The sequence below is a fragment of the Polypterus senegalus genome, chromosome 15, assembly GCF_016835505.1.
Source record: "Polypterus senegalus isolate Bchr_013 chromosome 15, ASM1683550v1, whole genome shotgun sequence".
NCBI classification, from domain to species: domain Eukaryota; kingdom Metazoa; phylum Chordata; class Cladistia; order Polypteriformes; family Polypteridae; genus Polypterus; species Polypterus senegalus.
Window position 1 is genome coordinate 107515354 of NC_053168.1, and position 144179 is coordinate 107659532.

Genomic DNA, 144179 nt, shown 5'->3' on the forward strand with positions numbered 1-144179 from the left:
GCCTTGGCAGAACCCACACATGTTTTGGGGAGTTTATACAAGATGTCCAGTCCATATCCATTCACGCTCATGCAGAGTGAATCGCATTACCATGCCTAGTAAACACAGAGGGCACGCCAGCCCTAAAATGAACTTGTGTCCCAAACAGCAAGAGTTGCCAAAGTTGGCCTTGTATGCAATCATCCATCTTCTTTCAAGGGAGAAGCCAGAACTGTCTTCATGGGGTGTGCCGGCCCATCTCTAGCCACACTCACAGATACCAGTTTACTTAACGACATGTTTTTAGAACAGGAAGAAAAGGAAATTCAAAGAGAGTAAAGTCAGGAAACATTGAAATGCCACACTGGGGTCTGAGAGTCTGCTGTCTGATCCAGCTGGTTTACTTTTCGGTGAAGGAGCCTGTTGACTGTGGTTTGGCTGTTTGTTTCACAACTCTTTGAAGTTTCATTCTTAAATTTCTGAATTCGAATTATATTATGTAGTAACTCAGAGGCTGCTTACAAAGTAGGGCACTATATACCAATTGAAAGGATCAAACATGAGTTTAAATTAGTGTTATATGGAGGCGATGGACTAGACACACAGTCACTTCTCACCAACTATGGAAAAACCTAGTATGTCGTATTTTTCAAGTTTTCGGCAAATTTAGAAAATGACGTCACCCCTATAATGACCGATTTCTATATTTAATTTTTCCTGAGCTTCAAGTACACAATATTGTTTTTTTCATGAACAGCACCTGGTTGTCACAGCATTTAAATCACGTGATCGTAATCTGACGTTCTCATTGGTAGGAGGTTTAAATTTTTGTCTTGCATTATGTAAAATACTGTGTACATACTAGTTTTCCATCGTGCTATGACCGGAATGAAGACATTTTTGGCCATCACCACTACCTTATAATATCAGGAAAGACCTAGTAACTCCAAAAAGTAAAAAAAATTTGAAAAAAATGGTAGTTACTAGGTTTTTCCATTTCACACGAGACTTTCTTAGGGTGAATTTGGATATTCCATGTTGGAACTGAAGACTTAAAAAAAACAATGGGTTATAAACAAAGCTGATGTCCACCCCAAAAAGCAAGTTAGGCATTTGGGGGCGCTGCACCAAAAACAAAGAGGAGAACAGCCATTGCTGTTTACTGTACTGGGCATTCATGAAGTAAACAAGCTTGTTGTTTGGTGAATCAACCATCCATTCTAAAATGTATAGTATGAATGACAGAGGATCTGAACATCATGTGAAAGCACACTACAATTTACTGGTGTCCAACCCTGCATTGTTTCCTACTTTGCTTCTCTTAAAGTTGGGATAGGCTTTGGTGTAGATCTGTATAAAAACTGTACTCTTTATTTTATATGGTGCCTTTCATGGCAAGATATATTAAAAAAAAAAAGATTACAAAACATAGCCACCTATACCAAATGTCAAACAATCAACTTTCAATCAGGTTTAAAAGAGACAAGATGAACAGAAAAGGTAAACATTTTCAATCAGTGAATTATCAGTCATGAATTTATGCACAAAATGCCACTGTCAGCAAGACTGGCTGTAGGAACAAAAAATCTCCTTAATATCTTTTTGGTTTCTCCTTGACAACAACCCATCCTGGGTATGACGTTAATCTGCATCCATCCCTGCATGTCGGTCCTCCAGCGTGCAGGGAATAACTTGGGAGTTGGTGGCAGAATTGCACTCCAGCCACCATAAAAAACCTCTCACTGTTCCACTCCATCTGAACTAGGGTGGTGCTGAGGTGTCACCCATTGTAGGGCTGCACTCGGGTCCTAATCTGGCATCCTGAGTTGGTTTGTTGTGCGGTGGGTGCGGCAATGCGCTGTATCAGCGCGTGCTCCTTACCTTCTTCATCTGCTAGACAACAATGAGATCAGAAAGAAATAAACTGGAGACGTTTTGTTTTATCTCATGATACTAAAATTTTTTCCTGAGAAAAAAAATACCTTGGTATTCTTACAAGAGTCTCCTCTGGAGTTTCAGCAGAGATCTCAGCAAAGGCACAATTGACTTTTTTTTTTTGTTTTGCAGTTTGAAAGTGTTTGCGGGGTGGCACGGTGGTGCAGTGGGTAGCACTGTTGCCTCGTAGTTTGTAGACCCGGGTTCACTTCTCAGGTCCTCCCTGTGTGGAGTTTGCATGTTCTTCCCGTGTCTGCGTGGGTTTCCTTTGGGTACTCCGGTTTCCTCCCACAGTCCAAAGACATGCAGGTTAGGTGCATTGGCGATTCTAAATTGTCCCCAGTGTGTACTTGGTGTGCGGGTGTGTGCTTGGTGTGTGTGTGCCCTGTGGTGGGCTGGCGTCCTATCCAGGTTTGTTTCCTGCCTTGTGCCCTGTGTTGGCTGGGATTGGCTCCAGCAGACCCCTGTGACCCTGTATTTAGGATATAGCGGGTTGGATAATGGATGGATGGAAGTGTTTGCATGGTGTGCTCAATAATATACAATTAAATGTATGGGTAGTTGTTTATGATAATAAGAAAGGTTTCTTACAAAATTGCAGTCCTTACTTCTGAATAATAATATTAGTTGCTCCATATTGCTGTGCTCTAGTTAGATCACACTCATTCCGGAAGAAAAGGCAGGCAGTGTTGTGAAACTCTTAAGGAGCAGTGTTCATTATGCTTATCCCCCCAAACTTTTAAAACTCCAAATCACCTCTTTATGTGATTTTTGTGATGGCAAGATGACATTCAAAATTAATCTTTCAAATAAGTTTACAAAGTAATGTGCAAAAGGAAGCTTAGCTCTTTCATTCAGTAATACCCTTCATTTTGTGATGTTATATTATTAGAGGGTTTAGAAAATGGATGGATGAATATTATACATACCATAATTTACAGAGCGAAACTTGGGCCCCTCGGGGTGGAGGACACCCGCTCAGTGTTGATCAAGCATGTAGATAGCAATTTCTGTGTACATGAGACAATAACTGAAATAAACCGATGACATTACATTATTAATCAAAACAAAACCTTATATTTTTGAAAAAGACACTGCTATCATTTATCTGCATATCATTACTAAATGTGAGAGATTAGCCATAATGAAACAGAATGAAATGTTTTTCCGTGCAAGCCGATTTGCTGTTTACAATATGTAGAAGGAGAACCACTTGTTATGATGTCCAAATTTGATGACTTTTTGCGTAAATTCCTGTGCAGTTCCTGTAAGTCTGTATGGAGATTCAAGGAATTCAAATATGGAGTCTGATTTTGTTTAGAACCTGTTTTGAGAAAGTTTGCATTTAATCCTGTTTTGTCACAATGCTGTTTTTGTTTCCCATGTAGGCACCTCTATGTTAAACTTCTATTTCTGTTGTGATAAATGAAGATCACAAAACAATTTTAAAGAGTTGGGGAATTGCCCTGTATAATAATTATTCTTCAAAAATTGGTCAAAATGCGATTTGAAACTCCTACATCAGACCAACAATAGAGCTGTGATGGTCGTTTTTATACAGAGAGAAAATGGCTGAAGGAAATGAGTTGACAGGAAGTGACGTCATCAGTCTGGGACGGAAGTGACATCATCAGTGCGGGACCAGAAGTGATGTCATCAGAATGGGACCGGAAAGTGACATCATCTACGGGAGTCGGAAGTGCTGTTGGTTCGTAGGAGGAAATTGTTGTGGAGCCATTTTCTGATATGGGAATTATTGTTAGTGAGTGTGGATTATTTTTCTTCCTTGGTTCTGAAAAGGTAGAAAGAGATATATCAGTGCCATAATTCAACCCTTCATCGGATAATAAATTGCTCACTTCGGGGCTTGTTGACTGCCTCCTAAGCGCACGTGTGTGATACTGTCCTCTCTATTTAGATCTTGCCCAGTGTTCCCTAGGTGCGCTCATTTGTGACGCCAGTCTGGCAACAAGACAAAGATCTCCCCAGGCGTTTCTAGAGTATTCAAGCTTGACTTATAAACCTTGTTTTGACGCCTTATATAGTCTTTTTGGTTTTTCCAATCTTCACCAATGCTCTTCTAGTTGCATTTTGGCTTTGATGAAAAGTCTCCTTGACTGTTGGTTTTCATCATTAGCCTTTACATTGATTTACAATTCTCCTGGGGCCTCATGCATAAACGGTGCGTATGCACAGAAATGTTACGTAAGAACATTTCCACGTTCAAATTGCGATGTATAAAACCTAAACTTGGCGTAGAGCCACACACATTTCCACGGTACCTCATACCCTGTCGTACGCAAGTTCTCCGCTCGGTTTTGCAGACTGGCGGCACCCAGCGTCAAAGCAGTGCTACTGTTCCTGTGTGGTTAATCATTCTTTTTCAGATCCACATCCCTGACGCGGCTTTATAAATACACTGAAATTAACCACATATTGTTTATTAGTTTAATGCATGTGATTGTAATTAACCAGTAACAATATAATGGTCCACAGAATGGTCAAACTATTCTAAATACCATAGCTGCTTTAGCGTTGTTACTCTCACTGCACCTTCTTCTTTCAGCTGCTCCCGTTAGGGGTTGCCACAGCGGATCATCATAGATAGATAGATAGATAGATAGATAGATAGATAGATAGATAGATAGATAGATAGATAGATAGATAGATAGATAGATAGATAGATAGATAGAATCTGCGGTGGGCTGGCACCCTGCCCTGGGATTTGTTTCCTGCCTTACGCCCTGTGTTGGCTGGGATTTGCTCCAGCAGACCCCCATGACCCTGTAGTTAGGATTTAGCTGGTTGGAGAATGACTGACTGACTGATTCTATATATAATACATTATAGATAGATAGATAGATAGATAGATAGATAGATAGATAGATAGATAGATAGATAGATAGATAGATAGATAGATAGATAGATAGATAGATAGATAGATTATACTTTATTTATATAGTATTTTGGGAATGTCTATAGATTTTAAAATAAATAAATACCTGGGTAACAACTAGTTTTAAATAATACCTTTTACAGCAAGAACGATCATACTGTATGAACATAAAACAAAGAAAGATAACAACATTTTAAACAACCATGACAGTCATTGCAAGGCATTTTGGGGGACAAAAAGAATAATGTACAAGAAATCAAATTAACATGGTTTAAATAATTCAAGCAGACCTTATTTAATATAGCTTGCTACACATTAAGCACCATCAGAAAATTACCTTTTACAAAACAAAGTAATACAAGGAAAGGTAGTAAAGAAATGCACTTGTTATGGTATATTCGTGCCTTTGTCCATATGATCAGCAGACACTTTACAAAGTATGGTCACTTGGGGGCGTCTCACACACCTTTGACACAATTACTCCAAACACCGTCCTGGTTTCACAAAAGTATTTTAATTAAATAGAATACCTCTGTAGAGGTTTTCTTTGTCACAGTCCTTCTTCTTCATTAGTTCTCTCTTTCTTTTTCATCCACTCCTCCACTGCCCCCAGGTTAGCTTTGCTGGACTCCACTCCTGACTCTTACTCCCCTCAGAATGGTGAAGTGGCTCCTTTTCAGTCCAGACCTGGGAGTATCTCCGGTGCAACCTCATTACCATCATGGAGAACTTCTGGGTGAGACAGACTATCTCTCTTTGACAGGGGGACCCACTCCAAACAGCCCCCTCTAGTGGCACCTAAGGACCCTAACAGGACTGCAGGTGACCATATGGGAGCCACACTAGAAAGATGCTGCCACTCGCAGTATTGGAGAAACGCATGAGAAGAAGTCCCCTACTGTCCATACTCTATAACAGGCTCCAGAAAGGTATAACTAGCCACCCCAGCCAGAATGCCCATCTGTCCGTAGATACTTTACAAAGGAAATACAAAATAGAAGCAGAAAATACAACATGAAACATGTGGACTAGGTTAATTGGTGACCCTTGACTGGCTGGGTGGGAGTGTCGGTGTGCCTTTTTCCCGAAGCTTCCAAGATACCCTATAGTCCCTGGCAACCCTTGACTGGATTTTGATTAAATGGGTTTGAAAATGTGCTGTTTCAATCTATCAAAATTAATTAATATAGCATCTTTCAGAGAAAAGATCACTGCAGGGTGCTATCCAAAAAAAACAAAACAATATAATATAAATCAATACAGGGTAGCAAGATTTCAAACAATCGGACACCAGCATTTTTCTTGTATACTGAACCTTTGTGAGCAAAATGACAAGTCTCTTTACAAAGGAAACACAAAAAATACCATATACTGTAACATAAAACATAAGCATTTGTTTAACTGATGACTCGAAATTGACCCCTTGTTACAGTGAGTGTAGGTGTGTGCCATGAGATTCCCTCCTCCTACATAACCCTGGGTTTGAGAATGTTAAATTATTGTATCAGTTAGTCAAAGTTCATTTATAAAGCAGAGCGCAGAGCAAACACCATTGCAATGTTCTGTAGAAAAGCAAATCAGGAATACAAGGGCACACAAGATTAATTTAATGCAGCACTGTACCTTTCACAGCAAGTACCAGCAAAAGTGGTTTCACAGAAAAACATACAAAGCCGCACAAGATAAATAATCAGACTATCGGTCTTGGGTGGAGGCCCATATTTGGGGTTTCTGTTCCTTTTCTGGTTTCTGAGGCTGCTTCACAAAGACAAAACAGCCACAACCCTACGATTAACGGTAAGTGGCAGGATGCATTATTTCCCCAGGTAGGTCCATGGAGAGACAGTTTTCATTTAAATTGATGAGCTGTTTGTAAGTCCAAGCAAGCTAAGTGATTCACTCAGACCGACAAGGTGAGTCAGCCCTGGTGATGGAACCTTCCACCTCTTGGTTTTAAAAGCGACTACGCCACACAGCTGGTCTGACGCAAATGTGGGCAAGGGTGCTGGAGGGCATTGTCTCTAGCAGGGGTGCTGCTTAGAGGGCAGAAAGGAGATACTGTACATGCAAAAATAAACATAACCCACATTTGTTACACAGTCAAAAGGTTCTAGCATCAGGTGAGATTAGAGTCTGTTTCCTCCTTCCTCCTAACTCCTTTTGGCTTTTGCATGAAGTCAGTTTCCAAATTACATCTATACCAAGACTGCTCTCACCTATGCTTCATCTACTCTTATCTCACTCGATTTCATAGCCCATGTATCTGGTAATGCCCTGTACCTACCACATACCTTACACTGGTCAGACCATGGGGCATCTAATAGTCATACCGAGGATTAACCAAGGTGAGTAAGAAAGACACATACAAGATGGTACAAAACATCTTTATTAAAAACAGGTCAAGTGTTGAAGTTAAGTGAAAAACTCACACAAGCAAGTCTATCAAATCACTGTTCCATTGTGCCTTAAATAGAAATGATGAAATGAAGGAAAAATTCCAAATCATACAAAGCACATCAATAATTTCAGTCTTTTTCCCTTCTGCCTTTTTCTAGGCTGCTTGAAGGGAACCCAGGATTTTTTCAAAAATCGGGAGTGGTCTCACCTAGACTTTCTTGTATACTCAGATATGGGGATGGATATTTGAGGAGTAAACCACAAGACAATGGTTATATTTTTATATTATGTACATTAAGTAACCATCAACAACAAATTAAATCTAATTAATAATATATTGAACAATTATTATAAAAGTAAAGTTGAATAAATCAGACTGCATGAATAAAAGGTAAAGTAAATCTTCCAATTAACGGAAATAGCACAAAAGTTGAGAGAAATCTACGTTTTGTACCTAATACTTGTATGCAAAATTTGGTTGACCTAAGTGAAAGCGCACTCAGGTTATCATGTTTACACACACACACACACACACACGCATACACACACACACACAGAGGCATAATTCCAAAAATGGTGTTTTCGGAATCAGGGAGGTCTAAAACGTCGAGATTCATCAAAATCTCGACATTGAACGTTTGGACGATTGGATTACTTTTCCTATTCCCTATTCCCTGCTCACAAAGGGAAAGTTAATGTTGTGAGATGCATCCTTTTTTCCAAGCTTTTAAAAAGTGTGACACTGCTCCTGGCTGTATCAATAGCAGTAGCAATGATGCTGCTACTGGTACATCAGAGACAGCAGCTAGTATGTCTACTCCTGTGGCATCAACAGGCACTGCTTCTCCTGTACCTTTGCCAACAATTGCTGCCCCAAAGCAACCCACTCAGCTACCCAGTGACTCAAATGGCAATACATCATCCCAGCCAATACTGAGTAGTTACCCCAAATGTGTATTTGGTGGTACAACATTAAGATCATTCAATCCTGCCTGGTACCGCACACCATGGTTGGAGTACTCTGTTGTGCGGGGCGCATGCTTCTGTTTCCCCTGTCGGAAACATGGCAGCACTATTAGTGAGAGGGATGTAGTTTTTACCTTAACTGGTTTTAACAACTGGAAATCAGCACTTGATCGAGACAGGGGGCTACAGAGGCATGTGTCCAGCCACAACCATGTGCATGCTTCAACCATCTGGACTGAGCATAAAAGCAGAGAAGCCACAGGGCGGACTGTGGATTCAATGTTGGTTGGTAAAAAAACATTACTATGTCAAGAGTATTGGTAGTGCTATAAGGTTTCTCTGTGTAAATGAGTTGGGGCTCCGTGGGACTGCAGAAACGCTGAGACATGAAGCAGCAGGTAATGATGATGACATTGCTTTGGGTATTTTTCTAAAACTGATGGAATATACCTTAGAGAAGGATGAGAAGCTAGCAAACATTGCTAAGGGTATCCCAAAAAATGCAAAATACACACTAAGGATATCCAAAATGAAATTATCCAAACACTGGCTGACGTGGTGCTTGGAGAGGTCAGGAAAAAATATGAAAGTGCTGATTCTGCAGGGTTTTGCCTCAAAAGTGATGGGACAAGGGATAGGTGCAGTGTGGAAAATGTGTCTGTGATAATACGGTTTGTCAGAAATTCCATGCCAGAGGAGCATCTTATTGGGTTGCTTGACTTGCAACAACTTGATGCAGAGTACATAACCTCTGAGATACTGTTACACCTTTGTGATTCTGGCTACAGTGCTGACAGTATACTTAGCCAGTGTTATGATGGGGCTTCTGTGATGACTGGGGTTAGAGGTGGTGTACAAGCTCTGCTCCAAGAGAGGCTTGACAGATATGTCCCATACATCCACTGCTACAACCACCAACTGCACTTAGTGGTTGTGCTTGCCATGCAGAGTTAGTCATGTGCAAAAGGATTTTTTAGCCTATCTAGTTCACTCTACAACTTTTTTCACCACCACTTTGTGCTCAATAAATATGATGCACCTTGTCTAAAAAGGCTGCTTGAGATCAAATGGACAAGCCACTATGAGGTGACAAGGTGCACTGTGGACATTCAAGAACAAACCCTTAGTATCCCATCTAAGATGAAGAGGATGATGATGCTGCAGTTAACCTGTGCACCGAGGCATCAGGCCTGCTATGCCAAATTAAGAGACATCACTTCTTTGAGATTGGAAAGTTCCTAGTGCGGGTGCTTGGTGTCTTGAAACCAGCAAATGCTATTCTACAGTCTCAGTCAGTTGATCTCTGCAGTGCTTCTGAGGTTGTTAGTGCAGCACTGGACTCCTTAAAAACATCCGTGAGGGTGACTGTTGGGGAGTGTCATCTCCTGCTGAGGATGAGTCACATCCAACAAAGAGAAGAAGAACAATGAGCAATCACCTCGGTCAAAGTGCTGAGCTCTCAACTTTGGGCCATACAGACTCAGGTGACCCTACCATTTCCCCCTATCAGTCTCTGAAAAGATCCCTGCTCAACATCCTTGACAGGGCCATTTCAGAAATGGAAACTAGATTTTCACACAAGAATACTGACCTGATGAGAGTCATATCTAGTCTTGCACCCAAATCTAGCGTATTTCTAGATCCCACCCTTTTGCACCCTCTGGCTGTGATGGCTTGCTTACACTGTAGCAGATGTTATAAGTCTGAAAAATGAAGCTGTTGTGGCAAAACAGATGCTGCTCAAAAAATGCTCAAAGGAAACAGACCTGTCCACTTGTGTAAACTCCTGAAGGAGTACAAGGAAGCCTTTTCTGAGTTGCATAAATTGTATGGCTAATACACAGGCTAATACAGTGGAACACTTTAAAAAACTGCTGAAAACACATTACTTTAACATGGCCTTCTTATAGCTTCACTGTAATTAAAATCCTGATACTCTGTATATTCAACTCATTATAATAACTATTCATGGTGGCTCTAAAATCTGTACTAACCTCTACACTCTCTTCTGGTTCCTTTTCCAGTATCCTTTTGGTGGTGGATTGCGCCACCACCATCTACTTAAAGCACCATGATGTTCCAACAATGATGGATGGATTAAAAGCCAGAAGTCTGTATGACCATCAACATCAAGTGACTCCGTGAGAACCCTAAATACAAAGAGGACTATTTCATTTATGTTAGGTAGAATGCCCAGAGGAGACTGGGCGGTCCCGTGGCCTGGAACCCCTGCAGATTTTATTTTTTTTCTCCAGCCGTTTAGAGTTTTTTTTTTGTTTTTTCTGTCCACCCTGACCATTGGACCTTACTCCTTTTCTATGTTAACTAATATTGTCTTATTTTAATCTCTTATTTTGTCTTTTATTTTTCTTTTCTTTATTATGTAAAGCACTTTGAGCTACTTTTTGTATGAAAATGTGCTATATAAATAAATGTTGTTGTTGTAACAGCCCTGGTAATTGGTGTGTCTTCAGCATCGTGTGAGAGTTCCTTCTCCACCTTGTCATGGGTCCTAACCCCCTATTGTCACACCAGGTTACATAAAAGAAAGAGGAATTTGGTGATCTTGGCCCATGACAAGTCCATGACAAATAACTTGGATGTGGATGAATTTGGAAGAGTTTTTGCAAAGGAAAACAGGAGACTGTTGTTGTAGAGTGGATTGAGGAGAAAGGAAAGTGGAGCTGGAGAGTTCAGTTGCAAACAGAGAGTTCAGTTGCTTGCAAAACAAACAAGCTTAAAACAAGACAAAAAAGAAGAAAAAAGTTAAAATGTTCTGTTTTAAATCTGTTGTGTTCTACAAATTAGTTTGAGAATTGTAGGAAAAGACATGGTAAATTGTTTTTTTTTAATTACTATGCCAACCCATTTTAGTTTTGTAAATATTGGCTATATTGAGAGGTCTTATTTTATTCTTACTTTATTTTGCAAATTTATTTGAGAATTAGACCATCCAATTAAGATAAATTTTATGTTGTTGGTTTTTAAAGATCTGGATGGATATTTTATTTTATCCTTTATTTTATTTTATTTTTTTATTCTATTTTTCAGTTTTATTTTTCAAGATTTGGTGAATTGATTTTTTTTTATAACTTGGCCTACCCTTTTTAGTTTTTTTAATATTGGCAATAGTGAGAAGTGTTATTGTTGGGTTTGAATATATTTGATATAGGCTATCCAATTAAGGTAAATGACATGTTTTTAGTTGTTATAATCTGATGAAGAATATTTTATGTTGTTTTATTTTTCAGTTTTCCTCCTGAGGGATTGCCACCTTATCGTGGTCAGGGGGTTTGCGTGCCTCAGAGACCCTAAGAGCTACACCAGCAGAAGCTTAGCCTACAGGTGAGACACTCAAGTTAGACAGGTCTTAGGGTAGAGGCCTGACAAAGTGCAATCCAATTACATGACAAAAACAGTTATCCAGGGCACCCCCACCACCCCTTTCCCGCTTCCATCGCCACCATGTGCCCCCTTCACATTTCTGTCTGCCCCCTCATATATGCCTGTCTAGAACTGGCTAAGGCAAGAAAAGAAGTTGGATGTGTCAGAAATAAGAATATTGAGATGGATGTGTGGAGTTACAAAAAAGAACAGAATAAGAAATGAGACAATCAGAGGTACACAGCAAAAGTGGAAGTGAGAACTAAGAAAGTACAGGAAAGTAGGTTGAAGTGGTATGGACATGTGATAAAGAGATAAAATTAATATGTGAGCAAAAGATTCATGAAAATGGAAGTAACACAGGAAGAAAAAGTGAAGGAGGCTGAAGCAGAGGTGGTTAGATAAATTTTAAAAGGTTCTGGAAGAAGAGGGTCTGACTGGGGAGTTGGTGCAGCACCAAGCTGCATGGAGAGGTTTGATCATGTACATCAATCCCACATTGAAGTGGGAATACATGAAGAGGGGTATGACAAAAGGAAACTGATAGCTGTTGTACACAAGCTGATAAGATGTGGGTGTGTGCTGTAGAACACAAGCAATCACTTCTTGCTTAGCCTTTAAATATACATGTTTCAAAAAACAGAGTGATGTCAAAAACGTAACGGAGTGCGAAAAATCAAACAATGAAGAGGATATCACCTGCTGTAGTACACACTCCAGAACAATCAATCAAGTATGTTTCACTAAAATAAAATGATACTAAATTAACCCCAGAAATTATCAGAACTCAGAGGTACTCAGGCTGCTTCAAAAGATGATTGAATTTTATTATTGGATGTGATGAAATGTAAGGAATGCCGACACCGAACTGATCCATATTTTGTTTCTTATGCTACAACTCGGTAAATGTGGTTAGATATAAAGCATTTAAAATGGACATTGTGAAAAACAAATAAGGAAGCGCAGAACCAACAAAATCACCCCATTTCCTTCCAACGTCCTGCAGTGGTGCAACAGAAAATAAGCACAGAAACTGGCTTCTCAAATCTTTCAACTGTATTGAGCAGGTCAGGGTCCTGCAGTTCACTCATGCAGGATGTAGTTCCTCTGACCGAGTCTCCATCGTCCAGACCAGAAGAGTTGTGGTTTATTTGACTGGGTGAGTGGCTGGGATACCCTCCTTTAGTGGTTTCTCGAAACTATGGGGGAAAAAAGTGATGGTAATGTTAGCGTTGGTGCCCCCTTTTGGCCCAGAGGGTTATTGCATACCTAATCCAAGCCAGGAAGGCAATCCTCAGGTGAACATGTGTGACTATTTAAAATCATAAAAAAAATTGATGTTATAGTTTTCATGTTTGTTTTCCTTTCCTTGTTAAATCTGTAGTTTTATGCTTAAGGGTGAGCCCAAGGTACATTTCCATTGGCTTCTTTGTAAAACACAGCTCTTTTTTTCTGTGTATAATCTGTTGTCACACATGCGTGTTTAGGAGACAATTAAAGGGCTTGAATACATGTAAATCCACGCCGGACCAGGGGGTGGCGAAGTGCACTAATTCTCTCTATTGATCTCTTGCAGACCATTCTAGAGAAATCCTGCCCAGCTCTGGGGCAGCCAACAATGTCACTTCCGGTCCCGGTCCTAATGACATCACTTCCCTTACTGGCCTTTAAAGCCACCAAAGTTGTCTTGGATTTCTCGGCTCTTTCTCTGTCTTTTGCAAACCTCAAGTCCGTAATCTTGGTGTTATCTTTGACAGTAACCTCTCTTTTGAGAAAGGTTAATTCTGTAGTCAAGAGTTGCTTTTTCCAGCTTCGTCTATTAGGTAAGATCAAGCCTTCTTTATCTTCTAGGGATCTTGAGAAAGCTACTTATGCTTTTATCTTTTCTCAACTTGATTTCTGCAACTCACTGTATTCTGGGATTAGTAAATCTCTGATCCGCAGGTTACAGTTGGTCTAGAATGCTGCCGCTCGTTTTCTGGTTGGGGTAAGAAAGTCTGATTCTGTTTCTCCAATATTAGCTACTTTACACTGGTCTGTCAGTTTTCGAATTGATTTTAAAATCTTGTTGCTAGTTTTTAAATCTTTACATGGGCTTGCTTCTGCCTATTTATCCAAATTGTGTGCATTACACCAGCCATCTAGAGTGCTTAGATCTTCTGGTCAGTGTACCAAGTGTAAAACTAAGGGGGACAGGGCTTTTGCAGCTGCTGCTCCTTACCTGTGGAACTCTTTACCTCATCACATAAAGGAGTCGTCTACAATTGAACTGTTCAAAACAAGATTAAAGACTCATTTCTATTCACTTGTATTCTGTGACCTTCAGTAATACTGATGGTTTCCTCATTGTGATTATGTAACATTACTTCTATTTATTATTTATTTTATTTATGTTCATTTATTTTATTTCTATTTATGTTATTCATGTTAATTGTATGTTTTTCTTTTATTCTATTATTGTAAAGCACTTTGGCCACAGCATTTCTATGTTGTTTTAAATGTGCTATATAAATAAATTTGACATTGACATTGACACCATCTTGTCGATAATAGATCAGTTCTGTTTTGGACTCTGTTGTATGAACATGTCTGTGCTTTGGCATCAGTTTTGCAGCTGGGAAAAATTACACGGGTGACTGCCTCAAACCTTCGCAATGCCTTATGGTCGTTCTTCTTACACTGTTCAGTGAGATATTGCTTTAGAACTGCCTCGCCCAGCACTGGGGACCACCCTGGATTCCTATTCTCAGAAGCACAAATCATTTTTTCTGTTTCACACACAGGCACACACATAGTTCAATAAATATTAAGCAAAACTAAACTGAAAAGCAAAAGTTTGAATTTTTTGTAATAAGAGAGAAAACATATCAAATCTAGAGAATCCTACTGCTAACTGTTTTATTTTTCCAAAATATTCACAGGAACTTTACTTTTGTGAGAATGGGCTCAAAGAGTGAGCTGTCCATTTCTCTCTGTCTCTCCTGTTTTCTCAAAGGCCAGTGCCAATATTTATTAAGAAAAAGTCTAACTAGGATAAGAAAAGGAAATGGGAATTAGTTATGAAACGTCCTACACCCACTCCCAGTAACGAGTTTGAGCAAGAATGACATGATTTTATTGACTCTTGAGCTGCAAAATGGCACTCATGAAGACGTTTTCTAGTTCCCTTGGAAATCATGATGACGCTTTTCAGTATTCTGGTCCTAGCACTAGGGCTTCACCACAAAGATATAAATATTATTATTAATTATTATTAATAATAATATTTAAAGTAGTAGGAGAAGAAGAAGAGGAAGAAGAAAAAGGAAAAAACACAATAAGGTAGGATATTGCACTAAGCTGCACATAATTGTTGGCACTTCGCAGCAACATCAAAAATAATGCAGTTTGTATCTATGACCACCTGCATGTTGATACTGTGATATCGCTTGCCATTAACAAGCACTGCATGTGTTCATCCACATGTGGGGCAAAGATCTTTATGTGTGTGTTGTCAATCACACCAACACCAACAACTCCAGGAAAATCAGAAATTTACAGCTTGCTTTAACATTACCTCACTTCGAGTGGTAGGAAAATATATTAATCTGCGTATTATCCCACGCTTTATAAGTGCATCCAAAGTTTGGTGCAAAATTTGAGAACCTGCCCAAATCATCGCTCCTATAAAACTGCACTTTCCTCTTAAACGTGTAATGTCACTAACATTTTCATTTTGGTTGGTACTTCATGCCTTCTTCACATGGATGAAGTGATCCCATGACACGTAAGATTTGTTACAAATATTATTCTGTTTCTGTCAAAGTAATATGTTTTAGCAAGTTTATTTTTGTATGGAGTTTCCAAATCATTCCACCTTTCCCAGAATGTGCGTGCTGTTCTCTGCCTGAATGCTCTCTTCCGGCAACTCCTAGCAAGTCAGAATAGCTCATGGGCCCTCCTAAATCCTGGTAAAATTAGGAGAAATTAGGAAAATTGATGAATACAATTACTTCTACTCCTAAAAGTAGCACCAAATGTGCATCACTCTGAGATTTTTGAGCCATTTAGGAGTATTTTCCTACTCTGAGATGCTTGGTAAACATGGGCACAGAAATGACATGATAGTTGTCTACTGCCAAGCATACCCTGGCACTGACAAAGTATTGTAAGTCTTCTGATTGATTTAATATATACGTTATCAAGAACACTCACACTTTATTCCTTAATTTGTTATGTTTTGCTCTTACACAGAGCATTTTGCTTGAAACAGGGCAGGTAACTAATGCTTGTCCTCCATTCAAAAAATTATATCTGTATTTGTTTTGTTTTGAAGCCTCTTTGTACCTTTCAATTTCAACCTGAACAGGATCTGCACAGTGTCCATGGATAAAATTAAAATGACATTAGTCGGCCAGACCTGAGTGACAACTACACCGGTAACAGCCACAGAAAGCTAAGTAGGGACAGAGACATGGAGGGAGAATGGCATAAAAGTAGTCACGTGAAATGATGAGGCAGACTAGTTTTGGATAGAGAAAGAGCAAGAGAAACAGCCTGAAATAAGAAACTTTAATGGTTAGTCTGAGATGAGGAGCTGAAACAGCAGTGGTGTCTTCCGAGTCCTAAAAAATTGTAATTAATTTCATTAAGAGTTGGGGTGTCCTGAGGCTATACAGTGGGTGTTAATTAAGAGTCAACCACAGCTCTTTAATTAGTAACTAAAAGTCAGTCTTTCACCAGCTCACAGATGATTAAATAAAGAAAAATGAAGCAAGAAGGTTTCTCTGAAAACATTAAATATAGATATTGTACTATTTTATATTGTCAGTTGGGGTTCTGCTGTTACTGATGTTAAATTCAAAGAGTCATGCTAAGAGGCAGAGACTTCTGCCAGACCTATGGTGCCTGTCTGTTGTGTTCTTAGTAAAGATGTCTGACTGACTCGTGAATACGATCAATAAACCCAGCCTGTCATGATCCCAGTAGTACACAGCCAGTTTTGTTTTGCTTAGGTTTTGCATTTTTATGCAGTCGTTTTTGTTACTACAGAACTGGTCACGATCCTTTTAGGGAACCTTCCAAGTTCATCTTACATAATTTTAGGAACTATTAATGCAGTGGCTTTTATTGTTAAAATGTTTTAATATTACATTTATAAGGGCGCCGTTATATTGTTGACGGCAATTGTGCCCATTTCTTGCCTTTATAGCAAGCATTATATCCTCACACTGTCACTTTAAAAGACTGTGGCACATACATGCTGCTATTCAAATATTGGATCACCTATTACAAAGAAAGTGGAAAATATCTAAAGAAAAACCATAAAAAAGTTTAGTTTGATGTTTACTGATTTAAAATTGTTAGTACAACCGTGAACTGCCTTTGGTTTAGGTAAAAGATTAGGAACAAGTACATTAGAGGGTCAGCTCAGGTTGGGCGGTTGGGAGACAAAGTCAGAGAGGCGAGATTGCGTTGGTTTGGACATGTGCCGAGGAGAGATGCTGGGTATATTGGGAGAAGGATGCTAAGGATAGAGCTGCCAGGGAAGAGGAATAGAGGAAGGCTTAAGTGAAGGATTTATGGATGTGGTGAGAGAGAACATGCAGGTGATGGGTGTAACAGAACAAGATGCAGAGGACAGGGAGATATGGAAGAAGATGATCGGCTGTGGCAACCCTAACAGGAGCAGCCGAAACCAGAGGAAGACCTGTGTCTGTGTTATGAGGGTCCCTTTGTTTCACCTTCAATAAATATCACAACATTTTCTCTGTGGTGTTTGAGAAATATTAAGTCCATTGTTAAAACATTTAAACAAGAAGACAAAAAAAATCATAAAAGGTTGGGGCACCTAGGTGATCCCTGTATAACTGAGAAATCAAAGTTCAGGAAAAAACACTCAATAGCTGCAAAGTCATCATGTTCAGACAAGTGTCTCCTTATAACTGAATCCAAAACAACAGTGGAGCCAGTTTTTGGGAAGATGAGGCGGAATGGGTGGGTTCAAGAGGCTGGCAGAGAGAAGTAGCATCATTGGTAGACTGTCTGTCAATCATGTGTTCTGCCGAGGGAAAAGAGAAAAAGTATTAAATGACAGTGCCATCCCCTAGCTTGGAGTTGTAATTACCAGTAGACGAGCCCTGAGGTTGTCTCCCATGTACACATATGTGACACAAACAATGAGGTAGATTGTTCCAGCTAATGTGCTCAATGGGACAGTTTGGATTTCCAAGGAAAGAAAAGCATTATGAGGATAGCAGAAATTGAAAGCCTTTCCTTTACTGTAGAAGTAGGCAGAAGAACAGCCAGCACATTGAAATCTTTACATATCTTTCTTCCCGCTACTAGAGATGAACCAAAATCAAGGTCACAAAAAGAAGCACTATTCTAAAACAGATTTCATTTCTCTGAATATTTCCTTTCTCTTTTCATAGTACTGTATATGTATTTTTCTTCATGTGGTCACGGTTCAGAAGCTTGCTGTGCGCACTTCCATCTTTTATAGTGCAACCGTGCTGGCACAGGTGTGCACTACATTGCTTGGCAACATGCTGAGTCTGTAGCCACAAAATGGCAACACCCATCAAAAAACATGGAGAATGGCAAAAAAAAACAAAACATAAGAACAAAGTAAAAATGTCAGAAAATCTAAACCAATATCTTTCTGAGAACAATAATATAACATATCATTGAAAGAAGCCGAGAAATTAGTTCACGCTTTTGTTTTCAGTTGACTAGATTACTGTAACGCACTCCTCTCAGGACTACCAAAAAAAGACATCAATCGAGTGCAACGAGTGCAGAATGCAGCTGCTAGAATCCTAACTAGGAAAAGAAAATCCGAGCACATCTCTCCAGTTTTGAGGTCACTACACTGGTTACCTGTGTCATTCAGAATTGACTTTAAAATACTGCTTATGGTTTACAAAGCCTTAAATAATCTCGCTCCATCTTATATATCGGAATATCTGACACCTTACATTCCAAATCATAACCTTAGATCTTCAAATTAGAATTAGAATTCCAAGAGCTAAACTTAAAAGAAGTGGTGAGGCGGCCTTCTGCTGTTATGCACCTAAAATCTGGAATAGCCTGCCAATAGGAATTTGCCAGGCTAATACTTTCAAAAACTGCTAAAAACACATTACTTTAAAATGGCTTTCTCATAACTTCATTTTAATTTAATCCTGATACTCTGTATTTTCAATTAATTATCATAACTATTCATGGTGGCTCTAAAATCCGTACTAACCCGTACTCTCTCTTCTGTTTCTTTCCTGGTTTTCTGTGGTGGCGACCTGCGCCACCACCACCTAATCAAAGCACCGTGATGTTCCTACATTGATAGATTAAAAGCCAGAAGTCCTCCTGACCGTCATCATCAAGTCCTTCCATGAGAACCCTAAATACAAAGAGGACTGATCATTTATGTTAGGTAGAATGCCCAGAGGGGACTGAGCAGTCTTGTGGCCTGGAGCCCCTGCAGATTTTAATATTTCTCTCCAGCCGTCTGGAGATTTTTTTAGTTTTTTCTGTCCTCTCTGACCGTTGGCCCTTACTCATATTCTATGTTAATTGATGTTGTCTTATTTTAATTCTTATTTTGTCTTTTTTCTCTTTTCTTCATCATGTAATGCACTTTGACGTCCATTGTTTGTATGAAAATGTGCTATATAAATAAATGTTGTTGTTGTAACAATGAAAGCCAATAACAGTAAATAAAACCATTTACTGCTTTATCTTTACCATAGACATTCCCTTTCTGTATACATTTATTCCTCACGATGAAGGTCTCATTGTCCTCGCACAGGCATTCAATAGAGGTCCAGTTCAGGATTCCCAAAACATACAGTTAGCTTCTCTACAGCCCCTGTCATTCTTGGCACACTAAAAACTCTTTACTTCTTTCACTATTCCTTAGACTCCACCACCTCTGCAGTGATAAGGTTTACTTCTGTTATGAAGCACTCAGAATGAGGAGTTTTTTTATTTATTATTATTAACAGAGGACTTCCTTCTCATAATGTGGACAGGGGCCTCAATCACGTTAGGAGTAGACCTTGTAACATCCACACTTAAGACACCCACATCCCGCTGGTCTTTCCATTCCACCCTAACACTCTCTCTTTCTCTTAAAGATGAATACCACCAAGATGATGTGAATTCTCGATTCTTGCTGGTCTTTTGCCTCCTGGCTGGCCTCGTAATTTTCTGTGATAGAAAAGGCACCAATTTGAAGCAGTGCTCTAACACGATGGTTCTCAACCTGTGGGGAAGTAACAAAAGGGGGCGCGAAGATGTGAAAAAAAGAAAACAAGAATCGAAAATATGAAAAATACATCTATTGAAACCAAAACAAATTAACTTAAACTACATTCTGATACTAGAAAAATAAATATAGAGTTAGATAAATGTCGATAAAAGTTAAGTAGGTATAATAAAACTTGTAGAGGTGTATCGGCTGCAAAAAATATCAGAAAAAATGTTATTAGGGTTTCAAAAAAACGTTAGGGGGGGGCGATTAAAACTGTTATGAAAACTCGGGTCACAAATACTTAACGGTTGAGAAACACTAATTTAACATCAGCCGTGCGCTCCTGTAAATGCATTCACTCTCGTTTCAGAAGGGGCCTGAGTTGCCTAGAAAGCTTGCTTATTGTAATCTTTTGAGTTAGGCAATAAAAGGTGTCATTTTCCTTGATGTCTTGCTGCATTCATAATGGCTAACACGGTACAACACTCTAGTACTACAGGTTATCAAAAAACATCACAATTTTACAGACAGATCCTTCCACAGGAGCCTTTTTTCCTAGCCCTCCCTTGATCTCCTTCCATCAACCACCTAACCTAACTTCTAACCTGCATGTCACTTTGCAGAAGACAAATACATTCCACACCAGCCACTTTGAGCTGTAACAGGACCCGCTGTGTCACTTGCAAATATGTTACCAACAATGTCCATCTGGTAAATTCAGTATTAAACAATGGGCCTCTTCCCACTCTAAAAATTTTATTTTCTTTGCTTTTTTTGTAGGAACTATCCAGCCATCTACATAGGTGAAACAGGGAAACAACTAGCAGAGTGTTTCAGGGAGCATGTTTGAGCCATTAAAATCAACGACATTACAGAGCCCTTTGTAGAACAATTCACATTCTTTGTAGTTTGTGTTCTTTCCTAGCACCTCAAAGACCCTTTGAAAGAAAATCAGAAGAAGCTAAGCTCATTCTCAGCCTGGGATCACATATTTCTCCAGGTCACACCTACTCTCACCTTTTCTCCTTTCATCTGTGCTGACTTTGTTTCCTCCTATATATGTTACCTGCTTTTTTATTTGTCAGTTGCACGCCTGATGAAGCCTATAGAGCTGTCTTAAAACCTTTCTTTTTCAGCGTTGAAAAAAATGACCTTTTTTAACTTTGCAGATACCTGCTGACACAGCCCTATGCTAACTCTAAGAAATAAAAATATACACATAAAGTCAAAGCACGGCAATGCACTCCCTACACCACTCACTAATTGGCAGGTCCTTCTTTTCCAGTCTGAGAACCTGGTAAGAACCTACTCTCTGAAGAAACAGGGAGAGATAAGCTGAAGTCCTCTACACCAGGAAGGTTCTGCTGGCACTTCACTGATGCAGCTACTATATGATAAACATGGACCCTTCACTTTCAGAATTCTTTGAAGAGTTATGTAAATCATCACAAAAAGAAATTCCCCTTATTAAAATGGATCTTCTTACTTCAGAATTAGATTTGAATCTTTAAGTATCTAACTTTCACCTTTGTGATGAGGTGGCTTCTGGTAGGACTGTCTTAAGATGAATGCAAAGCCAAATGCAAATGCCTTCTATAGCCATGCTGTACTGAAAATGACTGGAAGAGCAGCCCCGTTCTCAAAACTGAACGCCTCCTGATCATCTGCATTGACAGCGTGTGGAGCCTGAGGTCTGCTAGCACTAAACCAGTGTTGAAAACCGACCACTTTTTAAATAGTTTTAGTAGTTTCCTTTACTGTATAGTAATGTAAATTGTGCCAGAGAGCTGATAACACTCTCTGCTTCAAACCTTCAGAGATCTGCATTCAAATCAATGCAAAGTCCATGTAGATTTGGATCAATTTCCCTCCTGTGTTCACATGGCATTTATTTGGTTATCCCTGTTTTTCGGTTAGGCTGATTGATGTCTATAATCTGACCCATCGTGAGTGAGTGAGTAACTAGGCTTTTGATGTTGGAAGGAATCCAACATATTTTAGTAACTTAACTGATCTAATTCTGTCAATTATAATTATTATTTTTTTATTTGATGGCAGTGGAGTTTGAGCCTGAGAGACATATTGTACATCATTTTGTGAAAGTGCACAAAATTTATGACAACCAACGAAGGAAGATATTTAGGGAAGTAGTCATTGCCTTCATTTCTTTTGAATGTGGTGGAAATCAATCATGCAGTACTTACCGGAATGGAAACTAAAGTAACTTTACATAGAAATGGCTACGTGCATTTCCAAGCAACTGATCTGATAGCTATCACGTCCATTTCCACTGGAATTTATCACGACATCTACCAGTCTTCCTTTAACTTGTTGAGTATCCAATTTAGTAGTAAATTTTGGAGGACTGATTAAAATGCTTTGCTTTTCTTTGGCTATGAGATGGTATGGAGTAGTATGAGTGCTTCACACAAAACAACATTTCTTTTTTGCTGTCTTAAAATATCTTATATAGTGAAGAATACCAGAAGAATACTTGGTGTCAATTAAAAGTCAACGTTTGACATACTGTTTGGTGTTTGAAGAGCTACCATATTTTGGTTAATACAGAAATGAGTCTTTATTGACAAGAATGGAAAACTGTTCATGGAAATGCACAAGGATCATACCGAAACGTGGTGATTCTTTAGACTGATGACACTCTAGCTAAATCAGATATGAAGTCCTATCTCTTATATCATATGTTCAATGTCCTTCAGAATGCTGTTTTTACATTTGCTGGGATACGTGTACTGTATTCTTAGTGCGATGAGAGAAATTGCAAAATCAGAATGTTCAAGCAAATTATCGAAAAAAACCTGATCTAAATCCATTAAGTTGTTCTCTTGTGAAAAGTGAACAAGCAGACAGGCATTGGATTTTATATATTAATAATAATAATAATATATTTTAGCCCCTTTCCCAATTATAGCATAGGAAGGTTAAGTGACTTGTGTTGGGCCACTCAGTGAGGCATCAGTGGGATTTACAGTCCAATGCCTTACATGCTACACCACAATGGCTCCACTACACTGTACTGCCGGATGTTTAACCCGTCCCTTGGTGGATTTTCATCTCCTTCTTGAGCAACTGTGTCAAGGAGAAAATGATTCATGAATGAGGGTAAATATAAAAAACGCAGACGAAAGAACCAGCAGCAAGCCATAATATGGGTAAAAGTTAATCATTCTTTCAAGATGACCAATTGTGAAGTCCAACCTCTTATATCATATGTTCAATGTCCTTTCAGAATGCTGTTTTTACATTAGCTGGGATACTTGTACTGTATAAAGTTAAATCATCTCAAGTAAAGACGAGTTACCAAAATCTGGACATCTGAACCAGTCTGGGAAATGAGGGTGCAAAAGTAATAACAGGACAAGGTTGGAGTTTTGAAGCACCTTGTAGCCAGCCCCGTATAATTATGAGCAATAAATGTAAAGAAAACATGTGTTATAATGCAAAATTGAGTCATTCCAACTTCCGTCTTAGATAGACTCATTAGGATAGCGGTTTTTCCCCATTTAACACATTCTGAGAGGAAGAGACGGGTCCAGGTGGATGAATCCCAAAGGTGATGTCAGATTGAATAGTTTCAATCAACCTATCTGCACAAGAGGGAAGAAGAGAGGTCATTAGCACACAGTGCCACCTCCTGTCTTGGCGGAGAATTACCATCCCACAAGCCTTCAAGCTGTTTCCCATGAGCACATGCAGTTAACAATACTGAATGCACTCCCATATAGCTGTGCTTGTTAGATTAATGGAGCAAACCTCATCTCAGTGTACTTGGGAACTTGAATAAATTTCCTGGTCAGGCCTCCAGAACTATGATCACAGCTGAAATGCATAGAAGATGGCAACTTTGGCCTAAAGATTAATTTGGGGTCTTTATTGGCAGCATGGTACTCAGAACTTTAGGGGATACCAGCGAGGACCAAGGTGTGCTAATTACTTTTAATGTAATATTGGAGGTGAGCCAGAAATTCAAGTGAAATTATTTTTATTTTAAATTGCAATAAGAATCTCAAAGCAATGCCATTAAGCAATCAATTAATTATGTGCTATTGAGCCAGGAAGAATGGTGTTTGATCTATATAAAAACTTTTTTTCCCTTCCTACATTTAAATCTGATATGCAACCTTGTAGCTGTGCCAACAAGAGGACTACACTTCCCATCAGGCAGCAGGAGAATGATGTATTTGATGTTAGGCTGCCTGATCAGCGCACCACTCACCAAGTTTAGGTAGTTTTTTCTTTTCTTTTCTTTTGTCTAATAGTACACCTTTGTTGTCTCAATGTGGGCTGTCTTTATCCATATTATATTTCCTAAAACACTGTCACCTCATTAATTTTCATCTGGAAACTTTTCTGAGGAATCCGCAGGGTCAATTTGGGTGTACAGCATTGTTAAACCCTTATTTATTTAACAATGTTTCTTTCTTTCCACTACCCAGAAAGCCATTTGGTCAGGTGCAGGAATGATAGACTTTAAGGAAAAATGTAGTTTGCCAACCAGGTTAATTCAACAAAAGTCAAATCAAAAAACAAATGCTTTGTGGCATTAGGTATCTTGTACAGGGGCTTACAAAATGAGCAAAAAAGGGCTTGGCTTTAGCCATAGAATCAGAGGCTATTTTTTCGGGAGCTTTGATTGGCGAGTCGCTTTTGGCAAAAAGACACCTCATTCTGAATAGCCGGGGTACTTATGGTTGTAGAACCAGACAGGGTGGGGCTCAGTGACCTCACTGGGTGGTTTCTCGGTGCTAAGGGGGGAGAGATGGAGAAGACATTGTTAGTGACAGTGTCCCCTCTTAGCCCAACGGTTATTACGTAACTCTACCTGTGAGTAGATCCTCCGACTGCATGCGTGAGAGCCTTTATAAACTCCAAAACAAAACCTCTTAGTGACTTTGGTGATTGCAAAATCACATGTGAAACAATTTTAGTATCAATTCTGCAAAACCGTATACAAAGGAAAACGTGACTCTCTTGTGTTGAGAGCCAGCCAAGCACTAAAGAGTTTCATAGCATGTAGTCCCAAACACTTCCGATAATGCCCACTAGAGGGGGATATTACCATCAAACCCTGGCTTGTAGTAAGGACAAGCGCAAATCTTTATAAAATAAAAGATATGATCTTCATAAAAAAGTATTCCAATCCCAATGAAGCTCCATGGAGCACAAAATCAAAATGGAACTGCCTCTAACAAGAAGGCAACCCAAGGTGAATAAAGTCCCAATACAGAATCCAAAAGCAAGATCAAAACACAAAGCAGAGAATTGAAAAAGTCGATAAAAATCACAAGACATAAAGAGTTTACAAAAGCACAAGAACTCGCCACTCCAGAGTGGATTCACAGTGAACAGCCAGGAACCGTGGAAGACCCTCCAGATTTATGGGGAGGGGGGGGCAGTTCCTGCCAGTCACCCACAAAATACATGGAACACAACAAAGGCAGGTTGTATACTTAGACAAAACCAAAAATAAAGAAAGATGCCCATAATCAACATAAAAAAGAATAAAAAATAAAACATGAATTTAAACCCTAGCTGAGACATGACATTTTGCACATCACATCCTATTATATTTTGCGATGCTATATTTTTTATAAACTGTGACTCTCACCAGGAAAAGCAGTTTCTGAAAATGAGGTGAGCCATATTAGGTTATAAGACAAGGAGAGTGGCGGCAAACATTAATATCAGTGTACTGTGCATATAGGTTAATAAATAAAAAAAAATGATGACATTATACTTTTTATCAAAGCAATGCTTTACATTTTTACAAAGTCAGAGCAATTATACGCCTTAATTGCAAGCTTGCAGTACCATTCAACACTCCGTGTTATACACTTTTTGCAAAATATCATTTACACACATTGTAAAAAAAATACTAAGGAAATGAAAAAAAAAAAAAATCAAATATACACAAACCACGATAAAAAAGAAAGAAGTTAATTTTTTTTCTATAATGCTTGTCGAGTCGCTTTTGTTCAATAGTTTGTAGGAAGAGAACAACTGAGGACGCCATGTTTAAGTTAGTGGAGTAATTGGCAACATTTCCTTTTCCTTATTGGCAGACATTTATTCAAATGCATTTCATGATGATGGAGATGCCATTTTATAGTTTGATGCCAATACGGCATAGTGACTTGTAGCAATTTTAAATTAACTTTGAATGAAGCAGCTTTGAATCATTTTAATAACATTAGTGAATACCGCTACACTTGGTAACCCGCAGCAGGCTTTATGAGAATAATGTATAGTACAGTAGATGCTTTCAGCAGTCCATACTTGCCAGTTTGTCTGATGCCTTTATCAACATCCCCTTTCATAGCATTTATTTATATAGTATATATATTTTGGCAATTAATAACAACTAGCTGTCACCTGTGGCTCCACCCACTTAGTAGTAAAACAAGACAAACTTTAAAAATCAATTAAAAAAAATGCAATTCTGGCCAAGCGGAAGGTAGGTACGCTCCGACGTCAAACGTTGGCACTGTATCTGATCATGTTCAGCTCTGACAGAGACCGTCCCCCGTGTGGCCGTGATATCTCTGGCAATCAGCAGCTACCCTCTAAAACATACGTAGCTCTGATCTCTGATTTTTAGCAGATGGACCAATATGTCACATATCTATCTGAGACAGAATTCTTTACAAAATCCTTGTGCTTAACTTTTTCTTCCTCCATTGGGCATAGGTGATATCTTCAGAACCTCCTGGAGGAAATTTTAATGTTATAAAATTTGTCTTGCTAATGTCCTCTGAGGATTCTGAATGTCCAAGGACGTCCACCTGGGAGTTGGCCACAGCTGTATGCACTATGGAAGGGAATTCTTCATTTTGTGGCTCTTCCAGCACAGAGGGATAAAAAAACCTAAAAGGAATACAAATTGAATTCATATGGAAAGTAGGTCATTGACAGCAGGAGGAAAGGTGTTAAAATAAAGCCTGAGTTAATCTCACTTTGTGGTTGACTAAAGACCTCCAAGCTGCAAGACACAAGCAAATGAAGGAGTGACAGTGTGACCTAGATGCTAGTCAAAGGAACAGTTTAAAGGTCTTCTAATGGTTAGAGGATTCTGAAAAGTGGTAAGCTAAAAATAGCAAAGCCATGATCGCTTTGGCATCTGCCACCATTGCTCCCCCACAGAGGATGCACCCCTTTGTGTTTAGGCCGTTATTGTCCGTTGGATTTCCTTAACCAAACTACTCCACCAGCTTGGCTGCTTCCTTTTCAGCCCTGCTGAAATTGAGAAAATTCTGGCTGGAAAAGCCTCTTTCTGACAAAAGCCCATGGTCTGTGGATTCTTATCGAAAGTGCTAATCTAGGCTGAAAATAACAGTGGTTTGCAAAAACTAGGAGTTGTGGAAAATGTACACACCAACCCACAAATACGCACAAAGATCCGTCCTTAAATCAAGATTGGACAGATATGTTTTAACTGGGGTTAGCCTAACACTTCATCGACTAGATCTGAGCTGGCCACAAGGAAGGAAATCTAGGGGTATGCAGGCAGAAATATGGTGCACAACTTCCTGGAGTGTACAATAATCAGAATCATGCAAATAAAATATGGTCTCTGGAGTCCTGGAAGCAATAAGGGGTCCCTCTAGTGGTTAAGGTGCTAAATTCAACTGGAAAAAAGGGTAAACAATTGCCTTCAAGCCTTTGTAATTTGAGTTTGCTTCAGAGAAAAGTCTAATTTAATGTATTATATCCATGTCACATCAGTGGAGATCAATTTATTGCAGTGTCACAACTCTCTGTGATTTCTGTGTTTTCTCTTCTTGGATTTTTTGGCTACTCAGTTTTCTTCCAGATCCCAAAAATGCCATTAGGATAATCTGTAATTTTAAATTGGCCCGCAATGAGTGAGTGTAGGTGTGCCAGTAACTATATTTTATTATTATTTATATTGCATATTATTGATTATTTATATAGCATAGTACATTATTTATATAGCACATTTCCATACAAACAATGGCGCTGAAAGTGCTTTACAACATGCCAAAGAGAATGTAACAAGAAAAGAAAAACAAATAAAATAAGGGAATAATATTAAAGAAAAAAAAATCTGAACAATCTTAAAGCAGATAAATATCAATTAGAGAGAGTCCTGATATATAATTTATAACTATCCGTATGTATTGTGTTCGCGTCAAGACCTCAACTAGATAGAACCATGCAATGGGACTCAGCCTCTACTGTATAGTTAGAACATAACGTATGAAACGCGGACACAGTATTGCATGATTGGCTAAGAATGTCCGAATACTTCAGTGACGCCGCTGGACGGCCGAGTATAGTAAGTCAGTGTTGGTTCGAGCAGATAACAGTTAGTTCGGTTGGTTTTTGGAATGTTGGTTTGGTGGGGCATACTTTCTAGGACTAACATCGTCAACTGACTTAAACCCTTTGACAGCTCGGGAACTGTAAGTAATTTAGAACGTATCGCCATTTGCTTGGTACGTCGAAATCTATCTTTGGGCAGTTCAGTTTTGGCATCCGTCCTTCTGACATCTATTGGCAAACTGAGTAATGAAGGTTGGGTATTAACAATGGTCATTGTTTAAATTTTATCTTTTAGATCTCAGATCTAAAATGACCATGCCAGCATAATTATCACTCCGACTCTGATTAGAGTCGTAAAATACAGTTTGTTTTGAAAAGTTGTTTGCCGGAAAAATCAAATGAGGTGCGCTGAGGAGAGTTCATGTCTCGCAGCCACATTTAAACAGGAAGCTCTTCATTACATCGGAGAAAAAGGTCTATTTTAAGCACAAATCAGTGCCATGATAACAAAATCATTCAAGGACTTAAAAAAACCAAATAATTCTTTGCAGAGAAAGTATGGATTTCACAAACATAGAATTTGTAGCCCAATTCGATCGGGCTCCCAGTCGCTAGTATACATATATATGAGTTCGGTGATAAGGACAGATGGCCAGGAGAACAGATAAAAAAAAGAAGAAAAATAAATCTGCAGGGGTTCCAAGGCCAAAAGACTGCCGTGCCCTCACTGGGCATGCTGTTGGGATAAGTACTCTTGGTAACCAGTTAGGCTGTACTGGTGTAAATCCATTTTGTTTTTAATTTTTCATAGTATCTGCTTAGTGTTGGGGGTTTTGGACTATGGGGTTATATTCATCCATTTGTGAGCATAAGAGACAGTTGAAGGGGTCTAGTGACTGCATTATTTCTACTGCCACTCCAGGGGTTGGCGCTGTGTCCTAATGCCTTTCTCTCTTCCATCCTCTGTAGATCAGTTGAATGACAACTAGAACACCTTTGATGTCACTTCCGGTGTTGGTCCATCAGGATCCACCTTCCTGTCAGATGGGCCCAAAACCAGACGTTCCACCATCTTGGGACAGTTCTGATTTGAACTCACGTCTTCATGACTCAACAATAATTGCATGATTTTTTAAAAAATTTTGCTGCAACCCATTATACGTGGTGGTTGGATTGGTACCCCAACTCTTTATCATTGTCCTCTCTTTCTGTTACAATATGTACACCTTACGTAGTGTTGTTAAAATTATTTTGCACAATTTCTGATGCCAGTTTGTTTTCCTTTATGAGTGCCACCGTTTTTTGATTCCCATTGTCATGATCAGGGTTTCGGTTGCTAGGGGCATGGCATCAAAAGGCACAACATCGAGGGTTTAATTTGATGAGGGGTTAATGGATCATGTCTGCAGCCATTTTGCATCCGAGTTTTCAGATAACTCAATAAAACAAACTTTTTTTGCAATTTATTTGCCATTATGTTCTTTTTTGAGTAGCGACTTCCTTAGTATGGAATTTTTACCATGATTCTCATGTTTGGCGAAAGAGCCACTTGATTTTCTTTTTTAACTCATATTTCCCGGTCCTAATCCCTAAAATACTGTCTCTCCCAATTGACATAGTACCTTTGAGATCTTGAAAAATTTGGAGAAGAATAGAGAACTCTTTAACACATTAATTTAATAAGAAAGTTATTTGTGTAAATACTCCCAAGCCTCATATTTATGTATTCATTCATTCTGAAACCCACTTATTTCATTAGAGCGTTTTATCAAGCTAAACCCAATCCTGTTAAAGTAAGAAATCTGCGCTGCAAAAATCTTCACCATACTTAGGAAGCAAAGGGTTTAATATGCCTTGACAGGCACTGTTGTGATTGGATTTTAGCAATCTATACAACTGAGTATTTCGAAACAAGGAATCTGATTCCGAAGTTTATTTTGTTTATTTCTTGCTAGCAGTTTTCCTGAAAAAGTTTTAAATTCACAGCGTCTTCCCACCATTTTGTTTGTTTGCCATTTTCACCTCACCTACTGCTACAACAAACTTTCCCACAGCCACCTGGGAGTGCACAATATATGATGTAATCAGCACGATGGTTTAAAGGTCTCCATGTGTGTTCCCAACTGCTCCAAGTGTAGGGTAAAAAAACATTAGCATTTCGTGTGTGATTTTTTGTGAATTAAACTCCTGGCTAACAAACGTCTTTTTGGTATATACAAGTTTTTGATTTTGTTTAACGTTCTAATTTTTGACAACAGATCGGTTTGATTTTTGGTTTAGTCCGACTATGTGGACTCTTCATAGCTGTACTCTGTTTTCTGACCAGGAAACTGCACTCAGTCTGGCTATTCTGCATGGCTTTCACTTGGAGAACTAATTGTCACCTACCCCAATTGTAAGGGACACTCTCAAACTATTCCCTAACCCAAAACAACTCACAGGGAAGCCAAATTTCCAAACAAAAATCTTTATTTTTATAGAGTAGGTAGGTATAAGGCATAAACAGGACAAAACAATTTAGAAAGAAAAGTACCACCATGGGCCTTTGTAATACAGTACAGGTCTTCTGTTCATATCTGCTATTGGAGAGGATTGATCACTTTCTCATACTGTGCCCCAAGTACCACATATTTCATTTACCTCCAGTCTTTCACCTTCTCTCTCTTACTACTTCAACCCTGGCCATCAACTCTTCATCTAGCTTACCACTCTCTGGAGGTCTGCCTGAGCCGCAGCTCCTGGGGTCGCCTCTGGTCCAAAAGCTTCAAAGGCAGGTAGTAAATCATTAGCAGTACACTTGCTCCAGGGATGCCAAGTTAGATCTCCCAAATGTTCCTACACCTCTGAATCTTTAGTTAGCCTCACAAGGAAGCACACATGTTCCCAGCTCTCCTGGAGTGACATGATGCAGCGTTCTTCTTATCAGTGAGACTAGGTGTGTTCTGTCAGTCATGATCTGCTGCCCCCTCTGACTTCGTTCCTTGACATTTACTATATAAACGGGCATGGCTTATGTATGTCTCTGCTTTGTTGTCAAGGCCTTGATAGGTCCCATCCTTGTCCTATACCATCCTAATCATTACAAGATTATTAAACCCATTATAAGATAAATAAGAATACAACGTATTGAGCTAAAGATTATTATGAATCCAAGTAATGGGTGTGTTAGATATCAACCAATGGTGCCTTATGGCCTTTTATAGATAAACTGTTACAAAAGGCTTAGAGAAGATACATGATTGGTGACAGGGTGTGTTTCAGCGTATTGATTTTAATCTCATATGACTTTATACCTAAAACAAATGCTGCCAGGAGGAGAAACGTTTAACAAAACAAATGGATTGCTGGATCTTTTCCTTATATTTTGTAGGTTAACGTTGAAAAGCATAAGAAAAGCACATTTAAAATCACCATACAGATGCTTCTGAAAATCTCAATATGTGAGGGCTACCTCCTTAAGATGTTTCTGAGCCAATTATGTGTTCTCTTTTATTTGAGGATGAATTGCAGCGAGCAAAGTTTTAGCCTTTCTAAAACAGGTAGTGGGTTTATTCACGGCTGAGATGAATTTGCTTGAGATGCACCAGGCATGGCAGACTTGTACAAGGTGCTGGGGACATGCACAGGAGACTCCATACATCTATGGTCGAAGCAGATTAAAAACAGGAGTCTTTAGATAAACTACTTGCAGTTTTTATCACGATATGCTGTTGTATTTTCATTGCCCTCCTGTTTTATCCATCAGACGTTTTATGAATTTCTACAGATACAATGCATTCTGTGGGAAAAGAATTTAATACTATGTGGGTGAAAATATTTTTGCATTTTGGGTATTAAGCAAACTATTATCAATAACTGTTCTGCCTATTATTTATTCAGACCCAAAGACGTTGTTTTTGTGATTCCACACCCCTTGTCATCTCTCTAGGATAGAGCAGCTGCGTGTCAAAAGAACATGTTCACGTATTTCTGAATCCTCCTGGTTCAATAAATGATTAGAAGGAATTGGAGCCTAAATCTTGTGCAAGACTCTTTTTCGAACAGTTCTCCATTATGTATACCATTTATACATATGTATACCCACACTGACTCAGGGACTTACTTAGTGTTGCCAGTCAATCTAAGCTGAATGTCTCTAAAAAGAAAAGGGAGTCCCTGGGGTACACTTGCACAGACATTGAGAGAACATGCAAACTCCATCCAGTGGAGTGACCAGGCTGAAGGCTAAAACTTGTGAGGCAAGCTTGTGGCCAGCTTCAACCACTGAGTAATTGTTGCACCCCAGAAAAACAGAACAGCATACATCAATGAATAACCATCAGACTTCACCTAAGGGGAATGTAACTGTCCCTAATTTGGCTTTGATCAGCATCAGCAAGAGACATAATTCAGTATTTACAGTTTGAATATGACAGACTTGTCACAGGTAGATTCAGTAAATTTGTTCATTCCTCTTCCCCCATAAACATAAACCAATACAGAACTTCTAGAAAGGTTTCATTCTTTATGCCAACAGCGAGTGAGTCCTCAAATAACTTCCCTTTCCGTCTGGCGGAATGGATTGCATGGAGTCACAGTGGTAACCATTCTGGAGAAATATCCGAGGCGCCGGTATGGAGACTGGTTCCTAGTCGTTATGATGTATCTGTGAAAAACAACAAAGATTTATGTTGAAATGAAATCTAGTGTATTCTTGGATATTTACTTCCCATCAGACATGCTCTGACTACTTTAGTACAAATATAAACAAAATAAAATGCAAAGAACTAATGTAAACCAAGGAAGATACAGTAGCTGTCAGTTTGCTCCATTTTTGTTTTCATTATAAAGACCAAGTCCAAAACACAATCATTACAACATGGCATTCACCAGATCTTTACAAGACTTGAGAAACAATTGGCATACTACAACTTGAGACTCCATTTTTGAATAAAAGCTTGATATGTTCTATTAATCTTTAAGGGAATCTTCTGTGGACACAACAGTGGCTGTTCTTTGAATTTCAAAACCCAATGTGATGAACGCCTACACTGCCAGCTCATATTCTGAAGGTCTAGCAAAAGCTGACAAGGACAAGATGATTAATTCCTGCTAAGCTTAGTAGGGCAGAGAAGCAAATCACCATGCAGCTTTCTATTCTGGAATTACTTTTCTTTCAATCTGAGCCAGAATTATTATAAGTCATTGAAGTTATTATTGCTCAGCTCCACATCTGCTAAATCCCACAATACAAGTGACTCCTCCAATATGACTCTCAGATTAAGACTATTTTTTTTTTTTCTTGTTTTGAAGATTTGTTGTGTTGGAGATTTTACATATCTCATATTGACTTGAAACTTCCATTAACCGTTACAGAAAACCACAGTGGACGGGTCATTTTTCTCATTACTTCCAACTATGGGTAGTCAACAATACTAACCTAGAAATGCTGAACCTCATAATGTATAATAATGATATACACCCAGTCCAATGATTTTCTAAATTTGTGCAGATGACAAGATTTAAAAGATAATGCCATCTGATGATCTTGAATGATTTTCTTTCACATTCCCATGGATTGGCACACTGCTACACTGACTTGACACTGGCAATACTCTGAGCTGAAAAGGCTCTATAACCTCATTGATAATGATTTTCCCCAAACAGCACATCTTGACACACACTATGTAGACCCCCCCCAACCGTAAAGAGTTATTGAATCTAAGATGGCCATTTGATTAAGGACCACCCAAAGGAGCACACTGTGAGGTGGATTTCCAACAATAACATCATAAAATTAGTGGACCCTTATTTCATGATAACATACAAGCTATCTGGAAATAAAAGGAGCTAAATAAAAGTGATGATGTAACTCCCATGACGTTTCTGCACATATGGAATTTTTAGTTAACATGTAATAATCTTTTACAATTTATTACAAATATATATATTGTGAAACCTGGCCCCGGCACAGACAGACGGACATCATTTTTGCACCCACACACCGTTTATTTACACTATTTACAACATAGAAATATCACGTGCACTCACGAACCCCAGTGCCTCTTGCACCGAATCCCCCAAAGTCCAGGGCCCACAGTCTCTGTGCCTTTCTTCCTGGCCGCCTCCTGTCCGCTCTCCAGCTCAGTCCTTCTGCCTCCCGACTTCCACCCCCGACTGGAGGGAGGCGGCCCCTTAAATAAGGCTCCCGGATGAGCCCCAGGTGTTTCCGGCACCTGTTCCTTGGCCACGCCCCAGCGTGGCGGAAGTGCTGGCTGCCTTCCTGGCAGCTCTCCGGGCGCCACATAAAGTCTTCCCCGGCACTTCCTGGTGTGGCGGAAGTGCCGGGCTCCCGGGATAATTAGGCACCGGGGCGCCGCCTGGCGGTGGCCACGGGTCCCTACAGGGCTGGGCTTCAAAGCCCTGTACCCGAGGCCCCCTGCCTAACCAGGACGGACGCCCCCACTCCGTCTGGAGGAGGCACTCGCCCTCCTCCGGTCCTCCAAGGCGCCCCGGCCGGGCTCCAGCCCCAGCCGCGGACCGGGCGGGATAAACCGGCATCGGAGCGCCGCCTGGCGGTGACCACGGGCCCCTACAGGGAAGGGCTTCCATGCCCTCAACCCGTGGCCCCAACAGAACCAGGACGGACGCCCCCTCGCGGTGTGGAGGAGGCACAAGCCCTCCTCTCGTCCTCCAAGGCGTCCCGGCCGGGCTCCAGCTCCGCCGGCGACTGCATGGGATCAACCGGCATCGGCGCCGCCTGGCGGCAACCACGGGCCCCTACAGGGTAGGGCTTCCATGCCCTCACCCGTGGCTCCCAATAGAACCAGGACGGACGCCTCGCGGTCTGGAGGAGGCACAAGCCCTCCTCATGTCCTCCTGGCCCCGGCGGGCTCCAGCCCGGCGGGGCCACAGTGCCCCACCGCTAGCGAGGACACGTGGGTCCGAACGGCACAACCCGAAAGGGCAGCACGCCCCCGGCGAGGGTCCTACTATGCCCCAGGGTCCAACACGCACCCTGGGACATCCGCTTCGGCACCCCGCCGCGCAAACGCGCCCTGTGGCCTGCGCCGCCTCGCCCCGCTGTTCCCCGCAGTTGGGACACTATTGGCCTCTCGGCGTGGAGCCCTCCGCGAGCGCCCGCTCCAGGAGGGCAGGTCCCTGACGACGCCGTCCTCAGCGCTCGTCGGGGCTTCGGGCCTGTGGAAAAAAGGAAAAGAGGGCCAGAAGCACTGCCAGGACACTCACCCCGAGTGCCCTGCCGGTCTCCGTACCCGCAGTGCTCCTGCCCCCCTCCGACAGCCCCTGACTTGCCTGCTGAAGTCCTCCGTCGCAGGTTCCATGCCCGTCCGCCTGTTGTCCGCGGCACGCTCGCAGGCGGCTCGCCCAGCCGCCCAGGGGATCTCCTCTGCCCGCACAGAGGACGGCCCTTCTCGACGCGCGCAGCCCAGCGCCGCGCCCTCTATCGGAGGAACCGCATTCACCCCGCCGGTTCCTCCTTTTTCTTGGACGTGCTGACGGTCTGGGTCTGAGCACAGCAAAAGCTCAAATCCAGCCCCGTCTGCGTCCAGGCAGAGCGACAGGAGACAGCTGCAGGCTTGGAGCGCAGGGCGCTAGGACCCAGGGCACTCAGCAGCCCCGATCCTACCCGCCCCTGCATATTCGAGCTCCTCGCCTCGCTAGCTGTCTGCACCGGCGTCTGCTGTCGGGAGGTTGCTTACTTGAGCTGATCGTCCGTGAACGGTCACAGCCATGTTCGGCAAACCTCCCGCTTGCTTTACGGGACGGTAATACTCACCACCCCGCCGTGTTCTGCCGGCCTCCGGTTCCAGCGCCGACCGATCCTCCGTCTCACGCGGCGTCTCCCGACGCGACCGCCTTTCCCGTCAGCTGCTCACACTGAGCGGCGAGAACACGTAGCAGCTCCTCTAAGGACGGCTTGGCGGGCCGAAGGGACTCCTCCGACACACGCCGAGCCGCTGGTGAGAGAGAGACAGACGCCGGTGAGCTTACCTGTCGATCGGCTCCACGCGACGCCTGCCTCCTCTGGGCCACTCCCTCTGGCCCAATCGGGTCTCGTTTTGGCACGAGATTGGCGTTCCTAGGTCCCGCCTCCATCCAATCCTCGGCGGGCACACTAGACACACCAGCCAACCCGTGCCTGTCAGCGGCGGGACATCCGCCCGGCCATTTTGGCTCTTTCCTCCCTAGTGCGGCGACATGCTGGCTCTTCAGGTTGCAGCGTCTCCCTTTCAGCAGCTCTCCCGGCTGCTGCGGCGCTTAACGAGGCACCGCGTTCGACAGGCCCCTGCCACCGACAAGGATCCGGGCGGCCCCTGCCTGTTAAAGAAAAAACAGACGCGGGCCCTTCCCTGCGAGCAGGAAACTTACCTCCCGGGTCCTGTCTGTCCGGGAAACGTCCCCGGCATGGCCTCGATAGGCGGCCTGCCGTCCCCGGCGCCCTCTGCCCGACGTGCTTGGGAGCCCGCTGCACTCCAGCAATGCCATGGTCCTTCCTCCGCACCTGGGAAGCTCGGCCATAATACGGTCGCGGCGGTCTCCGGGTAAACGCCCGCTGGTTGTGCACGGGCCGCTCCTGCGGCCAGTGCGTGGGGTCCGCTGCTGCGCCGGGCCGTTCACAGACATATTTGTTATTAACAAAGCAGGTCCCCGTCTTGTACCAGACGGATCATCCTGCCGGCTACGCCACTGTGAAACCTGGCCCCGGCACAGACAGACGGACATCATTTTTGCACCCACACACCGTTTATTTACACTATTTACAACATAGAAATATCACGTGCACTCACGAACCCCAGTGCCTCTTGCACCGAATCCCCCAAAGTCCAGGGCCCACAGTCTCTGTGCCTTCTTCCTGGCGCCTCCTGTCCGCTCTCCAGCTCAGTCCTTCTGCCTCCCGACTTCCACCCCGACTGGAGGGAGGCGGCCCCTAAATAAGGCTCCCGGATGAGCCCCAGGTGTTTCCGGCACCTGTTCCTTGGCCACGCCCCAGCGTGGCGGAAGTGCTGGCTGCCTTCCTGGCAGCTCTCCGGGCGCCACATAAAGTCTTCCCCCCGGCACTTCCTGGTGTGGCGGAAGTGCCGGGCTCCCGGGATAATTAGGCACCGGGCGCCGCCTGGCGGTGGCCACGGGTCCCTACAGGGCTGGGCTTCAAAGCCCTGTACCCGAGGCCCCCTGCCTAACCAGGACGGACGCCCCCACTCCGTCTGGAGGAGGCACTCGCCCTCCTCCGTCCTCCAAGCGCCCCGCCGGGCTCCAGCCCCAGCCGCGGACCGTGCGGGATAAACCGGCATCGGAGCGCCGCCTGGCGGTGACCACGGGCCCCTACAGGGAAGGGCTTCCATGCCCTCAACCCGTGGCCCCCAACAGAACCAGGACGGACGCCCCCTCGCGGTGTGGAGGAGGCACAAGCCCTCCTCTCGTCCTCCAAGGCGTCCCGGCCGGGCTCCAGCTCCGGCCGGCGACTGCATGGGATCAACCGGCATCGGGGCGCCGCCTGGCGGCAACCACGGGCCCCTACAGGGTAGGGCTTCCATGCCCTCGACCCGTGGCTCCCAATAGAACCAGGACGGACGCCCCCTCGCGGTCTGGAGGAGGCACAAGCCCTCCTCATGTCCTCCTGGGCGCCCGGCGGGCTCCAGCCGCCGGGCCACAATATATAAAGAATATATCAAAATGTGATATATGTAATGTATGTCCGCGTAAAAATGAATAGCAATTTCTGTGCGAATGAGGCAGGAGATGCAGACTGAGGAACCAAAAGGGGCTTGGACACTTTATGGATAACATGTTATTTTCATACCCTGTTTAATTAATTTGGAATAATAACAATTTTAATTGCCTGGTAGACTGATTTGCCATTTATTAAAAGGTTTGTTTCATCTTCATATCTCATAGTCAGCCATAAATCATGCAGTCAAATACATCACAAGACCTTCTATACAAAGTGCGTTTGTTGGCCTATTATGGATTTTGTGTTTTGTTGTATTGATTCTGTTTTTGCCATTTTTAGTGCTGCTTTTATGTTAAGAACATTTTTTATGGGAAATATGTTTCACAGTCTTTATAAATTATCGCAGAGAAAACCAAAGGCTGAAATGTGTCAGTGCAAGCCTGCTGAAAAAGCTGTAAAGAAGCACAAAGCAGAAGCAGTCGTGCTCTGGCATTGTTTTCTTTCTTGCAGAAACTCTTCAGTTCCTGAATAAATGGGTAAAGGAAGTGCATTCAACATGTGGGGGTAGCTGATGCCAGGAAAATGGAGAAGGGCAACAAAAAAAGCTTTTACCACGGCTAGCTAAGGGAGACGGGTCCTCAAAGGTCACAGTTAAAGCTTAAGCCTGATGGCTTTCAGAAACTTACAACTGCTGTCTGACTGGACTTGCAGTCTATGCACAGTTTGAGAAGACTCTGATCTTTTCATAAATGTGAATATCACCTAAGATGTGTTGTGCCAAAATTCAAACAACTTTGATAAATAGAAAGTGTCATCTGTGCCACAGGTACAGACCAAAAAGGTAAGCATTTACATTTTGTCTTTACGTTGTCATTTCCAATACATTTTTTATTTGAAATCACAACTGACATACTGTACTGTGGCTCAGATTTCTAGACTTAACATAGGGAGTTTGTGAAGCCCAAGTGACTTTAGAGATGCATTAATAGAAGGGTAACATGTCACATAAGGTGTTAATGAGAGTTACAAGGACACGGGTTCAACCAGTGCAGATATGTTTTGTCTTACTTCACCCAGTATTTAGCACATAGAAAAAAGCACAAGTGACAGTCAAGTGTGGAGAGCAGAAGAAAGCTATTGTTACAGCTTTGGAAATTAATATCTACTGCATAATAAAACATTAATGTCTGAGTGTTCCAGCTTTACGAGCAATCTGATTGGTCAGTTAGGCAAAGGAGTTAAAATGGAGTATTGTTAAAACAACAAAGCAAATAACATGCCACATGATGTTGGTTTGGTAAATACTAATGAAACGCAACCCGAGTCACCTTCAAAGATGGGGAAGTGTTCTCAAGAATAAGAATGATGTTTTCACAGTGGGTAATGGGGGCAGTCTACCATTGCTGGTACGCAAAAAGCAGCCAGGAGGTTAGCAAAGTTCCTCGAAATGACAATCTGTGATATAGGAATGTGATCAACGGAGGAAACACTGGGCAAGACAGGTTCAGACACACAAGGACACCAAGGAAAAGCATAGCAGGAATGTTGAGGGCATACTTAATGTAGAGCAAGAGATATCTAATAGTTGTCCTAACTACTGCACCGCACTACTCCAACTTCCTTCTCTCTCAGCATCTCCAGAGCTCCTACTATTATGACTAACTAACACCCACAGAGCCTATGATGCAAGGGATCAGTGTTATATTCTTGGGTGGGGATGTCCCTGTCACTACTTGATCTGCAGTAAATAGCAATGAACATAACAAGTTTAATCTAGCTGTAAAGACGCAATATACAATGAATCTACTGTGATGAATGGCCAGGGCCCTTAACTGGCCGGGACACCATTGTAAAGGAAGGACCACAGGACAGACCGTGTACAGGGCATTATCTCCCCCAGAACGCTAGATGGCAGCCTTCCGGATCTCTGCAGCACCACTGATTCCCACAGATCTTCATGGGAGCTGGACTTCAGTACAGCCCTGTTGGTCTCAGTGGGTGCCACCAGGGGATGCTGTAGGGGCCACACAGCCCTACTTTGTTGAGTTTACACCTCACCCAGATGTGCTTCTAGACCATGCCAATGGGCCACTGAAAGTGCTCACGTGTGTAATATAAAAGAGCCAGAGTCAGAAGGAAAGTGTCAAAGCTTGCTGTACAAGGAGTAGAGGTGGAGAGAAAGAAACAGAGGAAGAAGAGAAGAGAAGGAGACAAAGTGCTAGGTTCTTTATTATAGTCCTTTTCTACTGCATGCTGGCTGTGGGAAATTGTTGGGAAGCGTTTCCCAAAACAGAATAAAAGTCAAATGTGTGTTGCTGAACTTGTGTCTCTGTCTGCTTGTGCCGGATTTGGGGAATTGGAGTACATCCTGCAGGCCACACTATGCAAAACAACACAATATTTTCATAATATCATAATATTCTCATTAAAGTCAGCTAATGTACCTTAAATGAAAATAATGCAAGTTTTTTGTTTTTTTTTAAACAGATGCGGGGTGCAAATCCAGCTTGAGTACTGATCTGGAAGTGACAGCACAATGCATAAAATATTTATAAATTCAGACAATTCCATGAAGTGTAGAATACTCTTACAGTATAAATGCATGATGCAAATCAGGCAGGTAACACAAAGCTAGTTAGTTAGTTATATCCCCATCCAACATGGTTGCTGCAGTTCTGTGATGTCATGCTAACCTTGCACAGCATCATGGGCCACTATCAGTATTTTTGTCTGTTTGTTCTAAAAAAATCCTTGCAAATAAATGTCTTTTTGGGCAGATTTAGGTGGTGGAGAAGCCAAACATACCTTTAGTTTTCTTGTAAAGGGCATCTACAATATTGTTATTTTTCATTCATGTTATGTTTTGAATGTACCACAACACCATTTTGATTTTTATGTACGCTGCCATTTGTGGCTTGATTGCTATGTTCCAGAAGTCATGTCATTATGTCATCATTTTAAGGATAGCATGAAAGCCAGGATCATGCTGTAGACCTTGTCCAAAATTATGAATTCTGAAAAGGCTTTGGTGTGTACTACGATTGTTTTGACTTTTGAACAGGTATTCCTTAACTTCTGAATGCTGATTAGGGATTTGGTTTTGATGAACACTCAACAGTCCTTCTGGTTTAGCACTTGTATTCCTTTTGAAACATGTTTATCTCTTTGTATTATCGTGGTATTTCCCTCTACTTGCCTTTTACCTGTTTCCTCAAGGGTAAGTGTTCTCGTGAAGTTCGTTATCGGGTTGGTCTACTGTTGCACTTTAAGATGAATACACACATACATAGCTATACGCAAACACACAGACCTTAACCACAACAGTGCCCCATGAATGACACACACATACTGATTAACCTCTAGCACTTCAAACCACACAAGTGCGTTAGGAATAACACAGCCTGTCACTCAGCACTTCAAGAGACTTACTTATTATCGGCACGAATAACATACAATGTTTTAGTGATATCTCAGACCTAAATATTACTTTTGGTCTACAAGAATACATTTAAACATACAAAGACTCAGCACTCTTGACTATAGGCCATGTATCAGCCAAGAATACCTTCTTTTCGTACTGTCCCTGACTATTGAGTGGCATCCTCACTCTCAGCCTTATAAACCCCGCAGCACAGAAATAATAGAAAAAATCTGGCTACACTAGGTGCTCAAAGAAATCTAACTTATTGCATCAATCACTCTAGACATTAAGACATAGCATAGAAAGCTAAAAGCAGCATGGTATTTATTAGAAGAATAATAATAATACCACTGGAACAAAGAATTGTAGAAAATAGGTACTGACAGGAAAGTCTGAATATATGTAGTCTTTAGAAAAGCTTACAAAAAAGTTACAGATGACAAGGATGAATGTCCCAGGGCGGCGTTTGATTTAGCAATCGATGTTCATGATGCATTTCTGACGACCAGTGCCGTCTTTGTCCGTTCCTCTTTTTCTCCTTCTGTACTGTCTTCTCCTTCTTCTCTTTGCTTCTCTTCTCTTTTCTTCTGTCTCAAACCAAGGCATATTTATTATGAAATGGTATGCCTTGGTTTCACAGCACATGCACCTAATTGGCTGGCTGTCAAAATAGTTGATGAATTAATTCCCCAGGTAATAAAGTTCTTTGATATTGCCTCAGTTTTCCTTTACCAGGCCGTAAACCCAATTGTTGTCCCAGATGTCCATCCATAAAGTAATCAATAGCCTGAGGTATCATATCAGCTCAGCATCCTTTCCCAGGCTGTAATACCAAATTCGCACTACAGTATTCCCTCGCTATATCGCACTTCGACTTTCGCGGTTTCACTCCATCACGGATTTTAAATGTAAGCATATCTAAATAGTATATATCACGGATTTTTAACTGGTTCGCAGATTTCTGCGAACAATGGGTCTTTTAATTTATGTTACATGCTTCCTCAGTTTGTTTGCCCAGTTGATTTCATACAAGGGACGCTATTGGCAGATGGCTTAGAAGCTACCCAATCAGAGCACGTATTACATATTCAATAAAACTCCTCAATGATATACGATATGCTTCCCACGCGCTGCTTCGCACACTTAAAAGCTCTAACAGCCCGTATTGATTTTTCATTGTTTGCTTTTTTCTGTCTTTCACTCTCTGTGAGAAATACAGGCAGATACCTATCCATCATGCAATACCATCAGGGTGACGTATGATTGGCCCCATTATCTGCTTCTGAAGGAGGGGGTGTGAGCAGAGGGGCTGTTTGCACAGTGGCTGTTTGCTTAGAAGATACGGACGCGCCTGTAAAAAAATGCTGAAAGGCTACCTTCATAGTGATCCCTTCATTGCGCCGCTTTATCGCGGTGCTTGCATACTTAAAAGCGCACCAGCCCTATTGATTTTTGATTGTTTACTATACTCTCTCTCTGACATTCTCTGCTCCTGACGGCGCACCTTGAAGAGGAAGATAGGTTTGCATTCTTTTAATTGTGAGAAAGAACTGTCATCTTTGCCTTGTCATGGAGCACAGTTTAAACTTTTGACTAAAGGGTGTTACTTCATGTCTAGAGGGCTCTAATAATGTTAAAATACGTATTTAGAAGGTCATAAACAGGTTTTCAATGCTCTAACTGCGAAAATATTAGATTTATAAATAAAGAATCCTACTTCTTGGAAATCCATTTATCTGGCTGAAGCGGATCAACCGCCATAAACAAGGGTTTACCGTATAACTGTGCGGAGAATATTTATAAACAGTGTGGGAGAGTTTCTAAGAGCTTAAAATATATAAAAATGACCATACAAACATATGGTCTCTACTTCGCGGATTTTCACGTATCGCGGGGATTTCTGGAACGCAACCCCCGCGATCGAAGAGGGATTACTGTAATCTGTGAACAACTGTTATAAAAGTAAGGTGTAAGGGAAGAAAACCTGCTTTAATTTGTCTTAGTTCATCTGTTGTCTTGTCTCGAAAAAAATATAATGGAAACCAAAATGTACAGATTTCATACACCATAACACTCTTGAACGTGTTTCTTGTCCTTGTGGCTTGCCATCTTTTCATGTCTTGGCTGTTTATAGGGTCATTATTGTCACATGTTAAGAGTTCACAGAAATTCCTACTTGCATGTGCAAATAATGAGACAACCAGATACTGTAAATACAAATTAATCTGAGTGTCAGACCTAATGGTTTAAACAGGCAAGATCAAAATTAGAATTTTAGAATGTTATAGGAAGAGAGCAGACATACACTTAAATTCATAAAAATTTGACCCTTAAAACATTTTTTCACGTTTTGTATTTGATGGTTTAGTCATTCTTTTTAAATAAAATGATAATGAATGTTCTATGTGCAGACATTAAAATATTTACTAATTCATGTAAGCACATGCTGTTCAACGACATGGATGTTTTTAGAAGGTGCCATCACCTTAGAGTTTTGGGCTACTATGATTCAATGTGATTGCTAGGCACGTTAAACCAAGAAAGCATGTAATTTCTTCACTGTTTGTAATGTTTATTTTTTATGGATCAAATCATTTTGAAGTGATGGGTCCATAGAATAACGTTTGTCCCTTGGCATATGGTTGTTATGATCTTCCTGAGAACATTTTTTTATTATCTAAATGACTGGGAGATTTAACCATCAGATTGGAGGTGGCAAACTCTTAATCAGAGGACAGGCAGTAGAATGAAACACAGAGAGACACAGGGGTTGTCAAAACTCCATACACAATAGCAGAAAACAAAGTTTAAACAAAACAAAAGTTCCTAATGCTAAAGTCTTCATGAAATAGCCAATTAGCTTTCTCTACAATAATAAAGGCCTGATCCACACTATTACGTTTTCATTTAAAAATGCAGAGATTTGTCACAATTTTCACCTTTCGTCTACACTAGCGAAGCCTTTTCAACCCCTGGACTTTTAAAAACACCCTTTGGAGTCAGATACTTTCATAAATGTGGCATCAGCGTTGTAATGTAGATGAGCGAAAACAGAGTTCTCTGGAAAACAATACTCGCACTCTGGTTGGGGAGTGCTAAATGTCGTGGCCATTCCCTAATCAGGTTCTGCTCTTACAACATCTCATTCACTTTATTGGTCCCTCTTAACAGAAAAATAAATATTGTAATATAGCAGGCATTTCACCAGGATTGGGCAAATGGCTGAAAACAGGCCATGACAGGACTCTAGTCCATCACACAGAATACTCTCACTCACACAAACACACACAACACACATCATATTCACACACAGTGGCAACCTGTGACTGGCTATTAATATAACTTACAAAAAAAAGTTGCAATTAAATCCTTCTTTGCTTGAGCATGTCTAGCTGTTATAATAGTTATGACAAATGTTAGGGAATAACAGAAGTGGAAGACAAACTTTATTACAACGAGTGACCATTATTGATATCAGGTAAACATGCACCTCTGATGGCAAAATATAGCATGACCAGATTTTCACAGATTTAAACCAGGACACTTGTGTAGCATGTGCCGTATGTATACACATAAAGCTTATCCTCATCTGTTAAATGCCTATTTCATCTCATCACCATCGGAGAGTGATAAGGCCACAGGGAAATAAAAAAAATAAAATAAAAACACTTTCACAAATGAATACATAGGATTCCCCCCAATGGTTGATGTAGATAAATAAATGGCAGTACTGACTGCTTTTGTTTGCTTCTTGGTCGTCATCACAATGCTGATTAAATTTAACACAACTTCTTAATCAAGCTTTCCCCATTGGAGTTTTGGCCCCGCTATTATACTTTTATTACAAGGGGTTGCCTGAGTATAGCAGGCCTGCCATTGAAGTTTTGTACACGTTGCTCTAAATATATTGTGAGGATATTTGTTTTGGTGGGGGAATGTTTTATTAGATGGGCAGCCTGCTAAAACATTTTGATATTCTTCAGTCATTTATCAGGATTCATAGTGTAAAATCATGACAGTCCCTGTTATTGGGACATCTAGTGACCCTAGTAAATTATAGTAACAGTGAAATTTTGAATCATCATACTCTGTAGATAATGGAGCAGTGAGGTTGGTTTAGTTTAAGGCTGATTGTTTATTGACTAAATGTTTATTTGCACTGTGCATAATTACCACAGGATACTTTATTGATATCTACAGTAGATAACCCACTGTTTTCTTTGCTTGTATTTTATACTTTTATACAGTAGTTTTGTTACATATTAAAAGCATCAGGAAGAGTGAGATGCATGCAGAGATTTGCACACAAACAGCAAGTGACACTGACTTCCTACCTGTGCATGCAGTCTGCTGGTGTTTTGTTAAATTGTATTGGGGATTTGTTTGCCATCAGTGGCAGCTATTGGAGGTGACAAATAGGAAAATATACAAGTTGGTGTAACTGAAACAGTAAACTAATTTCTAGTTGAAATTTCACAGAACATTTTCTCTATTTTAAGTCAGACGAGTTAGTAAATTCACCACTGCTTTCAATGGGAGATTTTGAAATGTTTTAACTGTGTACTGAACAATCTGTTCAAGATATCTAAATGAAAATGTAACTGTCTTGACAAATTTCTTTACAGAATGTGCCACATTACAACGAAATTGGTTCCCAGGGGCCGAGTTGTTTCATGCGGACAGACAGATGGACGGACAGACAGACATGGCTATCACAGTAGGCGCTTCAAATTTCAAATGTGTATGAGATTAAAATGATGAAAGTTCCACGGAACGTGACAGCATACCTACTCTGGCAGCATCTGAGTCAGCCCTTGGACCAGACACCACTCATGCAGACCCACTCAAACAAAATTATACTGGGCCAATTTAGACTCACCAGTTAACCTAATCTGTCTCTCTTTTGGAAATGGAAGAAAACCTGGCTATCAGGCGGAAAAACCCGTCCCAGGGAGAGACCATGGAAATTCCAAATAGATTGTGACCAGGCAATCTCCTGGAGCTATGGGCAGCTGCACTAAGTTGTCTTTGTTTGTTAAAGAAATAATAATAACAATCTAAAATAGGTCTCCAAGTAACACCTTGGTGGCTGGTTGGATCTGTTTTTTCTCACAGGCTTGGCTGATTGTGTTTAGATCTCGTCATGCCTAAATGAAGAACCGTAGCCACATGACAAAAAGAAGGAAGCTGTTTTACTTATTGCATCCACCTCACCATGAGGCTGCACACTTCAGTACCCCTGACCTTTACAACTGCACATTTTTTAATAATTAAAAAATCTTCATGTATGACAATAATCTTGCATTCAGATTTCAACATGTGAAGAACTTAAAAACTGAATGCATAGTAGCTATAAAGAGCATTCACCCTTGAAATTTTCACATTTGTTTATCTTACAAAATTCAAGCTTAATATTTAGCTAAGATTTTTTTTCTGACAATGATAAAAACACAAAGAAGAGGTGGCAACAAAATTAAGTTTTTGTGTGTTTAATTTTCCATATCAACTTAGTTCAAAGCCTGAACTGGAAACTTTACGCATAAGATAGGAGTCAATCCTGGACATAGTAAAAGTTCTTTGTAGGGCACATAGACAGGGAAAATTTACATTTATGAATGCAATGGACATGCACTTCTTTGGGATGAGCAGGGGCACCGTAAGGAGGGGGAAATTTAGGTAAATTCTAAGGGCCTCTGACAGACAGTAGCTCTCAAAAATATTGGAACATAGTCCGTTATTGAAATTACATTTAAAAGAAAAATATACTTATGATTAAGAAACAAATTTTTCTTTTTGAAAACTAGCAATCTAAGCAGCCTCTACGTTGTTTCTCTTTTTGGTCAGAATGATTCAGCCTGTTTCTCACACATTTGTATCATGGAACAGTAAAGTCCACACACGTGCAAGCCAATGTTAGATGCATTTAACATTTCTTTAAATTATAATGTTGAAGCCAAATTCCAGGTTTCAGAAAAGAAAGACAAAAAATATTGAACAAGAGAAGGCAACAGTTTGTCACCCAGTTTCTATCAATGAAAGGACAGTATATTAACATTTGTCCTTTCTCCATAAGTGGTGCAAATGAAATGGTTTTAACGATTGTTCAATCTAACACAATAACCAAAAGGTCAACAACTGTCATTAAAAGTCAGTTTGTATAAGCCATGCAGTCATATACTGCTATTAAGTAATCAATATGGAATTTGCTGTATCACAGTAAATAGAAAACCACACATTTCTGTTTCTAATGATTTTAATGCTAGACAGTGTTTTAATGTTTGCTAACTTAGTACTTTTCTGGTAAGCACTCAACTTATTTTACAGAATTGAAGTAGTTTTGAAAACATTAGCTAAATAAAATTTACAAGGAGGACTACATTTTTACAGATCATTAAAATGCAACATTTAGTATATTCAGTTACTCGATGTGTGAGACAAGAACACAGATCGCATCTTATTCAAATGAGTCACAATGCCTCCATTTCTATAATAGAGATCGTCTTCTGACCTCAAAGTGGAAAAAGGTAATGTGCCAGGGAAAAAATAAGACAGTGGCTGTATATAGCTTGTTTAAACAACCATGGGCAATTTTGCCTGGGGCTGATATGTGCATAATAGGTAATTCACATACATACACATTTCCTTTTTATTGCTTCTCTCTCTGTGTATACTATGTTCTCAAATGCCTCTTAGTTTTGAAGGTTGCAGTATCCACACAACGCTGTCATAAGTGCTTCTTGCTTTGCAGATGTACCATGAGTAAAAGTAATAATAATAATAATAATAATGTAGCCAAGTGCAATGCCAGCTGCTTTTTGTGGCTGATCTGTTTGACTCGCTATTTTCACAAGTTCATGCTTACCCAGCCACCAGTTCTAGACTGAAAACAAGACGGCTGTGCAGATGACTCCCTTTTATAAAGTGCACCTGCACAGAGTTTTGATCACTCTTATATAAAAGTTGCCTTAGTTATTATTTTTGTTGCTGGCTTTTGTTTTTGATGTTGCAGACATTACCATAATAATAATGTATAAAAAGCTCATACAAACAAGTAACACCTGGAATCATTAACCTTAAGTTCAAATATATTTGAATATTTATTTAGTAGTTTTTCTACCCATCTATGATGGGTTGAAATCTAAGTAATCAAGACAGATTTCAGTGTGCTCTACTTTATTGAAATGTATTTTGTAATGCATATAGTAATTTAAATGCATTGCATTTTTCATTCTAACTGATTGTACATCACAAATATTAGCAATGCTTTTACAAATCTCTTATTAAATGACATATCATATAGACATAGAAACTGGGCAGACACACACATACACAGACACACATACGGACACTTGCCCTTTTATTAAAGTTGACTTTTAATTTAAAAATTCAAACCTTATCTTTGGGTATTTTGACAACCCTAGCAAGTACTGGACTCCCAGTAAAGCTATAAAAAGTATTGCATGGGTTCATGCAAAAGGAGGTTGTAATGGCACAGCCATTGTACAGGTTTGGATCGATCTTTAGCATGATATTGTTTCATACGCCACCTCCAGTCATGAGACAAGGATTGTGGAGTACCCAGAAAACAGCTCGTGTAGACACATGAAGAACATGGAATATCCACATAAACATGACCAGCTGTGAGGCAGCAGCATAAACCATAGCAATATTGAAAATCTACAATCCTGCTAAACCAATAAGACAGAGAACAAAGACAAAAGGAAAATAAACAAATACCTACTTTCTTTTAAATTTAGCAGGAGCACATTTGGCTGAAATTACAATTGTTAATCTCTCTCACATTTGCCTGTTATTCTTTGAAATTAATGCTCACATTTTTTCAAGCTGGATAGTGATCGTAGAAGATGAGCAATTTTATCAGTATCATCCTAGTTTAAATACTGGCCATACTTCAACTCAGCTATTCACAAACACTTTGGCCATTTGTCCTGCTGGAAGACAAATAATTTTCCAAGCAGATGTACAATATCTTCTACTTTACTTCATCCACCCTGTTTTCTTTTTTCAGAACGTTCCAGACCCTAGACCTGCATTCTCAACGCTAGCACCTCTATGTTTCACAGTAGAGATGGGTGTTTGCAGCATCATATTATGTGAAATGCTTCTGCCAAATATAGCAAGTTGAGTTCTGGGCAAAAATGGCAGTAGAGTACTCATAGACTCTCACATACTGACTTTTACCCATAAAGAGCTTTCATGTAGTACACTCCCATAATGTACCTGCTGATAGAACTAAAAATTCTCAACCACGGAAGATCTTGATGACTTTAGAATGGCTGTATTTGATTTAGGGACTCTTTTTAGGGGCCTCATGCATAACGGCGTGCGTAGAATTCACAGTAAAACATGGCGTATGGACAAAAGCGGAAATGTGCATATGCACAAAAAAATCCAGATGCATGAATCCCGGTCAGCGTGAAAAGTAATGCACGTGCAAAAGCACGAATATAGAAGAATTTCAGCGAATATCAAGTGGAGGCAAGGAAAAACGTACTATTTGTTGATTTAAACAGTGGTATAAACAACAAAAGGAAGATGACCGAGTGACAGAGTGGCAGAGAAACTTGAACGTTCAAGTCACAAAGTAACACTGTGCCCGAAATAAAAAAGAAGTTGTCAAATATCAAAGTCGCCATGAAAAGGCGAGTCGTAGCCCACCGTCTGAGTGTCATATGGAAGCTTATTAGGGTACAGAGAAATGAAAAAAAAAAATAGGGAAACAGTGGGAAAAAAGCTCGCAATGCCAACTTCAATCTCTAAATTTCCACTTTAATCATGTAGTTTATTTTGCCATTAAAGTAGAACATCATAAACTTCACCTTAAAATACTTTAATTTACTAGTTTCTCAAATACCATTGTAACTAATGTAGCACATTAACTGCTTTGTATTATATGTGTTCTATGTGTGTGAATGATTGCGTGCTTCTTAAACGGGCTTTCTCTTCCTCCGATAGGACACAAAATCCATTAAATTTGTGATATTACAGCTCTCTTAATAATTGAGATGTATACTTGATATCATTTTCATGATGATAGGAATTAAAGCATGTATTAAACATGGGAACACGGTGGCACAATGATAGTGACGAGCTGCTGCCCCATCCAGAGATTATTACTGTATCCTGCAAGATGCTTACTGCACTGTGCGCTACCTTTGATGAAATAATTTATTGCAGCAGTACGGTCTCTTTCAAACGTACTAAACTCCTATTCATGTCCTTCCTTTACTTTCTCCAAGTAACCAATCGCCACACATTCTCTTTAATAAATGTCAAGCCATCTGTATGCTGAAAATGCTGACTCTTCAAAACTTAAGGAACACTGAAATATCTTCGTAGTACATGTTTAATTATTCTATCCTTCTATGAATACAGTGCGAGGCAGGAACAATCCCTGAACGGGGTGCCAGTTCGTTACTATAGTGCTGCGACACTGTGTCCTCACGTGTTTAATTATTAACAATATAGATTATTTAAATGATGTTAACATTTTATCTGTATAATGTAATAAACATATTTAGCTGCATTTTGTCTTAAAAATGGTCTTGTCATCATATGTACAGTAAATATACACTTTATAAAGTGGCTCAGTTGGTGCAATATTATAACTGTATCGCAAGTTTACAGTGAGGTAATTCCACTTGTAAGTACAAACAGTTTTACAAGGAGCACTTGATGGACTGATTAAGTGTGTTTGTAGTTCTTGGGATGAAGTATTTGTTGTATGAGAGTGGTTCAATATTCTGTGCACATGGCTGAGGTTAGTGTGTGCTTGATGCTGTATCCTGATAATTCTCTTTCTGATCAGGTGCTGTAACATTGTGATTCCACACTCAGATACAGTGGGTTAAATACTCAGTGGTACACTGATAGTAACAAAGCTAAAGCAGCTATGTTATTTGGAATAGTTTGGCTATGCCGTGGACCATTATATTGTTACAGGTTAATTACAATCAGATGCCTTAAACTAATAAACAATATACGGTTAATTTCAGTATATTTGATAAAGCCGCGTCAGGGATGTGGATCTAAAAAAGAAAGGGAAACCACACTAGTAAAAAAGCACTGCTTTGACACTGTGTGCCACCAGTTTGCAACACCAAGTGGAGAACTTGCGTACGCCAAGGATTGAGCTGCCGTGAAAATGTGCGTGGCTTTACACTACGTTTAGTTTTTATACATCGCGATGTGAGTCTGGAAATGGGCATTCGCAACATTCTTGTGCGTACGCACGGTTTATACACGAGGTCCCAGGAGAATAATTATTTCTGATTGGAACTCTCAGTTCCATTTTAGGTGATTTTCAGTGCTTTGGAATATTCACAGTTTCCAGTTGACACCTTTTAACAATCTTATGTTGGAGTTTCTTCAAGTACTGTTTATTTCTCATGTTTTAGCTTTATAAGAGGTGTAACTAACAAACTTTGGAACTTCCAAGAAACAACTGGATAAAGAAATCAGATTTGAGTGCATAATCACAGAGGGGATGAATACTTATGAAGTCAGCCCTCATATCAGAATAATTTAGTGGAATCTACAAAATGTTAAGTATTAGTTTAAATATGTGTATATAATTGTTATTTTTGTTGTCTTGGAGCATGAGGAGGCGGGGCCATTCTAATATCACCACTCCTGAGCCCCCTTCTGGTTACTTAGGTTTGAGTTGAGTAAGCTCAAATCAGGAGAACAAGGCATTTAATGAGTTTATAAGTACTGTATTGCTATTTTCTTTGGATTTTTCTGATTTTGCTGAGTTTCTTCAATTTGTTTAAGAATACTGATTTATGGATTGTGTTTTTGGACTTGTTTGATACAGATTACCTTCTTAGACAAGCCCTTTTTCCATTTTTGAGTGTTTTGCTATATTTTCCTATTTTTTGTTAATAAATATTCAATTTATAATGATTATTTGTTTGCTCTTCTATGTACACGCTGGGTGTTTACAGTTAACCTCTCACTTGAGGGACTTTGACAAAATTTTGGGACATCACTTAACAATTCCTCAGATATACGGCCTCCTAGGCCAGTTATAGGACAAGATGTATTTGGGGGTGACTTTCCTTGGGCAGGCTAGTTAGACGGTTACCCTGCTTTTATGGTCCTTTCAGGAGGATGTCATGTCTGAGACTATAATTCACAACATAAAAGAGTTTTCCTTTGATATATTAGTATTTTCATGCAGGTCAAGAATAAACACTTTAATATGGTAAAAAGTCCAGAGATAGAAAGGATGGAAAAAATATTTTAGTTGTTTTACCTCACTCTTCAAAGTTTCCAGTGTCAGTCTATCGTGGTTGTAAATCATGTGGAATCAAATGATCATAATCTATGGCAGGGCTATTCAATTACAAATTCAGTTGGGCCAGATTGTCAAACCAAGAAGGTTAGCTGGGCCAGTCATTTTAGCGGCAAAGCAGCTCGTAATGACAAATTTTAAAACCAACACAAACAAATTTATTGAAAAACATAAGGTTTATTCGTTGTTTCTCTTTTAACTTTGGTCAGTTTGCAGAGCAAAAGGTGCATACAAAAAGAGCTGAATTAACAGAATCTGAGGTAGCCCTATTTTTCCACTTACAAAAGAAAAAAACTGACCTAGGCTACATATCTGACCTATCTGATCACAAAGTGCATAAAACAAAATAGTGCACAGTAGTAGGCTATTAGAAATAACATTGTTTCCTTTTGAAACAAAATAAACAACTTGCACACATTTGACCCAGGAACATCTCAAAGTGCATAAAATAAAAAGTGCACAGTATTCACAACTATAACAACACTGAGGGAACATATTTTAAATCACCATGTGTGATTAGGCATGCCTCTGTTACGCATCCCACATTATATTGATGTATTGTAGGCTACAGTTACCCTGCTGACTTAGTGGGAGAAGTGACATTTTTGTTTTGAACGAGCAGTGACTATACTCGTAAGTTGTCAATGCAATTCGAAGGCATTGTTGGAGAGTATGGTCAGTCAGGGAGCAGAGAGTTGCTTTTTATGGAGTTCATGTGTGAAAAACTTGACTCACATGTATATGTTGATCCAAACATACTGAGCATGACGATCGCTACTTTCTTAATGTTAGGGAACTGATGTGCGTTGACATCAGTCCAAAACATTGCAGGCCCGTTAGTGGAAAGCTCCTGTGCCATGGTTACAGATGACTGCATGTCAACAAGTTCGAGTGTGAATTTCCCCTCGTCAATGGAAGGGACCAGTTTCTTAGCTCTGGCGGATAAGTCCCTTCTATTGCAACAGTGAACGGGTCTCTGACAAAAACGGCCAACTCTGTGGGCAGATCAAGTCCATCCAATCGACCAGCAAAGTTATTTTTCAACATCGCAATGAAATCTGTCATCACATCCGTGATTTGTGCGGGGGATGAGATGCATTTGCGGAGTGTCGGAAAATGCAGCATTCGGCCTGTGCTCAAATCATTTGCGAAAAGGTCCAGTTTAACTTGGAATGCGCGCATCTGTTCCACAAGGTCGATGACAGTTTTGTCTCTGCCTTGTAGTCCCAAATTGAGATCGTTCAGGTGTTTGAATATGTCGCTCAGAAAGCAGGCATCGGCCATGAAGTTGTCGTCCAGTATGCGACTCAAGTGCGTTTCTGCCTTTTTGCTTGCTGCCGCGGAGGAAAGTTATGATCTCTTCTCTGAGACCGCAGAAACGCTCCAGTGCTTTGCCTTTGGACAGCCACCTCACGTCATTATGCAAAAGAAGGTCGTGGTGCTCAGCAGACATTTCTGACAGCAGCATGCGGAATAAGCGGTGTTGGAGGCTTGATGTGGAGCGAATAAAATTAATTATAGCCATAACGCTGTCCATTGTCGTTTTGAGCGCCCCGCTTAGTTTTGCGCACAACACCGCCTGATGCACAATGCAGTGTAAGGAGATCAACTGAGGTGCAACAGCGGACCAACGTGCTGCCAAACCATTCACTTTCCCTGTCATGGACGGAGCCCCATCTGTCACAAGCATGCACACACGCTTCATATCCAGACCACTGTCTTTAAAAAGGCGGAAATTTTCCCAAAGACTATATCGCCAGTTGTGTGTCCTTCTAACGGCAGTAGGCGAGCAGCTCCTCTCGGAAGCATTTGCCATCAAAAAAACGGACATATATGCACAACTGAGCAGTATCAGTTTTGTCTGTGGACTCATCTACTGCTATAGACATAGTATCAGCTTTCATCAGGTCTCCTAACAGCGTTTCATACACATCTGCAGCAAGAATTTCAACCCTACGAATGTTTGAAGTATCTGACAGGGGTACGTTTTTTATAGCAGATACCACGCTCATTTTAATTTTATCGTCATTTATCACCTCATCCACGACAGCCAGCATACAGTCCTTCACGGTTTCAGAGTCTGTGAATGGCCTTTTCTTTTTGCCAGTATCCAGGAAACACGAAGGGATGCTGCAGTAGCTCTCTCTTGGGCTGTGAATGACCGCACCATGGTAGTACTGCTCCGGTTGTAAGATGCAATCAAACTCTGCACTTTTGCAGCCCTCTCTTGAGATCCCTCTGGAAAATTGGTGCGAAAAGTGTGGTGTTTCTCAACATGATGCCTCCGCACATTGTAATCTTTAAATACTCCAACGCACTCATTACAAATTAAACACATCGGTTTGGCGTTTGGATGTGGCGGGGGTCCAGGCAGGGTTAAACTTACGGTTTTCATTGGCAATTTTACGTTTCAGTGTTGAGAAAGACATATTGATAGTAATCTAAGCTACTACCGGCACGCTCTGCATTGTTTGCGTGTTGCAGGCTACGTAATTTACGTAGGAATGCGTTTTGGCGGGACCATAGACATAATAAATACTTTATATTTATATTAATATACTATATATTTATATTAATATAATATATATATATTTATATTAAATTATATTAAATAACAATTTATGAATAATATATATTAATTTATTATCTATGGGCGGAACCACGGGCTGGGCCACTCGGAGGTTGATTCTGGGCCGCCAATTGAATAGCCCTGATCTATGGCCTATGGCACATAGCATGGCTACCAGGCATATATCATTCAATGATTCTTTTGAGTTTTGAACTGAATCATTACCTGTGAAAGAGTCACTCAATTCTTGATTCATTTATGATCCTCAAATATATTGTCTTATTTTAATGATGCATTTTCACTATTTTTAAGATATAATTTATCATAATATATAATAATGAATTAACTATTTGATTATATATTTGTGCTTCACTCAAAGGAGACTCCCATGAGCAATTTTTGATTTTTTACTGTTGTGGATCCTATTGACATATGAAATGAATCATATGAGTGAAATGAATTGATTAACTGGGTCTGAAAGAATCAAACCAGTCAAGTGAATCGAAAATCCCATCGCTATACTATGGCCGCCAAGAGCATGTGACTATGGTACAGAATGTTTTTTCGTGTGTAGGATTTTCTCCCTAGTGGCAGGTAGTGTCATTGCTGCCAAAATTCAAAATGGCGATAGATGACATCACCAACAGGCGATGTGAAAAATAGAAAATAGGAAATAATAATAAAAAATGTTAATAAAAAATTAAATTGACTTAACAGGGACACTTAAGATGATTAAAAAATATGATTTTTGATTAATATATGGCATACTGACTGATACATTGATGAATTGAAGGCCAGAAGTCCATATGACCATCTTCATTACATTCTTCCATGTAAAGCCTGAAAACCATGAGGACTAACTGAGATTATTTATGTTAGGTAGAATACCTAGAGGGGGCTGGGTGGTCTCGTGGCCTGGAACTTCTACAGATTTTGTTTTTTTTTTCTCCAGCCCTCTGGAGTTTTTTTTTTTCTGTCCTCCCTGGTCATCGGACCTTACTTTTATTCTATGTTAATTAGTATTGCCTAATGTTATTTTTATATTTTGTCTTTTTTTCTCTTTCTTCTTCCCGTAAATCACTTTGAGCTACATCATTTGTATGAAAATGTGCTATATAAATAAATATTGTTGTTTCTGTTGTGTCAGAACACTACTCAAAAAGGCAATCTTCAAAAACATAGGCAGAAAGGTTAAAAACTCTACACTCTGAAACACAATGCAGTCTAACCAAACTTCGCTGTCTTATTTTTCTTGACAATGTGGAACAACAACAAACATCATGAGGACTGGGATATTCATTTTATGATGGCACAACTCAGGGACAGGAAATGAATATCAGGAAGGTTCTGGACATGTAAGTGGTTCACGTGCGAGAAGGATCTTTCCAGTAGGTCAGGGATCTTGAGCAAAAGGGGAAAACATATGTTACCAGTTTGGACTAAAATATAAAGACCAATTAGGGTCTCTTCCCTCCAGGTTGAAACCATTCAATAGTCCGGGCATGGTTATCACAATAAACAATGTCAGTAGGATCAGTAGAATTGGCAAGACAGCCAGTCCAGGACTGAGATTTCCTTAATGCCTTCAGAATTTTGAAGACACTTTGTCTTGCTGGCAGATAGCAGATTAAAGTCAGAATTTAAAATCAGTGATGCACCTTTAAAAAAGTGGTTACACAGTCTGTTGGCATGAGAGGTTTTAAGAAGAAGTCACTTCAGGCTGGCTCAGAAAAAAAAGACAGGGAAGTTACATGTTTCTGGCCTCACTGAGTTTTGAATTTACAGAAGCCATGTGAAAAGATTCCTGGCAGTAGTTAGGGTGTCAGCCAGCACTGAGAGAGAAGAGGTAAGTGCGTGTGAGAAAAATGTCTGTGCCTCTTCATCGTCCTGCCATTTTGACTGACACTAATTCACACTTTATCATTCTCTATGGTTTCCTCTCTTTAGAAACTCAGTGCTTTCTTTATATGATACATTTTGGAAAAGTGACAAACCAAAACCTCAAAACCAAAGCAAATATGTCTGGGTATTTGTTTAAAAACCTAAAACATAAACAAACATCACAAAAAAGAGTCTCATTAAGTAGAGCTCTTCACTGGTTCAGCTTACTGGAATGAAAATCTTTAGTCACTACAACTGTTCAAGAGTGAGTGTCTCTCATCTGAATATATTCATTTAGAAACATTTGTGAAAAGACTAACAAATTCAACATCTTCATTTTCTGGTTTCACCTAGTCACCAAGTCCCAGATCTGCTCAATATTAAATAGCAGTATAGCATTACAATGTTGTTCTTTAATCTTTTCCAATCTTACTTAGCTTCAACTTTTGGTGTTGTAACATCATCTTATCTACAGTCATTTAATAAAGAATGCCTTTTCCTCTCCTTTAATTGTTGCTCTCCTTACCACATCTCCAACACTAGAGTACAATCGACAAGGTAATAGAGGCTGGTATTGCTGGTACCCTTTTCTAATCTTTAAAAATTCTACTTTTGCTAGCTCAGTTTTGTCACCTACTAAATTTAGTCACATGTTTGTGTTGATGTGTGCTGAAAAGTGGATCCAGCAAAAGTGTACTTGCCTCCAAAATATTGTTTGGGTGCATCTCAAGAGCTGCTTTGCAATGAATAACTCGTTACCTTGCATCATATCTGACGTTACATGGCTGAAGGACTGTCTAATATGTCTGCCGTCAGCAACATTGGTGACCCGTGAGTTTATTAATGTCACTCTGGCTTCACAAAACCATCATGGGGCACTGGGAAAAAAAATTAATTTAAGCTGACAGCATGGCAAATTTCCAGCACAATATTCGGAAACAATCTGTCCAGCAAACACAGCATTTTTGCTGGGCAAAGTGCTTTGGTGAATTTCACCAATTCACACTATCAGCAATTTACCAGTTTACTGCTGTCATTGACATTTAATATGTTCTTTGGTGTGCCATACTTGGCGACATGACAAAGAACATGAACTCCGATCTTAGGTTTGCATGGATAAGGAAGCTGAAGTGGGAGGTTGGGTAATAATAATAATACATTTTATTTATATAGCACCTTTCCCATGTTCAAGGCACTTACAGAATATAAGAAAGAATGGCATGGTATTAAGTATTTGGCATTGTACAAACCAACCAAATAAATAAATAAAGAAGATTAACACTAGAATTACCAGAGCCTACGAAAAAACTCGTAAATCCATCCCACCTTAAATCGCTTCTTAAATCCCTTCACGCCTCTCCGCCAGCGTCCTTTGTCCTCTAAATTTGCTGATAAAGAGAAGCTAGAAGCAGCCGGCTATTCCATCCCCCCACCAATTTAGAATGTGTACGAACTTCTCTCAGCTCATGCCTTGATTGAGTATCTGGGAGTGAAGTGAAGTGAAGTTTTAGAGTGGAAATAATAGATCATTATTTGGAACACACGCATTTCATGTCTGTTCCGTTTCTACAGTAATCTGTGTAAACACATTGTTAAAACAGAAACGTTTTTTATATTCTACTAGTAGATGACAAAATGTAGGCATAAACTATATAATGTATGAAGCCTGAAGTCCAAATATCAAAGAAACATTTTCACAAAAGATACAAATATAACACAACAATGTCGTGTCAGATGGGGTTGTATGGATTGATTCTGAACGCGACTGAGAGAATGAAAAAGTGAATTAAAAAAAAAAAAAACAAAGCTAACCTTTACAAGGATCATAAATTACACCGGTTGTTACAGACTGAAATCAAATGTATGCTTTTATTCTAAAATAGTAAGACTAAGAGCAGTTTACTTCTCAAAACGCAGTGGTGCAGGTTCAAACTCGGGACCTTTTGATTCTCAGTCGGCAGCTGATTCTATTGCGCCACGGCAGCAGTCATAATAAACGGGTGTCAATGTCGCATGTTAAGGCGGCTTTTTGTTTCTGCAGTTATATTTTTGAATAAAAGCACAATTGTTGTGTTATATTTGTACCTTTTGTGAAAATGTTTCTTTGATATTTGGACTTCAGGCTTCATACATTATATAGTTTATGCCTACATTTTGTCATCTACTACTAGAATATAAAAAACATTTCTGTTTTAACAATGTGTTTACACAGATTACTGTAGAAACGGAACAGACATGAAATTTATTATTTCCTCTCTAAAACTCCACTTCACTCCCAGATACTCAATCAAGGCATGAGCTGGAAGAAGTTCGTGCACGTTCTAAATTAGTGGGGGGATGGAATAGCCAGCTGCTTCTAGCTTCTCTTTATCAGCACATTTAGAGGACAAAGGATGCTGGCAGAGAGGTGTGAAGGGATTTAAGAAGCGATTTAAGGTGGGATGGATTTACAAGTTTTTTCGTAGGCTCTGGTAATTCTAGTGTTAAGACAGTAAAATCAGAGAAAGGCTAACAGACAACATAATTGATGGTCTAGCACACACACATACAGGTTACATGAGCATCTTGACAGAGAGGTAAACTGAGAGAAGGATAGTAAAGTCAAGTAGAGCTAAAAGCCTTCATGAACAGATGAGTTTTCAGTTGTTTTTTTAAAAGAATTCATGGAGTCAGCTGATGTAATTTATTTCGGTAGGTCATTCCAGAGTCTGGGCGCTATACAGCCGAAGGCCTTGTCACCCATGGAGTGTAGATTAGTGTGGGGCACAACAAGATTGCCAGAATCAGAGGACCTTAGTGGGCGGACAGGCACATAGTGATGGAGAAGTTCACTGATGTACTTTGGCGCGAAGTTATTTAAGGCTTTGTAGGTTATTAGTAGGATTTTATATTTGATTTTGTAAGACACAGGGAGCCAGTGAAGACGGAATAGGATGGGTGTGATGTGCTCGCTGCTGCTGGTTCGAGTAAGGACTCTTGCAGCCTAGTTTTGAATAAGCTGGAGCTGTGATATAAGATTAGAAGGGGCACCTGTCAGCAGCGAGTTTCAATAATTGATGTGATAAAAGCATGGACAAGTTTCTCAGCATTAGAAAAGGAGAGGAAGGAGCGAACACAGGATATGTTATGGAGGTGAAAGGAAGAAAGTTTCTTAATGTGATTTATGTGGGTGGAATAAGAGAGGGAGGAATCAAAAATGACACCAAGATTCTTTGCAGTAGAGGCAGGTCTGATGAGATCACCGCCAAGATGGACTGGGATAGGAGATCATTTTATTAAGTTGCATTTTAGTCCCAATTTGCAGGAGTTCAGTTTTGTTGCAATTTAATTTTAAATAGTTCTGCTCCATCCAGGTTTTAATTTCACTAAGGCAGGTTGTGAACTGAGAAAGCTCTGATGAAGTTCCACTTTTAACATTGAAGTAGAGTTGAGTATCATCTGCATAAAAATGATAGCCCCGTCCAGAGCTACAAATAATATGGCCAATATTCTCTATACATAGAGAAGAGAAGAGGGCCGAGGACAGAGCCCTGAGGAACTCCTTGTGACTGGCGCCGAGCTGGATCTGCTGTTGCCAAGACTAACAAACTCTTGCCTATGAGTCAGATAGGACTTGAATCACTGGAGGGCAGTGCCAGAGATACCCAGCATGTTCTCCATTCTGGACAGTAGAATGTCATGCCTGACAGTGTCAAATGCTGCACTGAGGTCTAATAGAATTAATATGCTGGTTTGTCCAGAGTCTGCTGCCATAAGCAAATCATTGGTTACCCGTAGCAGAGCAGTTTCACAGCTGTGCCGCGCTCTGAAACCAGATTGAAAGGGTTCCATCAAGTTATTAGTGGTTAAGTAATTGGTGAGCTGGGTAGCTACAACACGCTCAAGAAAAGAGGCAGTAAGTCTCACTTCTCCTTATTATATACTCAAATTGTCATCCTGAGGCAATACTTTTTGCAGTCCTTAGTAGTTGAAACTTTTCAAAAGTTATAAGCCACAACACAAATTTTAGAATTTTGTTAAAACCTACATTATCTGATGCAATACTGGAAACACTGAAATTCTAATTAGAATCTCAGACAATGAATGGAACTTAGCAATTGACTGTATCAGTTCAACACTATTCATCAATTAAAGCAAAGCATTGTATAGTAATTTAAATTAGAATTTCTACATTGCACTTACCTATCTTGAATAAGATTTTCCAAATACATCTTAGGCAAGACTCAAACTGTAAACAGTCATCAAGTACCTGCCTCGCTAGGTCATATGTTTTAGGAATGGCCTAAACTAATAATTAAATTGAGAGCAAATATTTTCTTATTTGCCTTCTAATAATAAGTGCTCTAATAACATGTTTCAGGGTATCACCAGGTGGGAAAATATTCTGTCACAAACTGTTCTACATTGCAAATTTATAGTCTTATCTTACTCATTATAATGCAGCTATTTTATTTAAAATGTGAATTTCTCCATGGTCCACAGCCTTTTTAGAATTTGGGAAGAAAGTATAATTGCTGTTTTAAACTAAGCACACTGGACAAAGAGTCTTTGTTAACTTTTTTGATATTTCAATATTTGTGTGGGACTCTTTTTTGGGATTTCAGGTCACAGAGCTCTCCAAATTAATTAGGGGATGAGTGTTATGTGGGCATAAATATATGGGAGGTAGTACTGATTGCATTCTTGATTGATCTGTGTCTCATTCATTGTAATGGGATTTATACAATCAATATCAATAATAAAAACAACTTTTTACATTCCAGAATGCACATGTGCTTGTAATCTACATTTTCATCAAACATGACCAAAAGATGTGACTTCACTTAATTTAAAAAAAAGTTTGATTATTGAAGAACATGTTTGAAAGCTTAATGATGGTAGTGGCAATTACAACTCAACCTGCTTATGTTTCATGATGACCAGAGTACAATTGAGGCCAGTATAGGGCTCAGAATAAAGGACATATTCAGAGAGCAACAGATTGTAAGTCGATGTTAACAGTGACTGGAAGTGCACAGGGTGCTGGAATGATTACAGCCTCATACCATCTATGGCTTGACAAACCAGCTACTGAGTGTAAAATTCAGTTTTCCATTAGAAGTCAGTGGCATCAAAAGTGGTCCATACACAATGCTACATATTTAGGTACCAGTAATTAGAAAGGAGTGCACAGAATCATTCCATATACTGTACCTGACAATAGAGTAGTACAAAGAGCACAGGACAAGGGCTAGTGGGCAGCAGAGGCATGCTGTGTGTGGTAAGTTGTTGTCCATTTGTGCAATTCACACTAACTGAAGCTTATAGGCCTGAACGCTGTTGCCTAGGGTGAACAGTGATGGCTGTGGCTTAATGGAGGTGTGTGCTGAGGTTTTCTGTCATGGTTCCATTAGAAGGCAAGGTGAACACAAATCATTATTCATTCTATGTTGCAGCATTTCATTCTTTCTCCAAGACTTGACATAGCACTTTGCTTTTGTGAGAGATCATGACTAAAATGTGTACATATGCCAGAACCTGTTCAGTTGTCAGAAATGCTTTACATACTAATGCATTGTTTTCTGGTAAATGTATCTGGTTCTCTACAATATATAGCAATCTAAATTTAGCAATAATGCATAAAAGGAGAAATTTGTCATTTCTTAGAAGAAAGTTATTACATTCTAAATATAACCTATTTTGAACCAAAAATACCAACAATTTAAAAAAACGCAGATAAGATGAAGCAACATTGTTTGCTTATTGGCTCTCAATCTTGACCACTGACTTCCCTGTCTTATAGTTCTATTCCACTTCCTTTCTGCACCACAATGTCATACTCAACCCTACTAAATCGCATCACTCCCCCTCTTGTATTATTTTATTGACCAATGCAATTTAAAGTAAGCCACACTGTCCCTTTTGTCTACTTTTTAAATCAACTCTGTTTAAAGCTTGACATAAATAAATATACAATGTGCAAAGATACTGTTTATATATATATATATATATATATATATATATATATATATATATATATATATATACTGTATATAGGATTAAAATAGGCTATCTATTATATTATATATAAGATAAGTAAGCAATTTTATTTGTATCTACCATAAACATCCTATATTTATTCTGTGGATTCAGTGGATCTCTTTGCGATTTTTGTTTATTCATTAATGAACTAAATGTCATTTGTTTCGCAACATCGTAGCTAACGTGTTGGTGTCACAATTTTTTTGTAAAAAGAAATAGGAATTTTTTTAATACGTTCATAATCAAAAAACAAATTTAATTAACTTGTCAAAATCGAAGGTTAAGTATAAACCAAATATAGCTTTGATAGTTAACTTATAATATTTATCTATATAGGTAAAATATTTAATGTTTAATTGATTGTAAAACAATTTTAACTGGAAGAAACTAATTGGAGATTTGGTCTTGTATGTCTGTTCTCATCCACTTGACACTTGGAAGGTTTGGACAATCATTGAAAATTGCTGGAATCAATTTGGACACAGCCTGTTTCTCACATTGACAACTTTATGTGGTATGTTCAAGGGTACAAAGTCCTAAGAACCTTTATATATTGGCTAAAGACGGAAAAACTTATAACACTGTATATAACAAGGGACTTCAGTAAACAGCATACGCACATTAATACGTCTTCATCGTTAATTTATTCTTATTTTTAAAGATGTGTTTTTTTAAATTGTATTTTTCTCAATTAATAATAAAAAAAACAAAAAACTTTAGTTTTCTCCTGGGCAACGCCAGGTAGTGTTTATATAAAGATAAGTGTATACGTTGGAGGCATAGCTCATTGCAGTGGACAAGTCAAGCCTACCAGGGGCTGCCAGGGAAATCCAAGACCTGGATCTCTCACCATGGCATTCTACCATGTCTCCTTCAGCCCCTGCTTGTCAGTGATATTCCACTGTCCACCACTGAGGGCTTTGAGATGAAGGCAACTAACTTCATGTGCAGATGGCTGAGCCTACCACAAAGCATCACCCAGAAGCAGGAACAAACTGCAGCTCCGTTTCAGTAGACTGTCAGAGGAGTTCATGGTTACCCGGACAAGGGAGATGCTGCTGTACTAAGACTTCAGTGACACCAGAGTTGCCTTAGCGTGAAAACAGGTAGGAAGTGCAAGATGCAGTAGGAAGTCAACCAGGCTGAACCATGGCTGTGGTACAGAGTGTTAGTTGGAACAGTTGCAGTAGGGAGAGCCCGGTTTGTTAGCAACTGAAGACTGCACTTTGACAAGCCCCATGAGAAAGAAAGGTAACAGATAGTTCTGGAGGAGGCTTGAGCAGGAGGATAGTAGTGATGCAGCAGCAAGGGACATGGACCTGGTGGGAGCAGGCTATGATGTGGAACATTTAATGGCCGGAGATCTGGAAGGGTGATAGGAGTAATTTGTGACAGACGGGTATTAGCAAAAGTGAATGGGAAGGTCTACAGGGTGGTAGTGAGACCAGCTATGTTATAAGGGTTGGAGACGGTGGCACTGACCAAAAAACAGGAGACAGAGCTGGAGGTGGCAGATTTAAAAATGCTAAGATTTGCATTGGATGTGACGAGGATGGACAGGATTAGAAACGAGTACATTAGAGGGTCAGCTCAAGTTGGACAGTTGGGAAACAAAGTCAGAGAGGCGAGATTGAGTTGGTCTGGACATGTGCAGAGGAGAGATGCTGAGTATATTGGGAGAAGGATGTTAAGGTTAGAGCTGCAAGCCAAGAGGAACGCCTAAGAGAAGTTTTTTGGATGTGATGAGAGAGGACATGCAGGTGATGGGTGTAACAGAGCAGGAAGATATGGAAGAAAATGATCCGCTGTGGCAACCCCTAATGGGAGCAGCCAAAAGAAGAAGAAGTCTATTCAGATGCAAAATGATACCCTTACTGTACATCACCAGAGAGATGTTTTGAAAAACCGCACCTAGTACACGTATGGCAGCTCTCTCATCCTGACCATCCTTATGGTGGGTCTTTGCACTTCTGTGGGTGGGCACTAGTTAATATAGATTTCTAATTTTAATTAAGCTGAATCCTACTCTACGTTTTTTAACAAGGCACTTATTTCAAAATAAACGAACAGCAGAGATGCCGACATGCTAATCAATCAAGCACTAGTTTGAAGAGATGGTTTGTAAAGAGAAGTCGGCACCACTTTGAGCAGCAGACAAGCTCACATTACCAGAGTGGACATCTCGCTTAGACGTCACACAACCAGGTTCACCGAAAAACAGCATTAAGCTAATGCTTCCTCAATAATAATAAAACCAATCAATAAGCACATTGCAGGCTTTAGAATATTAACTGAGCGCTACAGACTAAATTATTAACATACTGAATACCAGAATAGTGCAACAGCAAGCCAGATAGCACACATGTATAAAGCAAAAGAGACAACGCCAGGATTGTGCGACACCCAGCTAAGCACAGAAACAGGTCAAAGTAAAAACTTGTCCCGTATGGAGCTCCCTCCCTATGACTTGTTTAGGATTGTCCATGCCCAGGTCATCTATAGTGATTGAATTTGGTAAATGTTATTCAGTCTGACTGTTCAGCACCCTCGCTCACACAGTTTGATAGCTGAATTCTGTTGTCAATATGCAGGCCAATCTTACCGTGTGGAGTATAGGGGCTCACAATGTGTCTGATGCCTATGTATGTTTCTGTTTTGCTATCAAAACAGGGGTTCCAAAACACTACTGTGCCCAGGAGCCTATGATGCTGGTATGATGGCCCTGCCAATATAAGAATCATCTGGTGAAAAATCAGGTAAATAGTCACGTAATTAAGCAGTGGGTGCAATGTCTGGCATTTTTTAATATCCATAATTTATTTTTTTAAAATTGATGTGCTCTGATTTGTAATTATTAACGGTCCACACCGGTGACTTTGGATGGTGCGTACAATCTCCTGCTGAAGTTACTAGTGAGGAGATTCTGTCCACGCCGGTTAACCAGTTTGGGTAAGATATGAGATATCGACGGGCACCAATCAAACAGAAAAATCACCAGTTTGGTTCATTGTGAATCCCCAAGCACATAGGATATGTACATTTTATATGTAAGAATATTTTTTCTCATTAAAACATTATTGAATGATGCCTGTAGAGGTCTCTCTGGATGGGCACAGCCCTCTGAGGTCTGCCCACAGCGATGGGTTTGATTTATTGATCAAAGAGCACAGCAGTGGGGTCTAGCTGTAAGATTTACTACTAAAAAAAAAATTTAAAATTATGAAAAGACCAATCGTGGTAGTGAAGTGCAAAAATAGATCTGCAAAATACTTCAGCTTTGCATAGTGCGTCTGGAGTAAGAAGATACCTATTGGTCAGACATGCTGCATAACGTATATTGTAAATCACAGCCTTAACAATTTGCTAATCATATTCTTTCAAATTCTGTGGTGGGCTGGCGCCCTGCCTGGGATTTGTGTCCTGCCTTGCGTCCTGGGATTGGCTCCAGCAGACCCCTGTGACCCTGTAGTTAGGATATAGCGGGTTGGAAAATGGATGGATGGATGGATAATGGATGGATATTCGTTCAAATTACAATTTCAATTTGAAATCGATTAATTGTTCAGCCCTACTGCAAAATGTATCCTAAATTGGTTTATACTATATACACTAATTATATCTTCATTCTTCCTGGCATCATTGAGTATAAATCAGAAATCAGCCCTGGAAGAGCACATTTAGACACACAGACCCATTTAGTGTCACCAATTAAAATAACACACACATCTCTTAGGGATGTGGAAGAAAACCAAAGTACCCAGGAAAAAACCACACCTTAGAGGAACATGAAGACATCACAAAGACAGTTACTGTCTGGGTCAGTCATCTTCATTTTTTAAACTAACTGATCTAATTTTCTTGCTATAGCTAAACAGTCCAGCAGAGAATACTCTGCCAGGTTATACCTGTTGATCTCCAGTAAACGCCGCCATATAGATAGATAGATAGATACTTTATTAATCCCAAGGGGAAATTCACATACTCCAGCAGCAGCATACATAAAGAACAATATTAAATTAAAGAGTGATGAAAATGTAGGTATAACAGACAATAACTTTGTATAATATTAACGTTTACCCCCCTGGGTGGAATTGAAGAGTCGCATAGTGTGGGGGAGGAACAATCTCAGTCTGTCAGGGGAGCAGGACAGTGACAGCAGTCTGTCGCTGAAGCTGCTCTTCTGTCTGGAGATGATCCTGTTCAGTGGATGCAGTGGATTCTCCATGATTGACAGGAGTCTGCTCACCGCCCGTTGCTCTGCCACGGATGTCAAAACTGTCCAGCTCCGTGCCTACAATAGAGCCTGTCTTCCTCACCAGTTTGTCCAGGCGTGAGGCGTCCCTCTTCTTTATGCTGCCCTCCTAGCACAACACCGCGTAGAAGAGGGCACTCGCTACAACCGTCTGATAGAACATCTGCAGCATCTTATTGCAGATATTGAAAGACGCCAGCCTTCTAAGGAACTAAAGCTCACTTTATACTGCTCATTACAATACATACAGTAGATAAAGTGGATTCAGAAAGTATTCAGACTTTTTACACATTTTGTTATGTTGCAGTGTTGTGCTAATCACTTAATTTATTTTTTTCCCCTACATCAAGCTTCACTCAATGACTAAGAATAACAAAATAAAACAGGAGTTTAGGAATTTGTGCAACTTTAATAAAAATAAAAATCTGAAATATCACACTTACACAAGTATTCAGTACTTAGCCAAAGCCCCTTTAGCTGCGATTCCAGCCAAGAGTCTTCTTGGATACAATGAGACAAGTTTCTCACATCTGGATTTGAGGATTTTCTGCCAGTCTTCTCTGCAGATCCTCTCAAGCTCTGTCAGGTTGGATGGAGACTGTCAGAGGATAGCTCTTTTCAAGTTTTTCCAGAGATGTTTCATTGGATTTAATTCTGGGCTCTGACTGGGGACCACAAGGACATTCCCAGAGTTGCCATAAGCTATGCTTGTGTTTTTTTTGCTTTGTAATGGCGGTCATTGTTGTCTTCATCCCAATCAGGGCAGGTTTCCATTAGAAATATCTCTGTACTTTGCTCTGCTCAGCTTTCCCTTAACCCTGACTAGTCTCCCAGACATTGTTTGTTAAAAGTCAACCCTGCAGCATGTTGCTGCCACCACTATGCTTCACTACCATGCTTCACCATTAGAATGGTATTGCACAGGTGATGAGCACTGCTTGGTTTCCTCTAAAAAGTATGCTAATATTCGTTTCATCGAACCAGAAAGTCTTTTTTCTCAGTCTAAGAGTTCTGTAGGTTATTTTTTGAAAACAACATGTGGGCTTTCATGTGCCTTTTACCAAGTAAAGGGTTCTGTCACTATGCCATAAAGCTTAGGTCAGTGGAGTGCTACAGAGTTGCGCTAGTGCTCCCTGGAACCCTCAGGTATAACTCCAGACACCAGGTAAAAGTCCAAGACTCTTTATTATTTTTCACAGTGCACCAAGCACCTTCCACACTACTCATAAATCCACCAATGACTAACTCACATAATAAATTCTCCTCCTCGCCCAGACACTTGCTCCTCTACCTCCCAGCTCAGCTCGTTGTCTGGACTGAGGCACCGCCCTTTTATAGCCCCTGACCCGGAGGTGTTCCTGTCCCAACAGTCCACAGTTCCTTATTCCTTCCGGGTCAGGGCAATCAGTCCTTTACTTCAACCCGGGAGCACGTCGTTCCTTCCCGTCACATGACCGTGATGTACTCCCGGGTCATAAAGCACAAAAGAGCCCATAAGCCCCCCCACAGCGACTCCTGGTGGCCCCCAAGTGTAAAAACACTACAAAGTCCATAAGGCTCTGCTGGAACTCGGGCACGATCCTGCTGTCGGGAGCGCTCCTCCTGTCGGCCTGGGGGTGAGGGCCGGAGCATGAGGCCAGCAGTCCTCCACAATATATATATATATATATATATATATATATATATACAGTATATATATATATATATATATACAGTATATATATATATATATATAGTATATATATATATATATATATATATATATATATATATATACACACACACAGTGCAGGCCAAAAGTTTGGACACACCTCCTCATTCATTGTGTTTTCTTTATTTTCATGACCATTTACATTGGTAGATTCTCACTGAAGGCATCAAAACTATGAAAGAACACGTGGAGTTATGTACTTAACAAAAAAAGGTGAAATAACTGAAAACATGTTTTATATTCTAGTTTCTTCAAAATAGCCACCCTTTGCTCTGATTACTGCTTTGCACACTCTTGGCATTCTCTCGATGAGCTTCAACAGGTAGTCACCTGAAATGGTTTTCACTTCACAGGTGTGCCTTATCAGGGTTATTTAGTGAAATTTCTTGCTTTATCAATGGGGTTGGGACCAGCAGTTGTGTTGTGCAGAAGTCAGGTTAGTTGGACGATCATTTATTTTTCAACAGGACAATGACCCCAAACACACCTCTAGGCTGTGTAAGGGCTATTTGACCAGGAAGGAGAGTGATGGAGTGCTGTAAATGGTCATTAAAATAAAGATAACACATTGAATGAAGAGGTGTGTCCAAACTTTTGGCCTGTACTATATATATATATATATACACATACATACTGAGTATACTTTATACATAAAATGTATGTTGTCGTACTGTGCATAACTGAATAACCTTTATGGCACAATAACAATTCAATACATTTATGGTCACTACAGTATTTGATTTAATAATCGTCATGTGGGAAAAGGCTGACTCGCATAAATAAGTAGAGCCGAATAATGCAGTCAAGGAGCTTTTGAATTCAGCCAAGTGAAAAATGACGGTTGTCTGATTAACTGTGATTTAAGTTCCCTCTCCTTTCTCTTTCTCAGATCGCTTTTTAGAAGGTCGTCAGTTCCGTAGTTTTTATGAACAGTTCGAAAATGCATTTTCCTTCTTTGGAATAGCAATGATAGATTGGCAGATCAGACAAATGCACTTCCATTGTGACATTGTGAGAAAACACTCCTCTTCTAGTTCCACATCCAGCCCAAACCTTCCCCAAACAATTTTTTTTTTTAAATCCCTTCTTTAGTCGATATAAATTGGAAAGCTAATTAGATCACAGCCGGAGTTTTGCAGTAGCTCACTTGTTTAATCGTGCATGCGGGATAACCAGTGTGTTAGAACAGAAGAGAAGAGAAGAGATCTCAGACTGGCCATCCTGTATGTCAATCAAGTGGAAAATGCTATAGGGAGGATATATGATAGACTAACGTTTAAAAAACATTTTATTTGAATGCAACGCGATCTACATGCACTACCTTTGCGATCTACCGGTCGATCGCGATCGACTCATTGGGCACCCCTGATCTATCAGAATGACAAATGCAATGCGTTTTATTATTAAAACTCTTTGTGATGTGACATCTTTTGGAATGAGAGACATAGCAGCCAGATGGATATACAGACAGACACGCAGACTCGTCCTTTTATAAAAGTGGATGAAATTTATGATGTTGCAGCGCCACCATTTTGTTTTGTGCATAGAATTGTTGTCACCCGTTATTTTGTGTGTTTCTGCCACATTGTTTATGGTCACTACTTGTTGCTAGCCACAAGACATGGGGGTCATGTGTCATATCATGTCATGGCTCCTCACATATATAAGATGCTAAAGAGCTTCATTTTGCTTCCAAGTTTGTGGACTCATCCTGAAACCTTTGTTGTGTTAGTTTTGTGTTTTAACACTAATGGTTATTGGACTTTTGACTTGGTATTTTTGACTTTAATTCTCGGTTTTACATATTGGTCAGAAATCTTTTGTTTTTCTTTTTTAAGATTCTGGTTTTGACCCATTTTCTGGGTATGATTTACTAATTATTCTCTATTTGTCTTCTGCTCCACCTCTTAATATAATTTGCGATTTTCCATCTTTCAGTGACAGAACATCTGTCCTGACTCTGTCAAGATAGATGAAATTTTTCAGAGGCTAAAAACCAAAACAAAACAAATAAATATATAAATAGTAACCAAAACCAAATGAAAGGCAAGAATCACAGTTTAAAATTAGACAAGAAGTCAAAACCAAGAAAGATGCGAGAAAGAGTAGTGATTAGAGCTTTTGTTTTTAAGGTATTATATCCACAGATCGGACAAGGAAACAAGCTCCTAGCTGAACTTTTATTTTGGCACACCGGTGAACGTGTGACCTCATAGGTCATGACCCTAGAAGTGCAAGATGCAACCCTAATGATTGACCTAAATTGTCGGCAACGGGAAAACTTCGAAGTGGTGTAGAAGATGGCAAAATGTATCAGAAAAATTAAACTTGCTCATGACAATCTCTTCATTTAGTCTGTTATTTTCCAAGCACCAGAACAATGAGTACATGAAAAAGGCAGTTTAAATAAGACAGGTTCAAAGGTGGCAGTATAACCCACATCAGGTAAACCTGAAGTAAAATATTCCTACAGTTGTATCTTTAACTCACTTAGCCATGGTGTAGGGAGAGTCCAATTGCCATGATTTTGCTTTTGTTTTTAATTTTCCCTAAACAGTTTATTATTAGAATATTGTAATATTCAATGATTGGGGTTTGGGTGGCCAAGAAATTCAGTGGTAAAGTTTATTTTAGGTTTAAATACCAGTGTTAAAAATGAAATGTATCCTCCCACAGCACCATTCTGTTTTTCTTTCTGGCAGCATCATTTTGAGTCCTGATGGTTGCTGTCTTTGCTGAGAAAGGTCAACTGGGAATGTGTGGTGTGCTACATTATCACGTTGAACGTATAAAAGTCAGTGGCATGCACTGCCTGGTTGTTCAAGTTTGTGGATACAACCTTAACCCTTTCCTTGATTTTCTTAAGAGTTTACTGTTGATTTCTGATTATAAACCTTTTCTGTATTTTGCCTAAATCCGTGGATTTATGTCTTGGCTCTGATGAAGCTCCTTACTGGTTTTTGACTCAATTGATATGCCCAGTAACTACAATTTTAGTTTCTTATTCTTAGCTTGTTTCTGCAACTTTTGATCTCTACGTTTTTACCTTGGCAAGTTTATATTACCAGTTTCTGATTCCTGCAATCTTTTTTCATTTAAAATAATCAGTGGGCCAATGGGGTCTCCTTTGACTAGGGTCTGCTCACTGACCATTATTTCAAGCACTATGTTCAAAATAAGAAGACAGAAGAAAAAATGCATAAAAGTATGAAGACATTCAAAAGCAGCTTAATATGTATGTGGGAGTGACACAGGAAACTCAGATTAAACTTATTACCGAAAAGTAGAAAAAGCCTGATTTTAAAAAAGCAATTTTACTATATTGTGACTTTGATTTGATTTGAACTTAGTTTTAAATACCCTGCACCTTTTGGAAAGTACACACAGAATGCACCTTTAACAGTGAAGAATCTGTGCTAGACCACGATAGGTAGATTATATATATACAGTATATATATATATATATATATATATATATATATATATATATATATATATATATATATATATATATATATATATATATATATATATATATATCTTTATATTTATTTTCTCATGTTTAGCTCAGGAAACTCTTCAAAGATAAGCTGATAACAGGAAGCTGTGCCTGAAGCCTACATCTTGCAGGAAAGAGGGGAGTTCCAAAAGTCAAGTGATTCCTATAATAAGAAGCATCTAACTGAAGCCAATGCACACCTGCACAAATTCCAATCCCCACCTCGGCTTCTGTCCCCAAGAAAATGTCAGGTATTTCACAAGAAGAATGTATGTTCAGAATATAACATATTATCCATCCATTATCCAACCCGCTATATCCTAACTACAGGGTCACGGGGGTCCTAAACTCATTTCTGCTGTTTTAGCCTTAGGGGTGATATATGGACAATACAAAACACCTTGTCTTGGGTCTTTCATCATTGCGTAAAATTCTCTATAAAGCCCTTTTGACAACACTGACAAAGGAAGACACCATGCAATACTAAAATGGAAAAACAACCACGAGGAAAGTGTGACCTGCTTACTGTAGCAAACTGTCCTCAGACATGCTACAGTGCTTAGATTTATAAATTTCAGTTAAACAATTACTTACTAATATTCTTTTTTTGTATATTTTATAAAAACACATCCTACTTCTGTATTTCTGTTTCTCCTTTATACTATTTTAAGCCATGTTCCTGAGTTCCTGCTCCAGACCTTCCATCACTGCAGTTATCCTCTCAAGTTTTGACACATCCACACATGCGCCTGTCTTCTCTAAATACTTTATTCTAGTCAGGGGATTCTGTGCATGCACCTACTTTCATTTGAACAAACTTTAAATGTTGAATGGCATTTAAACAAAATATTTTAAATGATGACACTGCTACTTGTTAAAGGATAGGAATAGACATTTGAGGTTATCAGTATCTGAATACAAAAAAGCAGAAGTGACTGTTCCATTTAAACGTCATTTTATTATTCAGCCAAACACTAGTATGGGGAAATATCCAGAAAACTGAAGCAGAAAGCCTGTAGGAATAATGCACTAAAATTTGATTTTCCCATGATTTAAAAAAAAAACATTTCTCCACTTTGGCCAGCAATAGCCTCTTTTAAATGCGCTTGCTTTGTAGCTAAGGCTTAACAAATAATAACACTAGCTGTGCAGACAACATCTCTCCAGTCATTTACTAGCTAAACTAGTATTGATCCAAAAAAAAAAAAAAGAATTCTCAACTGAAAAATTATTAAAATTAAATACAGGTATTGCTGCATTTTCATTGTGGGTGTTTTCAGTGTGAAAAACAGCTTGTGATAATCAGATGATCCCATTAGTATTGGCGGAACACTGACATTTTACTGAGGTTATTTAGAATATGCAATATTCTTTTGAGGAGAATACTACCAGTCAGGTTATGGATTTCTGATGGAGACAAATAAAATCATAGCTCACATCACAGAATATGTAAGCTGCAAACAAAGCCACGCCACCTTGCACTTCTGACATGCATGACGAGGACAGACACTTTTCATAACACATAGGCATTTAAACACTATGTGTGCAGCATTAAAATGGCTATTTTATCATGAGGATTAATGTAATTGTGTGTAATAAATCAACCTGCCACTCTGCCAACGTTGTACATTTAGTTAGCTAAGGGCACAGAAGGCAGAAGCAGGTCATTTCAAGTGTAAAGTAACATGAACATTGTTAGTATCATAGAAGGAGCAAACGTCTTCACTTTCTTCTATTCAGCATCACATTCTTCCACAACACTGAGACCAAGCCAAGCACCAATGGCGGCATGAGGCTCCTATTTGTACTTTTTCTCTAAAACTCTTTGCCCTTTTTATCAAATACCCCCAAAAGTCTCTTAATGGATTTATTTCCCTTTCTTGCCAGGTATGTTGCTGCCACTCAAACATCCAGCTCTGCCCAGAGGTATCTGTCAGCTGCCCCAAAACTTTCTTGCAAACTCAGCAATGGGCAACCAAGTGATTCATAACTCCTAACAGATTTTTAAAATTTATATTCATAGAACCCCCACCATTTTGATTTTCTGGCTTTTAAAGGTTTCCAATGGTTTATACGAGGGGTCCTAGACCCTAAATATTTCACACCTTGAGTGTTTTCTTGGCCAGGAGTTTTATGTCACCCAATATTATTGGGGCAGAGTGGTGGCTCTGAGGCAAAGGATCTGCTCTGGTATCCCGAAGGTTGCTGGTTCAAATCCCCATTACTGCCAAAAGAGATCCTACTCTGCTGAGTCCATGAGCAAGATCCTTAACCTGTAATTGCTCCGGGGACGCTGTACAATGGCTGACCCTACGCTCCGATCCCAAGGGGTATGCAAAAACTAACAAATTCCTAATACAAGAAATTGTATAAGGCGAAAATAAAGAACAAAAAAATATATATTTGTAAGTCAGAATTCACCAATGGACTCTCTTAAACAGACAATATATTTGAAAACATGTTTGCCATTTTTAAAAAATTCATACTATGTTAAAATATCAGAGAGCTTGTTTGGCATTACCCAAGTTTATCTTCAGCACATTGTCACCACATTTTATGCTAAATAATAACTGAGAAGCATTTAGGATGTGTTTTCCTTTATCAACTCTGTAAGATAATCTAATAGAAATCTCCACATTTTTGGATACTAATATTCAGTATAGTTATATACAGTATATTGATTGAATTTCCTTGTTAACATGATTAAAATTAGTAAAACACTTGGATATCAAACATCATATTTAAATATTTAAGTCAACACACTATTTATAATTGAGACCAAGAGTATGACCGTCTGATGGCTAAGCCACATAATCGCAAACCACACAGTGCCAGGATCTTGTGCCAGGCTGCATCATTCACTTATGCACTGGAGAGCACAACTTGAAATGGGACATGACGTTCATTTAGGGGTGGCTTGTAACGCTTTCGTAATTTTAGTTTCAGGTGCATTTACTGTTATTTTAAAGTCACACCCAAGAGAATAATATCATCTAAGGCATCGATAAAGGAGAATTGATGAACGGATGCCAGGGGTCACAAGATTGGATTGTCTAATATCAATCATGCTATTATAACACAGTTATTAAATAACATAATGTGATAAAATGCAAGTTAATTGGAGATTATAAAATGGTCCTGGGGTCGCATGCATCAGTGTGCCCTGTGAGTGTGGGTGTTATTCACCCGAAAGCTGTTTTGAGCTGTCAACCTTTTCAGGGTTGGTCTCTCCACCTTGTGCACAGTGTCGCTGACCTTCTCACTACTTTCAGTCAGTCATCATCCACCGGGTTCTGCTGGAGCCAATCCCAGCCAGCACAGGGCGCAAGGCAGGAACAAATCCTGGGCAGGGCGCCAGCCCACACACACACACACCAATACACCAAGCACACACTAGGGACAATTTAGGATCGCCAATGCACCTAGCCTGCATGTCTTTGGATGGTGGGAGGAAACCAGAGTACCCAGAGGAAACCCATGCAGACACGGGGAGAACATGCAAAGTCCATGCAGGGAGGACCTGGGAAGCGAACCCAAGTCTCCTAATCACAAGGCAGCAGCGCTACCACTGCGCCACCCACAGTACTTTCAACTGGAGAATTTATGTTATGTTATTGTTAATATTATTATTAGAGTTTAGAGCAGCCTATATAGTTAGAATATAAAAATATAACTGAGGGAACCACAGGGTTAAGGAGTATATTAGGTAAGCTTATTTGTGTTCTCTGTTAAATATACTGAAGTTATACATTTCAATGCATTTTTATTTACCATTGTGTCAAACAGTGACAACTTGTTAAACACTTGCTGGACATGCAGCTAAGAGTTTTGCTGTACTCTGCACATGTGTCAATACTACAACTACTTCTAGTACGATTTTAGTATTCTAGTATGATTTTATGCACTCATAGACCTGCAGCAAAGACTTGTGGATAATTTGCTTCTTCTTGAAGCCAAAAGAAAACTGAAACAGCTGCCTAAGACACAGCAAAATGTGCATCAGTAATAAATCACTTCTGGATCTTGCTTGATCATAACATCTAAGTCAATACAGAAGGACTGCTGGATAACTAGCACTCACACTTTTATCAGTTACTGTTCTGAGTCTTTAATGTATTTTATGTTATCTAATTTATGTGGCAGAAGCTACTATATGCGTGACGTGTAGCTTACTTTCCTTACATAGAGTTGAGTACAAAAAAAACATGAATTCTATTGTCTTTGTGAGATATGTTAGTAAAGTAAAATAATCAACCAAATAAACCAAAAGGCAAACAAAACTAAGACAATAAGGAAAAGCACTACACAAGGGCCCCATCTAGTGGCCAGTGCTTGCACTTTACTTTATCAGCCACTGATTTCATGTTCATAGAAAATTTTAGAACTTGAACAGTCAGTCAGTCAGTCAGTCAGTCAGTTATTTTCCAACCCGCCATATCCTAACACAGGGTCATGGGGGTCTGCTGGAGCCAAATCCCAGCCAGCACAGGGTGCAAGGCAGGAACAAACCTCAGGCAGGGCGCCAGCCCACCGCAGAGGACTTGAACATTAATAGATAATTGCATACGATTATAATTAATGACTTTTTTAAAAAAAAAAATATATATTCCCATTTACTTTACTATATGCAAATGAAAGTGAACTTACAGATCAGAGAAATGGCTGAATAAGAAGATAGGAAAAGAATTTTGAAGAAAAAGGCTATATAAATCAGCAGCAGTAGCCATAATGCTTAAAACAACAGGAAATTAACAGCTAAAAATATTTAAGGAGAACTATAATGTGGCAGAAAAAAATTATGATATACAAAAAATAAACCCTGGGCTGTTAGGCTCAATTTGGAACAGAAAATGCCCATGCTGCTAATGCGCTATAACAGCAGGTCTGTGGCAGAAGAAACCAGAGTCCCCCAAGTCAACATGAAGATAGAGGCAAATCTGTCCACTAGAGTCCGAGCAAAGGAAGGCGATCAAAATAAAACTCCATTGCCGACACCCAACAAGTTTTTACCAGATTCAGAATAACATATAAAAATATAGCCGTCCATACATCCATTTTCTAAACCTGCTTTACTCGGAGCAGAGTTATATCAAAAAGCAGTGGGCACAATGCTGATACAACCCCTGGAAAAAGTGTGCCATCATAAGGTGAACACACAGAAACACACAACACATGCTCACTAGGGCCAATTTAGCATTCCCACAGGAAATTTATGCAGTGTAGATGCCACTTGGGCTGGACGGGCATCCCGGCCAGAAGAGGAGATGGTTCCTTACCCATACGGGAGGCTCCTATCAGACAGATAGGCATCCCGGCCAGGGAGGAGAACGGATCAGACCCTGAAAGAAGGACCAGAAGGGATGAACGGACAGCCCATTAGAAAGGGAAGATAGAGCTGGGGTGCCTTTTACTCCCCCCAGCACGCTAGATGTCTATTGGTGCACATTGGGAAGCCAGCAGGGCATGCTGGAGATTTAGTCTGGCAGAGCAGCCCTGCTGGGGTCACTGGGTGCTGCAATAGGACGCTGCAGGGAGACAAGCTCCTTGCTGTAATGGACTTTAATATCACCCTTAAGTATTTCCATCAGGCTGTGGCCCTGGCACCGGAGGTATTCCCAGGTCCTTAATAAAAGAGACCGCCCTTCTTACCCAGGTGAGTCGGAGCTGGAAGGAAGGAAGACAACACTCAACTGGAGGAGGGCAGTGTGGTGGTGAGAGGAGAAGGATTGTGGAAAAAAGAAAACCTGTGGATCTGTTTTGTGTTTTTGAAACTGTGTGGAGGTATCTGGATGAATAAACCATCCATTATTTGAACCCTGGACTGTGTTCTTGTTGGTGTTTAGGGCTCGATGAAGCCCAAGGGTCCATCACAGCATACACAGGAAGAACATGTAAACAACACACATAGGAGACCCAGAACATGAACCACAGTCTTCTTAGTGTCATAACGCTACCACTGCACCACTGTGCCATCCCCATAAAAAGGTAAATAAAAAAAAAAACCTGAAAGCTAGGAACACACATTTTCCAGAATATGGTTCTTCTACACCAAAGTGGAAAAGAGATGTTGAAAGTGCAAAATATCAAAAGAGTAGCATTTAACTCTGTGAGAAACTAAATTATGCACTAAGGAGACCACATCTGGAGTTCTGTGTGCAATTCTGATCACCACACTACATGAAAGACACAGCAACACATGAAGAGAGCAACAGAGTGCATCCTGGGACTTAAGGACACATCGTACTTTGACACACTCATCAGAGAATTAAACCTATTTAGTCTCGAGCAGAGGAGACTACGTGCGGACCTAGTCCAGGTCTTCAAAGACATTGTAGAACCCTTTCAGCTACACAGTGAATTGCATACTTGAGGACACCAGTAGAAATTAAAGGGAAGTGCATTTAGGATTGAAACCAGGATATGCAAAGAGTTGTGGGAGTCTGGAATAAACTATCAAGACATCTAGTTGAAGCACAAACCTCGACAAGCTTTAAGAAGCGGCTGGATAAGATTTTGGGACAGCTTAGCTATTAACTAAACAAATGAGACTAGTGGACCGAATGGCCACCTTCTGTTTAACAAATGTAAATCATCTTAATCAATGTTGAAAGATTTGGAAAATTCCAGTTACACTTCATCTAGCATCTCATAAATTTAGTAAATGGGAAAGCCATGAAATATGGATACCTGGCTTGTCATGTCTATCACACTATGTGGTGTTCAAGCTCATCTGCACTGGCTTATCCTGGAAGAATGAGAATCATGAAGTTTTCGTTAATATTAACCACTTAAAACTACTTAATGTTTACCTTTTGGAAGCAAGCACATATGCCGGTAAGTTTCTTTGGGTGTGTGCAAGACATGATTGATTTGGACATATCAGGTGCCCTCATGGGTCATAAGTCTTTACACTACGTACTACGTATATAATGAGATGCTTGGGGCACTGCAGCATAAAGGAAGCATTCTGCTCTGGAGAGCTCCTAAATGCTCATGCTTTATTAGAATGGTGGCAAAGTGCAAAACACAAATGAAGAATAAAAATGCAAGTTTATATCATTAAATGGTAAACAAAACAATGAATAAAACAAAAGCTAAAATGTAAATATTTTCACTATGAGATAAGTTGAAAGTAGGAGGATCACCAGAAAGGGAACACAAAATCCAAGGAAGGCTTAGTATTGAACTTGACTCAGTTAAACTGTGTGGTTTGGTCTACCTCTCAGACCCAAAACACGTGTGTGTATGTGAAAGTGCCTGGCAATGGACTGGCACCCTGTTCAGGCTTTGTTTCTGCCTTTGGTTGGTAATGCTGGGAAAGACTGTGTGTCCTGTCCCCCAATGTAGATAAAAGATGAATGGATTCAGCAACATTTTAAATTGTGTGCTACTACCTGTTTGCAAACGGAAACTTCTACACTAGTGTATTAATATTCTACCATATCTAGACTAAGTGCGCTCTCAGGCTTATTCTCATTGCAGTGGGCCCCTCATAAGAGGCATGTAATGTTTCAAATGCCACACTTTTTTGGTATGAGCATCCAGTCACTCAGAATTTATTTTATAAGGCACCTTTCACAAAGCACACCATATGCAAGAGGATAATCCAGTCAGTTCAAGTTGCCACAGTTACCAAAGTGCTCATTTCTCACTGAAAAGTTAAGCATTTAAAAGAATAATAATAAAACATTTTATTTATATAGCACTTTAAATAATGTTAATAAAGTTGCGCTTGTGCTCATATATATAGTTAGACATTCAACACCACAATCTGATCTGTTTTGACTACAATTGCATTTGCATTTTGAAAAAAGAAGCCTCCAGTAAATAAAAATGTACTAACTAGTGACCCATCAAATTTCTGAACTTTCTTTGTCCAACACAATGTTCTCTGGAAATAGCGTTGATTCACAGAGTAAGGAAGATAACCAAAAGTAAATGAAATAGATTGTAGAATATATATTTTTGTACAAACCCTAGTAAAAAGAAATACATCTTAAAATATACTTCTAAAAACATATTATGATATCTTTCAATACAACAAGACATTTTAAAATATGTAAATTATAGCATCAGTATGTTAAAAATAACATGCTGTAAATATATTTTTAATGTAGCGTCTCTAACTATTTTAAATATACGTTAACACTATACAAGATTATAAACTGTTATACCTGCCACACACTCTCCACCTTGCATTTTTTAATTTGCTCTTTAATTAATATTGTTTTTATCAGTATGCTGCTGCTGGAGTTTGTGAAATTCCCCTTGGCAATTAATAAAGAATCTATCTATCTATCTATCTATCTATCTATCTATCTATCTATCTATCTATCTATCTATCTATCTATCTACAATGGAAACTTTTCTCTGTTTTTGCATAAACATGACCTAAAAATAGATAAAGAGCACACAATTATCAGTTCATTTATAGTGGAAATTTAAGTCCGGTGTTTCAATCAGTGGGATGAGTGTGTGAGTGTGGTAGGCCCTTCCCTATTTATTAAAGAAGATAAATCTGGGTGTTCACTATCAAAGTCTGATCTTGACCACACCGGTTTGTGAAAGTGTGTCATCCCTCGATCAAAACCTCAGATAAAAACAATATAATGATAATAAAAGCTGTTGATGTTCACCAGGCTGGAAAAAAGTTACAAAACCACCTGTAAACAGTCTACTGTCAAGCAGATCATGTACAAATGGAGGAAATTCAACATTATTGCTACCCTCTCCAGGAGCTGTCAACCAACAAAGAGCACTCCAAGAGTAAGGCATGTAATATTCCAGGAGGTCACAAAAAACCCCAGGGTAATATCTAAAAGCCTCTCTTACATTGGCTAACTCTATTGTTCTTGAGTCCAACTACAGTATAGCAGAACACTGACGAAGAATGGTGTGCATGATAGGGTTGTAAATATAAAGCCACTACTCTCCAAGCAGAAAATTGCTGCCCATCTAAAGTTTGCTAAAGACAACATTAATAAGCCAGAAGGCTATTTTTGATGTGAATGAAAAACGTTATGTTTGGCTATTAGCAAATATTGCATTGTAATATAAGAACCATATAGCATCTGTAAAACATGGTGATGGCAGTATCATGGTTTGGGCCTGCTTTGCTGCCTCTGGACCAGGATGGCTTGTGATCATTGGTGTAACTATGAATTCTGAATTGTACCAATAAATTCTACAGCAAAATGTCAGAGTACTGGTCTGTGAACTGAAGCTCAAAATAAAGTGGGTAATGTAGCAAGACAAAAACCCCAGACGGACAAGTCATTCTACCAAAGAATGGTTAAAGCAGAAGAAGTTTCATATTTTGGAATGGCCGGCTGTAAGCCCTGATCCTTATTTTTCATACAGAAGACATTGTGAAAGGATCTGAAGGAAACATTTCATGCAAGGAACTTCACCAACATCCCAGAGCTGAAACAGTTCTGCATTGAGATATAAGCTAAATTTCTTCCACACTGATGTGCAGGACTGATCAATGGTTACCAGAAATGTTTACTTGAAGTTATTGGTACAAAAAGGGGCCACACCAGTTTTCACACATACATATGTAACAATGGATCATTTTCCTCAATAAATCTACAGGGTGAACTTTGGAGGTTGACAAATGAATTTATCCAATAAAGTGCATACTGCACCACGATGTCCATTTACACTCCCATCTATTTCATTGTGTGGTCATTCTATTGTACTCGACATAAACCGGTGCTCAAGCAGCTGCAAAGGGTGCAGTTATGCATCATCAGCTGTTCTTTATTTAGACCAATCTGTCTGTTATGCAAATGGCTCCTTGTAGCACAGCAGGTTTGGTATTCTCCAGAGTGTTGGGTTAAACTGAAATTTGGCTGTTGCCATTAGAGGCCAGATTTATACCCTGACATTGTACTTCATTTGAAACTTACTGAAACTGTTCTGAGTTGTTCGACAATCTAATTAGGAGTCATCTCTATGTGACTGGTGCTCATCTATATTACGCTCCTTGAGGTGCAGCAATCATTTAAACAGCAGCCTTCATTTTACCCATCATCAAAGTGAAACTATCTGGCTCTTACCTGTATGTGTCTGCTGTGGTCGGAGGGCTAGGGAGCTTCGAATTTGCCGGAGTTGAAGCTGTAATAAGAACTCTGCCAGTGTAGCCAGGAATATTAGGGCGGCTGAAAACAAAAGAATTCTCTGTGAATTATGGGTAATTATGACATTCAAGGGCACAAAAGGCAAACCATCTATTACAATCCACCCCATGCACACAAGCAAATCAGCCACAGAACATTGACTTCAAGAGAAATTGAACTCATATTCTTGTGGAGTGTATACTGATGTGCTGGATTTTACAGGGATATTTTGCTACTTGTGTGGTACGGTGGTGCAGCTATAAGCTAATATGCAAATAAAGCATTCTGATTTAATTTTTACTGAGAGGAAGAGTCAGATAGATAGATAGAAATATTAAATACAGTCTTCTGTAAAGTATCCCTATGTGACCAGCAGATGGTGATTCAAGCAGAGTTCCAAGATGTGCCTACTGATTTGATTTGAAAGAAATACAAAAGTAGACTACTCTTTTTTTCTCAACAAGTCTGAAAGTGAATGGGCAAATTAGGGTAAATTTAAGGTTAAATTTTGCACAAACATTAGGAAGTTTTTCTTTACACAAAGAAAGATAGACACTTGGAATAAGTTGCCAAGTAGTGTGGTAGACAGTAAGACATTAGTGACTTTCAAAACTGTACTTGATGTTTTTTTGGAAGAAATTAGTGGATAGGACTGGCGAGCTTTGTTGGGCTGAATGGCCTGTTCCCGTTTAGATTGTTCTAATGTTCTAAATAACAACAAATAATCACAAAATGACCACAGACTAAGGTCTGTATATTTTGGAGAAGAAAAAGAGAAAGGAAGGTGGCACAGTGGGTAGCGCTGCTGCCTTGCAGTTTGGAGACCCAGGTTCGCTTCCCGGGTCCTTCCTGCGTGGAGTTTGCATGTTCTCCCCGTGTCTGCGTGGGTTTCCTCCCACAGTCCAAAGACATTCAGATTAGATGCTTTGGCAATTCTAAATTGTGCTTGGTGTGTGTGTGTGTGTGTGTGTGTGCATGCCCTGCAGTGGGCTGGTGCCCTGCCCAGGGTTTGTTTCCTGCCTTGCACCCTGTGTTGGCTGAGATTGGCTCCAGCGGGTTGGATGATGGATGGAAAAGAGAAAAGCATAGAGGTGTGAACAAGAGTGCCTCTAGCGGGAGACTGTCAGCCATCCCTGTTGTTCATCAATGTAAAATAAAATCTGTAATTAGTTATGCAAAGATTTTTCATTTTTATGATTTGTATTTTTGACTCTCTAAATGACTGGTTTAGTGTCCTAGCTGGGAGCGGAAATAATAACTAGCCATAACACCTGCAACCCAACACCACCCCAAACCTCCAAAACACAGAGAGGGAGAGATGGCTTTAATAATTTGTGGCATTACAAAAAAGCACTACTCACTTACAAGATTCAGTGCTATTCTTGAGTGATCAGCCTGTTTTGGTCAAGACTGTAGGCCAGATCCTACACCTTATTAAAGTCACACTCCTCATCTTTTCTAATTTGCTATAAGTGCTTTCTTTCAAACTCCTGTAAAATCAGCATTCTTTGCTCCCCGATTACTATGGTTCTCATTTTCTTACAGATCTACTATATTAAGGTGTCCATTGATTTGCTCCTCATTTCTTCCACTTCTTCTTCTTCCTCTTCATCTTTTCCCACTGCTATGTGGGGTTGATGTTTTATAGGTGTTGGCATTATGTTTATAGCTGGATGCCTTCCCTGACACCAACCATCTACATTTATCCAGTATAGGAGGACAATGACATATTGAACATTAATTTCTTAATCATCTATTGGAATCCTTCCAGTCTAAAGAATGATCTCAACAGAACACACAGGCTCTCATTCCTATTGATAGCGATCTCCTGAATTCTAGTACTGGAATTCTCTCTTTGGGCTGTTTCCTTTTGATTTTGTCATTGTATTTGATATAGCTAACAACGTAAAAACTATACTGGACTGATTATGAAATTTTCTGTGCAAGACTGTGATCCTAAATTTCTTCCTGGGAACCCAGTATCACTAAACGGCCCCAGTGGTGCCCTTCTTTCCACACACTGACCTGTAGATTTACCTTCTCACTGTGGTACAAGTAACACTGGTCATATGTTCCCCAGTGTGAGTTTTCCTTTCTCTATTTGAGCCAAAGCGGTCCCCATTCCTCATCTGTGCCAACCAAGCAGCCCATCACAGGGATCTCGCATGGTGTTTTAGAGTTTTGCTTTATGTGTTGCCACACATGGAGGACTGGTGAGTTATTTATTCAGACAATTTCTAAGGCAGCACAGGGGTTTACTAAGAGGGTGGAACGTTTTTTCTCAGTCTCCGTTTCCCTCTCTATAATTCAGGAACTCCAACTGGAAGAGGATTGTCTGCACTTCCGCCCACTTCCAGATCCATATCTTCCACCCAACCATAATAAAGAACACACCAGATATGAACTCAATTGACCAGAAGAGCTCAGTGACACAAACACCTCAAAGTGATTTTTTCTTATACCACAAGAGGGAAACATTTTGCCACAATTTCAAAAAAAGTGTTTTTTTTTTTTTTTGTTTCAATACAATAAATGTTGATCTCCTGGCTGAAGTCCCAAATCTTTCTGTGCCTACCATTTCTTATATTGTACAGTACGTGATTTTATTAAATTGAAAAGAATTAAATGGGATTATCTGGTGCCAGTGTTCCTTCTTCTCTAAAGCCACTCTCCGTGTTTTGATGAACTTTGTAGCTCTCATCTGTCTAGAGCTCTCCCTGTTCAGGTTTTCTTGTAAGTCTCCAGTTCATTACCTTCATTTCAGAACAGTTCCTCTGGCATTAACCATCTAAAATGGATCTTACCGTGCTTTACAGCAGTTCCTTTGACTTTGCTGCTTTATATCAACTTATGTTTCAGTTGATTACTTTGTTATAAGTTAATCAGTCTTTATTTTCTCTAGTGCCATATTAGATCACACCATGAAAATATGCTCAAAAGAACAGGGAAGACAACAGAACACTAAAATTTACTGCACTGTTTTCTATTCTCCTTTTAGTCCTTGTCAATATTTTCATTTTTATGTTATCTAAATACCCTACACATCCATTTTCTATTCAGTACACAGTTGTGTACCTAAACAATGAGAGATTCAGACAGTTAAAAGCTACAAAATTCATAAAAACCCATGTAGAGCGGCTTTGGAGAAGAGGGAACACTAGAACAAGATGATTTTCTAATCTGCTTATTCAGTACACAGTTGTGAAGAACTGGACCCCTTCCTGGCAGCACTTGGGGCATAAGGCCAGAACCAAAACTGGTCAAATGAGAGTCACACTCACACACACCAACTCGCTTGAACCATAAATGTAACAAACACACTGACATCTTTGGGATACAGGATAAAACCCACAGAGCCACCTGAAAGATGTGCAAACTCCACAAGGACAATCGTCAGACCTGTGCTGAGGATTCTGTAATTGTGAGGAAACATCATTAACCACTGCAACACCATCCATCTCCATAATGTTTTTTCTCAAATTTAATTCTCCTGTAACGATTCAGTCTGTTATTATATTATAATGTTATTTACTTGGTGATCAAAACAGCACTATACATAAAATATAAAAACTGATAAGTTATGTCTGGAGCCACAACATTACATCGTGCTCAGTGCTGCTGCCTCATAGGTTCTGGAGTAGAAGTTCAAATTCTTGCCCTGTTATTGTCTGTGTAGAGTTTACATGTTCTCCTTCTGCTTGTGGGCTTTTATCTGGGTACTACAGTTTTACTTTAGTTTTTAAATTTGCTAAAAGTAGAGTTTTGTTTAAGTAAAAAAGTGAATCAATATGCTTAAAACCCTAATCAGATGGGCTTAGTTTTAAATCAGGGATTCCTACGCCTGATTACCACTCCCAGAAATTTTTACTATAATTTTGTTTTACTTTACGTTTAATTTATTGGAAGTGAAAGGAACTCTGCTTTGGCTTAGGGGACCTTAGAAGAAAACAGTTTGAGAAGCACTGACGTCAGGTTGGTGTTCACTCAGAATATTTGGATATAGTCGAAAAGCTGCCATTTGAATATAACTGCTGGAAAAGCAACTTCCTTAAAAAGGAAGGAAGTCTTAATTCTTGCAAGCAACACATTGCAAGCTGCAAAGGATACCTACTGTGCCGTATCTGTGTATCTGGGCTTTGTGGTACGAAGCACAGTGAATGGGCTGAACTCTTTTTCTGGGTTGTCTATATCATCCAGGTTCTCACCACCTACAGAGCCGCTAACCAAAAAAAAAGAAAAGAAAAGAAAAACACAGTAAGACAGATGAACCATAGATAGTGAGCCAAAACAGGAAATGGAATTGACTTAAAAAGTTTGAAAAAAGAGCTTGACTCACCTATACAGGGGGATCTGAAGACTTTTCACAGAAGGAGAGATGCTGCAAAAAACAAAACACTGATACTGTATTTATAGAGTCTTGTCACAAGATCATATTTCACTCCTGTGGAAATAATTTAAAAAATATGCCAATTCAGAAGACTAAACCTGATGATGGAAACACATTTCAAGGAAATAAATTCCAGTATTTCTTCAGTTCATTTTGGTGATTTATAAAATGGTAAAAGATGTGTTTTTGGAGTGTATTTATAAAACATAAAGGATCCAAAAGCCACCAAGTCGGTTTATTGACTCAACATTTATTTCTGAAGCCATAGCTCATCCTGCTAGTGTTGTATGCAGAGTATGATCCAGCTCTGAGAAAGGAAACCAGTCCTTTTCATAGGGCACTGGAGCACACGTCAGCACCAGAGGATTAACCTGCACAAGTGGGAGGAAACTGGACAGCTCAGAGAAATGGCAAGTGGATGCAGTGAGCAAACACCAGAGGAAAGAAACTCGGGTCCCTAGAGCTGTGACCCAGGCACTCTAATGAAAATATCACCACGAGATAACTTACATACAACAAAAAAGAGACGTTGAGCTCAATGTAAAACGTGTTTGGAAATTTGCATTTCAGTTATATCAGTTTTAAAGCATTTAACCACATCTCATGATTCCCTTTTCTGGCCACTTCATTCAATATATAGATATGAAATACATAAACATGAGCCGTGAGTCTGGGTTTTGTACATAAACAACTACAGAATGTAAAAAACATTTCAGAACAATGTATACTATGTAAAAATAAGGTGGAATATGCTTTTACATTAAACAAATTGTATTTTCTAGAATATTTTTCTTGCAAGTTTTTGTCTAGCCTTTGATATAATTTCATTCTCAAAATTGTAAGCTTTTCTTCAATAATTCATATACCTAAAGCCTATAAAAAGCACTCACCTCTTCAGAAATTTTGACATTTTTTTTGTTATAAAACTTTGAATTTTGTTCTTTTTTAAACACTGATCAGATGAAAAAAGACTAATGTCAAAGTGCAAACAGATCTTTGTAAAGTGGTCTAAATTAATCACAAATTTACAACACAAAATAATCAAATGCATAAGTATTCAAGTCAGTATTTAGTAGGTGCACAGGTCTCCCTCTGACAGCTTTGTACATCTGGACACTGCAATTTGTCCCCATTGTTCTTTGCAAAAATGCTCATATTCTGTCAGGTTGAATGAGCACTCTGAGTCTGCCACTCCAAGATGATTTAGATAGATAGATAGATAATTGATTATGTTGCAAGTTATTGAAGATATGGGAACTAATGAATAATTTTAATAAACTCAATAACTAAATTCTTACTGTTATACTGTGACAAGCACTGAAATGAAGTGTAAGACACATTGTATTTTTAAGGATAAGCCACAGGTTGCTTAATTTATTGCTGTCGCACCCCTGCCACAATCCCTTTTGCTCCATCACAAGAGATGCTGCCAAAACAAAAATAACAGTGGGATTGCCACAATATGTTCTCCTAATCTCACTGGCTGTCTATAGGTTCCCCTACCATACCATCTGCACATCAGAACAGGTCATTCCCCTGAAACTAAATATGTTCAGACCTTCTGGGAAAAGCTAGGGTTACTGCTGGAAGAGGCACTGATGAGGCCATTGGGAGCTTACCCTTTGGTCTGTGTGTAAATCCCAATGCCTCAGTGCGGTGGCAGTGACACTGTGCTGTAAATATGGCATGGTCCTCTGGAAGAGATGCAAAACTGAGATCCTGACTCTCTGTGATCATTAAAGATACTTGGACATCTTTTGAAAGGAGTAGGGACCTGTCCTAGATAAACTGTCCATCATGACCGTGTCCATTCTGTCCCCCTAATCATCCTTTATTAGCTAACCATCTTGCCAATCACCCCTTCACCAGCTAATAGCTAATGTATGGTGAACATACTGGCGTAATTGTGGTTGCCATTACAACAGCCGGGTGGGTGCTACACATTGGTGGCATTTGAACTGGTTACTCTCTGTTTATATAAAACACATAGAGTAGCAAGAAAATAAATGTAATTAATCAATATTTATTACCACTCTCTCCACCTCACTTTCCTCAAACCAGTCGATCTTTGTCACAGGGTATTTGCCCTCTTTTCTTGCACCTCCTGTAGCCCTCAAGCCCACACAAACCTGCTACTTTTAATTAATTTGCCACATCAACTATCAGCACTGTGCACAACCTTTATGTTTGACTTGCACAATAAAATATAATTTCTGTGAAAACGTAATGAAAGTAACAGCACACAAAAGGGATGCAAAGTATATTGAATGGTTTATTTTGAGAGGATTCACCCTCATCACTCACTGATTCTACCTGGGTTCAAACCCTTATCTTTGGTTCTTTGGTCTGAATATATTTCAGCGTAAGATACCCATAAAAGGCCATTGAAGCAGAACTAAAGACTGACGTTATGCCAGGGATGAAGAGCAAAGATTTTAGATTGGACATAATGAGAGTACAGTATTTGGTTTAAGGTCTATTTTCAGAACCCTAACAGACTTGAACGTTGAATACTTTTATAATGAGATTCCAAAACAACTTGTGACGACATGTGACTATTGCTCATTTAATATTGTTAATGATCTCTGGTTTGATTATGACCAGTTATTTTGTGTTAATTTGCTATGTTGGTCAACGCAACCTGGCACTACAAGAGTCAGCACCTACAACGAAATACTCTTTGCTTGGGTGTCGTACAATTTGCAGTGTGTCCTAATTAGGCTCTTCGGAAACTTGGATCTGCATTGGTTGTGGACTACTGAACAACAATCAGCTTCACCAACTGAACAAAATGAGAATTCCATCAGCATAACTGACTGACTGTGTTTCTGACTGCGAGTGTCTTATCTTCACAGCAGTATTGTTCAAGTTATTGTTCAGTTCAATAATATTTAGTATTAGTGATGAGTCCACCTCTGATAATTAGTGTGGGCTGTCCACTAATGAGGACACAAATGAGTAGGCCACACACATGAAAACTTGTGGGACCTAATGGAGTCAGCCCTCAAGCTCTTGAGGCCTGTGCTGACCAACTGTGTGTTGACCTCTGCTGTCCTTTCAGTCTGTCACTAAGGCAACAAAGAGTACCACTGCTGTGGAAAACCTCATGCATCATTCCTGTTCCAAAGAAGGCGGACACCTCTTCATCTAATAACTACAGACCAGCGGCCTTTACATCCCACATCATGAAGACCTTTGAGAGGCTTGTTTTGAAATATATAGGTCTTCTTGTCAAAGACCACTTGGAACCAATGCAGTTTGCCTATTGGACAAAGATTGGAGTGGATGATGCAATTATTTATCTGCTCCACAAGGTTTATCTCCATCTTGGTAAAACTGGTAGCATTTTGATGATTATGTTTTTGATTTTTTCCTTGCTTTTAATACCATCTAGATATCCCTGTCAATGGGGTAAACTCATGATTGTACAGGTAAATAAACCTATGGTGTCCTGGATGGGCTATTTGTCCAGCGGACCACAGTTTGTAAGGCTCAATGGCTGTTTTTCTGGTGTAGAAATGAGAAACTTCCGGAGCACCACAAGGAATAGTAATGTCTTCTTTTCTGTTCTCTCTGCTGTACACCTCAGACTATAAATATAACAGTAGATCATGTCACTTGCAGAAATTCTCAGATGATTCTGCGGTAATGGGGTGTATTGACATGGGAATGAGACAGAGGATACTAGTTAAGTGAAGACTTAACTAGTGAAGCCACACCTAAGAGCCTCTATGTCTGTTCACTACTCTTGGAGTGGATCTAGTGGGGATGCACTCCTACAATTACTTGGGGATCCACATCAATAATAATAATAATAATTATTATTATAATAATAATAATAAATAATTCTTTACATTTATCTAACACTTTTTTCACTACTCAAAGTGTTTTACATAGTGAGTAGAGAGCCATTTAAACCCCCACTAAGATGTAGCATCTATCTGGATGAAGTGATGGCAGCCATTTTTGCACCAGTACGCTCAACACACATTATCTGCTAGGTAGTGAAGTGGTGAAACAGACAATTAGAAATAGGGGATGATTAGGGGGGCAGAATGACTAGGCCATGGAGGGCAATTTAGATTGGACATCAGGATACAACCTACTCTTTATCAATGATGCCCAGCGATCTTTAATGACCACAGAGAGTCAGGACCTCGCTTTTACGTCTCATCTGAAGGATTGTGAAATTTGTACAACAAAGTGTCTCTATCACTGCACTGAGGCATTGGGATCTACATTCAAACCAACAGGGCAAGCACCCCCTGCTGGTTTCACCAACACCTCGTCCAACAGCATCCCAAGCTTTTTCTTATAAGGTCTCCCATCCAACTACTGGCAGGGCATGGACATGCTTAGCTTCAGTTGGAAGATCTATTCTGAAGTGCATGTGGTAAGGCTGCTGGCACCAATGACATGCTGGACAGGTCAAGTAACACAGAGGAACTCTGTCTATCTGTCTATCAATCTATCATTAAGTACTAGGGTGTTGTACCGTGTTAGCCATTATGAATGTAGAGAAAAGCCAAGCAAAATGACACCTTTTATTGGCTAACTAAAAGGATTACAATATGCAAGCTTTCAAGGCAACTCAAGCCCCTTCAATAAAAGGTGTCATTTTGCTTGGCTTTTCTCTATTGTGGGGTACAACCCGGACACAGACAGGCAGACATGTTGGTTCACCACACGTTTTATTTACAATACTATTTACAGAATTAAAGTGCACACTCCCAATGCCTCGGCACCAATCGCCCCTCTTAAGTCCTGGCCGCACAACAATGCCTTTCAGTCTTCAGACCGCCTCCACTCCTCTCCTCCGAGCTCCGTCCACTTCCACCCAACTCTCGCCATCGAATGGAGGGAGGCGGCCCCTTTTATACAACCCCGGATGGGCTCCAGGTGCTTCCTGAGGAACCTCCACCGACACACCCCCATGTAGCGGAAGCACCAGCTGTGTAGCCAAAAGCCCTGCTCCTCTTCCCCCAGCACTTCCTGGTGTGGCGAAAGTGCTGAGGTCCAGGGCTCCCAAGGGTCCCTCCCTACAGGGTTGGGCTTCCAAGCCCTCTACCCGTGGCCCCCAACACAACCAGGGCGGTCGCCCCCACGTGGTCTGGAGGAGGCACAGGCCCTCCTCTGGTCCTCCTGGGCTTCCCGGCTGGGTACCACCTCCAGCCGCGTGCCAAACTATCCATCATTAAGAAAAGGTCTAAAGGATTTAAAGGGTGTTTCCATCCTTCCATGCGTTATGAAGAATACCTGACCCAGATCAAAGTCACTGAGACGTGAAGTTTATCCTTCAGCGTGCACAAGGTAGGAACATAACCCCCATTCTATAACAGCATACACCCACAGGCACCAGTGCTGGGCGATATGACGATATATATCGTGGGGACGATAGAAAAGTGTCTATCGTCCTATTTCTCTTCTATCGTTTCTATCGTTTCTAACCTAATTTTATCAATTACTAAAGAAAATATTGCATTAAAGAGGCTATGACAAATGAATGATAATGTCTTGTCGCTATGCAATGCATACTCTACCCTTTATATAAGTGATAATCAAAAATAAAAATGAACTTTTTCGCAAAGAAACTCCATCTTGTGGTTTTGTGACAGTTCAGTTAAATGTCACTTCAAAATAAAGTTGCAAAAAAAAGTATGCAATGATATTTTTGTCAAACTTTTAAGAGAATAACTGGAAACGTACTTTATTGTGGGTGGTTTATCGTGATATATATCGTTATTGTGATATAAAATAATCCATATCGTGATATATGATTTTTCCATATCGCCCAGCACTAACAGGCACACACACAAATATTATGCTACAGCTGTACTGTTGCATGAACTGCACTGAGAATAATTCAGAGAATAAAATGTGTTAGTTTACCAAACCATAACACAAGTATACACTGAACAAATTGTTTTCATTAATTCATGTGATTTTTATATACCTGTAGTTTGAGGTGTTAAATTCAAAAATTAATATAATTTTTCTCTATCACATTTTTTTTAATAAACACATTTTTAGTTGACACTTATAGCTTCTTTTTTATTACTTTTGCACTAAAATTAAATAAAGAACAATATTTTGTGTTTTATAACTTGTTTGAACTTAATATTTTCTAATATTAAAATCTACATTTAAGGTATAACATATATTTTTAAGAGTTATGACCTGCAATGGGCACCATTTGCTCATTGTGGAGACCTGAAAGTTCTTACTGGTACGCAGTCAGGACATTGGCAATTCTCAGGTTTTTTGTGTGAATGGGACAGCAGGGCCAATTATTGACATTGGGTTCAGAAAGAATGGCCAGCTAGACAAAAAGCTAAGCTTGGTGCCAAAACACATCATCGGACCTACATGTAGCTTGGCAGATCTAGATAAATTGCTGCTGCCACTGCTTCTTATTAATTTTGGCTTTATGAAGAAGTTTGTCAAAGCCCCTTGAAAAGCTGGAGACTGTTTTACGTAGTAGTGCTGACTGTTAGATTAGATTCAGGCTAAACTGAAAGAGGACATTTTGCTGGACCTGATATTAGAAAACTGATTTCTGATGCAGAACTTGATTGTGTGATGAACGACCTACAACAAGAGGCTTGGGTGTTACTCAAAAAATTAATTTAGATAACAATAAATATCCACATTATAAAGACATTGTGAAAAATGTATCAGTTAAGTTTAAGAAAGTGGTTTGCAACATAAGTCTTAAAGTTCACTTTTTTGGATTTGCATTTGGAATTTTTCCCAGACAATCTTGGAGCAGTGAGTGAAGATCAGGGTGAAAGATTCCATCAGGATATCAAGGATATGAAAAGAAGGTACCAGGGATATCAGGATGTCAGTCTGATGGTAAACTATACTGGTTTCATGATGATGCACCCCCAAAAAAATTACAAACAATGGACCACCAAACGAAGTTTAGAATTAAAAAAACTGAGACGTGACAAAAACTGGGGAAGTTAATGTTACTTGTTGACATCTAAAAGGACTTTGAGTTACATTCTTTGTATGGATTTGTGCTACATAAATATTGTACATGTAAGTCAATGAATATGTGCTGTTAATTATTAAGTAAATATTTTAATGTCACATTGATATTGAACAAAATTGCATACATGAATAAATTGTATAATTTGTTCACTTTTAATTCGATTTCATTGTAGTTTTGTACTTAAATGTGGCATGATGAAGACATTCAAATGTATTTCAATATGTTCATGAATGCAAAAATAACTTCACAATTAAAAAATTTTAGGAGTTTAATTTTGCAGACCTTTAAAAAATATGATTCTTCCTATCTACCGCTCTGAAATAAGATGACATCGGTCCATTTCCTGCACTCCCTTCGTTACCCTAAAGGCTTTCACGCTAATGGACCAGTCGGGGTTTTGCCAGACGCTGGGTGACAACTGTGAGTGACCGAATAATAAGAAACCCAGCCAGGCTTCAAAGCATTGATGGGAGAATTGAGCAAGAATCGAACAAACAGTTTTCTTAAACGTAGATCCATATCGATCTGACAGAATTTGCTTAAAATATACGACAACAGCAGAACATAAAAGTGTCACCCAGAATACCCAGCCGGCTGCTTTGGAAGCAGTTCAGTAAGGCACCATATTTTATTGCGGTAGTTCAGAGGCATTGGTGTGCTAGGACAACTTTCATCACTTTTAAAAGACGAGTATTTTTATAGCTGTATATTACAGTATACGTTCTAAATCATTTTAGCTGGCGGTATTGTTGAATATGTAACGACGCAATAAAAGTTTTTTTTAATCTGTTTATTCAAAAAATACACCCGAATAATCAGTTAGCCTTTAGAAAATCACAAGGATTGAAGCACAGAGACATTTAAAAACAAGACAAGAAAGCCACTGTGAAGCCCTGGGTGACAAAACAATGCCAAATGCCAACGCGTGGAAGAAAATAATAACGTATTACCATTAATAAACGCCCGCTTCACACTCGCTTTTTTACAGAGTCTTTTAAATGGATCTAAAGAAAAAGTTTTGCACTTAAGACTCCGCATACACACATAAGTTCAATCAGCGCCTGCGGCCCGATCACACCTCGGTAACTTTACAGTTCAACAAAATAAACCAGGAGTCAACACCAAAAACACTGAGTAAAATGACATGGCACCATAAAACATAGCATTATATTATTCTTCTTAAACTTCGGCAAATGAAAACTTATACCAGCCAATAAATCTGATCGCGCAAAAATGAGAAACTCACAATGTGATTGGTTTTCTGACGGTGTTCGGTGTCCTTAGTTGCATTCTGTCCCATGCGCTGCCAATGCTCTGTGGAGACAGCAAAACCATTACAAAACACACAACTGCAGAACGAGTATATGGTTATCTTTATTTATATAAACAAGTCTGCACGTAAAAATTCATTTCATTTACATTCTTGCGTTTATCTCTACTTAATACAAGCAAATTTAAGCGAAAGGGAAAGTCTGCCCTCCAATGGCCGTCTGGTGAAGGGCACTCTATAGCTAAAGTTCAGGCTGAATTACCTGTATATACAGAATTCGCCCATCTCGGTTCTCATATACATAATAGCATTTTAGTAATATGAAAAAATGTTAAAATCATATAATGCACGTATATAGCAGAAATATGGTTTATTTTTCAGTTAATTAGTCACTATAGATAATAAGGAGTCATTAAAATGTCACAGAGGTAATGAGGTTGCACCATTTATAAATTATAGTAAGAGGGGCATTATAAAAAAAAAAAAATAAAATAAATAAATAAATAAATAAATAAATAAAACTACTAACTGACCTGCCACACTTCAGGTTCGGCTTCATATCTCCTTAAAGTAAAACACTGGCTAACGGGATCTGCCATCATTTCCAGCGTTTTATCAGGAGGATTCATCTTTGGAGGTAGCTTTGAATCCCAGGGTACATCCTCATAGCTCCTAAATTTAAAGAATCATTACAAAGAATTTTATAATAACACTGGTCTATATCAGACTTATAAGATGCGAAAATGAATAAAAATAATAACATATCTCTTCTTATTAATATTACTGCTATTCTTGACACAATGTATTGTTCAGCTATTCCAATTTTCTCATTCCTATTGTGGATACACTGATATAATTATGCTTACTTCTTTGATTTGTGAGACAATATGACTGAGTATACAGAAAGTGAAGATTTGTACAGGCTTTGACATACTTATCAATTAACAGAGGCACTTCTTGTCTTTTCCCGTGTGAAGCTGAGTGTCAATTAATGTGCATGTGTATATATACAGTATATACAGAACTGTGCAAAAGTTTTAGGCAGGTGTGAAAAAATGCTGTAAACAAAAAATGCTTTCAGAAATATAAATAATGATTGTTTATTTTTATCAATTTACAAAATGTAAAGTGAGCAAACAAATGAAAAATCTAAATCAAATCAATATTTGGTGTTACTACCTTTTGCCTTCAAACCAGCATCAATTCTTATAGGCACACCAAGGTGAGGTTGTGGAAGACAGTTTTATGTCATGGCAAGATTGAGAACAGCAACAAGACACAAGGTAGTTATACTGCATTGGCAAGGTCTCTCCCAGGCAAAGATTTTAAAGCAGACTGGGGTTTCAAGATGTGCTGTTCAAGCTCTTTTGAAGAAGCACAAAGAAACGGGCAATGTTGCGGATCGTAGACGCAGTGGTTGGCCAAGGAAAATTAGTGCAGCAGATGAAAGACAAATCAAGCTTATTACCCTTCGAAATCGGAAGATGTCCAGCAGTGCCATCAGCTCAGAACTGGCAAAAACCAGTGGGACCCAGGTACACCCATCTACTGTCCGGAGAAGTCTGGCCAGAAGTGGTCTTCATGGAAGAGTTGCAGCCAAAAAGCCATACCTCCGATGTGGAAACAAGACCAAGTGACTCAAGTATGCATGAAAACATAGGAACTGGGGTGCAGAAAAATGGCAGCACAAGCTCCGGACTGATGAGTCAAAATTTGAAATATTTGGCTGTAGCAGAAGGCAGTTTGTTCGTTGAAGGGCTGGAGAGTGGTACAATAATGAGTGTCTGCAGGCAACACTAAAGCATGGTGGAGGTAACTTGAACGTTTGGGGCTGCATTTCTGTAAATGGACTTTGGAGATTTGGTCAGGATTAATGGTGTTCTCAATGCTGAGAAATACAGACAGATACTTATCCATCATGCAATACCATCAGGGAGGTGTATGACTGGCTCCAAATTTATTCTGCAGCAGGACAATGACCCCAAACATACAGCCAAAGTCATTAAGAACTATCTTCAGCGTAAAGAAGAACAAGAAGTCCTGGAAGTGATGGTATGGCCCCCACAGAACCCTGATCTCAACATCATCGAGTATGTCTGGGATTACATGAAGAGACAGAAGGATGTGAGGAAGCTTACATCCACAGAAGATCTGTGGTTAGTTCTCCAAGATATTTGGAACAACCTACCAGCCGAGTTCCTTCAAAAACTGTGTGCAAGTGTACCTAAAAGAACTGATGCTGTTTTGAAGGCAAAGGGTGGTCACACCAAATATTGATTTGATTTAGATTTGTCTTTTGTTCATTCACTGCATTTTGCTGATTGATAAAAATAAATGATTAACACTTCCATTTTTGAAAGCAATCTTTGTTTACAGCATTTTTCACACCTACCTAAAACTTTTGCACAGTACTATATATATATATATATATATATATATATATATATATATATATATATATATATATATATATATACTCACCTAAAGGATTATTAGGAACACCTGTTCAATTTCTCATTAATGCAATTATCTAATCAACCAATCACATGGCAGTTGCTTCAATGCATTTAGGGGTGTGGTCCTGGTCAAGACAATCTCCTGAACTCCAAACTGAATGTCAGAATGGGAAAGAAAGGTGATTTAAGCAATTTTGAGCGTGGCATGGTTGTTGGTGCCAGACGGGCCGGTCTGAGTATTTCACAATCTACTTAGTTACTGGGATTTTCACGCACAACCATTTCTAGGGTTTACAAAGAATGGTGTGAAAAGGGAAAAACATCCAGTATGCGGCAGTCCTGTGGGCGAAAATGCCTTGTTGATGCTAGAGGTCAAAGGAGAATGGGCCGACTGATTCAAGCTGATACAAGAGCAACTTTGACTGAAATAACCACTCGTTACAACCGAGGTATGCAGCAAAGCATTTGTGAAGCCACAACACGCACAACCTTGAGGCGGATGGACTACAACAGCAGAAGACCCCACCGGGTACCACTCATCTCCACTACAAATAGGAAAAAGAGGCTACAATTTGCACAAGCTCACCAAAATTTGACAGTTGAAGACTGGAAAAATGTTGCCTGGTCTGACGAGTCTCGATTTCTGTTGAGACATTCAAATGGTAGAGTCAGAATTTGGCGTAAACAGAATGAGAACATGGATCCATCATGCCTTGTTACCACTGTGCAGGCTGGTGGTGGTGGTGTAATGGTGTGGGGGATGTTTTCTTGGCACACTTTAGGCCCCTTAGTGCCAATTGGGCATCGTTTAAATGCCACAGGCTACCTGAGCATTGTTTCTGACCATGTCCATCCCTTCATGACCACCATGTACCCATCCTCTGATGGCTACTTCCAGCAGAATAATGCACCATGTCACAAAGCTCGAATCATTTCAAATTGGTTTCTTGAACATGACAATGAGTTCACTGTACTAAAATGGCCCCCACAGTCACCAGATCTCAACCCAATAGAGCATCTTTGGGATGTGGTGGAACGGGAGCTTCGTGCCCTGGATGTGCATCCCACAAATCTCCATCAACTGCAAGATGCTATCCTATCAATATGGGCCAACATTTCTAAAGAATGCTTTCAGCACCTTGTTGAATCAATGCCACGTAGAATTAAAGCAGTTCTGAAGGCGAAAGGGGGTCAAACACCGTATTAGCATGGTGTTCCTAATAATCCTTTAGGTGAGTGTATATATATATATATCAATAGAAACAAAGGTTTGTGATATTGCTTGCATATTTGTAGCTACAAATCCACAAAGGGAGAAGATCATGGTAGGGGTTGAAAGCTTATATGATGTGTTGTCACAATGTAACAACAAACACAGAATCAAAATTCAAAGCGATAATGACAAAAAGTTAATTCCAAATATTGTTTTACTGAAGTTTTACTGTAAATGTGTAAGTTTAAAAAGTATTTGTGTGTTCATTTCAAAGCCAAACAGAATGAAAATGTATAATGCAACGAATACCTCTAACGCAACACGAAACATAATTTTATTTCAGTTTATTACATTTTACCATTTCTTACTATGGTTAATTACTCGCTGTAATGTAAAATAATTAGGTCTATTATGCATATGTAACAATTCTCATGAAAATAACAATCTGTTTAAATTGTACATCCACTTCCCCATACGTGAGCCTCAAAGTGGCTAGTGTACAGCACCTGCCCGGGGGTTGTCTAGCCTTTGATATAATTTCATTCTCAAAATTGTAGACTTTTCTTTTCTTCAATAACTCATATACCTAAAGCCTATAAAAAGCACTAACCTCCTCAGAAATTTTGACATTTTTTTGTTATGCAACTTTGAATTTTGTTCTTTTTTTAACACTGATCAGATGAAAACGACTAATGTCAAAGTGCAAACAGATCTCTGTAAAGTGGTCTAAATTAATAACAAATTTACAACACAAAATAATTAAATGCATAAGTAATCAAGTCAATATTTAGTAGGTGACAGCTTTGTACATCTGGACACGGCAATTTGTTCCCATTGTTCTTTGCAATAATGCTCATATTCTGTCAGGTTGAATGAGCACTCCGAGTCTGCCACTCCAAGATGTCCACTACACACAATTTCCTCTGCAAGCCCTGAAATGACTGCTACAGTCTGTGCCACCTACCTCTGAGTGGCTGAGGTATAGATGTATCTCTTAGCAAGCTTATCCCGGCAGGCATTCAAAGAAGAATCTTTCAAAGTCTACAACATAAGAAGGAGCATGTAACATGTACTGAGTTTACACTTGCACAAATCTACATCATAAAAGAAATGCTGCGTAACTTTTACTTGTCATTCAGTACTATAAGCCCCACTGTGGGCTGGCAGGTGACTGTCCAAGGCGAGCAAGGCTTTCATTGTAATTACTGAGGTATTAAAAGACATTCATTTCAAAGCAATTTTACCAGCCTTCCCTTTGATTCCAGTGATTTAAATTGCCTTGACAGGTACATTAGCATATAACAAAAGAGTGTAGAATGAAATAATAAAGACACCCCATAGTCTGCAATAAAATACGGACATCATCTGACTTAGTAACTACATTTTCACAAAATAATCACCAGTGTGATAACATTTAGTTCCCTGAAGCGTCTTTTAACAAAACCACATTATTTTATTATTATTATTATTTTACTTTTCTACTCCACAGTGCATCTTTTTTCGAGTGGCCAAGAGCTAATGGGCTACATGCTTGTCATTTGAAGTCATTCATGTCAGTTATGATTCTAAATAAGTAAATCAGTCTGCCTTACCTCTGTAGCTGGCTGAGAGTCTGTAAAAAAGAACTTGCTTTTTGAAAGTGTGCAGGGAGATCGGGGAGGCGCTGGGAACACTCTCACTGGGCTTGTCCAACCTGGCAGAAATAAACAGGACATTTATTTATTTCAAGACTAATAATATTATGTTTGTGGACAACTCTTTGTTATATCAATCAATCAGGCTTTATTTTATATAGTGTTTTTCACAGCATATATCATCAAATTACAAAGCATACAAGAACACATCTCAAACCAGCATGACAGCACAGAGCAATATAAGATAATAAAAGACATGGTACATTAAAAAAAAAAAGCAAAAGTCGAGTTGTACAAAAGTAAAATTCAATTGAGAGTAGAGTAAAAACATAAGCTGGCAGAAAACACACTAGAGCCAGAATTGGAATGGAGCCATAGAATAAAATGAACACATAGGATAGCCCATTTAAAATAGAAGGAAAAATGTCAATTTTCAAGCTCAATCTGAATGTTAATGGAGTCTCACAGACAGAGAGTAGGAAGCACACAGATAAGAAAGTGATGAATTTCCATAAGACAGGCATCACGTTAAGCTGATGTGGGATGTTGAAGCATATTAGCAGCACGGGGGTCCTCAGTCCCAATGAATGCAACTCGGTGACTTCAGAACAGACAGCAGAATTGTTTTACTGTATGGCACGTTTACAGATGTATTTAAGTTGGAACAATTAGCAAACAACTAAAAACAACTCTTTCATTTATTACAATTCTTATCACACAAGTCATTATTCATCCTCGTCTGACTCCTAGCAATCCATTGCTCTAGTCCTGCCTCTAATTGATTCCACCAATAATTCTTAGTTAGGGGCTGTCAAACCCCTACTCTGTCTATCTTATCTGTTTGATAAGAGCTATTCTTACTTGCTACTATAATTTACAACCAAAGAGTTCACATTCAGGGTGGTGCAGTGGGTAGCGCTGCTGCCTCGCAGTTAGGAGACCCAGGTTCGCTTCACAGGTCCTCCCTGTGTGGAGTTTGCATGTTCTCCCCGTGTCTGCGTGGGTTTCCTCCCACAGTCCAAAGACATGCAGGTTAGGTGCATTTTCATTTCTAAATTGTCCCTAGTGTGTGCTTGGTGTGTGTGTGTGTGTGTACCCTGCGGTGGGCGGGCGCCCTGCCCAGGGTTTGTTTCCTGCCTTGTGCCCTGTGTTGGCTGGGTTTGGCTCCAGCAGACCCCCATGACCCTGTAGTTAGGATATAGCGGGTTGGATAATGGATGGATGGAGTTCACATTCTTTCTCTAAGTGAGGGACCCATCTTTCTCCAGCTCTCCTGCACGTCTTATTTTTGGCTTTATAAACTATTGGTGGTTTGTAGCTCATACAGAAAAATAAACATATGTAGGCATAAGTATTTTTAATCCTAACACTTACATCCTAATGCTTAGTAAAATAGAGTGTCTACTCTTCTCATGTGCTTATAATACTTTTCTAATACATAGAGATTACCAATTTTAAGTATACAATTTTCTATAGGGACTGGCAATGATGGCAGCTGTGCAGGACTATTAAAATGTACAGCTCTGTATGTTAGGAGTAGATTTTCCCAAGAAAGTTGATAATGCACAGAAAACCAATATAGTTGAGCCAGGTGAGGGGTGACGTGCACATTGCATTTGGTTGGATGTTTCGCACATGTTGCAGTTTGACTATGCTTTGGACAGGAAGATTGAGGAAAAGAGAACTGCAGTAGTCTAATCAAGAGGTGACAAAGTTGTGACAGAGCACATCTATCGTACTGATGGTGATCTCATTTAGCTTGTCTGTAATTAATCATGTTCAAAAGCTAGATGGTTATTAGAGAAACCTCTGTAATTGTGCTGGCACAGCTGGAAACTGTCATTCTGTTCAATAAAGTAAGTCACTTGTCTTCCCTTGGGTTGTATGACACTGGCATTCCTTAAGTTGAATTCTGGTTTGTTAAGTTTGACTTGGAATGTTATTTGCTTTTAATTAATATCAATAAAAAAATATTTCTAGGTTCAGAAATGGCTAAAAACAGCTTTCTAAAGAAACATTATTTTCCAGACTAACGGTTATTCCATGCAACAGACTGCCAAGTACTGGACACTTTCGTATGAAATTTTGAATTTCGTGGCAATCTGTCTAATGGAATAACCTTCATTTTGCAGAACAACAAGAGACTGGTTTGTCCTGTTTTATTTTTATTATTTGTAATGCAGAATTGAACTTTGGGAATGCTAGTACCTTGCAACTCAAGTAATGGAATTACACGCTTCAGCAGTATTAATGCAATCACAAAAGTTTCTCTAACAACACATTTATATTTATACACAACTAATTTAGAATATGCTAAGACAATTTTCCATTAGGACAATGAATGAATGGCTGCTGATAATGGGACTTAACTATCATATGTGAATGATAAATTAAAAATCTGTCATTTCAAGCAGTAATGGCCATTACAAACACGAGTAATGTCTTAGCTGTATGCAGGGTTGTCTTAACAGCATTATAGGTCCCCAAGCAAGGCAGTGCACTGGGGCCCCTACCTACACAACATACATAGATTAGCATGGGGCCCCTAGGCTCGTGGGACCCCCAGGCAACTGCCAGTGTGCCCATGTGTTAAGACAGCCCTGGCTTTATGATAACTGACTTGCTTTATTAAATAGAGTAGCAGGTTTTAGCTGTACTAACACAATTACAAAGGTTTCTATGATAAACATTTAGTGTTTAAACATGATAAAAATGGATGAGCTGACAGAGTTTGCCATTAGAACACAAATGGTTGCTGAAAATAGGGCTTTGCAGTAATATGCGAATTATAAATTATACATTTCTCATTTCATATATTAATAACAACTTGCAACATTAGTAAAGTCTTGGCTATATTTTTAAATCAGTTTAATGATACCTTCATAAAAAGTATCAATTTTCGATCAAAAACATGACATTTTTTGGGTGATTTCAAATTTGTGACCCACTTATGTATACTGTCATTCATATGTGTGTAATTTTAAATATAAAGCTGGTGAACCAGATATTTCAATAGAAACATGCTGATATTGAAGAAATGAGGACCAAGCATAACATTTTGAGGGCCACCATGAGAGAGAAACTACAGAGAGCCTCGTTTATAAGCAAACAGAACAGACTCCATTTTGACTGCAGAAGAAGAAAACATCAAGGAGGATCATGTTATAGTAAGTCCAGGAGATATCATCAGCTATAAGGCAAATGATACTATTAACTGCATAAACTGTCACAAATTCAAAAAGATTGAAGCAGTTATAATATACACTTAGTGAGCTGAGTGAGAGCAATGTGTTCTGGAGTTTCAGAATAGACAGCAAGATTTGAAATTGAGTAAAAGTCAGCCAGGAATATGGGGAGTTAGCTTCTTCAGCACATCACCTGAAATTAAGACCATTTGACAATTTGAAGAAATAATATACAGAGAGAGACAGAAAACAATATTGGCACCATTAGCGCAGAGTGCAGTGAAATTCTTACTTGCAAGCCCAACCAACACATTGCATCAGACAGAAATGATTAAAGTGAAATCTAACCTTCCTCTTGAAACATTTACACTGATCCTTCTATAAGGGGTGTCATCTTGCCTGAAGACCAAACAGAACTAAACGGAAGGGCATAAGACCGACAAGTTCACAGGGTTTTGTAATTAAGTATCTACTAAATCATATGTGATGTGTTGAAATCCATATAGCATATGTATTGTTTAGAATCTAAATTAAAAAGTAATCTATTGAAATTAAAATGATGAAAACCTACAGTATTTTCTATTCATACAGCTCCCTGTGTATTTTGACTAACTTGTTTACCACCTGTCAACTCTTTATACAGCTCCTTTTATATCTGCCTCTGACTATACCTGCTTTGATATCTGCCTGACTTTCATTGTTTAATTTGCTTAACTCATTTACTGTATACAACATCTTTATATACTGTACCACCTTTCATGTCTTTACATCAATCCTGCTGTATCAGATCCAACTACAGTACACTTACATCCATGAATTAACATGCCACATTCACCCTGATGTCTCAAGCTTTGAGTTGTGGAGACTGCTGCCAGTGGCAAGGAAGAAACCAGCCCTGGATAGGCACTGTCATGGCTACAACCACATACATTCATATTAGTATGTTTAGGAGGTGCTAATTAACCTAACAGTCACATCTATTGGCATGGAGAAGGAAACCTGATATAGCTGGAAGAAAACCTATACAGGCCTGAGGAGAACATGCAAACTCTACAGAGAGTAACTTGACCTGCAGTTGAAACCCTAGGGCTCTGGAGCTGTGCTATTTGAATAAAGTTATTTGAAAATTGTGTTCTATCAGAATAAATCTCGAAAAAGCTCTTACCTTTATAGCCCAGAGGATAAAGTAAATACTTTAACAATATGAAAACAGATTGCTTCTCACGCTGCATTTGTCTTTTCAAAGCAAACGCTCTCCTAGAAAGAAAGTCTTCGCCTGCTACATCCATTTGATAATATTTGAAGTTGCTAATTATTGCTTACTGGGTTGGCCTCAGTTGAAGTGTCTTCACTTACTTCACACCATTTGTTTACTTTCCAGTTTCTGTACTAATGCTAGTAATGAAACAATGCAGAAAAGGTGTGAGAGCTCACCGACATAAATGCATTATATAACTCTGTTTGAAAGTTACATTAAAAAGTATCTTTTGTGCTAGTAGTAGGAATGAATTCACTAAATAAAACATAATTAAATAAATGCAAAGTGATGTTTTGATTGTTTGTATTTTATTTAATAAAATGATGGTGTGTATGTAATTTTATTTGTGTAACTAAAATTATTATAAAATTCTATCCATGCACTTAAGAGGGTCTTTTCATTTGCCAAAATAATGAAAGAATAAGGTGAATATGTTTTTGTTTTGCAATAAGTGAAAGTTATAAATATAAATTTATTTAATTGCAGCAATCCATCCATCCATTTCCTAAACCTGCCTATCCAAGGCACAGTCACAGGGAAGCTGGAGCCTATATCAGCGAGCATCAGGTACAATACCTGAACAGGGTGTCAGCTGATCGCAGGGTCAACATGCACACATGTATTGTGGTCCAATTTAGCATTGCCAATTCACCCAGCCTGCATAACTTTAGACTGTGGGAGGAAGCTAGAGCACTTGGAGTACAATCATGTGGACATGGAGAGAACATGCAAATCCCACACATGGAACACTTGGGACTTGAATCCAGGTCTCCATCTTCCAGGGCAGCAGTGCTACCACTACACCATTATAATTATAATAACATTTATTAACATCAATAATAGTGAAGGAAGGACACCAATTACTGCCTAGAGTGGTGTCAGTGGGTGTTGTACACATTCTTTGGTTTCCTCTCACAGACCAAAGTCCATTTGTTCCTCCATCCATTTTTCTGAATAAGCTTATTCTAATTCAGAATGGAAGTGAACTAGTGACTATACAAACAATATCAGGAACAAGACATGAGTGAAACCTGGACTGATACTAGTCCATTGCAAAGCATTTATGAACACACACATTCACACTCCCTCTAACATGTTGTCTATTTTAAAGTGCAAGTCTTTGAGATGTGGGAGGAAAACTCAATGTAAATAAGCGCAGCCTGTGCCGAACCACCTCCAGACTTGTGTCCGTTGCTTCCGAGCAGACCTGATGACATCTATGCTGTACAAACTGTCCAAAAATGGACTGATTCTGAACAACAAGAAACAACCCAGTAAATAATAGAATGGATATTTTGAATTTGTTACTGCATGTGGCTTCTTGTCCCTTTTGTCTTCCATTTGAACACAGTCTTGGTTTTCTTACATTAAACTTCATTGACGCTATGTCCTACTTTTACATCTATATTAGTAAACGAAGGTTGTATATATGCACGGATGCCAGAGGCCAGACGCACCGAAAGCGCACGCGCACATCACCGCATATACAACCTAATGACGTTGACCAGATAAATAACCAAGTGATTGGATTGCTTCCTGGAGAAAGCCACGTCTTTCTAAGTACTGACAGTGTTGATTCTGAACACGAAACTGAGCATCTTAATTTACCCTAATTTAGAATATTTAAAAACTATTAACCCGGCCGGATTACCAGAACACAATCTTAACCTTAAAGTAGGGACAATATGTCATGCTATTAAGAAACCTTATTACTAAACAAGGTTTATGCAACGGTACACGGTTGGTCGTGAAAAGCATGACAGAAAATGTTATTGAGGTATAAGTGCTTACGGGATCCCATACTGACAATACTGTTTTGATTCCCAGAATTGACCTTGCAAGTTCTGACCTGGAATTACCTTTTAAACGTAAACGACGCCAATTTCCCATTAAGGCTGCATTTGCCATGACGATCAACAAATCCCAAGAACAAACCATGGACAAAGTAGGGATTTACCTTTCTGAGCCCGTATTTGGACATGGACAACTTTATGTTGCCTTTTCAAGAATTCGACGTTCATGTGACATTAAAGTGAAGGTTTTAACTACTCCATACCAGGGAGAGGTAATTCAAGGACAGGAAACCATCTTTACCAAAAATGTTGTTTATAAGGAAATTTTTTATTAACTATTTTAAATTTACCATTTTATGAATTTTTTGTTTCCAATTTACTTAATTTAAACCTTTGCACTCCGATATTTTTTTACTTATGAGTTCAACAACTCAAAGACATTTTGGACTTAAATGATATAACAATTAAATTTCAATTTTAGTATTAATAAATTGGTTAATTTTAGTACAAATATATTTATTTAATTAAATGAAAACTTTCCCAGGACGCTCCCATCCTCCATAATTTTTCATCCCTCCAGATTGAAGGGAACAGAAAGTGATTGCCATTGTTGGATTTGCGGGGGTTTACTGGTATTACCAAGATCGCAATTTTAACCAACCGAATAATGGAAGAGATGTTTTTAAGTTGCTTCTGCGTCGCACTTATCTGTTAAACTTTTATTCTTAAGAACTTTTCATTACAGCTGAATCATCGATTTGACGGTGCGTGAAGCGTGCTTTTTGAGTTTCCTAAATTATTTCTTCGTCCATTAGTGCTCGTATCCAATTTTCTCGGTCCGCTTCTTTTAGCTCGGGTGGTTTAATACACGCCAGACACAGCCCCTGAATACCTTGAACCTTTACACACACTCACTCTCACTTAACAACGTCCTAATTTTTTTTACAACAATAAACCTGTCGTCTCGCCTTTGTGACAATGAAAAGCGCCTTTAAAGAATAAGCTAATCAGGTGGCGAAGCCTTCACCTCCCAGCCGAGCTCTGACCGAGGCTTCTGACACCGCTCTTGAATTCCACTCTCTGTTTTCATCATCCGTGGCTGCAAATTTATGAAGCGCAACATCACTTGACAGAAGGGGGACAGCACCAACTGTCGCCTGAGCTGAGATCCCTTCTCCTTCCTCCTGTCCACTTTCCGCTTGCAGTCGCCGCTCGGCTAAAGTGGCCGCACTCAGCCAACCGCAGCAGGGGTCGGTCAGCGGCACGTCGTCTCTCAAGGGGGCCAAAGTGCACCGGCTGGAAGGGGCGGAAGCAAATGGGTTAAATCTGTTGAAAGCGGCACCGTCCCTCTCTTCAAAGCTAGCAAAGTCGTGTCGGTCTTCCGGCCCCTTCCTTAAAGGCAGAATCCCCCTTTGATAGAGAAGCGCCGAGCCTCCGTCCTGAGCTCTCATCTTCCACGAGTCACAGTTTTAGCGCCGTCGAGCTGCAGCCCAGGACAGCGTCCTCTGTTGCCCCTGGATACATTTTCGCGCGAGCGGTTACCAAGGCGACTAGCTCGCCTACACACAGAAGTGCAGAGCAGGTCGACGGGCCAATTTCTGAAATACAGACTTGATGGCTTTGATACTGGGCAGGTCGCCTGAATCTGCACTTGCTATAGGCTGTCACGACGGAATCCATATATGCGCATTCATTTTGTTTCTGTACTTGTAATTGCAGACACGCCTGTTTTATTACTTTTGTTTACTTGCGTTTCATGAATACCAACCTTAGTGTCGGTTATTTCATATAGTTTTTTAATCTGGCATTAATTGATTTGTTGATGCCTGAATAATGAGTCCGTCAAAACAGCATTGAAGGTCTTCTAATAAACTGCTCAAAAAAATTAAAGGAACACTTTGAAAACACATCAGATCTCAATGGGGAAAAAAACATGCTGGATATCTGTACTGATATGGACTGGGTAATGTGTTAGGAATGAAAGGATTCCACATCGTTTGATGGGAATGAAAATAATCAACCTACAGGGGGCTGAATTCAAAGACATCCCGAAATTCAAAATGATGCTGCAGGCTAGTTCATTTTGCTGAAATTTCATTGCAGCAACTCCAAATCATACTCAGTAGTTTGTATGGCCCCCACGTGCTTGTATGCATGCCTGACAACGTGCATGCATATACAGGTGCCGGTCATAAAATTAGAATATCATGACAAAGTTGATTTATTTCAGTAATTCCATTCAAAAAGTGAAACTTGTATATTAGATTCATTCATTATACACAGACAGATGTATTTCAAATGTTTATTTCTTTTAATTTTGATAATTATAACTGACAACTAATGAAAGTCCCAAATTCAGTATCTCGGGAAATTAGAATATAAATTAAGACCAATGCAAAAAAAGGATTTTAAGAAATGTTGACCAACTGAAAGGTATGAACATGAAAAGTATGAGCATGTACAGCACTCAATATTTATTTGGGGCTCCTCCTGCAGCAATGCACCGTGGCATGGAGTCGATCAGTCTGTGGCACTGCTCAGGTGTTATGAGAGCCCATGTTGCTCTGATAGTGGCCTTCAGCTCTTCTGAATTGTTGGGTCTGGCATATTGCATATTCCTCTTCAAAATACTCCATAGATTTTCTATGGGGTTAAGGTTAGGCGAGTTTGCTGGCCAATCAAGAACAGGGATACCATGGTCCTTAAACCAGGTAATGGTAGTTTTGGCACTTTGTGCAGGTGCCAGGTCCTGTTGGAAAATGAAATCTGCATCTACATAAAGTTCGTCAGCAGCAGGAAGCATGAAGTGCTCTAAAACTTCCTGGTAGATGGCTGCGTTGACTTTGGACCTCAGAAAACACAAAGGACCAACACCAGCAGATGACATGGTACCCCAAACCATCACTGACTGTGGAAACTTTACACTGGACCTCAAGCAATGTGGATTCTGTACCTCTCCTCTCTTCCTCCAGACTCTAGGACCTTGATTTCCAAAGGAAATGCCAAATTTACTTTCATCAGAGAACATAACTTTGGACCACTCAGCAGCAATTTTGTCTTTAGCCCAGGCGAGACGCTTCTGACGCTGTCTCTTGTTCAAGAGTAGCTTGACACAAGGAATGCGACAGCTGAAGCCCATGTCTTGCATACGTCTGTGCGTGGTGGTTCTTGAAGCACTGACTCCAGCTGTAGTCCACTCTTTGTGAATCTCCCCCACATTTTTGAATGGGTTTTGTTTCACAATCCTCTCCAGGGTGCAGTTATCCCTATTGCTTGTACACTTTTTTTCTACCACATCTTGTCCTTCCCTTTGCCTCTCTCTTAATGTGCTTGGACACAGAGCTCTGTGAACAGCCAGCCTCTTTAGCAATGACCTTTTGTGTCTTGCCCTCCTTGTGCAGGGTGTCAATGGTCGTCTTTTGGACAACTGTCAAGTCAGCAGTCTTCCCCATGATTGTGTAGCCTACAGAACTAGACTGAGAGACCATTTAAAGGCTTTTGCAGGTGTTTTGAGTTAATTAGCTGATTAGAGTGTGGCACCAGGTGTCTTCAATATTGAACCTTTTCACAATATTTTAATTTTCTGAGATACTGAATTTGTGACTTTCATTAGTTGTCAGTTATAATCATCAAAATTAAAAGAAATAAACATTTGAAATACATCAGTCTGTGTGTAATGAATGAATCTAATATACAAGTTTCACTTTTTGAATGGAATTACTGAAATAAATCAACTTTGTCATGATATTCTAATTTTATGACCAGCACCTGTAATGAGACAATGGGTTCTCCTCTCAGATCTGGATCAGGACATCACTGAGCTCCTGGACAGTCTGAGGTGCAACCTGGCGGAGTTGGATGGACCGAAACATAATGTCCCAGAGGTGTTCTATTGTATTTAAGTCAGGCGAGCGTGGGGGCTAGTCAATGGTATCAATTCCTTATCCTCCAGGAACTGCCTGCATACTCTCACCACACGAGGCTGGGCATTGTTGTGCACCAGGAGGAAGCCAGGACCCACAGCAACAGCATAGGGTCTGACAATGGATCCAAGGATTTCATCCCGATACCTAATTGCAGTGAAGGTGTTGTTGTCTAGCCTGTAGAGGTCTCTGCGTCCCTCCATGGATATGCCTCCCCAGACCATCACTGACCCACCACCAAACCGGTCATGCTGAACAATGTTACAGGCCGAATAACGTTCTCCATGGCTTCTCCAGACCCTTTCACGTCTGTCACATGTGCTCAGGGTGAACTTGCTCTCATCTGTGAAAAGCACAGGGCGCCAGTGGTGGACCTGCCAATTCTGGTATTCTATGGCAAATGCCAATCGAGCTCCATGGTGCCAGAGAGTGAGCACAGGGTCCACTAGAGGACGTTGGGCACTCAGGCCACCCTCATGAAGTCTTTTTCTGATACATTCACACCAGTGGTCTGCTGGAGGTCATTTTGTAGGGCTCTGGCAGTGCTCATCCTGCTCCTCCTTTCCCAAAGGAGCAGATACCGGTCCTGCTGATGGGTTAAGGACCTTCTACGACCCTGACCAGCTCTCCTAGAGTAACTGCCTGTCTCCTGGAATCTCTCCCATGCCCTTGAGACTGTGCAGTTAGACGCAGCAAGCCTGGCAATGGCACATATTGATGTGCCATCCTGGAGAAGTTGGACTACTTGTGCAACCTCTGCAGGGTCCAGGTATCGCCTCATGCTACTAGTAGTGACACTGACTGTAGCCAAATGCAAAACTAGTGAAGAAACAGTCAGTCACCTGATATTCCTGTTTTGGGTGTCGTCTCATTGTTGCCCCTCTAGTGCACCTGTTATTAATTTCATTAACACCAAAGCAGCTAAAACTGATTAACAACCCCCTCTGCTACTTAACTGACCAGATCAATATCTCAGAAGTTTCACTGACTTCATGCTATACTCTGATTAAAACGTTTTCCTTTAATTTTTTTGAGAAGTACAATATATAATAAATGAGGACTAAACACATCTAACCAACTCAAACACATGCCCAGTTAGACGGGGCAATCTGCATAACCAGGATTCAATGGTCCTTAGGACATCAAAATAAACGAGAGCCCTTATGTAAAGTTTAATTAAATCTAATTTAAAAATAGCTGCTTCAACTAGGGTGAACTGTGTTTGGGCTGAAGCATTGTTTGGACCCCACCTAAAGGTTCTGAGGTCAAAATGCCCCTGCACATCATATAGAATGAAATTATGTTGGAATTAACTTGTGATTCTCACTAGTGACTTATGTGTTAAGTGACATGAATACAAACATACATTCACAAACTGCTGTCCGATGTGCAATTTAACATGATCGAGATCTTACCAATATAAAATGACTTTTTCTTAGTAATAAGAAAACTGCATAAAATATTCAATATTTTGATTACAGAGTCTATGCACTTGTCACATAAATTAACCCTTACATTAAAACTTACTTTCAAATGCAGTATTTGTAATTTTGATGTAAAACTTGTCTATTTTATCCTTCATCAAACTGAAAGGTATGTCTTAAGCAAGGCTAATTTAATTGAAACGATAGTAATGTTAACATATTGAGGTTTGATTAAGTTTATTAAATAAGCAATATTAATACTGTGAGTGAAATATACAGTATATCATGGAACCAATGCAAAATAAAATTTTTATGAAGTACATTTCAAGTGTTATATCAATAAATAGTAAGAATGAATACATTGACATGCAGTTCCTGTATATGATGCATGTAAGCTGAGCCAAACAGTTTTAAAGGGTCACTCCTGACACATAAAAAAAAAAAGAGCCATAGATTAACAATGCACCATGATAGTGCATATACTTCTCATTTTCTTTAAACGATTTCAGGTCTACAGACGTCACAAGCAATATATTTACAGTGCCTACAACAAGTATTCACCCCCTTCAAGGTTTCCACATATTATTGTTATATAATATTGAATAGCAGTGACTAATCACCACTTTAATGACAACGTGAAAAAAGAAATCTGCATAGTTTTGTTTAAATTATGAATATAGAACACAAAATAATTGATTGCACAAGTATTCAAGTCAGTTTCTCCACCTTTGGAAGCCATGACAGGCTTGAGTCTGTGCCCAGGTCTCCTTCAGCTTTGCACAGCCACTGGAAATTTCCCCCTTCTTCTTTACAAAATGGCTCAAGCCCTTTCGGGTTACATGAGATCATAAGTGAGCAGACTTTTTCAATTCTAGCCATAAATTCTTGCTTGGATTGAGGTTTGAACTCTGACTCAGCCACTCCAGGACATTAACAGTGTTTGTTTTTAAGCCATTCCTGTGTAGCTTTGGCTTTATGCTTGGAGTTGTCTTGCTAGAAAATAAATCTTCTCCTAAGGAGTTGGTTTCCTGTGCACTGCATCAGATTTTCCTCCTGACTTTCCCTGGAATTTGCTGCATTCATTTGGCCTTTCACACTCACAGCTCCTCCAGGACCTACTGCAGGGAACCAACTTCATTTTTTTGATTAAGTGTAGCGCGCAAACCTGGTGTTTAGACAAAAAGCTCAGTGTTGATATCATCACACCATGGAACATTCTTCCACTTGACTTTAGAGTAGGAGTTCTCAAACCCGGTCCTGGGGGCCCACTGTGGCTGCAAGTTTTTGTTCCAACCAGCCTCTGTTTTTAATTGGACTCCTGTGCTAATTAAGTGAACTGTTGTTTCCCAGTTTCCCTGTTTTGGGAACAATATTCAAATTAGAAAACTAAGTTTGTTAAAAAAAAGTATTAAAATGTACTAAACAGTTATATGTATTTTTTTCTTTTTAACAGTATTTTCATCTTGATTGTCATTCTACTTTTCTATTTGTTCTAATTGTTTAATTAATCTGTTATTTACTACTTTGTGGGGCTGACGCTAAAGTCAGCCTTTCACGATTGAGTGTTGTTTGCTTGGGTTTCTGCTCTGCTTCTTTTTAATTGTCATTATTATGATTCAATGAAGGGAGCAAACTGCACAGAGAAAGGGCGAAATGTAATAAAGAGAGATTTAAGCATTTAAATCCATAGCAAAACAGAAATATTTCTAAGTTTCTTATAAATGTAAAAATCATGCTGCTGTGATTTTCTGAATGTAGAATAAAAGATAAATAATACCAGATAATTAAATGAGATCAGTGCTATCAGGTGTTGTCACTTATTAGGAATCTGGTTGGAACGAAAACCTGCAGCCACAGTGGGTCCCCAGGACCGAGTTTGAGAACCCCTGCTTTAGAGTGTCATGATAGATATTGTGACCACAAGGGGGCGCCAGATACCTCCAAACTACAGACACAGTAAAGCACCACACGTTATATGAAAAAAATAAAGGGTTTTTATTCAACACCAGCACCTTTTAAACACAATTAATAGCTCTAGTTATAAGCCACAAATTACAACAAATCACACAATTCTTCCTCCTTCTCTCCTCCACTGAGTGTTGCCTGCTGCCTTCCAACTCTGACTCCTCCATGTGTGCCAGCAGGCTTCCTTTTATGCCTGACCCTGGAATTCTTCAATGGCCAAACCACATCGTACAGGAAACATGTCCAGGCCATAATGAAAGTAAGGAGGTACTCTCAAGACAGCACCCTCTATTGGAATGTAAGGACCCTGGCAGGGCTGCACTACTAGACTCCCTATGCCAAGCTCCCCTGTGGGTTTCCTGACTGGGTTGTCATGTGAGGACCACTGCCACCTGGCATAAGGAGAAAGGAACAGCCCGTGTCTGTCAGTTTTTGTTGGTCCATCCTATTATTTTATACCAGCTGTGCACAAAGATATTTTCTTGTCAACCCACCCAGTGTTCTGTTCTGGCTTTCCATTCAGGGTAAAAAAACATGTTTCTCCTCAGCTGGGATGCCATTCTTATCCTGCAATAGATCTATCTTCCATCCTGGTTGGGACACCAGTCCATCTACCAAGGCACTCACAACCCATAATAAAGAAATGCAGTCTCCTATGAAAAAGCCTGCTCTACCCTTTCTCATATATTTTGTCTTAGTTACATGGTTAGTCAAGCTTGTCATTGATGTGGACCCCCAAGTATTTGTATCAATGCAACCCATCCACTCCTTGAATAGTAACCGGATGTAGACATCCTTCGATGTGGCAAAGCATCAAAGCCAACAGAGGCAACATAAGATTTTGCCAACTTCTCAGTAATTTTGAAACTGAAGCACTGCACATTACAATAGGTCCACAGTGAACAAACACTTAGTTGCAGTGTTATGTTGGCATGGCAGCAGATGCTATTGTATGATAATGCTCTGGCACACCACTCTGGCAAACCATGGAACAATGGTACTGCCATATCATCTGGTTTGCTCTCCAGACATTTTTTTTGTTTCTTCACCTTAAAGATAATAGATTCAAGGTCATGTACTGATAATGGAACATACTGTACACATTTTGTTCAACTTCACTAAACAACTTCATAGCACATGCAATCAACAAAACAATTGCCACTATGAACAGAGCCATTATATCATTACATATAACATATTTGTGTCAATGGCTTGTAATCACATCACTACTATGATGTAGGCATTCTACCCCTGTTGGAACATCCTGACAGTACCTCAAATAAGGGAATAATTTGCACAATGTCATACTAACATAAAGAACTACAGTAGTTATTGTGACCACTAGGGACATTTCAGCACCCCAAACCCCAGACACAACTGCACAGACCCAAGTCCCAGGTTCAAATCAAAGGTTTATTATAACGAATTACCTTAACAATACACAATAACCTCAAGACCATCACAATCATTGATCTTTTTCTTTTCACTTCTACCTTCCTCCTCCACTCCTCCCAGGCAAGCTTTGTCCCTCATCCACCCAACTCAACCTCCCTGGGTGAGGCAGAGCAACTCTTTTTTTATCAAAGACCTTGGAGTACTTCCAGTGTTTGGGAATATCCCATTGGAAGTACTTCCAGGTCAAGTGAAAACTCCCCAAAAGCAGGGATCATACATCCCTTTGACATCCATGGAACCCAATGGGGCTGATCCATGGCACTTCAGTTCCCTCCATGCCCTGCTGATGTCCATTTAGGTACTGAGGCCCAGGGATGTTGCCATCTAGGGAACAGAGTCTTTCTCAAACACTCCATTATGATGTCCTTTGGGCCGGGTAAGGGTCCTACCAGAATGCTGACACATTTAAGAAAATGTTGGCTCCTCATGAAAACTTCATGTCAAAGACAGGACTGGGACCCATCTGGGTAGGGATGCCAGGCCAGACATGCCGTCCATTTATTATACTCTGATTAAATTTTTTTAGTGTAAGAAATATCAGGCTGATATCGTGGAGAAGCAAAAGCAGCTAAAAGAATAAATTTGTGAACAAAAATGTTTAGAAAAATGTATAGCATCGGTACTTAGAGAATATGAATCTACAGAAGGGCAGTTTATTTTATTTTAAAAAGAAACATAATATCAGCAGTCACAAATATAAATCAACCAAAGCTTGTCAGGTAGGTAGATAGACTTATTTGGAGATTCAAACCATTAACCCCCAGTGTGCGATGCTATACTCATGACCGTCTCACCTTTATACTTTATGGTGCTAGTAAACTGCATTTGAACCAATGGATCATTTCAAGGCAGTTTTCCACAGCTTGTAAGCTTTCATGTGAATTAACAACATAAAACCACTTAGCTGGTTCAATTTATATTTATAATAAAATGAATGAGCCGTAGCAGGTCTTATGTAATGTAATGATCCATCTTCATTTGAATGCTGACAGAAAGGTGCAATTAATGCTGTGCAAACACTAAAAGGCATCAAATTTAAACAATAAAAAAATTATACAAAGAACAAAGAGGGACACATTTAACCATTTGCTGCTGAAGTTTTTTTCAAATTTTCATGCCAATTTATTTTACTTTAACACTTTTATTTTTGCATTATTTCTTCTCTAAAGGCCCACAAGTCAACACTGTTAAAAAAGTTAATTTTTTTAATTTAATTTAAACACTGTTAAATAAAAATTTAAAATGAAACCTTTCCAGTGGGATGACAGCAACACCTCTTTAAAAAGCAGGGTTTGAAACTGTACTCTATTATAAATTGGTAGCTTACTATTGCTAAGTAAAACTTTTATACACAGACCCTGGGAATATATTTCTCTCGTCTGCATATGTTGCCTCAGTTGGACCAGGCACCAACAGAGTGGTCAAGTGTGAAGGACAGTCCTGCTTCAAATTACTGGAAGAAAGAGTGGGCCAAATTCTGTTGCAGCCAGTGTAACTAGTTATGCCTTTAGCAAGGAAGGTGCCATTAAAGGGCAATGAACACTGCCAGTGCTCCAGCTGCTCCAGAAAGGCAAGTGCAGGGGTGCAAATCCAGAGGAGAGGTAGAGAGACAGAGTACCCTAACAGGTTAGCTGGCAGGAAGTCCAAAGATCTTAGTGTTCACAGATGGCAGGCCTTTACCACTGACTGGGGAACTTGGTGGTCCATTTAGGAGAGATAGAAAGGAAGAGTGGGTAGAGGTCAATTTTTTCCTATCCACTTGCTAAAGAGTACCATAGTATTGTTCTTTATTGGCAATGGGCAGCTGAAAGACTTACCAAGAGAGTTTTTTAAGGTCAGCAAAAGAATGAAGGTGCAGGAGCACCAAAGCAGAGACAGTCATTTATTAGGCGACACAGGTAGCTGCATCACCCAATGGACACCACTTATGAAAGTTAATAGGCTCGTGCTCTAGAATCCCCCACCCCGTTGAGCTACAGATATGGAGGGGCACTGTTTTGGTAACTCAAGGGTTGTATGTTCTGGACACTGTGGAGGAAAAGGTCCTCAAAGTCTAATATCTCCTGTTGGTACACAATAACGAAGGTTTTGTGAAAAGAGGATGGTGTATAAATAGTCAGAGAAACAGGACAACAGGAAGATCACTTGTAACCCCGAGACTCATAATTCATAAAACATATGATTGCTGTCCCATCCAACATAATTTATTTTTATTTAGCAACCATTATTTTTTTCAGAATGAAAAATCTGGTAATGCCACAAGGATCTGAGAGAGATATTGTAAGAAAGATGAGAGCTCTGAAGAGGGTGTGCACGTGTGAGTGTGTTTGTATGTGTGAGTAAGAGAGAGGGCGAGGGAGGGAGATAAATGATCACAACATTTAAACAGTAGAACCGCTTTCCTGGTTAAATCTACTGGGAACGTGGCCGCTAATGGGCCTTTGGAAGAATCCTGGTTTGGATCTGCTAATGGAGTTGGGAAAGTAAGTATGATTGTGTTGCCTCTGAGTAGTGTGAGGTAAAGTCAGTGGTGTGAATTTGTAGACAGTGGACATGGCAGAGAAACGTTCATTAAAGCTGCATTGAAAGAGCTATGAGAGATCATAGCATGACTGGTGTTGAATTTTAGCTGAGGAAGGAGACTGTCTTTAACAAACCTCACATAAAGAAATGAGGCACAGAGTTTTTATTATGTATCAAATTACCAGTGATAATAAAATGTCAACCACACATCACAACCACCAAATGACTGTATTAAAGGACATGTCAACATCATTTTGTAACATTAAGGAATTATTGCAGTTCCTTTAGGTTGGTGGCCGCATGGCAAGTATCTTCTCGGGTCCACCTCCACTCTTCTCACAGACACCACATGCCCCATATAATTGATTTGAGGCTGAGGGAGGTAATATTTCTTCACGTTCACAGTCTTGTGTGCTTGCTGCAGTCTGTGAAAGCTCTTGTCCAGGTCCTAGAGATGTTGTTGTGCAGAAAGGTTGTGAGCAGTCATGTCAACTAAATAAACAAAGGAAGTTTTCCTCAACAACCTATTCAGAACTTGTTCCATAAGACATTGGAGACTGGCTCCAGCATTTCTAAGCCTAAAGGGCATGACCCTTATACTGGAATAAGTCTTCCAGTGTTAAGTTCCCCTCCTCCATTGGCATCTGCCAATAGCCACTGCAAAGATCAAGCGAGCTGAATATACCATTTCCATGCAGTGACTCCAGGATCACATGTACTAAGGGCATGGATAATGCATCACAGCTGGTCTTTGGTGTAAAGTCCATGGTAATCAACACAAAACTGGAAGGTCCCCTCCAACTTGTTGGCAAGAGCCACAGGTGCTCACCAGTGTGACGATAATGGTTCAATAATCCCTTCCTTGAGCATTTTCTCAAGGTGTTCCTTTATAACAGGCTTTTTGTGTAGTAAAACCCTTAATGTTTGGTCACAAATAAAAGCCTCTTCAGTGGCGCACATTTCGTGGGAGAACCTAACAGCAACATCCAAGCACTCAGTCCACACATACCGCAAAAGAAACCTCACATCCAGTGGGTCCTCACATATAAGGGACATTGCTGAGTCTTCCTTGTCTCTCACTTTTGCAGCATAAAAGCCAAGGTATGCCCAACGGAGACTGTCTTGCTTCTTCTGCAAAAAACTCACCTTGTATCTCAATGGGTGGACATGAATAGTCATCTGGATGGTGCCAAAAAAGATCAATTGGAGAAGTAGAAGGATAGACAGGTGCTAATCCTCTAGTTTGTATGCATCAATCTTCTAGTTTGCTGTAGGCAGATGAAATTCTACAGGAACTCTGCTCAAAGTCTTGTGTTCATTGCCAGCTGTCAGGATAAACCTGGCTGATGGGAGAGATGGTTATTCTTCATATAGTCAACAATCTCTTCTTTATCAGGGTATAGTGGCTTCCCACTTTGCTCCAGTATTCTATGGAGTTTGCCCAGTCCCATTCCACTTGTGATGCCTCCTTGACCAAAGCATTCACTGACCTCACTATGCCACTGAGACCACCAGCCAAACAAGGACTGCAGACATTCAGGATCTCTGTTTCAGACATCTGTTGCCACCACTTCAAATACAAGGCCAGATAATCACAGGCACATTTCTGCGTGGGCTGTAATGGTTCTTGAGCCATGGACTAGAACTTCTCCTCAAATTCTGTTTCATAATCCTCAGGCAGAAAGACTACCAGTAGTAGTCCAGGTTTTTATTATCCTCCTTACAGGCATGCCACCAAATCCTTGCAGAATCATCACGGGAGGCACTGATCAGACCTAGAAGCTCCATATTTTTCAATGGAGTGGCCACAAAGTAAAACTCCCCATCATCCACAAAGTTGAGAGCATCATCCATATTATAATGAGCTCCCATGTTCAGAAAAGCCATGCAGAGCCCAAATGCAGGAGATGCACAAGTGTAATGCGACCCTCCCCAAAATGTGTGGCATTGAATGAACTGGTGATAGCAGACTAAATGACTGTAAACTGCTCCTTACCTTTTATTGGAGATCTTCTTGCCAGCAACTGTCCTGTCACTGCAGACACACTATCTCGTACACCAGAAGGTCCTTCTGAAAATGCCATTTAAACTGCTCCAAATAATCCTACACTGGACTGAATTTGCAGGATATTGAACTTTAACATGATTGTCTTTTCAGGGTATAAAATTTGGGACTATTTAGATGACACTCTGAGTTTTACAAAGGTGAAATGTTTTGATGTTCTTTTAATTAATGCATGGTTTAAGGCTTGCAGTGTGATGTATTGGTTAAAGTGTTTTTTTATATTGTGGTTCAAATCCTACTACAGGCACTTTGTAGTCATAAGCAAATCACTTCACCTGCCTGTGCTCCAATTGAAAAAATAAAATAAAATTAACTAATTGAATCTGAAATGTTGTTAATCACGTTGGGTAAAGCTGTCAGCCAAATAAGTAATATAAGTTAATAAATCTCTCAATATTTTAAATGATTGTTTCAAGATTAGGTGCATGCAATGTAGACCTGAAGCACCCAATCCAGTGCTCGGAGACCCCTAAACTATCCAGCACACCTATACCAGGCAATTAAAGCAGTTTACTAATCCGTAAGGGCCCCATATGATCCTGGGTGCACAATTAGATGGATCCTGTCTGGGCTACCTACAGGAAAGTATTCACAGTGCATCACTTTTTCCACATTTTGTTATGTTACAGCCTTATTCCAAAATGGATTAAATTAATTTGTTTCCTCAGAATTCTACACAGAACACCCCACAATGACAATGTAAAAAAAGTTTACTTGAGGTTTTTGCAAATAGATTAAAAATAAAAAAAAACTGAGAAATCACATGTACATAAATATTCACAGCCTTTGCTCAATACTTTGTCGATGCACCTTTAGCAGCAATTACAGCCTCAAGTCTTTTTGAATATGATGCCACAAGCTTGGCACACCTATCCTTGGCCAGTTTCACCCATTCCTCTTTAAGGCACCTTTCAAGCTCCATCAGGTTGGATGGGAAGCGTCGGTTCACAGCCATTTTAAGATCTCTCCAGAGATGTTCAATCGGATTGAAGTCTGGGCTCTGGCTGGGCCACTCAAGGACATTCACAGAGTTGTCCTGAAGTCACTCCTTTGATATCTTGGCTGTGTGCTTAGGGTCGTTGTCCTGCTGAAAGATGAACCATCGTCCCAGAGTGAGGTCAAGAGCGCTCTGGAGCAGGTTTTCATCCAGGATGTCTCTGTACATTGCTGCAGTCATCTTTCCCTTTATCTTGACTAGTCTCCCAGTCCCTGCCGCTGAAAAACATCCCAACAGCATGATGCTGCCACCACCATGCTTCACTGTAGGGATGGTATTGGGCTGGTGATGAGCGGTTCCTGGTTTTCTCCAAACGTGACACCTGGCATTCACACCAAAGAGTTCAATCTTTGTCTCATCAGACCAGATAATTTTGTTTCTCATGGTCTGAGAGTCCTTCGGGTGCCTTTTAGCAAACTCCAGGCGGGCTGCCATGTGCCTTTTACTAAGGAGTGGCTTCCATCTGGCCACTCTACCATACAGGCCTGATTGGTGGATTGCTGCAGAGATGGTTGTCCTTCTGGAAGGTTCTCCTCTCTCCACAGAGGACCTCTGGAGCTCTGACAGAGTGACCATCGGGTTCTTGGTCACCTCCCAGACTAAGGCCCTTCTCCCCCGATCGCTCAGTTTAGATGGCTGGTCAGCTCTAGGAAGAGTCCTGGTGGTTTCGAACTTCTTCCACTTACGGATGATGGAGGCCACTGTGCTCATTGGGACCTTCAAAGCAGCAGAAATATTTCTGTAACTTTCCCCAGATTTGTGCCTCGAGACAATCCTGTCTCGGAGGTCTACAGACAATTCCTTTGACTTCATGTTTGGTTTGTGCTCTGACATGATCTGTCAACTGTGGGACCTTATATAGACAGGTGTATGCCTTTCCAATTTATGTCCAATAAACTGAATTTACCACAGGTGGACTCAAGGATGATCAGGGGAAACAGGATGCACCCGAGCTCAATTTTGAGCTTCTTGGCAAAGGCTGTGAATACTTATAGTATGTACATGTGCTTTCTCAATTTTTTTATTTTTAGTAAATTTGCAAACATCTCAAGTAAACTTTTTTCATGTTGTCATTATGGGGAGTTGTGTGTAGAAAAAAATTAATTTAATCCATTTTGGAATAAGGCTGTAACATAACAAAATGTGGAAAAAGTGATGCGCTGTGAATACTTTCCGGATGCACTGTATATGTCATCCATGTTTTGGCCCATACAAAACACAGTTGGGGTCCAAATGGGCTTGCTGCCAGTTAATGTAGCGGGCTACATAATTCTTGTCATTGACATTGGTCTTTTCAATTGTTTGTTGTCCTTTTACAGAATTGTCAATTGTTTATTGGGGTAGAAGAACAGAGAATGGTGAAGATACATAGTTGACAGCTGCTGACCCTTTGAGGTGGGACTTCCTGTTACAGGCAAAAACATTTCCAGGTGACATCTACATATAGAGGGTGTTAGTCCTCAGTTAGGCCTCCATCTTGATTGCACTTGCTTAGACTACCAGGACTTGGGGGACTTCCAGAATCCTCACTAGAGTTAGACAGAAGAGCATTTTCTCTGATTTCTACATGGAAAAGGATACACATCCACTGGGACTCAGTTTGGTAAGACTGCTCTGTTGTTGTTGGTTTTTTTTTTTACTTTATTTAGTTCTGGATAGTGTTATCATTTCAGTCAATCTTTATCCATCCATTTTACTTCAAAGGATTTAGGCCCGCTTCGTTAAATTTCAACATATCCTCTGTCTCCGTTCCAATCTGAATTTTGTGTATAGTATGTTGGGGGTTATAGTGTTTTTTAATGTATTTTGTGTAGTGGATATTTGGGGGAATATTTTTTGTATGGATTGCATTTAGCATTTATTATCTTAGGAAACAAATGGTGCACTTTTTTCATGTATATAAATAGTTGGTTGTTTTTCTCATTTAGTAATTCACTGTGTATTTTAGGGTACTTTCTATTATCTACATTTATATACAGGTGCCGGTCATAAAATTAGAATATCATGACAAAGTTGATTTATTTCAGTAATTTCATTCAAAAAGTGAAACTTGTATATTAGATTCATTCATTACACACAGACTGATGTATTTCAAATGTTTATTTCTTTTAATTTTGATGATTATAACTGACAACTAATGAAAGTCCCAAATTCAGTATCTCGGAAAATTAGAATATTGTGAAAAGGTTCAATATTGAAGACCCCTGGTGCCACACTCTAATCAGCTAATTAACTCAAAACACCTGCAAAAGCCTTTAAATGGTCTCTCAGTCTATTTCTGTAGGCTACACAATCATGGGGAAGACTGCTGACTTGACAGTTGTCCAAAAGATGACCATTGACACCCTGCACAAGGAGGGCAAGACACAAAAGGTCATTGCTAAAGAGGCTGGCTGTTCACAGAGCTCTGTGTCCAAGCACATTAATAGAGATGCGAAGGGAAGGACAAGATGTGGTAGAAAAAAGTGTACAAGCAATAGGGATAACCGCACCCTGGAAAGGATTGTGAAACAAAACTGTGGGGGAGATTCACAAAGAGTGGACTGCAGCTGGAGTCAGTGCTTCAAGAACCACCACGCACAGACGTATGCAAGACATGAGTTTCAGCTGGAATTTGTAAATGTGTAAATACCTTGTTATGTTAAAAGCAGCTTGTCCACTTGATAATTTAAGTAGAAAGTGCAGTTAGCTCTGCTGCAGAGTCTTCTATTGCTTCGCTATGCCTGGTTTTGTTAATAACTGTTTGTATATTGCACTTATGATTTCAAAAGCTGTTACAAGTTATACAGACATTCTTTGCTGTTGGCTTCCTTTTATGATGTCAGAAGTGGAAGCTAAGGCGGCTGATTTTAGATGGCATAAGAGTGTCTTAAGTTGCACAAGCTAGAGATGTTATAGTCCTCTGAATTTAATGACAGAAGTATATGACCTCTGGATGCTTTTTCTGGAGACAAGAGACATACTTCTAAAAATGTCATTTCTCTTGGAGACAGGATGACCATTTCATGCCTAGGTTAGCTTTATACAATAAGTGAAAAGATGGGTGGAGTAAAAAGTTATGCTAAGAATATTCTAACTGACTTCTTACATTTGGGGTGGCACGGTGGCGCAGTGGTAGTGCTGCTGCCTTGCAGTTAGGAGATCCGGGTTCGCTTCCCGGGTCCTCCCTGTGTGGAGTTTGCATGTTTGCGTGGGTTTCCTCCGGGCACTCCGGTTTCCTCCCACAATCCAAAAACATGCAGGTTAGGTGGATTGGCGATTCTAAATTGGCCCTAGTGTGTGCTTGGTGTGTTTGTGTGTGTCCTGCGGTGGGTTGGCACCCTGCCCAGGATTGGTTCCTGCCTTGTGCCCTGTGTTGGCTGGGATTGGGTCCGGCAGACCCCCGTGACCCTGTATTCGGATTCAGCGGGTTAGAAAATGGATGGATGGACTTCTTACATTTGAAGCAACATAAGAAACGAGCCACCTGGAACTAATTAAAAATCTTGTGGTACCAAGAAGGGATGTGTGAAAATGGATACTTTAGGTTCTAGTCAATACTATTGTCCCAAAAATATAGTGGTTCCAGTTTTTTTTAGCATTATTAGTACCAAAGGACAGTTAGTACTACACTTGTGCATGATTGCAAGTACAGTAGATGAATTACTCCAATATGCAAACTAATATGTGAGGAAAACATTAATAAGAGAGATGGGTCCAGCTGGATTCAGTAGCTTCACTGGACAGCCAATAGGATTTCAGGGTTTTATCACTTGGTATACTTGACTTGAATCTGATAACCCTCCACCAACCCTAATCTTAACCACACTGTAACCAGGTGTTATTAATGATAACAACAACAACATTTATTTATATAACACATTTTCATACAAGAGATGTAGCTCAAAGTGCTTTACAGGATGAAGGAAGAGAAAAAAGAAAAAAAAACAAAATACAAAAATACAATTAGTCAATACTAATTAACATAGAATAAAAGTAAAGTCCGATGGCCAGGGAGGACAGAAAAAATTGTAAAAAATCCAGACGGCTGGAGAAAAAAAAACTAAAATCTGCAGGGGTTATGAGACCGCCCACCCCCCTCTAGGCATTCTACCTAACATGGAAGAATGATGTGTAATATAAAGCAACAGCCTCCTCAATCGAGTGGAGTTCTGGAGGTCTGCAGCTACAGTTTGTTGGTGGAAATAAGAACTACTTCTAAAACTGCCTCACAGTGATGATGATGATACAGCACTGCACAACCACATGTTTTAAAAAGAAAAACAGAAGTCATATCAGAAATACTTTGCCTCCAAGACAGGAGAATTTCAGCACGTGTCTATGACAATGTGCTTATTATTTAAAAAAAAAAAGCCAAAACACACACCATTTCGGAGTTAGTTCATAAATTGCTTCATGTATGCTTTTTGAGCGGAATGACGTGACTGATCTATTGTGAATTTTAAACGTTCAGTTGTTAGTGTCACAAACAATGCTGTAAAAGTAGACAAAATGATGGTGTGACAAATGGCTTTCAAATACTGTGCTCTGTAAAGACCATAAAAAGGAACAGAGGTTTCACATTCATTCCATAAATAAGTCAAACACATCCATGGATGTGCTTTTAAGCAACCATCCATTTTCTAACTGTTTTTGTACAATTTGCTGTTGTGAGGAAACGTTGCACGCACTGGCAGTGTGAATGGCTCTAGCAAGTAAAAGTCAAGGAAGGCTCCGAAATGAAGGGGCCATTTGGCTTGTCTACACTGGTGATGAAATTAGCTTCTCCAGTTGTTGATAACAAAATAAACTTTATTTAGTGCTACAAATTGCTGCAATTATGCCAGTTAGTAGTATGGGCAAAATTACATACTGTACTTCATTGCTAAATACTAATATGCAAATGCTAAATTTGTGCCATTCATTTAGTTTTTGAAGCCAAACTGATGTCCATTCATACAGTATAAGTTCTAAAATGTGGTAAAGTCAAGCACGTACTGTATGTGATGTACTTAAAAGGTGTATTGGTGAGGGTAATGTAGTCTACTAGTTAAACTGCAGGGCCAGTTAATATTCAAGTTGTAGACTAGTACAACATCTAAGCAATAAAAATTCTGATCAGTCATATAAAATACTTTGAAAACAGCACCAGAAAATGTTTTATGGGATTTCTGAATTAATGAATTAATGTAACGCTGACAGGATCGATTTCACATGGGAAATTAAAGTTTGGACAAACCTAAAAAATGGAGGACAAATTTGAAAAATTAAAGTTCCAGGATTTTGTGACATAGGAAAATGTAATCAATTTGACTCATCCATTACTCTTTATTTTGTTTTTTAACCAGCTAATAATACAAATGTAAATCTTATAATAGCAAATGTTGAAAACCTAACAGAGGTATTCTCTGACAAACCAGATTTTAAATGCAATTACAAAAACTGATTTAAAGAGTTTGTTTATATTAAAATATGCTGAATTATCTTGGAATTCAACAGTACAGATATAATGTTTATATTTGTATTTTTACTAAGCGGTACTTTTCAGTTACTAGAGAGAATATGTCAGAATAAATTTGTAATGTGTACATGATAAAATAAATTACATAGTCCATGTTGATTTTATCCTTTATAAATCCTATGCTGAAATATCCTCAAGATCATGCAATTTCCACTATTTGTTGTTACCCTGCTGTGATCCCCTTGTCCATCATACATTAAACTTCAAGCCATGTATTGTGTTTTGAAATTTGTAAATTCTAATACTAGTTTACTTAAGTTATAGTGGGGTAACTTCTTTTATTTTAAAGCTGCTGCTACCACTGTACCAATGTGGTGTAGTTTTTGGCTGTCAGTGTGGTGTAATGATTAAGGCTTTGGATATCAGACTCTGAAGTGATGGGGTTCAAATCCCACTACGGACTCTGTGAGCCTGAGCAGGACAATTCACCAGTCTGTGCTCCAACTGGAAAAACAAAGAAATCACACCAGTTGTATCTGAAATATTGTAAGTCACCTTAGATAAAGGTGTCAGACAAATAAGCAAATGTATTAGTATTTATTTATTTTTTTATTCTATTACAGAAAAAAGGCACAATATTGTTCACTTTAATAGTGGACATACGTTTAATAAAAGGTGCTTGAATGGGATTTCTGTATTAGCCTTGGCATCAAAAGCTATCAAGTATCGTGAAATTTCACTAGTATTAGTATCAAATACTAAAATTCTGGTATTGTGACATCCCTGCCAGGTTGTGTTGGGTTTTTGCCATCCTTTATTTTGCTTTTTATTATTACTATTTTGGTCTGTAATACATACAGTATGTAAATATATAACTTTTCTCCAGCCTATTCTTTTATTGTGTCTAATTGTCAGAGGCTAAAGGAAGGTGACGCACTAACTACAGTACCTGACAGTGTGGTAAGAGTATGGAATTTGAGGCATTATGTTAATGTTTGCATAATAAAGAGTATAAAGGGAGAAATAGGACCCTTCTATGACAAAGCAGTAGGCAACTCATTTTCACAGTTTTATATTTGCTCCTGAGATTCTTCAATGTAACTCATAGAACAGTGTTTAGGTAAAATGTGTAAATAAAACGTGTAAAGAACCTCTGTACACATTTAATTTGCATTCTGGAATTCTGCAAACCAAATCCATTTGCATTTCTAGAGTAACTTGGTTAGCAGCAGAATGTTTGGTAAACTTGACATTTTTACAGTGGTATTAAATGCATGATCTTGTATTGATTCTTAGACCTTCTTCACCCTGGTCATCTCTGCCCACTTCTAGTTGGGATTGGTGTGTTTGATCAAACCTCACTGTATAGCATTTGATCTCCTATACCTCCCTTCAACCTGCTTTCCTGTACTTTCTTAGGTGTCCCTCCCATATTTGATATATTCCTCTGATTTTCATTTCTTATTCTGTCCTACCTTGTGACTCCACTCATCCAACTCATTATTTGTCACATCTAACTACAGTACTTCTTCCACACCTCTTTTACTGCCCATATGTCTGTTCCATACATCATTGCTGGTCTTACTTTTGTGTTAAAAGCCTTACCTTTAACCATTGCCTTAGTTCTTTGACCACATTATACTCTGGATACCTTCTCCCAGTTGTTCCATTCACACTGAATTTTGTGGGTTATCTAGTTTTCCATCTCAGATTACCACTGATCCTAGATATTTAAACTCCTCTGATCTTTTCAATATCTCTCCCTGCTGGCTAACTACTGAATCCTAATCATCACTAAATCTCAGATATACTGTTTTTTAATTTATCTTCAGTCTTCTGTCTTCCAAAACCCTTCTTGTTTCTTATAACTTCCTTTCCTCTTCTTACTTTCTGGTGTTACACAATGTCATTATCAAAAAACATACACCTGGTGGATTTGTTTTTTTATCTCACAAGTCAACACATCCATAACCATATTTAAAACTAAGGATTTAAATATGATTTTTGGGGAAGGCATATTCTAACTGGGATCTTTTTTTGCTTCCCTAAAACTGCCTTTAACCAGAGTCCTCATTCCCTCATGCATATCCTGGACAATCCTCAAACCTCTTTGGTACTCCTTTCTTTCTCCTGCTCCTCCAGACCTGACATGGCACTTTATCATAGTCCTTCCCCAAATCAATAAGCACCATATGCAAACCTTTGTTTTTTCAATGTTTCCCTATAAGCTGTCTTGATGCAAAGAGTGCATCAGTTGTTTGTCTTCCTATCATAAACCCAAACTACTCCTCCCCTGTGGTGGTATCTTTCATAAGCTTTTTCTTTATAACCCTCTCCCAATTGTCATTGTGTGTGACACCAGCTTTATCCCTCTATAATTTCTACAATCCTGAATATTGTCCTTCTTCCTCCTCTCCTCTGGTACTCTCTCCTGTTTATTGATCTTCTGCATTAGATCCCACAACACATCTACTTCCACTTCACCAAGACTGATATTTCATCCTGTCCTGTTACTTTCCCATTTTTCATTCTTTTCAGTGCCCCCTTTACTTTCTCCCTTCTTATTCTTGGTCCTAGCCCTTCATCTGGGACTCTTATCTCCAAATCCTACCTTTGTTTTATCTTTATTCAAAAGCTTTTCAAAGTACCCCTTCCATCTATTCTTGATCCTATTATGATCACTCAAGACCACACCTTATTCACCCTTCATCTGCTCTATCCAACTTGAACCTTCTCCAGATTTGTTCCTAGCCTTCACTTTTGTAAAAATCATTCTCCCTCCTTTATCTCCTATTTTTAATCATCTCCTCCAAAACATGTGCCTTGACTTTTGCCACTACCTCCTTATATTAACAAAGATTAAAAATGGGAATGAAAAAATCATCAAAAGAATATGCCCCACACTTGTGCAGATCTCGTGGTGGATCACTGCTGTGACTGAATCTTACATCTTTTTCCAATGACTTTGTTTCCTTGGGATTAAGACAGTGGTCACTGTATTATGTTAAAACTCCTGTCATGTTCCTAGAACTATTCCATCATCTTCCTCATTTTGTATCATGGACACTGCTACTAAATACTAAAAAGGTGTGTACCTTATTACCAGTCATGTTCAGATATCCTGAGATATTCAGATGTTCTATACTGTCTGTACTGTACATTACATTTCCACAATCATCTTGACATCACAGGCGGCACAGTGGTAGCACTGCTGCCTCACAGTAAGGAGACCTGGTTTGTTTCCCGGGTCCTCCCTGCATGGGGTTTGCATGTTCTCCCCATGTCTGCGTGGGTTTCCTCCCAGTGCTCCGGTTTCCTCCCACAGTCCAAAGACATACAGGTTAGGTGCATTGGCAATCCTAAATTGTCCCTAAATTGTGTGTGCTTGGTGTGTGCATGTGCCCTGCCCAGGATATGTTCCTGCCTTGCACCGTGTGCTGGCTGGGCTTGTCTCCAGCAGACTCCCATGACTCTGTGTTAGGACATAGTGGGTTGGATAATGGATGGATGGAGAAGAGAAAAGCATAGAGGTGTGAACAAGAGTGCCTCTAGCGGGAGACTGTCAGCCATCTCTGTTGTTCATCAATGTTGTAAAATAAAATCTGTAATTAGTGGGTTGGATAATGACTGACTGACTAACCTTGACATCACCCAGAAGGTTGTAATCCTGGTATTGTCATCCGTGTGATTCAGTAGGAACATGGATTCATCAAACTCAGTGTTTTTCTACTTTTATTGACAACTGGGATCTTTTTTGGGAAAGGCCGCGCTTCTTCAAGCAGGATGGACTGCACCCGAATAGATTTGGCGCCCGGGTCCTCTCCGAAAACATCGCTAAGGTAATTCATCTATCTTGACTGTCTACTTCTACTTTTAACCCCTTCCGTAATGCTACTGCTTTGATAGGACATAATGGCTTAACAGAGTCTTCCGTTAAAGTGCACAACATTAATAATCTAATAACAAATCTTAATTGACGTAAAAAACCTAGGCAGTGCGGCATAACACCAATAATTTAATTGCAATTACGACTTCAGATCAACAATGCATTAAAACTATAAAAACGGATTGTAGATTACATAAAAAATACACACAGAGCGGCGTTAACAAAAATAACTTAATTTTTTGTTCGAATATAATAACACGCATAAAATTCAGCTCTGCCCTTTAGAAACATTAAATATGGCACTATTAAATGTTAGAGCTTTAACTAACAAGACATTTTTATAAACGATCTTATTAGTGATAGAAACATTGATTTTATTGCACTAAGTGAAACGTGGCTTAACTCAAACGGCACGGCTGTCTTAATCGAATCTGCGCCTCTGGATTACAGTTTTACTCGTGCAGACCGCCAGGGAAAAAAGGGGGGCGGCTTGGCAAACATTTACTCGAGCCGATTAAAATATAAAGATGTTAGTTTTGGTAAATTTAAGTCCTTTGAGTATCTAGCCGTTGTTATTCATGGAGATTCTCACATTCTAGTATTATCCGTGTTGTCACGCACGGCGAGTAGGAGGCAGCGGATTGATTCGACAGCACCTGGGAAACCACTCGCCGCCAGGGAATGGTGGGGTATTAACTTTCTCCCTCTGCTTCCTCATAGGAAAAAGACCGTCCTGCACCATAGGCATGGATGACCGCAGTCGCGATACTTCCGCCCTTCCTCCGCCATCTTGCCCTGGCGTCATCCTTCCCATCCTCCCTTGCGGTCCTTCCCGACATTCCTCCACTTCGGCTCCTCCCCAATAAAATGGCGCGGCGCCAGGAGTCGGGTCGCGATATGAACTGTTTGTTTATGATTTTGACCTGTTTTTTTTCTGTACAATATACGGGGCGGAAAACCCCAACCCTTGCTACTGTCTCTCTCGGTCCTTTACAAGTGGCGTAGTCGGCAGGATAGAGATCCCGGAATGACGGAGGGACAGGACCTGAACACCGTGCTGCAGGGAATGAGCGCCCAGCTCCAGGCCCTGCAGCAAGCAAAAGCCGCTACCAACCGGGAGCTGGAGGCCACGAAGGCCAGGTTAGTGGAAGCCCAACGGGCGAGACCAGACCCGCCCAGGCAGCCGCCTCATCCTATGGTCCGATGGGGCCTTCGAGGACGTGATGCCTACCTGGGCATGTTTGAGAGGCGGCCACCCGGAGCAGTGGCAGCGGTCAGTGGGCGTCCATCTTGGCGCCATACCTAAAGGGACCCGCGCTGCGGGCCTATTATGACCTCCCTGAGGAGGAGGCCGCTAATTACGACCTCCTCAAGCCCGAAATATTGGCCCGCTACGGCATTAGCCCGGCCAGCAGGCGGCGAATGGCGGAACTGGGTCTTTGACCCGAAAAGCCGCTTCGCGCCCAGGCGTTGAGTTCTGGGGCAAGATGGGCGCTGGCTACGGCCAGAGAGCCCGGCAGGCGGAAAGTCGTCGGCGGGTGGCCTGTGAAGGCCTGGTCAACGCAATGCCCAGTTCCCTCGCCCAGCAGGTCGGGGCACGCCTATCAAACATGTCGGGCCTCCTCGGCGTCCTGGAGCGTCAGTTGGCGGTCCTCCGACTTGGGGGTCAGAAAAGCCTGCTCGCGGGAACCGGCAGGGACGGGCGGCCACCCGAGCCCCTCGCGCTGCAGAAGCGCCAGCCAGAGCAAAGAGAGGCGGGTCCGCCGCGCTGTTTCAAGTGTGGCGAGACCGCCACCTGCTGCCAAACTGCCCCATCACATCGCCCGGAGCCTATGGACTGCAGCTGGACATCAGCGGAGAGGTATTGTACCCGCCGCATCCCTTGGCGAGTCCGAATCACGGGAGTGGTGTTGCTAAATGGGCACGCCGTGGTGGCTTTGTTTGATTCCGGAAGCAACATTACCATTGTTGCTCGCCGTTTGTCTTACCGCAACAGTGGTTAAAGCAACATTTGTTGGTTACCTGTGTACATGGGGGGACTAGGTCATATCGTTCCGCTCACTGCTATCTTACCTGGAAGGGGGAACCAATCAAATGGCGGTCGCTGTGTTACCTGACCCCCTTCCCAGTGATCCTGGGACAAGACTGGTCTAAAAGAATCAGCGGTAAGCCATTCGCCGCTCCCGGGCCTCGTTGGATCTTGTCATGAGGGGAAAAGGCAACCCTCCCGCGGCCTCCACGCCGTGCACAAGGGCAGGCCCTATGGGCGCTGGTGTCTCGGGGGACCTTTCCGTGGCTACGGACCTTGACCCGGAAGATTCCGCCGGAGAAGGGACTAGCCAGGGAACTCTCCCGGCCCAGGCCCCAAGACCTCTCGGCGGCCTGGACCATCAATTTCGGTCCACGCCGCCTCCTTTAAGAGGGAGCAGTGGAATGATGACTCCTGCGCTTTGCCGAACGCGATTGTTCTGCCTAACAGCTCGACAGCGGACGGATCCACACCGGGAACCCTTCTTTGTCCTTGAAATGATCTGTTGTACCGAAAGTGGCTACCCATGAGGGCGAGGTGCGGAAGTTGTTGCTAATTCCGCGTACCTTCCGGCGGGAGATATGCGAGTTGGCACATGCTCACCTCCTAGGCGCCCACCTCGGGGCCGAAAAAACACTGGAGAGGATTAAGCTCGCTTTTACTGGCCTGGGATCAATGAGGAGGTCGGCGGTTCTGTCAATCCTGTCCGAGTGCCAGACCCGCCAGATTCCTAGGAGGGACCGTGCTCCTCTAGTCCCTATTCCCTCGTGGACATCCCCTTTGAAAGGATAGGGGTCGATTTGGTGGGACCCTGGAGCCCTCAACCCGTGGCCACAAGTATATCCTAGTCATGGTGGACTATGCCACCCGGTACCCAGAGGCGGTTCCCCTGCGCTCCGCTAATACTAAAAGCATCGCACGGGAACTGGTTAACTTGTTTCACGCGTGGGCATACCCAAGGAGGTCCTCACGGACCAGGGTACCCCTTCACTTCGGATACGTTCAAGGAGGTGGCCAAATTACTGCAGATAAAGCACCTGAAAGCGTCAGTCTATCACCCGCAAACTGACGGGTTGGTGAGCGATTTAATCAGGCGCTTAAGCAGATGCTCCGCAAGGTAGTCAGCGGACGGCAGGAACTGGGACCAGCTCCTCCCGCCGTGCTTTTGCCTACCGGGAGGTACCCCAGGCCTCTACGGGCTTCTCCCCTTTTGAATTACTATACGGGCGACAACCCCGGGGAATCCTCGACATCCTAAAAGAAGGCTGGGAGGCCGAGGCTCTTCCCTCCTCTAATATTTTGAGTACGTGCGCAACTGCGCGACCGACTCACAAAGATCAGGCCCCTCCTAAAAGAGCACGTGACTCGTGCGCAAGCAGCGCAGGCCGGTGTTACAACCGCAACTCCGTCCTCAGGGAGTTCCGCCCGGGACCGAGTTATGGTGCTCGCCCCGACCTCCCACTCGAAGCTGCTCGCTCACTGGCAAGGGCCTTACGAGGTTAAGGAGAGAAAGGACTGCGTCGACTATTTGGTAAAACAGCCCAACCGTCGACCGAAAGTGAGAGGATCTATCATGTCAACCTGTTAAAGCCCTGGAGATAGAGAGGAGCTCCCAGCTCCGTAGGTCACTCTCCCTTTTCACAAGCACAACTGCCCTTAACCTCGGCGAAGAGCTGACCCCAAGCAGCGGCAGGAGTTAGCCCAAACACTCCGAGCCATCCCGAGGTAGTGAGCGAGTCACCCGGCGGACCGCGCTGATTGAGCGCGATATAGTCACGGAGCCGGGGTAATCGTCCGGGAGAGGCCCTACCGACTCCGGAGGCAAAGCAGCGCAGAGGTCGAACTGGAGGTGAAACGTATGTTGGACATGGACATAATTGAAGAGAGCCATAGTCCCTGGTCCAGCCCTATTGTCCTCGTCTCCAAGCCAGACGGCTCCTGGAGGTTCTGTAATGACTTTAGACGCCTGAATCAGATCTCCAAGTTCGATGCCTACCCCATGCCCCGCATTGGCGACCTCCTTGGCGGCTGGAGTACGGCTCGATATCTGACTACCCTTGACATGACAAAAGGGTATTGGCAAATTCCTTTAACGGCATCCGCAACCCCCCCGCAGCTGTCCTCCTAACACTGGCTAAAGCCGCCTCCGCATAAACCCCGGAAGTGTTTTTGGATTAAAGGAGGCCAAATATTTAGGCTACCTCGTGGGACAAGGACAGGTGCGCCACAGAGCTCCAAAGTGAAAGACATCTTAGAATGGCCCCGCCCGAGTACCAAGAAACAGGTGCAGGCTTTTTGGGCTTGCGGGTTACTACTACCGGTTTGTTCCTCGCCCAAAGAGCAGCACCCTTGACTGACCTGACAAAAAGGGCGCCCCCGGTGCGGCAGTGGAGAGGGAGGCCTTGGCCATTAAGTGGGCAGTGACCCACCTCCGTACTACCTGCTGGGTGCGAGTTCGCTCTGGTGACTGATCACGCTGCACTTCAGTGGATGTCCCTGCACAAAGAGTGAATCCAGCGGGTCACCAGGTGGTTCCTGGACTTACAGCCGTATAAGTTCACTGTCACTTATCGGGGGGCACCCTTCAGGCCAATGCCGATGCCCTCTCTCGTATTCACGACCTCTCGGTTAGGTCCGCCCGACCTGGCGGTCCTGGGCTAAGGGGGATGTGTCACGCACGTGCAGTAGGAGGCGCGGATTGATTCGACAGCACCTGGGAAACCACTCGCCGCCAGGGAATGGTGGGGTATTAACTTTCTCCCTCTGCTTCCTCATAGGAAAAAGACCTTCCTGCACCATAGGCATGGATGACCGCAGTCGCGATACTTCCGCCCTTCCTCCGCCATCTTGCCCTGGCGTCATCCTTCCCATCCTCCCTTGCGGTCCTTCCCGACATTCCTCCACTTCCGGCTCCTCCCCAATAAAATGGCCGCGGCGCCAGGAGTCGGTGTCGCGTATATGAACTGTTTAGTTTATGATTTTGACCGGTTTAATTTTTCTGTACAATATACGGGGCCGGAAAACCCCAACCCTTGCTACTGTCTCTCTCAGTCTTTTACAGTGTATAGACCTCCTAAATATAACGCCTCTTTCTTTGAGGAATTCTCTGACTTAATGTCAATTTTAATTCCGAACTATGACACACTCTTAATGGTCGGCGACTTTAACTTTCATATCGACAATCAGTGTGACCAAAAAGTAGAAGAATTCATGAACCTCCTGGACTCTTTTGATTTGAGGCAGCTCGTTAATCAACCTACACATAAAGCAGGTCATACGTTAGACTTAGTGATTGCTAAAGGACTTAAAGTTGATTTAAAGCAGGTCATTGATATTGGATTATCAGACCATTTCCTTCTACTATTTAATATAGAAATAAAGATAGAAAACACTCATGAGAAGCATTTTGTTAAAAAATGCTTCTTTGACTCATCAGCAGCTTTAAAACTTACAAGCATTCTAAGCAATCAGTCCGTTTATAGTGGCAACTATAATAGCGAGGATAATGTAAATAGTAAAGTGGAAAAGAGCTGCTGTTGACATAGTTGCACCTGAAAAGACAGTTAAAAAATCTTCTAGCATTGTTATACCGTGGAAGACCCAAAGAGTGTCTGATTTAAAGAGAACATGTCGTAGAGCTGAGCGTAAATGGAGGAAAACTAAACTAACTATCCATTATGAGATATTGAAGTTTAAAATAACACAGTCCGCCTTGAGAGGCGCTGCTATTTCTCTAATATTATAAATAACAATGCTAGTAACTTCAGAGTCTTATTTTCTACAATTGATCGTCTGTTAAACCCAGGTAACACAAAGGAATGCCCCCAGAATACTTCCAGTGAAACCTGTGAGAACATTGCTGTATTTTTCAATCAAAAAATTAATGATATTAGAGATAACATAGTATATCTCCCCAACACTGCAGAACCTCCAAAGCCCCGGTACTCCATTATAAACAAATTAAATGCTTTCACCAGGATAGATTTACCTGAATTACATAGTATAATCTCTCAACTGAAACCCTCCACCTGTGTCCTTGATCCAATACCAACAAGGTTTTTCAAAGAAATATCAGGCGTGCTAATTGACAATATTCTTGACATAGTTAATTCGTCATTAGATACGGGGGTCTTTCCAGACTGTCTTAAGACTGCTGTAGTTAAACCCCTGCTCAAGAAAAATAATCTTGACCCCTTTTCCTTTGAAAATTTTAGACCCATCTCTTACCTGCCCTTCTTAAGTAAAATTCTAGAGAAGGCAGTCATTTTGCAATTAAATGACCACCTCAATAAACATGCTATTCTTGATAAATTTCAGTCAGGCTTCAGAACAAATCACAGCACAGAAACTGCACTCGTTAAAGTAGTAAATGACTTGCGGGTAAATGCAGATAGAGGCCATTTATCTGTTCTCATCCTCTTAGATCTAAGTGCTGCATTTGACACCATTGATCACAATATTCTTAGAAATCGCCTTAGTCAATGGGTGGGCCTCTCTGGCAGTGTCTTAAATTGGATTGAATCCTACCTGGCAGGTAGAAAATTCTTTGTGAGTTGTGGTAATCAAATCTCAAAGACACATGATATCCAATATGGTGTTCCACAAGGCTCTATCCTGGGTCCGCTGCTCTTCTCAATCTATATGCTTCCGTTAGGTCAGATTATCTCGGGTTACAACGTGAGTTACCACAGCTATGCTGATGACACACAGCTGTACTTATCAATAGCACCTGATGACACCGACTCTCTCAATTCACTAACACAATGTCTTACTGGTATTTCTGAATGGATGAAGCTAAATAAAGAGAAAACTGAAATTTTAGTAATTGGCAATAATGGATTCAATGAGGTTATTAGAAATAAACTTGATGCATTAGGATTAAAAGTTAAAACAGAATTAAAAAACTTAGGGGTAACTGTTGACTGTAATCTGAATTTTAAATCGCATATTCATCAGACCACTAGGACAGCATTTTTTCACTTAAGAAACATAGCAAAAGTTAGACCTCTTATATCATTGAAAGATGCTGAGAAATTAATTCACACTTTTGTTTTCAGTAGACTAGATTACTGTAACACACTCCTCTCAGGACTACCCAAAAAAGACATAAATCACTTGCAACGAGTGCAGAATGCAGCTGCTAGAATCCTAACTAGGAAAAGAAAATCTGAACACATTTCTCCAGTTTTGATGTCACTACACTGGTTACCTGTGTCATTCAGGATTGACTTTAAAATTCTGCTTATGGTTTATAAAGCCTTAAATAATCTCGCTCCATCTTATATATCGGAATGCCTGACACGTTATATTCCAAATCGTAACCTTAGATCTTTAAATGAGTGTCTCCTTATAATTTCAAAATCTAAACTTAAAAGAAGTGGTGAGGCGGCCTTCTGCTGTTATGCACCTAAAATCTGGAAAAGCCTGCCAATAGGAATTCGCCAGGCAAATACAGTAGAGCACTTTAAAACACTGCTGAAAACACATTACTTTAACATGGCCTTTTTATAACTTCACTTTAACTTAATACTGACACTCTGTATGTTCAATTCATCATAATAACTATTCATAGTGGCTCCAAAATCCGTACTGACCCCAACTCTCTCTTCTGTTTCTTTTTCCGGTTTCTTTGGTGGCGGCCTGCGCCACCACCACCTATTGAAAGCTTCATGATGCTCCAACATTGATGGACTGAAAGCCAGAAGTCTACGTGACCATCATCATCAAGTCCTTCCATGAAAACCCTAAATACAAAGAGGACTGTTTTATTTATGTTAGATAGATTGCCCAGAGGGGACTGGGCGGTCTCTTGGTCTGGAATCCCTACAGATTTTATTTTTTTTCTCCAGCCTTTGGAGTTTTTTTTTTGTTTTTTCTGTCCACCCTGGCCATCTGACCCTACTTATTCTATGTTAATTAATGTTGACTTATGTTTATTTTTTATTGTGTCTTCTATTTTTCTATTCTTCATTTTGTAAAGCACTTTGAGCTACATTTTTTTGTATGAAAATGTGCTATATAAATAAATGTTGTTGTTGTTGTTGTTACTCTTACAAGTAGTGTATGTTTGTTTCTTGATGTAATGATTCACCTGTACCTTCTTATTTTGACTAACAGGTCTTGAACTCAATTAATTTATCGATTACTACCTTCCTTCCAAGATGAGATCTGATAAGTTGTGCATTCTGATAAGCTCTGTTTGGCCCTGTTGTTGTACTTAGTTATTAGTTGACTGACTATAGCTTGACAGTTGGCGTTGTGCAGTTGTCAGCCTTCATTGGTCACTGCTGTCAAGGGTCTGCATTTAAGGAATGTTGTTAACTAGATGCTTTTGGTGTGGAGGCTACATATTTATTCTCAGACATTGTTTTTATGAGTTGCACATACACACATGATCTGATAATTACAACCTACCTATTTTTAATAGTATTAACTGCAGAAATTACAATGTCACTCATTTAGCAGGACCAAGTTTCCACTCAGTGTACATGAATTTAGATTACTGACATTTAATAAAGCCTGTCAGATGTTATTCAAACACTGCTCAAACAAAAAAACAAACTGAAATATAGGCCCATATACTGAAGTCATGCTGACAGGATTGAACTATGGAGGTCTCACAGGGTCAGAGTATAAGGTACCATTTACAAAGCCGTACATTTCATATTATTGTTCAAACATGTATAGAACACTGAAAACTATTATATTAATAAAATAATTTATTAAAATACATTTAAAATGACTAGATACCAGATTTGTTGATTGTGCAACACGTGCAATTTAAGATTTTTTCATGGACATTTTGATATTGTTTGCTGCTGTTCAGCATTGGTCCCAGGAGTATCAGGAGTTGTATTATCTAATGTCATAAGTTCATTTTTAATGTCTCGTATGTTTTCCTGAACTATACCTCAATACTTTCTTTTCAAATATGAGGTGGTTCTGGGTCACATGAGCCAATTTTGACATCACCTTTTGGCTAGGATTTTGTTCTCTGATAGTTATAAATCTTTTTGTGTCATTTTCTGGCACCCTCTCGTTTTTCATGCATGCTGTAATTTTGTGAAGCAGTTACTCTAGTGTTGACATTCAATATCACAGAGGGGTGTACTGCACTGATGTCATCACCCTGATAGTATAAAAGGAAGTCATTGTGCACATTGTGGTTATCTGAGTTTGCAGATATAAACAAGGTATTCATAGAGTGGTTGCAGTTAGTGGTTAGTATTTATGTTTCAGTTTAGACTTCTTGTTTCTGGCAAAAATACAGAGTTTTGGTTTGATGACAGTCAATGGCTTTCTCAGTGTTCCATTCCCTGTTCTAAGGAATGCTCAAAGAGGCAGATGATTCAGCAAGCCAAGGATGGAAGAAAAGGTAACTATCTAAGTCAGTTGGCTTTTGTTACAGACATAGGTTTTAAGTCCCAGAAAGCTGACAGATGTCAAAAAATAGTTATGTTGGAAATAATTACTGTGAGCCTGAAAGATGGATGGAAACTAGTAAAATAATGAATTTCTGTAGTTTGCTTTTGGAGCAAGACGTAGCACCAACACAATCATTAATATATGTTTTGCATAGGTCCGGTACAAAGTCGAGGTAGGAAGAAAAGATTCTTCCAACCATCTTACAAAGTATGTTGACGTAGTTAGGTCCTCTTCTACTACCCTTTTCAACTCAATTGATCTGGAGAAAAAGTTGTTATCAATGGAGAAAACATTGAGGGTAAGGACCAATTCTGCTAGTCTGATGAGGGTGTTTATGGGAGGATCCTTGACTGGACACCTGAATGTCTGTCTGAGGGTAACAAGACCTTCATTGTGAAGAATGACTATACAGAGGTGTGATGGCCATGGTAAAGATAGAGCAATCAGGACTGTGAAATTTAAAGCTTTCAAACAACTGTAGAGCATTGTTAGTATCTTAAGTATGAATGGAGACCTTCAGCCAGTGGTCTCATAAGACTCTCAAGGAAAGCTGAAATATGAGTAGTAGGACAGTTGCATGCAGAAATGATAGGGTGTCCAGGATTGTCCTGTTTTTGGATTTGGGGGAGAAGGTAAAATGGAGACGTGTGGGTTTTTAACAATGAGTTGGGTTAACATTGTGTTGATGAGAAGAGAATTGTAAAACTTTACCTCTTGCAGGTAATCATGTATTGAATCCTGTGTGAGGTGAAGATACACAGCTGTATTGGACTTGTTTTGCAGCTTCTATGATAAAGAACTTCAGCCACAATACCAACTCACTCTCATTTTGTGTAGATTTGATGACAATATCATCTTAATGGCACAGAGTGTGAAGTGCCTGAAGTTCACTTTTAGTAAGGTTGGACCTGTTAGGATGAGAAAGTTTATTAGGATTTATGTTCAAGCAGTGATTCATGAAATAATCAACGCATGCAAAAATGTCCAGTGGGGGGAGCTAAGAAACACCATACAATCAACAAAGCTGTTGGTTTCAGAGACAGGATCACTCTATTTGACCTTGCTGGTTTCTCCAACAAAGTGTGCTGTGAGATGATAAAAGTGGTTAAGGTTGATTTAGACTTGGGGATTGTCAAAGTTTTTTGGCACCAGAACAAAAGAAACAGCCTTGCTGTGTAATGATTGTTCATCTTGTGAAAGACGGTGGTCAGAGGGTATAGTCACTACAAGATTACCTTTGGTAGAGAATGGAGAAAGTTTCCTTCTCTAGTTTGTTTCTCAATAAGCAATTGAGTTTGCTCTCCTTGTTTTTTTTTTTGAGAAAGTCATAAAGCCTGGAATTCAAAGTTCTAATGAGGTTATTTTTGGAAAGAACAATACTTGAGGAGCAATGCGATTTCTGTGGTTCTTGATTTCCATGATAGTGCCATCTTTGAATGTGAGCTGTTTAAGGTAATGTATGGTAGACAGCAAGAGTTTATGGGAAAAACTGAATTAGACTCTTCATATTGGTCTGACATTTAGAAGATCCAAAGGATGCTGGGTTGAATCTTAGGCGAAATCCATTGGGTAGAACCCTGTAGTGGTAGGACGTATTTTTTTATTTTTATATAAACCCAAATTTATTTTACTTAGCAGGTAACAGAATGAATAGAATTTATATTACAAAGACACCTGTCATAATGAAGCCATTTTCAGTGTTAATGCTAAACCGAGATAAACACCACACACAATATGTGAATTTAGTAGAGGGAGACATTTTAAAAGTGTTTTGCATAACTTGTTTGCAATAAATTATCTTGCCTGCTTTGGCTTTAAGAAGCAACTTGCCGCTTTCAGCATCTGCCACTTTACATATCCATAGAGCCGATTGGATTTTAGTTGGATTTGATGTGGGAATGTCCTTTTACTGTATGCTGCGGCTTTGTTCTCAAAATAGCATTTCCTCCATAGAGGCAACATTTCCATAAATTACATTTTTTAAAATAAAATGAACTCTGACAATAATTTTTTGCAGCCATAATATCCATATTTCTAGTTGGAATTCCATTTACATTTTGATTTAGCACTTTAACTTTTTTTATTTCATTTTTACAATCAATAGCCTTTGAGGTTGCCTCAGCAGGTCACTTCATAATAGGCTGTGAGTTTAAAACATTATTTTCTGTTAACTACATAGGCTGCTCCTTAAGACCTTAGAATTTATAATAAGAGTAAGAAATCAGAACTGTTTATCTTATACATAATGGAATATTCAGACATTTCAGCCAAAAAATTCCCTTCCCTTCCCTGAATAAATATTCCCATATGATTATTTAACCACTTATCCACTAAGGGTATTTTGCCATTATTACACCTAACTTACATAGCTAAAAATGAATATCTGCTATTCTGCTTATGTAATAAAGGAGCTACAAATGGCAGAAGAGCACTGAGTACAACACTTTTATTTTAAGAGTTTTAAGGATTAGCAACCTTTGTATACACCAATATCAAGTAAATAAAACACAAAAATGTGTGTGCTTTAAGGATTTATTCTCAAAAAACAGGATTATACAATACATAAGACATTTTATGATGCACAACCCTGGAATCAAGTTTCTTTTGTGCCCCAGTCTTTCAGCTATCATTGTACCATGTTTAGACGGCATATCCCTTGGCATTGCAAAGTTATACTGTGTCATAAGGTGTCTTCCTTTTGGAAACATCTAGTCTCTTGCACCTAAACAATCTCTCCTAAACAGGTAGTGTATACTTTTTAACACAAAGTGTATGCATTTTAGTATATTGTGTATGAGACCAGATCTCAATATGTAATGTATGTGTTTCATTATCTGGTGTATTTGTTAGAGTATGCAGTGTGAGTGTTTCACTTTGAAGAATGAAACAAGTTGTTTGCAAATGTCACATTAGAAATAATATTGTAAACTACAGCACTTACAGTTAGTGTAGGAGCAAGACATTTTTTGGTACCATATGCAAGGGTGTAAAAATCATGCTCTTTTGTGGGAGTTCTGATGGCAATTTTTCCCATGTGCAAGACCCATGATCCATGCATGCAATTTAGGGTATTAAAAATCAAAAAGCGGAGGTGGTCTTGGGTCCCTGTTGATGTTACAGTATGTTCGTGTATAGGACTCGCCTATGTCATCTAATGTGCTGACTGGCACCGTGTATAGCGTCCATCTCCTCTCTCTTCTCCAACTCCTTCTGTATTTCTCACCCCACCTCAAGCAACTAACCATGTCTCACCTGAGATTCTTCCACCAGAGAAGTCACACCACTTATCATCCTGTGTCATTTCTCTTGTCACAAGACCTGTGCTTATTTACTCGTCTGTCCACGCTATGGGTGAGCGATGCTGTTGTGCTGGTGGAGATCAACTGGCAGTCACACTTGCCTGCGCTGAGTGGAAAAACAGATCAGGGGGCTGTCTTTAAATAGCCTGCTCGCTGCAAGATTTTTTTTGACAAATAAATAAACATGGGTCAGTATTGTTTTCTCAATAACGTCACCGAATTTGGCTCAATCAGTCAAAGCATTTTTGAGATTTTGGAGTAGTTAGTTTTCCTCTTGTAGGATTTTTTTTTTAACCCCTAAACATCGATATATTGAAATACCCTTTTCTTAACAGATACTGTACCTACTGACCTAGATGTTCAATCATGCCAAATAGATGCCTTTTAACTAAATGTAAAATATTGTTTTTGTTGACAAGTGAGTGAAAGAGTCAGTCACCTTGGCATTATTCAAAAAAGTGTAGTGATGAGAGTATCAACACTAGCGATAACAAAGTATGTAATGAACAGAAAACAATAAATCCTTTAGACCTTTTCTCACATTAGGCAGGCCCATCACCAAAATCAAATCTTATGGTGGGCATGTGCATGTCTGTGGACAGGCCCTATTCAGTATGATTTCTAATATAAAATTGAATTAATATTTAAGAAAAATAATTAAGTCCTGGTTTAGAACTATTTTAATAAAGCACTGATTTCAAAAGAATTTAAATGTAACAAACAGTATTACCGGTAATGCTGTAGTCAAATACTAAAACGTGGACATGGTTTGTAACAAGAAGTCAGTGCCACTGTGGCAGATATGCTACACACCGGCAGATGAACCAACATCAATGGAATAGATCTTTTATTCAAAAGCTGCGCCAGAACTAACAAGAGAACAGTAAAAAAAATACAGCCAAGCAATAAATGCATTCATTGTTTTAAACACACAGTGGATGCTGTAAGCATAATATAAAAATACTGTTTATGAATCAGATATTAAATGAATTGAATGCT

The 144179-nt window shown here is 40.0% G+C and overlaps 1 protein-coding gene across 2 annotated transcripts; it reads right to left on the reverse strand.

Annotated features, from left to right (window-relative positions):
* Positions 1 to 30542: 30542 nt before the first annotated feature.
* Positions 30543 to 108241, reverse strand: LOC120515943 (spermatogenesis-associated protein 48). Of its 2 annotated transcripts, none has more exons than XM_039737333.1 (9): positions 107777 to 108241; positions 100472 to 100572; positions 99844 to 99920; positions 95744 to 95882; positions 95187 to 95254; positions 86893 to 86934; positions 86668 to 86775; positions 82497 to 82598; positions 30543 to 32736 (listed from the first exon to the last, which is right to left on the reverse strand). In XM_039737333.1, exons 1-9 carry the CDS (start codon positions 108198 to 108200, stop codon positions 32619 to 32621), a joined length of 1179 nt encoding a protein of 392 aa, XP_039593267.1. In that variant the 5' UTR covers positions 108201 to 108241; the 3' UTR covers positions 30543 to 32618. The 2 variants fall into 2 exon arrangements, with proteins under 2 accessions (XP_039593267.1, XP_039593268.1); XM_039737334.1 differs by lacking the exon at positions 107777 to 108241 and adding an exon at positions 104864 to 105065.
* Between the last annotated feature and the right edge of the window lie 35938 nt (positions 108242 to 144179).

Coding starts and splice junctions, on each gene's coding strand:
- LOC120515943 (XM_039737333.1), bottom strand. CDS start 108,200: ATGAGAGCTCAGGACGGAGGCTCGGCGCTTCTCTATCAAAGGGGGATT. Junction 86,776..86,892: donor CTTCAGATCCCCCTGTATAG/GTGAGTCAAGCT, acceptor TTTTTTGGTTAG/CGGCTCTGTAGGTGGTGAGA. Junction 32,737..82,496: donor ACCACAGCAGACACATACAG/GTAAGAGCCAGA, acceptor TGTTTTTCACAG/ATACATCATAACGACTAGGA.